This window comes from Sapajus apella, unplaced genomic scaffold (assembly GCF_009761245.1).
Source record: "Sapajus apella isolate SASKATOON/1434 unplaced genomic scaffold, GSC_monkey_1.0 scaffold59, whole genome shotgun sequence".
In the NCBI taxonomy this organism is placed as follows: Eukaryota; Metazoa; Chordata; class Mammalia; order Primates; family Cebidae; genus Sapajus; species Sapajus apella.
This window is the reverse complement of record NW_022436999.1, coordinates 10,279,616-10,419,354: the sequence shown is the minus strand read 5'-3', so window position 1 is coordinate 10,419,354 and position 139,739 is coordinate 10,279,616. Positions and strand designations below refer to the sequence as shown.

Here is a 139,739-nt window from a genome sequence, read left to right as displayed (position 1 = left end):
AAAGAAAGAAAGAAAGAAAGAAAGAAAGGAAGGAAGGAAGGAAGGAAGGAAGGAAGGAAGGAAGGAAGGAAAGAAAGGAAAGAAAGGAAAGAAAGAAAGAAAGAAAGAAGAAAGAAAGAAGAAAGAAAGAAAGAAAGGAAGATGAAGAAGAAAAAAAATACCAAGAATAAATTGTGAGAGATTATTTTACCAATCCTGTCTTATTATACAGCTCCAATAATGCAGATCATGTGGTATTAGTAGCATGATAAATGCATCAATAAATGGGGCAGGTGAAGAAGGCTAGAGGATGTTTTACAAAAGTGCAAAGACAATTCAGTGAAAAAAGGATTAACTTTTTGACAAATGGTTCTGGAATAACAGTTGGACATCTTTGGGCAAAAAAAGTAAACCTGAATCTAAATCTCACACCTTTTACAAAAACTGACTCAACAGGGGCCATAGATTTAAGTGTAAAACATAACAAATCTAAAATTTTTATAAGTTAACTTAGAAGAAAATCTTCAGGACCTAGAACTTCATGAAAAGTTCTTAGACATGACTCTAAAACCACTAGATATTTTTAAAAATCTATAAATTGGGCTTAATTACAATTAAATACCTTTGCTTTATGAAAGACTGTCAAAACACAAACCATAGATTGAGAGAAACTACTTGCAAACCATACATTCAACAAATGATTCATATTTAGAATATATAACTCACTCTCTAAACTTAACAGTAAAATGTATACATATATATATGTATATCTATATTCAGTTGGAAAATGACAAATACATGAAGAGACATTTTTCTGAAAATGATACACTGGTGGCAAATAAGCACAAGAAAAGACATGCAGCATCACTAGCCAATAGAGAAATGCAAATTAATACCACCAAGAAATATCATCCTTATAAATCTATCAGTACAGCGCAAGTAAACAATAGCAACAGTACCAAATGCTAGCAGGGAATGGGGAAACTGGATCTCTCATGTGGCTAGCAGGACTGTAAAATGCTCCATTCACTCCAGAAAACAGTTTGTTTCTTAAAACACTAAACACACTTACCGTAAGACTCAGCAATTTGTATTCCTAAATATTTATCCAAAATGAAGCTAATGTTCCCACAAGAGAGCTGTATACAATTGTCTATAGGAACCTTATTTGTAATAGCCTAAAACTAGATATAACCAAAATGCCCCTCAATGGTGAAACAAACTATGGTGTGCCCATATTGTGGAACATTACACAACAATGAAAAGGAATGAACTATTAAAATACACAACAACTGGATGGATCTTAAGGGTATTATGCTGAATGAAAAATGCCAATCTCATAAGTTCCCATACTGTATGATTTTAATTATGTAAAACTTTGAAATGACAAAATTATAGGTATGGAAAATAAATTTATAGTTATCAGGGGTTGGGTATGGTGAGAATGTGCCAGGATTTGGGGTGGACTAGAAGGTATTAGCATAAAGGAGCTCCTTGTGGTGAAGGAGTAGTTCTGTATTTTGATTACAGTGGTGGTTACATAAATCAACCCATGTGACAAAATTACTTAGTACTATAAATGCATATTGTACCAATATCAAAGTCCTGGTTTTGCTGGTTTTGATATTGTACTATATTAGATAAATTGTAACTACTCGGGGAAACTGGGTGAAGGATACATTGGACCTCTCTGTTTTACCTTCTAACTGGCTGTGAATTGATAAGTATTTCAAACAAAAAGGGCAACTTAAAAAATTGGTGCTAGATTTTTAAGAATTTACATATATGTTTGAATGGAAAAGTGTTAAAAAGGCTTTGCAGCCCTATTTCAGAAGGGTATTACTAAATGACGGTAAATTTTATTCACTAGCAGACAATAAAAATGGATGAGGGGCGTTGTCATCGCCGTGCTTGTGAACTTCTGGAATAGCACAACACTCACAAAAGCTAGAAAATAAAATGATACACATGTATTTCCTATAGGCCACATTTTTTTCAATCTAATTTATATCCAGTAAGATAATATAGTTTCCATAAAATTTAACTCATAACAGTTAATGATAGACTCCAAAAAAGCATAGGTATTATGGTACCTTATTATATTCACACTCAGAAAAATTAGTATGTCAGAACTAGAAATTGTATCCATCACTCTAACATCCTTCATTTTTGAACTAAGGCAAGCCATGCTCTTGATCGTTAGTTGCATCATTGAGACTCAAGAGTTTGCTTTCTGTCCACCTGCTCTCTTGCTCCCAGCTCACCTTAAGATCCACCCAAGTGGTTGTGTATATTAATAGCTTATTCCTTTCCATTGTTGCAGAATGTCCCACAGTGTGGGCATACTGTCATTTGTTTCACCATGGAGGGGTATTTTGGTTGTTTCTAATTTTAAGCTATTACAAATAAGGCTTCTATGCACAATTGTGTACAGCTTTTTTGTGGAAACATTAGTTTCATTTTGGATAAATATCCAGGAGTACAAATTGCTGAGTCTTATGGTATGTGTATGTTTAGTGTTTTAAGAAACAAAGCATTTTCTAGAGTGACTGGAGCATTTTACTGTCCTGCTAGCAACAGGAGGGAAAACAAATACAGTTAGACCACAACACACATGCTCCCATTTGGAAGTCTGAGGATGATTATTTCTGCAATCACTATTTTCTCTGCATCCTCACCCTATTCCTTCCACTCGTACCTCGTCCCTTACATTATTTGTATACCTCTCAGCATCCTACCTTGTGCTCTAAGCTCCTCTGAAGGCAAGATCTCTCTCCCATATGCTTCTGTATCTCTCCCTTTTAAGGCATAGTAGTTTTATGTAGTATAAATCTAATGCACATCTGTAAAATAAAACATATTTGAAAAATTACAAGAAAATTAAAATTATATAGTTGTATATTGGCAATTCCACATATTCTATAATGTTATTAGCATCATACCAGAATATATAGGGGTTACCTCTTCATTTTAACATTTGAACCAAAGGAACAAATCTGAAGAAACCTGAAAATACTGAGTAGAAGGCAGCCTCTCTGGGAGTCAAACAGTGAGGTATTATTCATTTACTATTTTATGATATTGACATTTAACAATGCTAAGATAACATTCAACATTTGTTTAGTCAACAAATAATGACTGATTACATTCTACACATGTGGCTCTTTGTTAGATCCTGGAGAAACAAGGGTGTCCAGGAAATGTAGCCTTGGCCGTCACAGAATCAGCTTACAGGACCTGTAGAGTGAGAATGGGATTTAATTTTGTGAACTGGTGGGAGCCCAATCTGCAATTTACAGGCACAGAACAAATGTATTTAGAAGTAATCTAGTCTGGGGTCCCAGAATTGTGAAACACTTTTCAAAGGGCATCCTATTTCAAAGCTTCACTGTGGCTTGAGGTGTTGCAGGTAAATGTAAGCCGGAGATATCAAATCTCCCCAAATGTGAACAATTCTGCTTTGCTCGGAATAGTTCATGCTCTTTTACATCAAGTCAATCTGGAAAAATGACCCTTAGCCAACAAGTCACAAGAAAAGCAATAGTATACTTTCCTCAACTTTTCAGGAATGAGTTTACAACACAAAGCAACAAAGACTTTTAAATTCTGCATTCTTATAATTCTTAAGTTTGTGAAACAAACTATATTTTTAAAATGGAATATTGTTACATAGCCATATCACCTGCTTTACAGAGCCAGAAAAATCTTTTTTATTTTAGTTTAATTTAAAAAACAATGCACCAAAGAAAAGAAAAGCCCACTGAAGAAACTAAGGGATAGAACCTCAACTAAGTAACTTTTCCATAAAATAAAGGACCTGACTGAAAACTTGAAAAGTAAACCAGCCCAAGATATTGAGTTGCTTGAATTGCAAAGAATAAATCTTCCCTAGATGTGCAGCTATAATTTTTTTTTAATTGTACTTTAGGTTCTGGGATACATGAGCAGATCATGTAGGATTGTTGCATAGATACATACATGGCAAGGTGGTTTGCTGCCTTCCTCCCCCCATCACCTATATCTGGTATTTATCCCTATGTTATCCCTCCCCTCCCTCTCCAACCCCTGCTGATCCTCCCCAGTCCCCCCCAACTGACTGCAGTGTGTGATGCTCCCCTCTGCATCCATGTGTTCTCATTGTTCAACACCTGCCTATGAGTGATAGCAAGTCGTGTTTCATTTTCTGTTCTTGTGTCAGTTTGCTGAGAATGATGGTTTCCAGATTCATCCATGTTCCTATGAAGGACATGAACTCATCATTTTTTATGGCTGCATAGTATTCCATGGTGTATATGTGCCACATTTTCTTTATCCAGTCTATTTTTGATGGACATTTGGGTTGGTTCCAGGTCTTTGTTATTGTAAACAGTGCCACAATGAACATATATGTGCATGTGTGTTTATAATAGAACAATTTATAATTCTTTGGGTATATACCCAGTAATGGGATTGCTGGGTCAAATGGAATTTCTATTTCTAGGTCCTTGAGGAATCGCCACACTGTCTCCCACAATGGTTGCACTGATTTGCACTCCCACCAACAGTGTAAAAGTGTTCCTATTTCTCCACATCATCTTCAGCATCTGTTGTCTCCAGATTTTTTTAATGATCACTATCCTAACTGGCGTGAAATGATATCTCAATGTAGTTTTGATTTGCATTTCTCTAATGATCATTGATGATGAGCATTTTTTCATGTTTGTTGGCCTCATAGATGTCTTCTTTTGAAAAGTGTCTGCTCATATCCTTCGTCCACTTTTGAATAGCCTTGTTTGTTTTTTTCTTGTGAATCTGTTTTAGTTCTTTGTAGATTCTGGATATTAGCCCTTTGTCAGACGGGTAGATTGCAAAAATTTTTTCCCATTCTGTTGATTGCCGGTTCACTCTAAGGACTGTTTTCTTTAGTGTACTGAAGCTCTGGAGTTTAATTAGATCCCATTTGTCTATTTTGGCTTTTGTTGCCATTGCTTTTGGTATTTTAGCCATGAAGTCCTTGCCTATGCCTATGTCCTGAATGGTTTTGCCTAGGTTTTATTCTAGGGTTTTAATGGTATTAGGTCCTATGTTTAGGTCTTCAATCCATCTGGAGTTAATTTTAGTGTAAGGCATCAGGAAGGGGTCTATTCTCTGCTTTCTGCACATTGCTAGCCAGTTTTCCCAACACCATTTATTAAACATAGAATCCTTTCCCCATTGCTTTTCTCAGGTTTGTAAAGATCATATGATTATAGATGTGTGGTGTTGCTTCTGATGCCTCTGTTCTGTTCCATTCGTCTATGTCTCTGTTTTGCTACCAGTACCATGCTGTTTTGATTACTGTGGCCTTGTAGTATAGTTTTAAGTCAGGCAGCATGATGCCTCCAGCTTTGTTCTTTTTGCTTAGGATTGTTTTGGCTATGCAGGCTCTCTTTTGATTCAATGCTATCCCCATCAATCTTCCAATGGCCTTCACAGAACTGGAAAAAAACACTTCAAACTTCATATGCAACTATAATTTTTAAGATGCCTTATTTTTAAAGCTTTTTATACTTTAGCATTTATTACCCACATGAATGAATGAATGCTAGGCTAAACTATAAGAACAGTTCAGAATAGGAATGTAAAATTCCTCCTGAATTCTTTTCAAAAATCAGCTTTTGAGATTAATAAAATCTGCTCTCTTTAAGATAAAAAAAAATCTTTTGAACTTAAAATTTTGGTGCCAGACTGCTTTGCAGCACCTATTAAGAAATAGTATAAATGGGTTCCTTGAAATAGTCAACTGTATTAAGCAGGGAAGGAAACTTTGTAATTTAAGACAATACCTCCCAAAAGTGCTAATGCCACTGATCCCCTTTCCCAATTATTCACGAAAATATCTGAAAGTAACATAGTCTTATAGCTCAGATATCAATTAATTGTCAACTTACTGGGACTGAAAAATAGTGGCAACGAGGGGCAAAAAGAAGGTGAGAGATTTAAACATTTTCTCAATACATTATATTCAAATACACTTTTCACCAAAGAAGATATACAAACGATATGAATAAAGATGCTCAAGATAATTAATCATTAGGAAAATATACATTTAAACCACAGAAGATACCACTATAGATCCACTAAAATGTATCCAATCAGAAAGGCTGATAATACTAAGCCTTAGCAAGGATGTGGAGAAACTGGAACCATCGTCTGTGTTGTTAGAAGAAATGTGAAATAGTACAGTCATTTTAGAAAATTGTTTGGTATTTTCTCTAAAAGTTAAACATACATCTACCAAAGGTCCCAATAACTTCACACCTACATATCTGCCCATGGCAAATGAAAACATATAACTACAAAAGGCATTATTTATAAAGCAAACAAAATTAGAAATAACCTCAATGTCTGTCAACCGGTGACTAGGCAAAGCGGGGTATAACTGTGTGTTGAAATACTCAGTAATAAAAATGAACTACTGACACATTCAACAACATGGATTTACTTCCAAAACATGGTTTAAGTGAAGGAAGTTTGGCACCAAAGCCTATATATTGTATGATTCTATTTAAATGAAATTTCTGTTAAAGGCAAATCTAAGGAGAGAGAAAGCACCAGAGGAATGCTTGAGGCATGGGAGGGGAGTGAGGACTGACAACGGACGTGAGGGACCAGTTTGTGGTAACAGAAACATTTTAGAACTGGATCATGATGATGGTTGCAAACCTATATGAATTTACTAAAACCCATAGTGTTATATACTTATAGGGAACATATGTATGCTATTTAAACTATAGTGAAGTTATTAAGAGGCAATAAACCTTCACAACGTAAGCTTCTCCAATAGATCTCACTGGTGTCAATGTACCAATACTGGACGTAATTCATTTCTAAACAAAGTGTGGCTCACTGTCAGGATGAAGGGAAGCAAGATTCCTAGAGTCTAGACATATTTTTAAGACTCACCTCTTCCCAAAGAAATGAGTGGTAACTATCAAGCTAAGATGATTAGTTGCCACATGAGCTTATTTCATTTATGTGAGTGAGGTGTATGTGTGTGTAATTATGTCGGAGCCATCACATTCAGTCAGATTTGCAATAATAGTAGTAATGGAAACATAAATATAAGCAGGATTCTCAATGAGCTTTTCCACTGACGTTCACAGGCAAGCCCATATCTCTGCCTCTAAGCACATACTCTTTCCAAAGGTTGTTTAATGAGTGAGTCACAGCTGTGTACGCATAAGAAAGGAAGGAGGGCAAGGCAGGGCAGGAATTTAGCTCAGTTAAGCCACAGAACCTCCATTTAAAAATGATGCTAATGAGCCCAGAGAAGACATTTTTACCAACATTTATTAGATCCCCTACAATTTAAATTTTAATAAACTGGATACTATCAAAAATAGGCTCATTTATAACTTGAGGGACACTTAAAAGAGTTACTTGATTGTTGAGCTGATTCCTCTTCCAAAATAAAAACTCATTCATTTTTTTCAAGTTACAAATTTCACATGAGAGAAGCTAGAAACCATATACGAATACTTAAGTATCAAAACTTAAATATCAAATAAAAAAGACACAAATATTCTGTAAAGTCTATTCTGAATGGAAAGTTAAGTATAGGACTGGGAATTTTGGCTTTGTCATGGCAGAATATGTTTCTGCTCTATTCGGACAGGCACAGAAGGACTGTGGGGTGCAGAGATTATATACAGACTGGAAAGGACCAGCATAGATCGGCCATGCCCTAACCCCCAGCCTCTATTGTGGTGCTTTGCACTATTTCTAGGAATGTTCTGAGGAGTTACTTTCTGAATAAGGCAACTTCTGAACGTGGCTGATTTGTGGGCCAAATCATTCACATAATGGTTTTTGTAATTTGAAAAGAAGCAGCAGCATGCTACATGGTCTAAATCAGGGTATATCAACCTCAGCACTTTGGGCATTTGGGACTGCATAACACCTTGATTATGAGGGATGTTCTATTCATTGTAGGATGTTTAGCAGCGTCACTTGTCTCTATCCATTAAATGCTAGAAGCACTGTTGCTTCTTTCAGACAACCCAAAACACTCCCACAAATTGCCAATTATCCCCTAAGAACAAAATTGGCCCCAGTTGAGAACCACTGATCTACACGATCATTTCAAACTCTTTGGAGCAGTGAAAAGATTGTATAGAAACTTTGCAAAAGATAATTCCCTTCACTGTTGAATTGTCCAGAAACTCTAAATCGATGGATACTTGAAAATGCAAAGTGTCCTGAAAAGTAGACATTTGCAAAGAGCAAAGTATCATTATTTCAGTTTAATTGCATCAACAAACTCCAGCATTAAGAACGGCGAAAGAGGGAAACATTTGATCTAAACATTTAAATTGGATTTTAAAACAGATTGATTTTTACTACCTGGCTGATGCCCATCTAAGCTAAACGAATCACCTTTATTAGGAAATCATAGCAAAATGTCCGAAAGACAAAATCCAAAATTTATACATAGGATCACCACATTTGACTACAAAGCCTTACTATACACAGAGATCTTCATTTAATTAAACCATCAACGTGAGAGTAGCCAAAATGTGCCAATTTTTGATGAGCAGTGTTAGTTGATGGACACTAAAATTCTCCACAATAAAGTGAATTATCATTCTGGTCTAGTGGCCTCCTATTGACCTATTGGTGAGGGAGGAATCCCCCGCCCTAAATAATACAAGATGGTCAAACACCAAACCCTGGACAGATGAAATAGCAATTTGTTAGTCACATATACTCACAGCCCAGAGGAGAAGGACATCCCATACCACGTAGGGGCACACTGGGGTTGGACTCGGACCAATCGGGGGCCGTGATGAGGCACGCTTTGTAGTAACAAGGGGGTGTGGTGACCCGTGGTTCCCACAGGAGAATGTGATTGGGTTGTTTGAAGAAATTTGTTGGATGGCAAGAAAGTGAAAGCCTGTTAGATTGCAGACTGTGGAGTGCAGGTGGTCTGACTAATAAGGAAACTAGTCAGGTGGAAGCCTTTTCACTGGGAGTCAGGTAGACACATCTGACCTAACTTACGGTTAGGTCTTTGGGTCCCAGTGAGGCACAAAGCTATCAAGGCATCACATGGAATTTTACACGATATAATACGCATTCTCAGGGAGTTGGAAGTGTTTTATGATGTCTCACTCATTTTGAATGCAAAGAGACTACCAAGTGTTAGATATATCCTCCTGCATGACTTAGCTGTACTGAAGCTTCAAAACAGGAATGAGTCTTAAAGAAATAGACTTGAACTACCCCAAGCATTCTTTCAAGACTTTTAAGAGTAGTAGCTATACCTGGTATAGTGCACACTTCTAAGCACTGCAGGGAGCCATAAAAGAAGAAGGAACACAGCCCTTTCTTTTAAATAGCTTATGTATACATGACCATAGTGTCCTGCACAGATATCAATGCTCCTGTGGGACTTTCTCACATAGGACATCAGGCAAAGAAGAAACGAAGTGAATGCCACGAATTATAATACTTTATATCTGTAAATAGAACATATATGAAGGTGAACCCTAACATTTTTCCTGTTTTAGGAACTTCAGCACAAGGATAAAACCCTGGAATTCTGTAATCAGGTGACGAATCCTCCAAAAAAGTAATTTTAGCATATTTTACTTTGATAGGTCCTGATGTAAAAACCAAGTGCCTAATGCAGGTCTGAGAGTCACTTTGAGGCAAATAAGATCTGAGAGTCAGATCTGAGTTTGAAAACTTCTTTTCTGATACTTTCTAGCTATGTGAGGTTATAAGGGGTTATCACCAAGAGCCTATGGGCTTATCTCTCTAATGAGGTTGTTAGAAGCATTATATGTGAAGGTGTCTTAGACAGACAAATAGTAGATATTTCTACTTATCCAAACATCCGTATGCCACATGCATAATTGTAAGAATATTGGTTCTATTTCAAAGTCAATTCAATCAAACAACAAAAACACACAAGATGTAGCTCTAGAAAAGTTGCAGACATCCTGCCAGGGTGTAGAAGGGAGGCAGGTTGATGGAAGGTATTGATGTTAAACATGGTTCCTGTGTCATGTCATGTTAGGTAGAAACATTTTGTCAACTCCAGCATTATGCCCTCACTGTATCTAAATGGGTCAGAGTCTTAAATTAACTAAACATCTAGTGGCCTCTGTATATCTTTAGCATGAACTTTGGGAATTGATCTTACAGCTCTGAATCTTAAATCGGGAAGAACTCTGTAACAGCATCAAATGCCTACTATGTATAACAGAGATCTTAACGATTTTGACAACTAAGTGTGAAAGTAAAAATGACTAATAGTACTGCTATCTAGAGAATTTCAGATTAGTAAAACTGGGACTATTTTTATACAGCCTATATGTTAATAAGTTCTTTATGTATTTATTTCCTGAAGTGTGGAAGTTGAGGAGAGGATATTATAGTGTTTGTGTTTGTTCGCTTGGTTGACAAGAAGGTAAAAGCACTCCAGGTGTTGTGTTTCAGCAACCTTTAAACTTGTTCCATTTTCTCTATATATAATTGAGAAGATCTTGGAACTTCACGAGGAGCTGTGTGTGAATATATGTTATGAAGATTTATGGCTCTTTCTCAATAAGTTCTGGAATCTACCCTTGACTACTGAGAAAATCAATGGCAAATAGAAAGAACCTCAAGTTTTGTATAACCCGTTATGCTTTTCAAAGCATTTTCATTGCTATTATCTTATTTGACCTGGTCCCAACCTACCGTAAGCTACACAAGGAATAACACTAGCAGAGGAAAGAAAGAGAAGAGAGGCTCCTGGCAACTGCACTAGCACAGAAGTTTCTTATTTGCTGCTAATGTCCTGAAAGGCAAAACCCTTCCCTGCCCTTTTTCCACTCCGTCTTTTCCTTTCAGGATGTTCGATGGCAATTGTTGGAAATCTTGCTTTCATCCTCCCTTTTCTCCTCGGGCAGGCAGGGAGCCACAGAATCATCAGCTTAAGGTTGCCTGCAGCGTGTTCGTTCTTCTCTTTCTGCTCATAGCAGAATGGAAAACTACAGGGAAGGAAAGACAGCGTATGCATGCAGCAGTGAAAGAGCAAGGCCTCTGAAAATCTGCTCCCTGCTCTCGTTACCTGAGCTGTGAAGATTTAGGGGAAGAATGTTAAGAATTGAGAATTTAAAGAAAGCATGAGAGAGCTGAAATTCTCCCCTCTGTAAAAGCAGGTATTATGCTTCCTGACACACTTGCCAATGAGTGGATTCCATAGTGCAAAGGTCATTAACATGAAGAATTTCAACAGAATCTTGCTGTTTGTCTCTTAATAGGTTACATACAGTTGTGGAAGACAACTAGGTCTACACTTTGGCTGCAGCTGAATTTGATCAGTGTGGTGTGCCTAGAACAGTATCATACCTGGGAGGAATGTTTGTTGATGGGTTGAATTACTACAGGTGACAAGCTGCTAGCACTTCTCCACCAGCCACTGATGGTATTGAATACTGTTGTTTATAAACCATGAACATAGATACATATTTTTTCTTTTCATGAAAATAGTCTCAGAGAATTAAGAAACAAGGAAGATGTCATCCCCAAACACACACACACACACACACACACACACACACACACACACACACCCTTCAAGACTTAAGCTAAGCTTGGGTGCCAAGAGGACAGTAGAATCAGGTGAGATGGAAAGCTGTATATGATGCACCCGCATGGACCCACAGGAAGCAGGAAACCCAGAAGTTCCAGTTCCTGCTCCACACAGAGTGATCTGGATGGTCAGCATCCAGCCAATCCTTATTCAGTCTTCTAGAATTGTGACCCAACTGTGTATCCTTAGCCAGATACAACAAATAACCTGTCTAGTTCTGATTCTAAAACTCAGGTAGACAGAGAGCATCATGAGTGTAGAATGTTAAATTACCATCTTCAATATCAAAGGGAGAGAGTACACCTTTTATGAGATATCAGTTGTTTTGTAATTTAAGAAAACAGGAATAAAGGACACATAAATGACATAGTTGAACACATAAGTATCCTTTCTGCAATATTCAGAGATGAGACTAGTAACACTTTCAGTAGCATTAGCGAAAGAGTGTGTGTGAGTATGTATGTGTGTGTGTGTGTGTGTGTGTGTGTTACACCGTGAAAAACCAGATGGCATGTGATATAGTAGAATAAACATTGGATTGGGAGTCAAAACAACTGAATTTTAATCCCAACAATGCCGAACTTTAATCTCCAAAGTTGTCACTACACATAACAACTTTAGAGAATTGCCTACCCTCTCCACTTCTTGGTTTCTTCATTTCTCAAAGTAGGTGGGGGTGCTAATTCATTCCAAATGCCCCTCCTGGCTACAAAAGGTTAATTCTGCATCACTCACCTTAGGCATATCCTTATTTAATCAAATTTAAAACATGTTATGCTGATTTTCCTAGATTAAACAAAATATACCCGACTTGATATAGAAAACTTGGTGTTTTCAACAATGGGAAGCAAAAGCCTCCTAGTTGGGTGGAAATTGAAGGAGCTAACCTCAAGTTTGAAGGTTAGAAGGTTAAAGCACGTTCTATTTTTCATCACATTCCCTGAGGAAAACATCCCATGGGACAAAAACTTCTGTCTCATCCTGGCTCGTAATGGTACTTGGCACTTGGGTATTTCCTCACACATCTACATATGTATTATCATGTTTTGAAAATTGGTGTATTTTATTGATGGGAGTTTTGTTCTTGTCACCCAGGCTAGAGTGCAATGGCACAATCCTGGCTCACTGCAACCTCCGATTCCTGGGTTCAAGTGATTCTCCTGACTCAGCCTCTCTAGTAGCTGGAATTACAGGCACCTGCCACTACACCTGGCTAATTTTTGCATTTTTAGTAAAGATAGGGTTTCAATATGTTGGCCAGGCAGGTCTCGAACTCCTGACCTTAGGTGATCCACCCCCCTCAGCCTTCCAAAGTGCTGGGATTACGGGCATGAGCCACTGTGCCTGGCTGGAAATTGGTATCTTTCTTAATTGAGTTATAACCACAGAACTTACAAGGAAAGATTGCAATTTATTGTTGACTATGTGTGCATGCCTGAGAAAGGAAAGAAGAAAGAAAGAAGAGCAAAAATGAACAGAAAGTGGAGAAAGCATTAATTACTGATCATTTGTGTAGAAAGTTTCACTTCACTTTGACAATCCATTTTGTTATCTGTGATCATCATATCCTTGATTCCTATGTAATTGAAAACTAACTCTAGAATCCTCTACTTATATTCTAATATATCCAAAGAAAAGACAAAGCTTTATTTGGTTGCTCTGTAATCAAAATGTAATTTTACATAGCCATAAGTATGAATAACTTTTCAGTGATGTTCCAAAAAGTGTTCCTAAAACTTGTTATTTTTTAGTTGGAAAAAAAACCCTGCAGTTCTCATGTGTCACAGACATCGTATGTTACATATTCAGCTCTTGTTTTTTAATAGGAATTTGATAAAGCCATTTATATTTTTTTTAATGAGAAAAAGTATACTTTTATTCCATGTACATTCTGCCCTTTAAGTCTCTAAATGTCACTGCTCCAAAAAAACTCATAATGTTATGGTATTAATAGAATTTTAGAAATATTGATAGAGAAACATTTTTTTAAATCCCACTTTAAAATAAGGATTTCTCCAAATTCCTATTTGGATTTGCTCATTATCTCTATCTTTCATGGTACAGAGAAATATTCTAATTTAACCAAATGTACTCCTGGAGCTTAAACTTGTAATTTCTGATATGATACTACTTTATCATTTATACAATTTATCAGAGGACAAATATGAACGTTTAAAATAACATTGGCATTCTAATATATCAAAAGACTGTTTCCTTTAAACCTATTTCTTTGTGTTTTAATATTGGGGAGCTTTTCACTTATTTAACTAAATTCAAAATAGCAATTTCCAACAAAGACCAAATTCAAATAAGTTCCATAAAATGCACATTTTATTCTGTATCATGAAAAAATATCCACATTTAAATAAAGTGTGAAAAAAAAACAAAATTAATCCTCCCTGATGAAATACAGTTTATTGTGCTGAAACCCAGAATTCTTCTGAGCTAAAAGCTTCCACCTGCCAATTTACATTTCAAAATCACTGTTTCTTGAGAACAAACGTTAAATAAAGTGATAATCACCACAAACTTCCCAGAAGCAGTTGAATTTTGATCACAATTATTTCATAATTGACCCTAAAGTCACAAAGTTAAAATATTTTCACACAGCCTGTCAGCAATCAGGTGATAAGTCAACAGTACATACAAAATGTCTACAATATACATTGCAGTATCTTTAAGTAGAAAAAAGGATCTGCTTAGCATGAATCAGATTTTGAAAAGAGCCAACAAGTACTGCTTAGCATAATGGTATTAAAAACATCTCACATGAAATTTTTGCATTGTTTCCTTTGTCAATGCATGAATCAATTATTTCCAGTGAATTAACCTTTAAAGGCAGAGGCATTTTTAATACCCCCAAATTCTCACTAATATGACTGCAGTGACAAAAACATTTAAGAAGTTGCGAAATTAATTACCATAGTAACATTAGTGTTATAGTAAGGAATTTACATTGTAGTATACAAAATGTCACAACTAGTGTAAACAAAGTCACTAGAACATAGAATAAAAAGAACTCTATAGTTTTCAATATATCATAAATCTGCACATTTTGTGCTGTTTGAGTACCAAGCACTTCTAAAAGTCATTGCTCTTTCAACAAACTACAATGGATGTTTTAGGGTGAAAAAATGGTTCTAAACTGGTTTCCACTTTTAATTTAACATCACTTAAGAAATCTGTTCCTAATATGAAATGCATATTCCCTCTTGCTAACTGTGAACAGGTTCTAAAGTGGAAGGCGACTGCTTGATGGAAGATGCCGGTGCAGTCAACCCTAAGGAGATGTAAGTGAACACTACACTTATCCCCTCTCTGATAAAGGGTCATAAGAATAGCAATGGTCCGGTGCGGTGGCTCACGCCTGTAATCCCAGCACGTTGGGAGGTCTAGGCGTGCGGGATCACCTGAGGTCGGGATTTCGAGACCAGCCTGGCTAACATGGTGAAACCCTGTTTCTACTAAAAATACAAAAAATTAGCCAGCTGTGGTGGCACACACCTGTAATCCCAGCTACTCTGGAGGCTGAGGCAGGAGAATCACTTGAACCTGGGAGGTGGAGGTTGCAGTGAGCCGAGGCTGCCATCGCACTCCAACTTGGGCAACAAGAGTGAAACTGTCTCAAAAAATATCTGTATAGCAATGTGAAAACAACCCTGCAGAGGTCAAAAAAGCAACCCTGATCACTATTTTTTCTAAAAATTAAATATGTTAGATAATCTTGATGTTAAATAAAAGTGCATTTGGACTTTGTGAAAGTTGACAGTTCATAGCTGTGACATAGTATACCAATATTAAATACTTAGGTCTATCAAACACTTTGACACGAAATTAAAAATGAATCTTTGTTGTGATTTTGCATAGTTTACTAGCTAGGTATTCTTCCTGTTTGCAGTCTCGGCCTCATCAGGAATCTTTCTCAGCATAATTTCGTTGAAAAAGTTGAGGAGCAAATGAGGGGTCCATGACAACAATGGGAACAACAGTAACCTTTATGCTGCTTTTTGCCAAAGTCCAATTTCTCTAACTCAAGGGAGAGTCTGACCATAGTGGGAAAAGTTTACATTTTATAATATGAAATATGATTTAGCAGGGAATGAAGATAAAATTACTTAAGTTAGTTATTATGGATACTCAGTCTGGTTTATTGAAGTGTCAGGGTGGATATTTTGGCTTTGACTGCTTTGGTCATTCACTAGTCAGTGCTTCTGCATGATTGAGAAAGAGTGGTCCGATCTTTTTGGCTTTTTCCCATCAAAATGCAGCCCAACCAGCCAAGTGCTTAAGGGATTGATTGCATTTGTAGGCCAGAACCAGAGGTTCTAAACTCATTGGTTGGTGGGAGAGCACTTCTTTCTACAAAAGGCCCCAACATTTGAAAAGCTTTCAAACTGCTTCCAAAGGTTTTGTTGAAACCTTAACAATGGTAATGAAAATGTGTCATCTTGAAAAACAAATAAACAAAGCTATTTAAAAGGCACCACAGACAGAAAACTCCCATTTCCTCAGTTATAACTCTGGCCATAAGCTGCACTTTCAGGTCTACTGTTCTTTGACCAACGGACTTTACAAGTAGTACAAGTCATGACCTCATTTAAATAATCATGCAGTGATAATGTAAAAGCCAGGATGGAAGTGAGCTGACTCTAAAAAGCTTTGGATAGTGTCAGTGGGGTCCTTCACAGTCATTATGTTAAAAGTAGGTTTGTTCCTTTCTGTGATTACCTCCGGCTCAGTTACTAACCAAGTGAAAACAAGATGGTTTGGGCTGCAGATTCCTGCATGCAGTGTTGTCGTATCTTGTTTTTTCTCCTTATCTCAAGACACTTGCTTTAGAAATCTCAAACGGTAAAACAAATCACATTCGGAAAATTAACGTTTTTTCATCAGGGAAAGTTATTGAAACTCTCTGAAGTAAATATACATACTATGAGCTCATTAATTTTGGAAATAAGAACACAAGTTGCCATTCTAAACAGAAATAGCTCATTTGGATAATGCATTTAATAGTGGTCTGGCCAAGAAGCCAACATCAGAGCAATCAATAAAAATATCTGAATAATCTACTTAAAACCCATGGGTCAAAAAATAAATTTCAAAAATAAATTCCTGAGTCTCATCCAAATCCCACTATTAAAAATAAAAAGTAATTATAGAAAAAAATCCTGAGTGACTTTTAATTTCCTTAACCACTATGCATTGCCTACCTCTTTAGGTTAAAATTCAACTGGAAAAGAAAATGTTGATACCAGTGACCATACATCAAACATGCTTCTTATTTATAAGCACATTTGACAGTTTACTTTGGCTGATGTCTTTCAACTGTTGGGAGAAGTGAATGAAAACTCCACTATTGGGACAGAGCACTTTTTGCTTAAGACAGTATGATTTCAACCTCTGTCATTGACTCTGATCCACCAAGAAAAACCAAACAATTACATTCACATTCACATTCACATTATACACTGAAATTTTTAAGAATTATTTAAGAAATATTTAAAAATATGTGTTTGGAAAAACTTAGACTAAATGGTTGAACTAGATAGTTCTTGTAATGTCAGTATTCTATGAAATAAAGTTTTCTCCCTAAGGTCTGACTGCTATCCTGGACAAGTTCCTTAACCTATACCTTCATAGGATTGTTGCAAGAAATAAATTTGATAACCTAAATAAAATGCTTATCATAGTGAGCGCTTGATAAATATAAGCTTAGTTGACTTATTTAACGTCTAAGCCTAAGAGTAAGGAAGCAGATAGATTCTACTCAGTCTTTTCTCAGACCTCACCTTCATCATCTTCCTAGTTCCAAGTCCAAATCGTCACTGGCCCTGCCCCTCATAAAGAATGCAAACACATGGGTCTTAACCTAAAAATGAAGTGATAGAAAATCTTAAGTCAGAATACAGACCAAAACTTATAACACATAGCATATAGTTAAGAATTTTGTTATAAGGGTGTCTGCCCATGTGGAATCATATATCATGATTATTTTAATATAAAAAGTTGAAGGATGAACTACTCTAGTTTTTATTTGTATAAATTTAAGGGGCACATATTTAGTTTTGTTACATAGATATATCAATGAACTATTCTATACCTTGGATGCTTACCAATATGCATACTGAGAATTTCTCCCGAGCAGTATAAGTGGAATTAAGAAAAATCATAAAATTTACCTTTCTCCTCTTTCTCTCTTCCCTCAGAGGAGCCTCATTCTCTCTATGTTTATTTGATTTGTAGTTCTAAATTCCCAGATAAGTATCAAGTTTTATGTTTACATGCCACTGACTAATAATTATTTAGCAAATAATGCCTCAATCAACCTCTGACCAGAGAAATCTCTAAAACCTAAAAGAATATTTAGATAGAAATCACATCGCCATCAATCCCTGAAATCTCTTCTAAAATCTAGAAGAATATTTTGATAGAGAGTTCATCATGGATACTCTTCTATGAAAGAATGAAAAGGTGATAATTTGTCATAATGTGATTTTCACCTGTAAGAAAGATAATTTTTCCATTGACCTAATGGCGTCTTGATATAAGAAGGCAACAGCTGTTATCTTTGTTTTCTTATTTATTGGTGGAGAAATGGTAGTATTCGGTACACTACAAACAGTGAACTTGCCTATAATTACACTTCTAGTTTGTAGCAAAGCTAAATTCAGAATCCAAGACAAAGCTCAGATACTAATCTTAAGACGTTTTCCAAAAAACTGTTTTTGTCTTTCCCCCCTTTCCATTAAGAAGAGAACTACTTTTAAACCTAATAGAAAAATTTTAGTACAACATTAACATGGTTATAAAATATTAATATTTGAAAGTTATCCATGTGTGATATGCACATTTTAGATAAATGTTCTCATTACCTACATGAAATTTTGGAAAATAAACTCGGAGAAAATTGCTTAAAAGGTAAAAATTATACAAGATAGTAGAATTAATTAGGAATATGATGAATAATTTCACAAATACCTGCCACTGCATACTTCAAAACAGTCACTGCTCTGAAGACTAATATTTAAAAAAAAAATTCCAAATGGCTTTAGTTATTTAAAATGGACCAGATCTCACAGGTTGAACAAAATGTCCTTAAACAGAAGGGAAGATGTGATTTGCATTTGGGCTCCAATAAGGTTAATTTTGATAATGGTACTGTAGTTGGTGGTCATAACTAATTTTTCTATTAAAGTGTTGAGTACAAGAGAAGTACACATTTATTCTAGGAGCAATTTCAAACCCCAAATTTTCAAATTGTTTTTCTCTGCTATGCAAAAAGTTGTTTGTAATAAATACTTAGGATATTTTTAGTCCTATACTTAATGTGAGATGCAACTAGTGTCATAAAACTTTTCCATTTTAACAATGAAATATGGGCCTGTATTTACCACTATGCCTGAACCATTTTAAGTACCATTCATATAGCTTTGGTATTGTCATCCAGCTTTTGTGTGCCTATTTGCCTTTTATCTTAAGCTCTTCCATCTGTTAGATCACATTCAGTGCAACAATATCCTGATACAGACTGATAGAACTTGCCATTATAATGCATTGCTCACATTTCCATTCTCGTTTGACTTTTGCTATCATGTTACAACCACCTGTCGAGGATACGGCATCTGATCTTACTTATTAATAACATCATAGAAAAATATTGAAGGTGCATAAATTGCTTTGGAAAATGTTTGGATTTCAAATACATATCCATTTACTCCTATGAATACATTACTTAGAAATATTAAAATTTTTATTCTGGATGCACCAAGAGCCTCTATACAGTGCAGGAATAAAACATGCAGTCATCTGGTCCCCAAAAGAGCATCTACTGTCTATGTGCTAGCTGAGGCAACACAGAACATGATTGTATCATTATTGCATGTATTAAAGCAAGTGTTCAACCTTCATCCAAATCTGAGTAAATTCAACTGCTAAGATTTATAGAATCTGGGAACCTAAAAGACTACTCTATATACAATGTTTGCTGAATACACACATTCCTGCTGAAAACAGCAGGGTGAATTCAGCACCTCATCATATCATGCACACAGAGAACAGAGGTGGCTGAAAAAACACTATGATAACTGCACCATAAACAAACAATTGGTACTTTCCCTCCTTCTTAACAATCTGGAGTAATTCAAAACCATTATGTTTCTTGCATATAGGAACAATAATATTGTCGGTTGATTAGGTGAAACTCTACATCAATGTCAAAACACAGTAAATATTTGTACCACTAATATGTAAAGGCATGAATTAGAACTTCAAATTATCATGCTGTTCACAGTCATTCTTTTATAGCTTTATACCAACAGTTATTTTTGAAGTAGCAGCTAAAGTTAAACTAACAACCTCTGTACTCAGGTTTTTATTTTAATCACACATTCACCTTTAAAAGCTTAAGCCAAACTTGGCTTAAACAAATAGAAAAACACCCTGAAATTCAATAAATGTCAGAGGTCAAGAAAAAGATATCATCCTTACCATGAAAGCAAAAAAATCCCAATTTCAAGGCAGATACCTTACTCCATAATTATTTCATTTTGTTGTGTTTGTGGTAGGTAGATATTGTAGCATTACATGGAGAATGTGCTCCCCTGAAAACTTCCATTATGGTTAGTGGAAGTCATATGCATAAAGAAAGGAAAACGTAGCCCATGGCACATATGTTTTGAGACTCCTAAATTAGAGGCACATCTTGTGGGCATGTGAAGTTCAATAGAAATTCTAAAATAGCAACTGTTTTTATAAATTACTGTTTTGCACTTTGCGAGTCTGAATGTGATAATGTGTCTTTCAGTTCTAGTGGCTTTGGTTGGGGATACTGGGAGATAGAAAAGCGCCTAAAAATGTGTATAATAGACCAAAATATCTCCTTCGATTTTGCCATCAACTTTTGCATATTGTTAACATATATGTACAGGTAGTCCAGTAATATATAAACTACTAGCATATTTTTTCAACTTTGTGCAAACACTAACTCCCCTGCTCCCAATGTTAAATGCTGTGCATGCACTGACTGAAAAGTACGCTTCTCTGAACAACTTCCTAAAATATACTTTGGTCAAAAGAAATAAGTTCTCATGGGTTCTTACAAGTGAATGTGTATTTTATTCTCAATCCATATCATTTAAGGGACTAGCTATATACAGGACAACTCTTTGTGACTTTTTAGAAAAACTTGATAATAGGCACTTTCTACAAAGAGGATTTGAATTCAAAAGACTACAATTCAGTCTTTAGTATCCCCCTTTCATAAGTGGATCTGCCTGAGCCACAATAGTTTGTTGAATCAACTCAGGAGAAATCCAGCAGTAGAACTGCATGCAAAAAAAGCTTTCAAAAACTGTAACCACAATAAAATGATAGAAAAGCAGTTATCTGAGTCGAGCAACTTAATATCTACTACTTGGTTTGTTTGTTTCTTACCACATTTCATGTGTTATCGCTACAAGCACTAAGATTCATGTGTCAACAATCTGTACTGGTGTTTCATTCTTCTAAGTTACAGATATGCCACAAAAATTTATCTGTTTACATTCTTTTTTCTTTTATATCACAATAGTTAGCATTTTGATATGATTACTTAAATGCTTTTTTTTTTGTATGTTTATTTGCTAAGAAACCTTTCAACGTCACTCTTGAACATGTTTTGGAAATACAAATTTAGAGCATTCATCAGCTTTGGAAATTCAGCATCTCTTACATGAATTGTCAAAAGGCCCTTATACCCTGTGGTGCAGTGCTTCTATAATAACATACGCTACATTAATAATTTAGTATTTATGATGTTGATAATGTCAGCCTACAAGATGGCAGCTGTTCTCCAAGAAGGATGGAGTAGGGATTTCCTTACAGAAGAGCTAATGATTACTATCTAAGTATAATGTTAAAAAAGGAGAGGTATAGTTGAGCAAAAATGTAATTCATGCACAAAACCCATAGCAAAAAGTTTTCAATATCCCACACTGTTATCTGACTTAGGCAACAAAACAGTCATTTAAATGGAGCAAACAATGCCTGCAGGGGAAAAGAACCTCACTTAAGTTACAGAAAAATATCCTATGCAAAGAGATCATAACGTGGTACTAATAGTTTAAAAGACCGAACTCTTCCTTGGCATTAATCTACAATTTTAACAGAACAGTGAGAAAATGATAGCTCGATATACATACTCAGCCTGAGATCAAATTTGTCATGGCAACATTGGCAGGTTGGACCCTGATTCTTCAAATATTACATTGCCTTGGGTAACAAAAATCATACTCTTTTATTATAGATTAGAGATTATAAACAAATGTAAAGTGTGCATGCAGTCAACTGCATAATATACAAGCAATATCTATGTGTTTAATAATCATCTTCTTTGGCAGGCCAGAATCCAGCTGGACATGCAATATTTACATATCAAAATCCACGTTGTTATCATATTGAAAGCAAGTGAAAATATATATATGTATATACGGTATATACACATGTATATAGATGTATATACTGTTTTTAATATATTAACAAATATATATGTATATATATTAAAAGTGAATTTCATCTTTGTCAGATTCAGGTGATTCAGGCCTTGAAACACTAAAAATATCCTGACATGGTATTTGGGGAGGTACTTGGAGTGGCATTTGGGATTTGGGTGATGAGGACTGGGGGACACTTTTCTCTGACAGTATTTTTAAAATTTCTGCCACCTGCTTTTCTAGAGCAGTCATTCTGCAGCTGAGCAGCTGGATGTCCTCTTTGAGTTCATGTTTGACTTCCTGCAGTGTGGTCTGTAAGGCCTGCTCAGGGATGGGATAAAAGGGGTGCTTGGCATCAGCCTGAATGGGACTGTGCTCTAGTGGACTTCGGGCCTCCCCAGCCTTATCCAAACGAAGGTCACTTTTTGTAATGCCACTGTCACAAGAGTCTGTTTTCCTTAATGGGTTTTTGGTCACACTGTTCTCTGAATCACTGCTCTTGGGGTCCTCGGACAATAGCCCCATGGACTCAGCTTTTGTGACATTATTCCAGTCTTCCTTTTTCTCCTCATGGGCTCCCATATTATTCTTGAGTCGCAGCCACCCTTTCCCATTTCCATTCTTCATTCTTATTGGGCTGTTGACTTTGAGACATTTTTGATCAGCACCGCCATTGGGCTTGAGTTCCATGGCATCACGGTTGTTCTGCTTAAGTGATTCGCTGGTTTTCACATAGGCCAGAGATGTCTGAATGGGAGTAATCTGTGACACAGTCACCACACTGGTGCCAGTGATGGAGGCTCCATTCTGTAAGGAGCGGCTTTCTACCTGGAGTTGGTTCCTCTCGGGGTCACTCTGTGTTGACCCCTGATTGCGCAGCTCCTTCTGCTGCTTGAACTTCTGGAAGAGCTTTCTGACCGGGTGGTCCACAGGGATGCTGAGAGTCACCTCATTCTTCTGCCGGAGGCGCTCCTCCTCCTCCTTCTTCACATCGCTGATCTTACGAAAGATGATCTGCGGAATGGGAGAGATAGTCACAACGTGATTATAAAAGCAGATGTATTAACAGTTGTGTGATACTCTGCTGTACGTGCTTTGTGTTACAAAGAAAACCGTTGACCATTCCATAAGATTATTTCTGAAGAAAAAAAATTCCAATGTCATTTATGGAATTGCATTTATGAAATTTATGGATGCAAGATGCCTTAAACCCAACATAGAAATGTTGGCTACTTATTTACTAGTTGTAGTCCCCTACATATCAAAGGAAGAATTACTCCAAGAGACAACTGAATAGAGGTACTTTGCTCCTGCTTTATGTTCCTAATATATTACCATTAAGCAGGAAATACACAAATACATACATGTATATATTTGTATATGTCTATATGTGTATACATATATAAGGAAATACAGAATTATCCCTTAAATTTCCCTGTAATGAATTGCTACTTTTGTATGTTTTTTCTTATTGTGTAGAAATAAGATTCAAAACCATTTTTAATATTATCCTCTCTGCTGGGTGTGGTGGCTCACACCTGTAATCCCAGCACTTCAGGAGGTCAAGTTGGGCAGATCAGGAGGTCGGGAGTTCAATACCAACGTGGCCAACCTGATGAAACCTTGTCTCTACCAAAAATACAAAAATTAGCCAGGCATGGTGGCATGCACCTGTAATTCCAGCTACTCAGGAGGCTGAGGCAGGAGAATCACTTGAACCTGGGAGGCAGAAGTTGCAGTAAACCAAAACCGTACCATTGCACTCCAGCCTGGGTAACAGAGCAAGACACTGTCCCAAAAAATATGTATATTCTTTGTTTGGGCATCAGATAGTAAAAATTCCAGGCTATAAATGTACTGAGAAGTTAAGCAGTTTAGCAAATGGACCTGGGTTGGGTAGGGGGAGGATTTAAATTTATTTATGTTTACCCTAGAAGGCAGAACTAGAATTTGTGAGGAAAAGTTTCTGGGAGGCAATGCCAGCTCACTACACAGACTTCATTGCAAACCGCTCTCTATTGAATAAAGTGCCTTGAAAACTCATGATCATTGTACCACTAAAAGGTAAAATAGAAGTATGTTTTCCATGTGACATGTTCACTGGGTTAGAGGTTGAAATCTTTAATTTCCAAGATGCTTTACATCTTAAACATAAAATTAAATATATAGTACAGGTGAGGGGTTAGAGATCCACAAATAAATATCATTTTATTTAAAATGTATTTTGAAAATAACATTGGGAATAACTTATAATAACCCCATCAAAAGAAATTTTAAAAATGTTGGCCATATAAGAAATTGCCACGTAGATTATCAGAGTTGGAAGTAAAGTTAATAAGTGTGAGATTTTTGCTCAGAGTCCTGAAAAGCAAAGTAACTGCAGGTGAAGACTGTAAGGAAAATCAAAAAGGAGTCACATTAGATAAGGCACTTTCAGAATCATATAATTTTATGACTTAAGGAAAATTACTTACCTCGATCACCCTCTGTATGTTATTGGTTAGATCAGAAGCACATGTGAAGCATACATTCTCTAACCCATAATAGACACTCAACATACGCTGGTTCTCCCTCCTTGACCTCTCATAAAATACACCTATCTGAAACCATTGATTGCCTTTTGAATATTCAGCAGCTGTCGGAGTAACATATAATCTTGATTTTACGCCGAAAACCATACTATTGATGGTCACTGTTAAAAGAAAAGTCAGAAAGGTAGCCATTCCCCTTCCAGGAAAGAGTACATCTTCTAAAATGAGATTAATGCACTAAATTCAGCTTATCAAGTGGCAATAATTTGTATTTTAAAATAAATTCAATAACTATCTGTAAAGGCCTACATATTTTTTTCTCATTACTGGTACATGAAATTGGGTCTTTTAAAAATATGTAACAATAATCTCAAATTCTGACATCAAAGCTCCAGCAGTTTAATTAGAAGTCTTTCAAAAGGTTGACACATTTCTTAGGCTTCCTAAATAAACAGAGGTTGTACTTAATAAGTCTCCAAGATATAAACACTTTTTTTTTTTTTTTGAGAAAGAGTTTCACTCTTGTTGCCCAGGTTGGAGTGAAATGGTACGCAACCTCTGCTTCCCAGGTTCAAACAATTCTCCTGCCTCAGTTTCCCAAGTAGCTGGGATTATAGGCATGCACCACCACAACCGGCTAATTTTGTATCTTCAGTAGAGATGAGGTTTCTCCATGTTGGTCAGGCTGGTCTTGAACTCCTGATTTCAGGTGATCCACCCACCTCTGCCTCCCAAAGTGCTGGGATTACAGGCATGAGCTACCACACCCGGCCTGAACATTCTTTAGAACCAGACATACCCAGACACAGAAACACAGATATTCTTTTCCCATTTCAGCCCTTTTTTGAAAAAGTATTCACTTTGATTCTATGGGTGGACGTGAGAGGCCTAATATGAATGATTTTCCACATCCCCCTTCCCACTCATCACTGACCCTTTTTTTTTTAAAGGTGGTTGTTTAGCCTAAGATAGGCATAGTGTTGGTTGGATGTGGTAACAAAGAACAGCCTTCACATTTGGGAAAAGGGAACCATCTCAAAGAGTGAGTGGAGTGTGACAGGTAAAATGCAGGACTCTCATGCAATATTTGGGACACACTAAAAACATCATACATTATAAATCGGAATTGGACATACGTATCCTTTAACAAATATCCGTTGTTTATTAGAATTTTAATTTTACCTGGGAATCCTGTATTTTTGTTTGCTAAATTTGGCACCCTTATTGGTATATAATAGACAAGGGCATTCCTATCTTTGTAATGTCTACGTGTCCTGCCATGGAAAGAGACTAAACTGAAAGATTTGGTATTACTGACAACTGAGAATTTATGAGCACCTTAGGCAAGAGCCTTATTTTTTTAGATTTTCAATATAATGGCTAATAATTGCTTGCAATTATTGTGTGCTAACCAAGTTTGTGATGCAAGATTGTAACATGCCCATGAGAATATCAGTAAAATAAATCTTTCCCAGCTTCCTTGACCACCAGCTGCCCCACCCACCCAACCAAGAACACACAAAAGTGTTTGAATTACTACTATTTAGCTAGAAACAGAGCCTCCAAATACCAAAATACATAGAGTCAAGGGGGTCCTACCACAGGGCTTGTTTTCTCATCTCTACCGGGGACAAGTGAGACAGAGCTAGATCTGTATTTTGCTGTCAAGAAATGTAAAAGTAGGTGGCTCACGCCTGTAATCCCAGCACTTTGGGAGGCCGAGGCGGGTGGATCACGAGGTCAAGAGATCAAGACCATCCTGGTCAACATGGTGAAACCCCATCTCTACTAAAACTACAAAACATTAGCTGGGCATGGTGGCGCGTGCCTGTAATCCCAGCTACTCAGGAGGCTGAGGCAGAAGAATTGCCTAAACCCAGGAGGCGGAGGTTGCGGTGAGCCGAGATCGCGCCATTGCATTCCAGCCTGGGTAACAAGAGGGAAACTCCGCCTCAAAAAAAAAAAAAAAAATGTAAAAGTAACCGGGAAAGAGAAAGAATCAAGCTCTGGTACATTAGATGACAGAATTCTGAGTACTGCACAATGTTCCTTTCCCCCTTTTTACTCCAGGGGCATAGGAAATGAAGTAATTTTAAACATAGCTCCCTTGAGGCTTGGAGTAATTAGGACCAACAACACTGGGCCAGAATTCTTACCGAGTTTGCAGAACAGCAGGACCTACACATCTAGTCTCCGGAGCCAGCAATACACAGTGGGAAAAACGTGCTCTTTAGAGGGCAAAGATTTCCCTCTTTGCTCCTCGTCCTTCAATTTCCTTTATAGTTCAGAGGAGCATTGACCGGGATCCCCTAGAGCTCCGAAAGCCACTGAAGGTAGTCATTTGTGAATTCAGTCTGCTAGAAACCAGGCAAGGCAAAAGCACAGCGTGAGGTGGGAAAAGTTATTGCACCCTGTAGGTCACCTGCCACCAAGGACTTTCAGACCTTCAGTTATCCCACACATAAAGAGAGCCAGCAGTTGGACATGACCAGCTCAAAAGCCAACACTCTGAGGAGTGGCTACAGGTCCTCCAGGTCTCAGATACAAGCTTTAGGTCCTGAAGTATATCCCCCTTTCTCTTTAGCAGCAGGCCTGCTGACAATCTGCAGCCCAGTGAGAGGAGACACAGGTGCAGGAGATGGGGTAGAAAGAGAGGTAATGAGATTTATCATCCAATCCATACAATTTGAACTGAAGCCTAACTGAAAACAGTAACACTTGGATTTGGTCAACTACTTACTATAGCCAGGTTTTTAAGTAAGAAGTAATTTTTTAAAACAATTACTAGTTTGAATTGACTTTATAGGATCAGATTACATTTATTTTATTTTTGACTATGGAACAAAATGACATTGTAAAGTGATTATAAAATATCTGTATATAGCAAAGAGGTCCCTTCCACACATGTATTTTCTCATTTTAGTGTCATAAATGAGAAAATGTTACAAGATAGGTCCTATTGTTCTCTACTGTATGACGCAGGTCCTACTATTCTTATATTACAGAGAGGGAAATTGAGGCATAAAGAGTTTAAGTGGTTTCCCTTAGATTACAAACTGTGTGTCCAGGATACAAATCCAAGGGGTCAGATTCCAAACAGTCATCCATTCCACTCTCCTGCTCCTCAAGATAACTTTTATATTTTCTCCTGGACTCTGAAAACTTGGATAGATGAATGAGTGAAGTAGGAAGTCATGCAGCAATTTCAAACCCAGCAGGTTATCCCTCGCAGGGCATTTGCCCTGGATAGCCATCCCTGAAGGCAGTGAACTGAACAAGATTGAAGCTCTATACTTGATGGGAAAATGGTAGCCTTGACTGGCACCTTGGAAGAGCTTTGTGGGAGGCAGTCTCTAGACCCTCCTCACTTTCCAAAGCAGAGCCAGTAGGCTTAAATGCATGCTACCATTTTGTAGCTTCTGGTCCCCTTCGAGGATGCCTTGTGTTTTTGCTTTGTTTTTAACTTCCTTCTACATATATTAAATACACTGCCTTTATGGAAGGCAGGGGGCAAGGACGGTCAAAGAATGTGATTTTTCCATGGACTCTGACATCATCCTTGATTCCACTTACACTTAAATCACTTGTTTATGAGAATAGGGATTTCTGTCTGCTTGCTAATTGCTATATCTCCAGTGTCCACAACATGCCTGCCACATTGAAATTCTTAATAAATAAATGTTATTCATTAGTTCAATAACCTTTTCACACATTCAGCAAATGTATGTTTGTGAATGTGTTTGTGAATGGAAAATGTTAAAAATAAGAAGGGCACTTTCTAGTTCCCTCATTATGTTCCAGTCTCTAAAAAGTGAATCAGTGCTATCAGTATTACTATTATTATTGATCATTAATGCCTACTCCTATTTCCTCATTTGGAAGGAGCAGCTATATGATTTGCCTTCTGGCATTCCCAGAACCTAGCCAACTGCTGAGCAAATGCATACTGGGTAGACTCAGGTTCAAATCTTTGACCCACAAATCAGTCATTAAAAGGTCTTGAATCAGAACCTGTCTTTGATTTCATTGTAAGGATGCAATAACATCCATTAGAAACTTATTTTCTAGTTTATGACAACATTTTCTTTCCTACTGCAAGGTAAGAGAATATAGGCACTGAAATTCAAAACAAATGAAAAGGTGATTTAATCATGTTTATGGGCCTTAAACACTAATCTACAAGGTGCTATCACAAGCTGATCCATATCTTGTATGCAAAGTATGACAGCTTTTTGTTTTAAGTTTAAAACAATGTACAAATATAGCGAATAAGAAAATAAAACATAAGGGATGCCGAACATAAGTAACTCACTGTATTTCAAATGCACTAAATGCAATTAGACCCTCTCTATAAGTCCTCACAGTTTTGGAGGCAAATTTATGATCTAAGCTCCAACTTTGAGTAACACTGAATATTTATTACTAAGAAAACTACATTTCTATGGTAATTATTATACATTACCATTATGAGTATTCTCAAATTAATTCTACCGAACATTTCCTTTTATGAAGAGCTTTTTGGCTGGGCATGGTGTAATCACGCCTGTAATCCCAGCACTTTGGAAGGCCACAGTGGGAGGATCACTTGAGCCCAGAAGTTTGAGACCACCCTGGGGAGACTCAGTTCACACAGGGAGACCCCATCTCTACAATAAAATAAAAAAAATTAGATATGCAGGCTGGTATAAACCCACACTCCTAGCCACTTGGGAGGCTAAGGCAGGAGGATCACCTGAGCTCAGGAATCTGAGGCTGCAGTAAGCTGTGATAATGCCACTGCATGTCAGCCTGGGTCTCAAAAATAATAATAAATAAAAATTTTAAAAAGAAGGGCTTTTATCTTTAGATTTTTTTTAACATGTATATAGTAAAATGGTTCAACTTAACATAGTGGAAACTGATACATTTTATTTAGTTAAAGTCTTTAAAATGGTGTGCTTTTATGTAAATTTTTAAAACTGCATCTTATGCTTTGTCCATTGAAATAACCTATAAACAGCAAGATTTTTCATACTCCAATTGAATCTTTCATGGGCAACTGGCAAACTGTAACTCATAAAGTAAAATGTCTCCTACTAATTCAATATATAATTTATATAGGTGAATTGTACCCAATTATTATATGGATGATCATTTTTCTCTAGAAAACAAGCATTTTTTAAAACCAAGAAGAAATTATTATAGAAAGTGTTAGAGGATTTGTGTTCATAATGGTTCAACATGTATGAATTAAATTGTGTGAAAAATGTATATCCTTATTTATCAATGTAGTATTAAAAGAAATCAGCTTTTAAAAATCTAATACTTGGTTTTATTCTCAGCATTAAAAACCTAGACCCTTTTTACCTGATGTATTCTATGTCCATCTTTTGTCCAATGGCAAATTAGATTGCTGTTGAACATCAAAAAATTAAGGACAAAATTTAAAAAGAAAAACCAGAAATCAGGCTATGTTTCCAGCTACACATTTATTGGTAGACTGCACAATAACCTGTACTGTTTCTATCAGCAAAGAGGTTTATTTCATTTAAGCTTTTTTTCCTCTGTGTTTCATTATGTTCTGCAGAATCCATGCTGGAAGGTTTAATTTATTTAAATGACAAAAGCTTCTTAAACTTAACAGGGAACATGGCCAACTGAGCTTTCCATTTCAAAAGTAGGACATTTGATCATAAAAGTGATATCAAAATTGAATAATTTGAATGTGTACTGAACTTTGAAGTCCAATAAAGGCAAGAAAAAAAAAGGTTAGAATCATTTGTTTAATGACACGGATTTAGTGTTACATAATTTGCAGAAAAGAGAGCAGTGTTTTCTCTCAAATGGCTCATCACTTTCTAGATCTGTGAATCGACTAGAAATTTATAGCTATATGTGATCAAGCAGTGAGTAGCTCTGGTTCATCTGACTCTCCTGGGATTTAGTTCTTTGATTCTTTGGTTCTTCTTACTGTTTCCATCATCTTCATCACTAATTCTAACTCTAGCCCTCCAATCTATGACAACCTGAACTAACACAACAAGGCATTATTTATTAAACACTACCATGTGTGTAACGGAGGCTGTAAACTCACAGTGAAGGCCACAGTGATGGGGCTGTGGCTAATGACCACTCTACAAATTTAGATGTGCTTAGGGTAACAGGAATGCATGATGCTCTGTTTTGAGTTGTGGCAGCTTGTTTACTTCAGCCACTCATAAATCTGCAAGCTCTCCAAGGGCACAAAATGTGTTATAGGCCTAGTCCAGGTCCGTAGGGCCTAACATTTTTGAAAAAATTAATTGATTCAGCACATGTAAAGAAAAAGGAAGGAAGGAAAATGGGTAGAGAGAAATAAGAGAGGAAGGAAGGAAGGAAGAAAGAAGGAAGGGAGGGTGGGTCAGGGAGAGGGCTAAGGGCGGGTGGGAGGTAGTGAGGAGAGGCAGAGGGAATGGAGAGGATAGGGAGGGAATATGTTTTAGTTTTGCTAATATGGTGGGTAATGCCTGATGTGGATAAGGATGTTTAGTATGATGCAAATGCAAAAAATTCTGGAATTACTGACACAGTTACTGAAATAAAAATGTCCAAGCATTATTTTCTTTACCATGCAAAAGATCATTTATCTCAATTCTTCAGGCTATCATAAATATGAAAATATGTTTTCACAAAGAAAAAAACATAGATTATAAACTTTACTAATGCTAGCCTAACTTTGAAATATGGTGCTAAATACATATGTTTTTATTTGCACAAAATTTTCATTAAAAACATAGGAGGAAAGCAGTCTTCTAAAGCAAGAATCCAGTTACTCTAAGGTTAATCTGACAAGGTTTTGATTCACTGTATCAAATATGGCAGTAGCCCATGAATTGCTCTCCCTGCCTCAGTTTTTAGTCTAATTTTTCTCCATTCTACCCTTTGCTGTTGCATATAAAATATAATAGTGCACTAGGCTAAAAATTACAGAATAAAATCCAAACTCCTTAGCAAGAAGTCAGCAAGCCTGCAGTGGTCCAGCCCTACCTGCTTCTCCAACCTCAGCTTCCTTCACTCCTCACTTGGCCTCCACACAGCTGCCACACTGAGTCACTCTGAGTTCCAGCACGCATTCATGACACTGCCCATATTGCTCTCCCTCCTCCTGCGCACCCACTGGAGAACTCCTGCTTGTCCTTTGATATTCAGCTCAACTGTGTCCTTCTTTATAAGGTAGGACTAGCTACATAATTTTCAGAGCCCAGTACAAGATAAAAATTTCGGGCCTCTGGCATCATACTTTACAATAAAATACTAGCAGCTTTCCCCCTAACATCAGCAAAGAGAAGAGCAGGTATGATCCCATCACTTCTAGTCAACACTGTATTGGGGGTTCTAGCCAGTGAAATTGTCAAGAAAATAAAAGGTATCCAGAATAGAAAGGAAGAATTAAAACTCCTGTATTTAGAGATGACATGATCATGCATATAGAAAATCTTAAGAAACCCGGAGGATCGATCCAAGATGGCCGTTTAGGAACAGCTCAGGATTGCAGCTCCCAGTAAAAGCGCAGAGGGTGAGTGGACACCGCATTTTTATTGCCCACAGACTAGAAAATACCCAGGCGGAGGAGCTCCACGGGTCACCAGCGCGGCTTTTTCGGCCAGCGCAGCTGTGCCGGCCGGGGCCACTGCTTTGCCCCACGCAGCTGCTTTGCCGGTGCCCTGGAGAGGCGGTTCTCCATACAAAATACACTGGTCCGGGTGCCCCTTTGGCTGGTGACTGGAGCCACGGGAAGTCGCCCATTCATCTGTTTAAAAAGGGGACTGAGCAGGGAACCAGGACAGTAGATTCCAGGGCAAAAAAAGCGCCACGAATCTCAGTGCCGCTGTTTAAGCCAGCACAGTGACTTGCCGCATGGGAGCGCGGCTTTTTCGGCCAGCGCAGCTGTGCCGGCCGGCACCACTAATTTAAAAAAAAAAAAAAAAAAAAAAAAAAGGCTCTGAGGCAGGGAGCCAGTGATCAGGCTCGGCTGGTCTCATCCCCACAAAAGAACAGCAATCAGAAACTCTCTGGATTGAGAGTTTCACAGCAAGCACAGCAGAACCCGGGACGGTCCAGCTCTGTGGGGGAGGGGCGTCTGCCATTACCGAGGCAGCCCGCCACTACAGAGGTAGTCAGCCAATGCTGAGGCAGCACGCTGTTGCCAAGGCAACCCACCATTGCTGAGGCAGCCCGCCATTGCCAAGGCAACCCACCACTACAGAGAGACTCCACCTTAAAAGAGGCGGGCCACCCTTGCTGAGGCAGTTCTAACTACACCCATATAAACAGGACTGCAGGGAAGTTCACTCGGCAGCTGGGCAGAGCCCACAGCAGCTCAGCAAAGCCTCTACAGGCAGACAGTGACTAGTCTGCCTCCTTGCTGGGCAGGGCAGTTCTGAAGGAAAAAAAAAAGAAGACAGCAGCATAACGGAAACTCATAAAGCCCTAAATCCCTGCGACAGAGCACCTGGGAACAAAAAGCGGTTTATGAGTTCTGCTGCAGCAGACCTCAACGTACCTGCCCAGCAGCTCTGAATGAACAATGGAGCTCACAGCTCAGCATTTGAGCTCCTATAAAGAAGAGACCGTCTCTTCAAGCAGCTCCCTGACCCCTGTATATCCAAAGAGCCACCTCATAAAGGAGCGATCAGATTGACACTTGGCAGGTATCCTTCTGGGACAAAGATAGCAGAAGAAGAAAACTGGTAACAACCCTTACTGTTCAGCAGCTGCTGCAGGTGATCCCCAGGCAAGCAGCACCTGGAGTGGACCTCAGCAGACCTACAGCAGAGGGACCAGACTGTCAGAAGGAAAACCAAGAAACAGAAATAACCTCATCATCAACAAACAGAACGTCCACTCAGAGACCCAATCTGAAAGCCAGCAACTACAAAGACGACAGGTGGATAAATCCATAAAGATGGGAAGAAACCAGCGCAAAAAGGATGAAAACACCTGACACCAGAACACCTCTCCTCCTAAAAGGCATCACAACTCCTCACCAACAAGGGAAGGCTGGATGGAGAACGAGTGTGATGAAATGACAGAATCAGACTTCAGAAGGTGGGTAGTAAGAAATTTCTGTAAACTAAAAGAACATGTTCTAACCCAATGCAAAGAAACTAAGAACCTTGAAAAAAGATTTGACGAAATGCTAACGAGAATGGACAAAATAGAAAGGAATATAAGTGAATTGATGGAGCTGAAAAATACAACACAAGAACTTCACGAAGCATGCACAAGTATCAACAGCTGAATTGACCAAGCAGAGGAAAGGATATCAGAGGTCGAAGATCAACTCAATGAAATAAAACGGGAAGGCAAGACTGGAGAAAAACGGGTAAAAAGGAATGAACAAAGTCTCCAAGAAATGTGGGACTAACTGAAAAGACCTAATCTACGTTTGATAGGCATACCTGAATGCGACGAAGAGAATGAATCCAAGCTGGAAAATACTCTTCGGGATATTATCCAGGAAAACTTCCCCACCCTAGCAAGGCAGGCAAATATTCAAGTCCAGGAAATACAGAGAACACCACAAAGATATTCGTCAAGAAGAGCAACCCCAAGGCACATAATCGTCAGATTCACCAGAGTTGAAATGAAGGAGAAAATACTAAGGGCAGCCAGAGAGAAAGGTCGGCTTACCCACAAAGGGAAGCCCATCAGACTCACAGCAGATCTCTCAGCAGAAACCCTACAAGCCAGAAGAGAGTGGGGGTCAATATTCAACATCCTTAAAGAAAAGAACTTTCAACCCAGGATCTCCCATCCAGCCAAACTAAGCTTCATAAGTGAAGGAAAAATAAAATCCTTTGTTAACATGCAAGTACTCAGAGATTTTGTCACCACCAGGCCAGCTTTACAAGAACTCCTGAAAGAGGCTCTACACATATAAAGGGACAACCAGTACCAGCCACTCCAAAAACATGCCAAATGGTAAAGAGAATCAACACAATGAAGAATCTGCATGAACTAATGGGCAAAACAGCCAGGTAGCACCAAAATGGCAGTATCAAATTCACACATAACAATATTAACCCTAAATGTAAATGGACTAAATGCCCCAGTCAAAAGACACAGACTGGCAAATTGGATCAAAAGCCAAAACCCATCCGTGTGCTGTATCCAGGAAACCCATCTCACATGCAAGGATACACAAAGGCTCAAAATAAAGGGATGGAGGAAGATTTACCAAGCAAATGGAGAGCAAAAAAAAAAAAAGCAGGAGTTGCAATTCTCATCTCTGATAAACTAGACTTTAAAGCAACAAAGATCAAAAGAGACAAGGAAGGACATTACATAATGGTAAAAGGATCAATGCAACAAGAAGAGCTAACGATCCTAAATATATATGCACCCAATACAGGAGCATCCAGATACATAAGGGAAGTTCTTAATGACTTACAAAGAGACTTAGACTCCCACACAATTATAGTGGGAGACTTTAACACCCCATTGTCAATATTAGACAGATGAACCAGACAGAAAATTAACAAGGATATCCAGGACTTGAACTCAGACCTGGACCAAGCAAACCTAATAGACATTTACAGAACTCTCCACCCCAAATCGACAGAATATACATTCTTCTCAGCACCACATCACACGTACTCTAAAATTGACCACATAATTGGGAGTAAATCACTCCTCAGCAAATGCAAAAGAACGGAAATCCTAACAAACAGTCTCTCAGACCACAGTGCAATCAAGTTAGAACTCAGAATTCAAAAACTAACCCAGAACCACACAGCTTCATGGAAACTGAACAACTTGCTCCTGAATGTTGACTGGATAAACAATGAAATGAAGACAGAAATAAAGATGTTCTTCGAAACCAACGAGAATGAAGATACAACATACCAGAATCTCTGGGACACATTTAAAGCAGTCTCTAGAGGAAAATATATAGCAATAAGTGCCCACATGAGAAGCAAGGAGAGATCAAAAATTGACACCCTATCATCAAAACTAAAAGAGCTAGAGGAGCAAGATCAAAAAACCTCAAAGTCTAGCAGAAGACAAGAAATAGCTAAGATCAGAGCAGAACTGAAGGAGACAGAGACACAAAAAACCCTTCAAAAAATCAATAAATCCAGGAGCTGGTTTTTTGAAAAGATCAACAAAATAGACAGACCACTAGCCAGATTAATAAAAAAGAAAAGAGAGAATAACCAAATTGATGCAATAAAAAATGATAAAGGGGATATCACCACAGATTCCACAGAAATTCAAACCATCATCAGAGATTATTACGAACAACTCTATGCACATAAACTAGTAAACCTGGAAGAAATGGATAAATTCCTGGACACTTGTCTCCTCCCAAGCCTAAACCAGGAAGAAGCCGAAACCCTGAACAGACCCATAACAAGGTCTGAAGTTGAGGCAGCAATTAAGAGCTTACCACCCAAAAAAAGCCCAGGTCCAGACGGGTTCACAGCTGAATTCTACCAGACATACAAAGAGAAGCTGGTACCATTCCTTCTGAAACTATTCCAAACAATACAAAAAGAGGGAATTCTTCCCAAATCATTTTATGAGACCAACATCATCCTGATTCCAAAACCCAGCAGAGACTCAACAAGAAAAGAAAACTTCAGGCCAATATCCATGATGAACATAGATGCAAAAATCTTCAATAAAATACTGACAAGCCGATTGCAACAGCACATCAAAAAGCGTGTCCACCATGACCAAGTAGGCTTCATCCCGGGGATGCAAGGCTGGTTCAACATACGCAAGTCTATAAATGTAATTCACCACATAAACAGAACCAAAGACAAAAACCACATGATTATCTCAATTGATGCAGAGAAGGCCTTTGACAAAATTAAACAGCCCTTTATGCTAAAAACCCTCAATAAGCTAGGTATCAAAATAATAAAAGCTATTTATGACAAACCAACAGCCAATATCATACCAAATGGGCAAAAACTGGAAGCATTCCCCTTGAAATGTGGCACCAGACAAGGATGCCCTCTCTCACCACTCCTATTCAATATACTACTAGAAGTTCTAGCCAGAGCAATCAGGCAAGAAAAAGAAAGTGTATTCAAATAGGAAAGGAGGAAGTCAAATTGTCTCTATTTGCAGACGACATGATTGTTTATCTAGAAGACCCCATTGTCTCAGCCCAAAATCTCCTGAAACTGATAAGCAAGTTCAGCAAAGTCTCAGGATACAAAATCAACGTGCAAAAATCACATGCATTCCTATACACCAATAACAGACTTAAAGAGAGCCAAATCAAGAACAAACTTCCATTCACAATTGCCACAAAGAGAATAAAATACCTAGGAATACAACTAACAAGGAACGTAAAGGACCTCTTCAAGGAGAACTACAAGCCACTGCTCAACGAAATAAGAGAGGACACAAACAGATGGAGAAACATTCCATGCTCATGGTTAGGAAGAATCAATATCGTGAAAATGGCCATACTGCCCAAAGTAATTTACAGATTCAATGCTATCCCCATCAAGCTACCAATGACCTTCTTCACAGAACTGGAAAAAACCATCTTGAACTTCATATGGAACCAAAAGAGAGCCCGCATAGCCAAGTCAATTCTAAGCAAAAAGAACAAAGCGGGAGGCATCACGCTACCAGACTTCAAACTATACTACAAGGCTACAGTAATCAAAACAGGCATGGTACTGGTACCAAAACAGAGATATAGACCAATGGAACAGAACAGAAGTCTTGGAGGCAACCCAACATATCTACAACCATCTGATCTTTGACAAACCAGACAAAAACAAGCAATGGGGAAAGGATTCCCTGTTTAATAAATCGTGTTGGGAAAACTGGCTAGCCATGTGCAGAAAGCAGAAACTGGACCCCTTCCTGACACCTTACACTAAAATTAACTCCAGATGGATTAAAGACTTAAACATAAGACCTAACACCGTAAAAACCCTAGAAGAAAATCTAGGCAAAACCATTCAGGACATAGGCGTAGGCAAGGACTTCATGACCAAAACACCAAAAGCATTGACAACAAAAGCCAAAATAGACAAATGGGACCTAATCAAACTCCACAGCTTCTGCACAGCAAAAGAAACAGTCATTAGAGTGAATCAGCAACCAACAGAATGGGAAAAAATTTTTGCAGTTTACCCATCTGACAAAGGGCTGATATCCAGAATTTACAAAGAACTAAAACAGATTTACAAGAAAAAAACTAACAAGCCCATTCAAAAGTGGGCAAAGGGTATGAACAGATACTTTACAAAAGAAGACATACATGAGGCCAACAAACATATGAAAAAATGCTCATCATCACTGGTCATCAGAGAAATGCAAATCAAAACTACATTGAGATACCATCTCACGCCAGTTAGAATGGCGATCATTAAAAAATCTGGAGACAACAGATGCTGGAGATGATGTGGAGAAATAGGAACACTTTCACACTGTTGGTGGCAGTGTAAATTAGTTCAACCATTGTGGAAGACAGTGTGGCGATTCCTCAAGGACCTAGAAATAGAAATTCCATTTCACCCAGCAATCCCATTACTGGGTATATATCCAAAGGATTATAAATCATTCTACTATAAGGACATGTGCACACGAATGTTCATTGCAGCACTATTTACAATAGCAAAGACCTGGAACCAACCCAAATGCCCATCGATGATAGACTGGACAGGGAAAATGTGGCACATATACACCATGGAATATTATGCAGCCATCGAAAACGATGAGTTTGTGTCCTTTGTAGGGACATGGATGAACCTGGAAACCATCATTCTTAGCAAACTGACAGAAGAGCAGAAGATCAAACACCGCATGTTCTCACTCATAGGCGGGTGTTGAACAATGAGAACACATGGACACAGGGAGGGGAGCACTACACACTGGGGTCAGTTGGGGGGAAATAGGGGAGGGACGGTGGAGGGTGGGGAGCTGAGGAGAGATAGCAAGGGGAGGGATGCCAGATGTAGGTGATGGGGAGGAAGGCAGCAAATCACACTGCCATGTGTGTACCTATGTAACAATCCTGCATGTTCTTCACATGTACCCCAAAACCTAAAATGCAATAAAATAAATAAATGGGGAAAAAAAAGATTTATATTAAAAAAAAAAAAGAAATCCATGAAAAACCCACTAGAATTAATAAAGGAGTTCAGCAAGGATGCAGCATACGCATTCAATACGAAAATCTGTTATATTTCTATGCACTGGCCATGAACCATCTGAAAATGAAATTAAGAAAATAATGTTATTGACAATAGCATCAAGGAGAGTAAAATAGGAATAAATTTAGCAAAAGAAGAAGCATAGGAGTTATACACAGAAGAACTACAAAATGTTGACATATATTAATCAAAACCTAAAGAAATGGAAAGACATCTCATGTTTACATACTGGAAGACAATATTGCTAACATGGCAACACTACCCAAGTTGATCTATAGATTTGATACAATTTTCATCAAAATTTCAACTGTTCATTTTCAGAAATTGATAAACTGACCCAAAATTTCAGATGAAAATGCAAGGGACCCAGAATAGTCAAAACAATATTGGAAAAAGAGAACAAAGTTGGAGGACTTACACCTAACAGTTTTAAAACTTATAACAAAGCTACAATAATTAAAGGATTTGGTACTGGTATAAGAATAGATATAGATATCAATGGAATACAATTGAGAATCTTGAAATAAATTTATGCATCTATAGTCAACTGGTTTTCGACAAGAGTGGCAAAGTAATTCAGTGAAGAAAGAAGAATAAACTTTTTAAAAAATGGTACTAAAACGACAGCATATACACCAACAAGAAATATCTGCCTAACAAGAAATGAATATGGATATCTGTCTAATATGGATATACAAAATTAAACTTCAAATGGATGAGAGACCTAACTGTAAGAGCTGAAACTTTAAAGTTATCAGAAGAAAGCAACGATGTAAATTTTAGTGACTCTGAGTTAGACAATGGTTTTGTAGAAAGGCACATGAATCTCAAGGCACCAAAGGACAAATAAATTAATTAGAGTTCATCAAAATTAAAAATGTGTATACTACAAAGGACACTATCAAATGAAAAGACAACTCACAGAATGAGAGAAAATGTTTGCAAATAATACATCTGATTATGTGCATAAAGTAAAGGTGGTATACACCATGGAATACTCCACAGCCACAAAAATGAATGGAATCATGTCCTATGTAGCAACATGGATGCAGTTGGAAGCTATTATCCCAAATTAACACAGAAACAGAAAACCCAATTCTGCATTGTCTCATTTACAAGTAGGAGCTAAACATTGAGTACACACAAGTGTAAAGATGGGAACTCTAGACACCGGGGACTTTAAAAGAGAGGTGAGAGGGAAGGGGGCAAGAGTTAAAAAATTACCTATTGGGTAGTTTTTCACTACCCAATATTGGGTATTATGTTCACTATTTGAATGATGGGTTCAACAGAAGTCCCAATCTTAGCATACACAACATATCCATGCAACACGCCTGCACATCTACCCCCGAATTTAAAATATAATATTAATAATGTATCTGATATAGATTTAGTATCCAGAATATATAAACAGCTATTATAACTCAAAAATAAAAAGATAAAAACAATTTTTAAATATTCAAAAAATTTGAAGACATTTATTCAAAGATGATATATAAACGGCCAATAGTCATATGAAAAGATACTCATCACTAGTCATTAGAGAAATGCAAATTAAAACTACAATAAGCTATCACTTCACACCCTCTAGGATGGCCGTAATAAAAAACATAGAAAATAACAAGTGTTGGAAGGATATGGAGAAACTGGAACCCTCACACATTGCTGGATGAAATGTAAAACGGTATAGTCTCTGTGGAAAACAACTTGGCAGTGTCTCAAAAAGTAAATCAAAGAGTAGCCATATGACCCAGCAATTCTACTCCAAGATATAGATCCAAGAGAAGTGAAAACACATAGTCACACAAAAACTGGTACATGAATGTTCACAGCAGCATCACTTAGGAGAGCCAAAAAGTAGAAACAACCCACATAATTCATTGACACTTGCAATGATGTTTTCCAGGTTCCTCCATGTTGCATTATGTGTCAATACTTCATTTCTTGTTGTGGCTGAATAGTATTTCATTGCATGGATACACCACAGACTTAGCTCCTGTTACAGGCATAACCTCCTAAATTAGGTTTTCAATCTTGTCTACCTATTAAGCTACATGGCAGTTCATCCACAGGGACTCAAATATAGAAGTACAGAGTCCTTCTTGGGCTATATTCAGTTCACTTTAACATGCTTCCTCTTAAGTGGTGGGATGCAGGAGCATACCAGATATTTACATTACAGATACGTGTTAAACATCTACCATGTTCCAAGCTCCGTTTTGGAGTTAGGAATGTATCTGTAAACAAAGCAAAAAATCCTGAGATATTTCATATGATGTCAGGCGATGACGGGGTCTACAACGAAAAATAAAGTATAAGAGCATAGGGAATGGCAGAGTAGTTGCATATCTATGAGGAAGTGGTATTTGAGCAGAGATATTCACAAATGAAGAAGTGGGCCACAGAGAGGGCTCAGAGAGGGGAAATCCCAAGGTGGGAAAATGCTTTGCCTGTTTCAAGCACATACAGTGAGTAGCCCTTAGTAAACACAAGGAGAATCCTGGAGAGGAGGTGGAAGAGGTAGCCACAGACTTCAGATTTCACCTGTGAGGGGAGGGGAAGTCATGGAAAATTTGGAGCAGAGGATTCACATAATCTCACTTCCACTCACTTCTAATTGAAAGGTTGGAATGATGGAAGAAGAAATACCAGTTAAGAGACTTTAGAGTAGTTCAGGGGAGATATCACAGTGACTTAGATTAGGTAGGTAGAAATGGAGGGAGTAAGAAGCAGCTTCAGATTTCTTTGGTCAGTAAAACTGACAGGTTTGTGGATGTGCTGGATGAATAATCCTAGAGGGAAAAAAAAAAACTTAAAAACCCTCTTTTTATTCTAAGCCAAAGGATAAATGGTAGTGTCATTTTCCAAGACGGGGATAACTGGAATGGCAGCCTATAAACTGGAAAGACAAGTTATCCACACCACTATGGATGCACGCGTGCATGTGCACCCCCCCACACACACACAATGTATACCTATATACACACATGCACAGTATACAAAAGTGAAGAAGCAACAGGATAACTGACTAAACACTCCCCAAAAATGGCAAAGAGTGATGGATGCGAGACTGGTCTACAGCAGTGATGAAATCTACCAGGGAGGCATTCTGAGGTGTCCCTCTGCCCTGGCAGTGGGATAAATTCCTTTAGTATTCTCTTAGTTGGCTATCAGGGATGAGCACTTTCATCCACTGTTCTCTGTGTCTCCTGATTCTGTTTTTGGAGGTTCTTCTTTGTCCATATTTCTCTATAGTGAGACCCGATATGGGTGTTGGAGAATTTGTCCTATTTTATGACTGTAGGGCTTACTCACTTACTTCCTGCCTGCGCAAATTTGAGGACCCAAAGTTTGCTTTTGGGCTCACAGCAAAAGGATTTTTAAAGATCAAACTTGTGGTTTCTTTGGCAATATAATTTTCTGAGAAGCTTTAGTAAGCTTCTGATCTATCTACAATCAATTCCATGTGCTTGAAACTTCACAAGAAGTACTTTCCTAGATATAATTCTCTGGTCTGACTTAATTCTTTGCTTTTTTGACACAATCTCTCTATCTCTCTCTCTCTCTCTCTCTCTCTATATATATATATATATATATATATATATATACATACATACATACATATATATATGGCAAATAGATTGGCAACTGTATTGAAGGTTTCAGGCTTGGTGGGAAGGTCACATTCCTAATCTCATCTTTGCCCCCAAACTAAGTCTTAACAGATTCTTTTATACAATGAATTTTAATTTGATTTTTATTTTCCTTCTACCTGGTCTGATTTTATTTCCATATCTATGTACAAGCCAGCCAACACAAATCTGAGATCACCTCTTTCATTTAGTGCCATGTTAAACATAACTAGCCACAACCCAAACATTACTAATACTGTTTTCCACCCTTTTCCAGTAGAGCTTCGGCACTGAAAGGCAATCACAGGTAGCAAACTTACCAAATGTTTTGTTATTAATAATACTTGTCTTCATCTTTCCAAGTCTCAAATATCAATTTCCTTATCTGTTGCCACTCCTACAAGTCAATGTGACATATTTTAGAATAAATGGTGAGAAAGCCCACTACTGGAATCAATTTAACTCAATGCCCAGTAGCATTGCAATTGCTACCTAGTCATTAGTATTTGAAAATTTAGAAAAAAATTTGGAAGAACATTATCATTTTATTTCTAAGTTCTTAGCATTGAGTTTTTAGCATACCCAAGCTTACTGGAACAAAATGATAAGGAAAAACCCTCACACTCATGTTTTGCTGGGAATGTAAGAATACAGCTCCCAGTACTTGCCTGAGGCCATTCAATGAACCATTAGGCCACATTGTCTTTGAAACATAAATATTCCAGTTACAATACAGATTGTTTTCATCCTGGGAACACTAAACTAAAAATCCCAGGATTAGGGGAGTTGTACTAAGTGCTACACATGGATTATTATCTCAATTAATTTTCAAAATAATCCATTTTAAAGATTAAAAAAACTGAAGCTTAGGGAGACTGGAAAATCTTCTTCAAGTCTACACAGTACAAAGTGACGAAATAGGGTTTCCAACAAAGGTTTATTGGACTTAAGAACTAGGCTACTCTGATGTAAGAATACTTGAGCTAATTTTTTGTAACTGGTCTGGAGTAGAAATTAAATGATGAAGGAGGCTGAATCACTTACTCATGAATCACTAAAAGTTACAACTCTGTAGGCTGGAAGTTTAACATACAGAAGTAAATACATGCATATTAATATATACTGGGACTCTAAGGTATGGATGTGAAAAATAACTTATATTTGACATTGGCAAATGCAATTCACTTTATAAAGCTCTTCCATGTTACTTCGTTTTCCCCTTGCAACTCTGTACATCAGTCAGGGTAATTATTATTTCCACTTGACAGGTGAGGCTCAGAGAAGTTGTATGACTTGCCTAAGCTCACCAGCTAGTAAACAGCCAAGCTCTGACTGAAACCCATTTCCTACTGCCAACTCCAGTGTTCCTTCTGCTATTTTATACTGACACTGCTAATGCTATGTACAATTCTGTTTTGTAGTTTGCAATGCACTTTCAAATACATCACCCTACTGGATCTCATTTGATGCTATTCCTTTGTCCCCGGGAACACATTTAATAGGTGGCTTTGGCTTTTGTCTTGGAAGATAATGGCTGTGACTCAGGGGAACATTACTAACCTAGGGTAGTTACAATATCTTTAAAGTTTTTATTTTATTTTATTTTACCATTAAATAATTTTTCTGTGGTTTCTGTTTACAAAGAGAACTCCAGCATGTGTATTTAAATAGTTGCCAATTTTTACATTGTTTTCTAAAAGAATAATGTAATTTTTACTTAATATCACACACATACATACATTCTTTACTGTTAGGAAAAACAGACATGAGTAGATAAATAATCTTTCTCTACTGGAATGTTATCTTCTGGAAAGACTTAGAAATGTATATCTAGTGTAGATGATATATTACAATTTCAGTCTTTCACGGCTAAATCAAATTTACATAAAATAAAATATTTTGGGGGTTTTGAGTTTGTAAAATTGTGATATTTGATAGCTGAAACTCAGAGTCAAAATGATTAGCCACTTGAATATATAGCTATTCATTCATAGTTTGACCTAGAACTCACTTTTTCTGGTTTCTTTAAACCCACCCTTCACATCCCTTATGGGATATGTAATTTCTGGATTAAAAGTGTGGGGTAAATTTTTTTTAATAAAACATCATCTGAGAGCCAAGAGAAAAGGGTTTGAGTACCTGCATAAATTTGGCCAAGCTATTTTGGCCTTCTAAGCATCAGGTGTACAGAAAAATCTACTTAAGGTAAACCATTGTCTATTTTATCAGAATGGTATAGCTATTCCATGCAAAATAGGTATCGACTGCTTATTTTGAATTGAATGAGAATGTGTTCACCCAGGTCCAAAATTGAGTATGGGGTCTCTAAGTATTGGTTGGTTGCAAAATAATCAAATTCTGATACAGCAGCCTTTTACTTGCCATCTAGTTTTTCTAACTTTCCATAGAAGCAAAATCAGACCTGTAAGTGGCTTTGCCCTGCCTATCTGGATCATTTCCACCCCATTCCAATTCAAGAATCTGATTGTTCAACACATTTAGATAATCCAGGGGAGATAGTATTTCCTTGCCTTTCACAGATCAGAAAGTAATGTCCCATGTATGTTTTATTTAGTAAATATTTAATAAATATTTACTAAATAAATACATTATTTATTTAGTAATGTCCCAATTTATGTTTTATTTAGTAAAAGGCTACTAGAAATAGCACTGGTAATTAGTGCCACTTCCAATCTGATAGCTTCATTTGCAGGAGATTTGATGTTTAGAGTATCTAATGGAAAGATCAATGACAGGTTATTTGAAGATTGGAGTTCTAGTACTAGCCAGGGCTGTAACTGTATGATCACTATTCTTTATTTAAATAGTGATTAAAAGATGGGGCTGAACTTGATGCTTTTCAGCTCTGTCTTTGAATATATGACACAAAAGGTTAGTAGCTGAAGCTTCCAAAAATATATATATATCTACAATCCATTTTATGTTCTTTAAATTATTCCTAAGGTAACTTCTTGCTAAAAGACAACATACTTGCCCTGTTTTCCAGGTGTCAAAATTTCCTTGCACCCAACTCTGTTGAAATTTCTATGGTCCTTAGTATTATAAATTATAAATCTAGGATACATGTGCTATTTTTATGTGTGTTTTAATTCTGCTTATTCTGGTAGTGTGCTCACATACTGTGCTGAGGGAAGATGAAAATTTGCTGCTAATTACCAATGCTTGCGCTTCTAAACATTGCCAGCCAGTAATTCACTTTTAGTGTCTAGAGTCAAGTACTAGCTAATAACTTTGTTCCTAGCGTGTTGAACTTTAATTAGTTATTTAAGTCAAAGACAAGTACAAGAAGCCACACTGCCTGTCTCTGCAGTATTGCAATTGCCAAGAATTGAAAGTCGGAATTTTAAACAAAGAGCCTGTTTAAGTGATTGACATTTGCCAGTACATTTTGCCACCAGCACACATCCACACAAATGCACAGCAAAGCCAGCAGAAGCCCTAGAAAGTAAACTTTGAGCTGTCATCATTGGAAAGTCTGGTTATAGAGATTTCAGTACTGCACATTATTGAGGCACGAAAAATAATATTCTAATATATTAGAATATATAATTTCACTGAAATCTTCCTATATAAAGATCTTTATATAATTGGTACCAAATCTAATCACATATGTATCTGTAATTTATTCTATTTGAAAGTGTCTTAAAAGCACAAACTTTACCACTATACAATGTATCCATGTAACCCAAAACCACTTGTACTCTTAAAGTGATTGAAATTTAAAAAGAAAGAATATGTCTTCATACAGTCAAAATAGATCTCCCACTGTCATATTCTATTTTATTTAGTTGTGTTACTATGGAGTGAAGGAACCTCATATTCCATATATTCCTGTAATTAGAGGTAGTCTCCTATTATCTATGGGTAGTGTGAGAAGAGTTTTTGCCAAAGCGTGGATTGCCTTGGCCCAGTTGGAACTCCAGGGAGTTCTGACCCTGAAGGACAGATAATCTCTGAAGAGACAATTGAGTATTTCCAGCTGAGGACAGCATGGTGTAAGAATGTGAAAGTATGAGAGTTCATAGTCAACTGATATTGGAGTGGAAGGAGGAAGAGTAGAAGAATTCACAATTTTGAGAGTCAGCTGAACTCCAGGCACACACTATGCATAGGCAACACAAATAATAAGAAATGCAGGGATAGATCATGTCCATGGTTTGGAAGACTGATAATTGTTAAGGTAAAAACTCTTCTCTCATTTGTTCATATATTTATTATAATCCAAATCTAAATCCTGCAGGATCATTTTGCGGAAATTAACAAGCTAGTCTTACAGTTCATATAAAAGCACAAAAGGCCTACACTAGCCATTGCAATATTAATTAAGAAGAAAAAACTGGAAGATTTATACTGCTCCATATTTTACTATTAAGAACTATAGTAATTGAGATAGTGTGATAGTAGCACAAGAATAGAAAATAAATAATGACCAGAATACAGTGTCTAGGAATTGACCCACACATATTTGAACATTGAATTATGATGAAGATACTACTGCAGTACACAGGGGAAACAATGTTCATTTAAATGTAAGTATCAGATCAATTGAACATTCATGTCAAAAAATATGTCTTGATCTTTACCTCACACTGGATAACTAAATCAACTCTAAATAGAAGGCAGATTGTAATGTGATAGGTAAAAAACATAAAGCTTTTAAAAGAAAACACAGGAGAAAATCTTCATGACGTTAGGATATGATAAGATTCCTTAAACATCACACAAAAGTGGTAACCACAAAGGGGTAAAAAAATAAATCAGACTGGTGTTGAACTCCTGACCTCAAGTGATCCACCTGCCTCAGCCTCCCAAAGTGCTGGGATTACAAGCACAAGCCACCATGCCGGTCTCTACTCACTTTAACGTTTTAGATCAATTTTGCCCCTTTTTGGATTTTTAGAATTATCTAAATAGAATTATACACATTTGTAGCTGGCATTTTTCACTCAATGTTATTTTGTAGCCATTATTCACTGTTGTCTATAGTTGTGGTTCAATAATTTTCATTGTAGAGTTTTGTACCAAATGAATATACTTCAATGTATTTTTCTACCCTTGATAAACATTTTTATTTCCAATTCAGCTCTATTATAAACAGTGTTGCTATTTACAGAATACAAAAGAATAAATCAGGCAAGGAAAGAGTGAAAGGAGACAAATGCAATGCATATGCCTGATTTAAAAAACTCATACCAAAATCTATAAAGAATTGTTACAAATTATTAAGAACAAAGATAACTCCAATAGAAAATGGGCATTTTACCACAAGAAGTTATGCAAATGTCCATTAAATATATGGAACAGTGCTCATCTTAATTAGCCATCAAAAGAGTACAATTAAAAACCACCGTGTTTTTAATTGTGGTTTTTAGTTGTACTCTTTTGATGTCTAATTAGCACCCCTCACATTCATCAGGATGCCTAAAATGGAAAATAAAAATAATCAGTAATATAGAAAAAACAGAATTATCTTAATCTTATGGGGGGTACAAATTCATAGAACCATTTGGAAAACTGCTTGATGAGTATCTACTAAAACTAAAGATATGCACACTCTAGATTCGGCAATTTTACTCTTAGGTACACTTTCCAAAAAAGGTTGTCCATATGTAGATTAAAAGGTATGTACAAGGATGTGTGCAGCAACACTGTTTATAATAGCCTAGAATTGAAAATAAAAATGTTTATCAAGGGTAGAATGAATAAATACATGGAAGTATATTCATTTGGTACAAAACTCTACAATAAAAATTGTCAAACCACAACTATAGACAACAGTGAATAACGGCTACAAAATAACATTGAGTGAAAGGTGCCAGATGGAAATGAATACATATTGTATGATTCTATTTAGATAATTCTAAAAATTCAAAAAGCCAAAATTGATCTAAAGAGTTAAAAGTAAGTAGGGGCCAGCATGGTGGCTTATACGTGTAATTCCAGCGCTTTGGGAGGCCAACGTGGGTGAATCACTTGAGGTCAAGAGTTTGAGACCAGTCTGGGCAAAGTGGTGAAACCTTGCCTCTACTAAAAATGAAAAATTAGCTGGACATGGTGATGCATGCCTATTATCCCAGCTACTTGGGAGGCTAAGGGAGGAGAATCACTTGAACCCAGGAAGTGGAGGTTGCAGTGAGCCGAGATCATGCCACTGCACTCCAGCCTGGGCAACAGAGTGAGACTCTATCTCAAAAAAAAGAAAAAAAAAAAAGTGAGTAGGTAAAGCTTGGGTAGGGGTGTGTAATGACTGCAACAGAGCAGGAAATGGGCTTCTGATGTGCTTCCTGTTCTGTTTCTTGAGCTAGATGCTGAGTACCTGGATGTGTTCAGTTTGTGAAAATGCATTAAACAGTACACTTATGATTTATAGACATTTCTATACACAAGGTATATTTTCACAAAAAGTTTACTTAAGTAAGAGTTTGACACAGGAACAGAGAATCAAGCACCGCATGTTCTCACTCATAGGTGGGTGTGGAACAATGAGAACACATGGACACAGGGAGGGGAGCATCGCACAGTGAGTAATACCTGGAGACATCTCATCAAAGAGCCTCTGTGTCTGCAGCAATCTTACTGTCACTCCAGAAATCTTCCAACAGGTAAGGCTGGAAAGGGAGGGCTCAGGTTCTAAGCCTAGATGACTGGAGCAAGTGAAGCCAGAGAAGCAGGAAAGTCAGAAGGAGGAGCAACTCGAGGAGTAACAAGGAGAGAAGAGATGAGGGATGGACACAGTTTTGGACCTGCTGAGATTGACAGGTTCAGAGAAGGCTGATGTAGGAGGCATCTAGTCGTTGTGGATGACTTCTGGAGAGACAGCTGAGACCTAGATCAGCAAATAGAAAAGAGTGTTCTGGACCACGAAGGCGGCAAAGGCGACGGAATGGAGGTACCTCACGACTGTCCAGGGGCCAACAGCGCCCAGGCGGGCCGAGGGGCTTCATGTCAGGGATGCCCCAACCAGCGGCTGTGCGCTTCTGGAGCGGGGGCCACTCCAGAACCAGCTATAGAGGAAATCAAAGAGAAAATGAAGACCGTAAAACACAAAATCTTGGTATTATCTGGGAAAGGCGGTGTTGGGAAAAGCACATTCAGCGCCCACCTTGCCCATGGCCTAGCAGAGGATGAAAACACACAGATTGCTCTTCTAGACAACGATATATGTGGGCCATCAATTCCCAAGATAATGGGCTTGGAAGGAGAGCAGGTTCACCAGAGTGGCTCAGGCTGGTCTCCAGTGTACATGGAAGACAACTTGGGGGTGATGTCAGTGGGTTTCCTGCTCAGCAGTCCTGATGACGCTGTTATCTGGAGGGGACCCAAGAAAAACGGCATGATCAAGCAGTTCCTCCGAGATGTGGACTGGGGAGAAGTGGACTACCTCATTGTGGACACCCCACCTGGGACATCGGATGAACACCTTTCGGTCGTCCAGTACCTGGCCACGGCACACATCGACGGAGCAGTGATAATCACCACTCCCCAGGAGGTGTCCCTCCAGGATGTCCGGAAAGAAATCAACTTCTGCCGAAAGGTGAAGCTGCCCATCATCGGGGTGGTGGAGAACATGAGTGGCTTCATCTGTCCTAAGTGCAAGAAAGAATCTCAGATATTCCCTCCCACGACTGGGGGCGCGGAGCTCATGTGCAAGGACCTGGAGGTCCCTCTCCTCGGCAGAGTGCCCCTGGATCCACTCATAGGTAAGAATTGTGACAAAGGCCAGTCTTTTTTGATTGATGCCCCAGATTCCCCAGCCACGTTAGCCTACAGAAGTATAATTCAGAAAATCCAGGAGTTTTGCAATCTCCGTCAGTCAGAAGAAGAGAACCTCATCAGTTCTTGAAACAAGAGAATGTTCAGGACCAGCAGTTAGCGAGCGGGGCATTCACGGGGCAGCACATCCAGCCAGACCCAGCCAGCTCCAGGACGGGTGGGTCACAGCAAAAAGGGACATGACCCTGGTGTGGTCCGAAGCCACTTTCTCAGAGACACTTTGATCATCAAGTATGTGTACACTATTCTGTAGAACATATACAAAGGGCATTCTTTACAAATGTGCCATTTTAAGAATTAAAAACCCCTCTTCAAACCTCAAAAAAAAAAAAAAAAAAGAAAAGAGTGTTCTGAGGAGAGAGGATCAGGCAGTCGGAGTGAGGGAGCAGTGAATAAAGCAGCTTCTTAGTAAGGAAGGTCCACACTGCATAGACAGAGAGGTGAGTTTGGAGGCTCACGGAAAGAGAGATGAAGGAAGTCCTTCCTTGAATTGCACACTGAAAGATAGAAGCAAGTGCAGGGCTTTTCCAATGATGGGTACTACGGAGAGGGGAGGTCACTAAAGTTTTATCAGAAGAAGTGTATCAGGACAAAACAGTGTTACAGCCCCTGGTTGATCAGAGCTATGATACAGGGTTCTCAGAAGATCCCAGTGCTGGGTGCCAGGGATGGTGTCCCCAGAAACTAGCCACTGGGCTCACACATTGTGGGTGTCAGTAAATATTGATCAATTATTGAATTATTGAATGACTACTATACTTAATGAATAAATGAATAGAGCCCCCCCCAAAAATAAGTAAGAGTTTGTCCCATTCCCAAATATTCTCAGTTTAGTGGGAGGAGACCCTCTCATAAGCATATAACTATAACAATTCAGTGTATAATAATTCATCAAACATTTATAGGAGCAGGATTTATAGTCACATGCAGGATGGGCTGTGGGTGCTGAGAATATCAACATGAATAAAATAAAGACACTGCTTACAATCTGGCACACACAAAAAAGCAGGAAACATATAAACAGGTCATTTTAACACACTATGCAAATACAGAAGTAGGTGAATGCACTAGATACTAAACACTCTAAACACTCTTTAGCTGACTTCCACTTGATTAACATGACTAGCTTGACCATGATTTTCCATTCTCCTTGTAAAATGCACTGACCGATATACATAGCACATGATATACTCCAGAGTAGTAAGCCTGTGAACCTCTACTTCCATCAGCTGAATTGTATACTTATCAATAGTCAGTCACATGTGTGTTTATTAGCAGAGTTTCTTGCTCCACTTTAAAGAAACCAAACTTGGCCAGCCGTGGTGGCTCAGGCCTGTAATCCCAACAGTGTAGGAAGCTAAGGCAGGCAGATCACCTGCAGTCAGGAGTTTAAGACCAGCCTGGTCAACATGGCGAAACCCCTCCTCTACTAAAAATACAAAAAATTCAGTGGGGATGTGGTGGTGGGTGCCTGTAATCCCAGCTACACAGGAGACTGAGACAGGAGAGTCTCTGGAACTTGGGAGGGGGTGGTTGCAGTGAGCCAAGATCACACCATTACACTCCAGCCTTGGGGAGAGAGCAAGACTCCATCTCAATAAAAAGAAACCAAAATTGGAAACCTCAGAAGCTATGTTATGGTGTTGTTTTTATACGAAAGATTGTTAATGGCTCAAAACATCAGTAACTGAATGAACATTTTAAGGTTTAAAGGTAAAATATAATATATAACCAATATTTTTAATAATTTATAATTACTAAGCCACATGCAATGCTTTGGTAAGAGTATAAGTTCTGGTGCCATACTGGTTGACGCTCGAATTGTCATTCACGTATTCATTAGATATGTGATTCTGGAGAAGTTATTTAACTTTTTTGTGCTTCATTTTCTTCATTTGTAAAAGGGGATAGTAACTTGGCCTTACATGATGATTGGTGGGAATACATACATTGCTATATATGAAGAACTTTGGGCCAGGCACGGTAGCTCATGCTTGTAATTCCTGCACTTTGGGAGGGTGGTCAAGAGATCAAGACCATCCTGGACAACATGGTGAAACCCCATCTCTACTAAAAATACAAAAACATTAGCCAGGAGGCGGAGGTTGCATTGAGCTGAGATCGCGCGACTGCACTCCAGCCTGGCGACAGAACGAGACTAAGTCTCCAAAAAAAAAAAAAGAGCCTTGAAGTATACCTGACACATCAAATGCATTCTCTTTGTCAGTGTTAGTTATTAATATAGTAGGAATTCATCAAAAGGATAAAGGCTAGACAGAACTGGGCAGAGAGACACAGTCAGTAGAAAGGTGCAGAAGACTAAGAGCATGGAGCATTTAATGAATCTTGAACTGGTCTACAATATGTACTTGAAGCAAGCGTTCTCAAGATCAAGAGATGAAAAGTTAATCTACAACTATAATTTTTTTTTCTTGAGACGGAGTCTCGCTTTGTCATCCAGGCTAGAGTGCAATGGTATGATATCAGCTCACTGCAACCTCCACCTCCTGGGCTCAAGCAATTCTCCTGCCTCAGCCTCCTGAGTAGCTAAGATTACAGGCAGCTGCCACCACGCCCAGCTAATTTTATATTTTTAGTAGAGACAGAGTTTCACCATGTTGGTCAGGCTGGTCTCAAACTTCTGACCTTGTGACCTACCCACCTCCCAAAGTGCTGGGATTACAGGTGTAAGCCACCACACCTGGCCCCTAGAACGATAATTTTTAATTTACTTTTAAAAATTTTAATTTTTCTTCAAAAAACTGTGATTTCCATGAGTACAGTCACTATGTTTTCTTTTTCCCAAGGCTAGGTAACCCCCATACTCTCCTAACTCATATGCTAGTCCTTGGTCAGTGGCCAGCCTCAGTCACCTTATCTGGATCTTCCTCCTCTTCCTGATTCTAAGTGTCAGAGAATCTGAGGTTTCATCACTTTTGAATAACAGCTATAGTTTGATTAATAACACTTTTTAATATAGTTACAGTCTGTTCTCTATAGATTCTTATATCCATATAATGTATCATCTAAACTTAATACATTTTAGAGATGAGGCTGCTATTTATAATTATTTCAAGAGCACAGGCATAAATCAGCACTGTCTTGGTCAAAGGAGGACACGTGAACACCGCATATACTTAGCATCTCCACTTAAATAGCCAATACGGATCTCAATCTTAACATGTCTCAAAACAAACTATTGAGTTTCCAGACATGAGCAACAGAACTGCACATTGCCTGGAAATCCTGGACTTTGAATGAGACACCATGCCTGGATGAGACTTGCTATTGTCTACTCTGAGTTCTAGGTGTAAGAAGGATAAGCCATAGAGTCAATCTCTACGGCAGAGATGACTAAGATCACCAAACTATTTCCTCTTGTTCCTTTGCACAAGGCTAGATGACATTTCCTTGCCTCCTTTAGAGACAGGAATTGCTACATAGCTGGGCTCTAGCTAAGGGAACATGAGCAGAAATAATGTGATCACGTCCAGGTCTAGCCTACTACAAATTCTCCACAAGACCCACTCTTTTGCTGTCAGCTGGAAGGGAAGCACCAGTACATTTAGGGGACGAAGCAGCCAGGAGAAGACAGGTTCTGGGTCCCTGAATCACACAATGAAAGACTGTCCACCAAACACTTGCTTTGAATTGTTATATAAGTAAGAATTATAATGTTATTGTGTTACAACACTTAAATTTGGGGGCAGATTGATTTTAGTAGTTGTCATTGCTTTTATAAAACAAACCTGATGGATTTTCTGTGAATTTTCAGTTTGATTTGGTCTTATTGTCATATAAGCTTTTTTTTAAATATATATAAAATTGAAGTAAAAAAGAAAATTAAAATAATCTACACTTCTTGGCATACAAACCAGGTCTTTGTTTCCAGACTGTGCAAGAATACATAGTTACTCTCAATCTTAACATGTCTCAAAAGAAACTACTGAGCTCTAAGCACTTACTTTTATATTTTAAAATGAAAATACAGTTTTAGGGTTTAATGGGTTATACATAAGGACAGGAAATATGTGGATAAAGTATTATCTTCTAATCCTTATTTTACTAAAGCCAAAATAAAGTAGCTGCTACAGCATATTTATTTAATTTCAAGCATTACCTTAGACGTAGAGGCTTCTGTAGGTATTATTATCCTACCTCCTTATAAAGGCAATGGTCATAAGAGAACAAAATCAATAACTTTCCAGCACTAAGCCCCACCACGGATCAATTACTGTAATCAATAACATACTAATCAATTTGCGTGACTCACATTCCTCCTCCTTATTTTCTTTCTGTTACTCTTCACTATATGAAAAGGGATATCTCTCCAAATTATTTTATCTAGTTTAACATTAGTGGAAGCAAGAAACCTCTTTCCATATCTATCAAGAACAACAAGGGGGTATTTAATTGTTAAATGCATCCGAGATCATAACAGACTTACAGAAATCTTCATTTCTAATAGGGTGATATTATGCGCAATTAAAATCTGTCTTACTAGTAGGCAAAGTTTATCTCCCATGCAAAGACACATATACCAAAAGCTGATAGAGTAAAACCACAAAGGGATAATTTATAATTGGGTTGTATTGAACTACATTCCAAACAGTGTAGATGGAAGGTGGCAGCTACAGCATGTAGCACTCCTTTCTAACAAGATTATTTTCCATTGAATTTATTTTATTTGTAAAAAATAGCATTTGTAGGATATTGAAAATTATAATAATTGGCTACTTTAAAAAATACTAATCACATTGATGGGGAAGAATGAAGGGAAAATGTCACTGCTGCATGGATTTAGCAAACAGTGTTGATGGTTTACACCTGCAATATAGATGTATAAACATATACAATTTTCTACAAAAATTTGAATCTCACCTGGATTTATCTGCCTTTTATGATATTTGCTTTAATCTTCAGAAGGTATTTGCTTTACCAATAATGAAAAATGCTAATTATAATACTTGTAGGAATCTTGTTATCTGAACTTTATGAAATAATTCTGTCGGTCACCATTGACATAGGTTTAGATGTCTTGCAAATATATTTTTTTAAAATATCACTGAAAAGAATAAGAGGAAAATAAGATGATCTCAGCTGTTTAAGATGGATTTTGGCGAATGATCACCAATGGACTCATTCCCTTTGGTTCTGCCCTACCATGGAACTAATCTGATAAAACTGATCCTAAATCATCCCTTCAACTGGCCTTCTTGAGTTACACATTCAGGCTGTTGTGCACACATCACTGAATGAGAAAATTCCTCAGCCATACCTATGGGGCACAAACGATTGCTTAGAAACTCTAGCATCAATAGGGCTTCCCATGAACTTTTCTTGTTCTTAGCCCTAACTCCCTCTTATGCACCCTTCAGCCACTGTATCAATTAGTCAAAAGTCTCTTCAAAATCCACACAGATCCCTATCTCTTACTATTAGCAGATGCTTATGGCTTCTTTATCAGGAAAATTGGGGCAAGGCTGTCAGCTCTTTCAATTTCTTGCCTCTCCCTTCTCTTCCCCTGCTCCACCTATAGAATGAACACAACCATGCTTCTCTTTCTCTTTCCTTTCCCTGAGAGAAAATAACATTTTCTTCTTTCTGTTTAAAGCCAATCCTTTCACTGGGGCTCCTTAGGTGATCGCTTGAAGCTGTCAAGACTTTTCTGCATCAGTTATCCTTATCTCATAAAGTAGCTTTCACTTCCTTTTTATTGGTATCATTTACCTCAGCTTTTAGCTCATCTCTCTCATCCTGATAAAGAAAAAAAAAAAAAACAGAAAACTCAAAACTCAACCCTTTCCTTTTAATTTGCGGCCACTTTAACTAATATTCTCTTCTCTACCCCAAATAATTTTGTACTGAATATATTTACTCTATCCAGAGCTACTCCCCACCCTTCCCTACCTGGCCCTGTGCCCTGCTGTGTTAGCCTATATGACTATTTTGATGGGTCTACTTGTTGCTTTGCTTTCAGTTGAGTGTGGCCAATGGGAAGCACTAGAAGAAAATATAAGGAAGAAAGGAAAGTGAGGACCAGGGTCTTTACTATCCCAGCTCCTCTAGAGGTATCTCCATAGGCTGGCAATTTCCTTGTTAAGGATCACAGCTCCTGAGCTCCTGTCAGGCAGCCCTCTTGATATACTAGTCTTCACACTCTCTCTCTGTTTCTCCCCCCCTCACTCTCTCTCTCTCACTCTCTCTTTCTTGTTGTCTCTCCTCCTCACTTCTCCTCTCTCTGATCTCTCTCTCTCCTTCTTGTTCCCCCTCTTTCTCCTCCCCACCTTCTCTCTTTAGGATCATAAATGGTAGTGGTGTACTGTAACTAGCTCATGCATAGTTTACTATTACTTACATAGGGAAACCATAAGGATTGCCCATTCTTTGTAAGTAAGCCTGTTTTTTAGCCAAGCCCAAATTACCCAAGCAGAGTCAGCTGTTTGCTTCCTTCTGGGTCCCAGTTTGATACAATTATCTCGAAATAATTGTTTATGCAGTATAATGATATGGGCTGAATGTGTCTGTTACCCCAAATTCATATGCTGAAACCCTAATCTTCACTGTGATGATATTTGAAGATGGGACTTCAGGAGATAATTGGTCCATGAGAGTAGAACCCTTATGATGGATGAGTGTCCCATCATGAAGAGACATGAGAGAGACTGCTTTCTCTCTCTGTCCTCTACCACATAAGGATACAAAGAGATGACAGCCATCACAAACCAGGAAGCAGGCTCTCACTAAACACCTGTTCTGCTGGCACCTTGATCTTAGACTTCCCAGCCTCTGGAACTGTGAGAAATATGCATTTGTTGTTTAAGTCCCACCTCCATTCCCCCAGTATATGGCAGTTTAGTACAGCAGCCCAAACGAAGACAAATAGGTGCTCCTTGTACTCATGCTGTTTGGGCAGCAACCCACATAACTTAGCTTTTGCCCCACTATTTCTACATATAACTGTTTTCTTTCTCTCTCTGGTCACTATAATTCATCCCCACATAGACAAATCCAGTGGGCACACTTTGGTCCACAGTCTATACCTTAGTGGAGGTCATTGCTGCATTTGACACTATTGACTACTTTTTTAGTAAATCTCTTTCCTTGGAATCCATGACATCTTCTTGTTCTTCCTTTATTGGCATTCGTGGGCTCTCTATCATCCCTTCAAACACTGGTGCTCCCTTTAGTTCAGTCCTTGACCCAATGCTCATTTAACATTATATTCTTTTCCTAAATCAAGTTCTCCACTTTGAGGACATTTACTATACCCAACATGGTCCAGATCTCACTCTCCAAATCTGTTAGACACAATCATGTATATATTCTAATGTCACTTCAAATTCAGCATGTCCAAAATAATTATGTGCTAAAATCATTATCCTAACAAATCATTATCCTCATACTGTATGCTCTGACTTCTATTTTCCTCTTGGCCAATGGTTCAATACATTCAATCTGAAGTCTAAGCTATCCCGTATGCCTCTCTCTTCCCCAATCCCCAATATATCTGCTTCCAGTGAGGATTCATTGAAAATCACCCCTCATAGTTTCACCAGAGAGAAATTTCCAAAGTGAAAACCTGCCTGTGCCATCCACTGCTTAAACGCTTTCCATGGCTCTAGTTTGAGCTGTTTCAAGGCACAAGGGATGCTTTACTGCTGCTCTGACCCTTACCTCTATCCTCAGTTTTAGCATCTGGAACTCTCCTGCTTTGTGTTTTCTGTGCTATTAATACCAAACCACTCACAGTTTCTAGTTAAAGTTGTAATATTTTATGCCTCCGTGCCTTTTGAGGTCTGCATCTCTCCCTAAGATACCTTTGAGCATGCTGTTTGACTCTGGCTGAGTGCTTCAGGAAAAGCACCATCATTTCTTTCCAGAAAGCCCCTCCTCTTGCCCCTATTTACCCAATCCCCACATATACTAGCATTATGCCTTTTCCACTATCCTCCTGCTCATAAGTGTCCACACATGGGCTCCCACCATAAAATCTCTCAGAGAATTTAAAATGTTGTATTGAAATTACCTATTAGCATCTCTCTCTTCCTTGCTAAACTTTACATGCTCTAAGGCAGGGAACATGACTTGCTTCTCTTTTCACACTTGCATAGCATAGTTACTTGAATCAAAGCAAAAACTTAACATCAATTTTTATAATTCAAAGTAATTATTTTTAATAATAAGCCTTGTTAAGCTTTAACCTCAGTGTCATCATTTAGAAATAAATACATTGAAACATTTCAAATATCCAGGAAAAAAGTATATTCTGCTATATTATAGGACAGTGCCAGTAAATTCTTGCTCTATGTGCTCATTTCAAGTCAGTACAAGTCCAGACAAGTCCTTGGAGCAGGCAAGCCTAGATTTATACACCTTAAAATGGAGGAAGATGTCATGTCTGTCTCCATGTGTTAGAGCTGAGGTCCAGTCCTTATACCTGACACCCTATCAGAGTTCTTGCAGGAAATAAGGCTTAATTATGTTCAGTTTGAAAGTGGGAGGATGATTTTACAGCACAAGTATTTGTAGAATCAAAAGGAAGAGCAGATGTAATCAAACCAATGTTGACAAAATAAAGAAGTGACAAGAATGCTGAAGCTGTAGCTGTCATCAGGAAGGGACTCACTTGGGGTCAAGAGTGATAGTAACCCTGGTTATGGGGCAAAGCAGGCAGTGGGGAACAGCTAGGCAAGGCTACTCAGGAACATGTCAGATACCCTGGAAACCCCTTTAACTGAAGAGATGGATTACATGCCTGAGATTCTTCAATTTCACTGTTACTGTCTTCTTCACACATTACCTAAGAAAACATGGGCTTGTTATAATTCAAGCAAGTACTGTTACTACTGGGATTAGGATGATAATTTTAACAACAAAAATAATCATACCTAGTACTTATTGGCATTTATAATAGGCACAACTCAACCTTCAAAATACATCCACAATCCACCCACTTCTCAATGACACCACTCTGGTCTATGTCACTGTTATGAATCCTCCATAACAGTGTCCTTCAAACTATCCCTTCAACAAAGATCTGATGATGTCCTGAAACCCAGCATCTTCAATGTCACTTCATTTGGAGATAGGATCTTTACAGGGATAAATGAATTTTAAAAAATCAGTTATTAGGATGAACCCTAATCCAATATGACTGATGTCTTTTATAAAAAGAGACAGATAGGCACAGTGGGAAGGTGACATGAAGACACATAGCAGGGAAATGGCCAGATTTGTGAGTCGAAAAATTGCTGTTGGTTTTGGTGCTTTGTTATGGCAGCCCTAGCTAATTCATGCAGCTTCCAATGCTTGGGTTGTTGCAAGACTTTTCACTGGTCTCTTCTCCTATTCTGTGCTTCTGCATCATCCCCACCACCAGCTCTGTAATCTATTCTCAACATGTATGATGAAAACAAGGATAAAACTCTTAAACTGTAAATTAGGTCATGTTACTCTTCTATTCAAAATCTGCCAGTGGCTTTCTATCACATTCTGAGCAGAAATGAAAGTCCTTACTGACAGCAGGAGCATTGCCATCTTGGACAAGCCCCTCACTCTAGAGTTGACCTTAATAAAGAAAAACCACCTAAATCCAAAGGGCATTAGTCTAATGGCTAAGGATAGCATGAACATAAACCACAAATAACAACTTCAGCCAGAAACATTCCAAATTCCTCCCAGACCAAAGACATGCTAGCCCCAAGATAACCTCCCTCCAGCTGGGAAGATGCCAGCCTCAAAATAATGCTCCTCCAACCAGAAAGATGTCTGCCCCAAAATAAACTCCCCTCCTCCCAGAGATATTTCAACCCTACCACAAAACTTCTCCCTCAAACAGAAACACTCCAAGCTTCTGATAAGCCCCCTCACCCTGAAACCAATATATACTCTTAGTCTGTGAGGGAAAACACTCCTGATGGAAATTGGCCAGAAGTCCCTCTCAGGTTTTACCTAAAGTAAACCTATCTTTTCTGCTGAGCTGCAGTTCATGTTTCTTTCTTCTTTAACTCTTACACTTACAGTGAATTCCAAGACTACACCTTTTGATCTCATCTCCCTTGCTCCTTTCTCACCACAGTACAGGCGAACTGGCCCCCATTCTGTCCCTCAACCATGCAAAGAAAACTCTTCTCTCAGGGCCTTTATACTCGGTATTTTCTCTTCTTTTACCCATTGGATATCCACAGGACTTGCTCCTTATCTTCTTTAAGTCTTTGTTCAAGCAACAGTTTTTTAATGAGGCCTAATTATGCCTAATCATATAATTGCAACTCTTCACAAATGCTTGGACCTTCTTTCCTGCTTCATTTTCCACCATTGCTCTCATTATCTTCAAATAGATTATACATTGTATTTATTTGTTGTTCTCCCAAACACAAATTTAATCTCACCAAGGACTTGACTTTTGTTGGTTTTGTTTACTGATATACCCTAAGTGACTAGAACAGATAGCATTTGGCACATGAAAATGCACAAGGCATATCTATTATAGGTTGTATCTGGTACCTTAGAGGGAGCACAAAACCGTAACAGAATGAGTCATAATTCCTGGGTTCTATACCCATTGCGTCACTCACCTGGCATAAGTGGCTTAGGTAAGTAGAGTCTGAGTCTGTTTATTCATCTGTTAAAATGAGAAGTAATCCACTATAACTCACAGCGTTGTCCTGAGGATCACCTTGGAGATGCATATAAAAGTGCATCTGAATCTGTACAGTGTTATATAAACATGAGCTATTTTAAAAATAAATCTACTCAGAGTTTTATAGAATGAAAGTGGCTCTGTATATTAAGAGGTAAGTAATAAAAGATGACATTCTTAATTATTGAGAAGTCAGGGTTCCTGAAAATAGGTTCTAAAAAAGAAAAAGTAAATTAAATCCCAGTTGAGGACCACTTTAAAAAGTCTAAAAACAGAAGCTATGAAATGCAACATTCATTATTAACAGCTATTACTTGCTAAGAGTTACTAAAGATACTTTTATATACAGCAAAATACAGTAGTCTCCTCTATCCGCTAGGGACACATTCCAAGACCCCCAGTGGATGATCAAAACTGCAGACAGTACTGAACCATATATATTTTTCCTATACATACCTACCTATGATAAAGTCTAACTCATAAATTAGGCACAGAAAGAGTTTACAAACAATTAATAATAAAAAAATTATAACATTCTAGCATCACCACTCTTGCACTTTGGGGCCATTATTAAATAAAATAAGGATTGCCTGAATACAAGCACTGTGCTATCATGACAGCCAATCAGATGACTGACATGGCTACTAAAAAGCTAATGGGCGGGCAGTGTACACAGTGGGTATGTGCTAGATGAAGGGATGATTCCCATCCTCAGAGGGATGGAGCTGGACTTCTTCGGATTTCATAACTTCTCAGAAAAAAACCCTACAATTTAAAACATACAAAATGTTTATTTCTGGAATTTTACATTTAACATTTTCAGATTACAATTGACTGTGGGTAGCAGAAACCACAGAAAGGGAAACTGCAGATATGGGAGGATGACTGATTCAAAAGAACTCAGCACAGTTAAGCTTTTTGGGTGTCACACCGAGCTCATTATGAGTGAATGAGGCTCAACATTACTGGCTGAAACTGCATCATCTCATATAAATAATGAGAATATTTTAAAATATCATACAATGATTTCTTTAAATACCTTGACCATTATGATTTACATATGCTAATAAACTGCTGCCAGGTATTACAAGGATAATGTATAGTTTGTGTTTATATCCCTATCAGATCCTATAATCATACTTAGGGCATCTAATATCAATCTGACATTCATTAAACAGCTAAACAAGAAGCATTTCGTTAAGTACCTATTAAGGTCCAGGCACTGTGCCTAATGGAGGGTGCAATGATGAATAATGCATCTCTCTCTCTTACAGTAGTTTGCAATCCAGTTAGAAACATACAATCATATGCCTCAATACAAATTAGACTTTAAAAGGGCCCTTAATAAAATGAATGCCCACAGAAAGAGCATTATAAAGAAGCAAAAGATGAATTCTGAATGAGAAAATCTGGAAGTCTTTAGAGATAGTGTTATTTTAGCTGAGTCTTAAAGGACTTCAACAGGCAGAGAAAGGGAGAGGATGTAGGGGCATTCCAGGCAGAGGGAATAAATTGAACAGGAGAAGTAAAAAGTTCAAGAAGAACTTAGTCTGATTTGTGGTAACTTTATCTATAATTGGATTTTAAGGTACAACATGAATATTTAAGGATCATCCCAAATATGTGAAAGTTAAAAATGTCAGCAGTTAACATTCACTCCAAAACAAATTATACTGCCATGCCATGTTCAAAGACAGTGGTATTTGGCACTTCTTATGAATTAAATCAAAATCAGTGTTAAATCTCTTCTGGAGTCACACACATTTTTGGGAATCTGATAAAACTTATAAAGCCTCTCTCAAAAGGAGCCATTGTCCAAGACATGAAAATATTTAGACCTTATTTTAACAATTCAGTAGATTTATTTGAAGCCTACAGTTGGCTAAGGCTTTGTAGGCTAAGAACCTTTGGTCAAAATGACTACACTATTTATGGGAGAAACTTTTTTCTTTTATTTTGTGTTAGAGTATGTAGGCATTTTTAGAGAATAAATTTAAAAGGCAATGCTATAGTAACATTTGAATCATTTAAAAAACAAGAGATTCTTGATTAATGTACTGGAGAATATCTAAGTTGTCTGCAGAGCATCAACAAACACTTTTGATAAGGAGTTCAGTGACCCAATGAAACTATAAATCCCAAAGGCCTGCCAGCTTCAATCATCGTACTGTTGTACAGACCAAAACACTTGTACAAGAAAAGTTCTAAATAAACATTACAAGTGGGCAAAGATTTATGTTCCTAGAGACATGGCAGGGATTTGGAGTGTTACTCTTTGTCATATAAACCTGCAGGGCACTTGAAGAATTGAAGGGAAAATTTGCTGCATATCTCAAGGATACCAATAGAACATTATCTTTGATTAACAGTCGCCATTTAATGGTATTTTATAGATAGGCAATCAACATAAAACATTATGAAATGTAAACCTTTTAGCAAAGTAAGATGATTTTGGAGGATAGGGTGGAAATGTTTTAACATCTGAAGCAGGACTGTTAATAATCTTTCCTCTTGACAGACAAACAGACCATAAAAATAGTTAAGCTCCTTTCCCTTCCCAGAGATCACATATTTTAACAGTTCAGGTCTTATTAAACCAACAGAAGAAGAGCAAAGGTCGAGTAGGAGTCCCTCTGTGAAAGACTCATTATAGGAAGGAATAAGATATCAATGTATGTCTGTTAAACAATCATGTGGACACAATGTACAGATAATGTGTATGTGGGCATTTGTGAGGACATATCTGATTATACAAAGATATACTTCTTTTCATTATATGCTACCTTTTTGGTGTCCATCTTTGTTGAGTGTGTGTGCACATGCACACCTGTCTAATCTCAGGAGCTAAATAAGTGACAATCATTTCTCTGGCTTAGGTGGTCAGAGAGAGGTGGCCTTGTTCTAGCTATAATTTAGCTACTATTGCTCTACTCCTGCTGTCCAGCCCCCATCCCATTTTGCTCTCCTGCTGATTTTCTAACATTACACCTAAGCTTGTCCCTTGTTTTCACAGCACTCTGTAAAACTCTTCCTGAGCCGTGAAGCTAGTCAGAGAAAAACATGGCATTTAAGAGACGTTAGTCCAAAAGGATAATATCCCTATATTTCAACCTCTGTCTGATTCTCTTCCTTTATTTTTATTAAGCTTATCTTTTCATTTATATATTTTGATGAGCTACACATAAAAGATATTTAATGTGGAGGTAGAAATGCAGTTTAGTGAACTCTGCATTACACAGCTGATTATTTAGTGTCAAGAAATCACTTTTGGATACTAGTAAGAATGGAATTAATATCCACTAACATGCAAAGCCTTCTCCTTGTCTCTTTATAGCAATACAAACTGATTAGCTTTGAGCAGCAATTTAGGATAAAGAACTCATTGGAAGCTTTTAATAGTCTCATTTCTAGCTTCAATTACTTAGTTAACTAAACTTACTTTGCTAATTTCCAGAAATGTCTTAAGTAGAAGTCACAAACACATGCCTTGATTTCTTCTGATTATGAAGAAAAAGCAAAAATGCTTATTAATGTAAAAGATATCCCTCTCACATTTCTAAGGCAGCATTATAATTTCAAACTATATTGATTACTATTTAAAGAAGACTCATAATTGAATTTTCTGAGAAAAACAAACAAGTATACTGATAAATTAAGTGGCCTCCACATATTCCTTAAGAACTTTATAAGGTGCTTGATGTTTCTAATGTTGGAGATCAAAAAGACTATACTATATTTTCAGATAAGAGGATAATTGGCAATACAAGGGTCTAGTTCATCAATAGGCTGGTTTAAAATGAAAGAAGTCATGTTAAGGGAAAGCTCATGATGGTGTAGATGGAGTAACCTTCTAACTCTGTAATACAGACTGCGTTGTTGGTCTTTGTGGTTGCAACCTACCTGCACACATAGTAGCACACACTTTGAATAAATTGAACATACCAAACCAACTGGGAGTCAAAATCAACAATAAATTATCTAGATTTTAGGTTGTAAAAGGTGTTGCATCTTTTCTGGGATCTTACAGTGGCTTACTTTTGGTTCCCTCCCCCAATCCAATGATAACATAAGCATGGAAAGGAGAATCAACCTATATGATTGAAAGTTGCAGCTTATTTAGAATGAACTTTTTAAAATGTATTACCACAGAGAGAGAAAGAGTGAGGAGGAAATTTGGGCTAGTAAAAGTTGATATTATTTTCTACAAATTTCTTACCTATCTAATCATTCTTCCCTGAAAACACACAATCATAGTTTTGTTTCCTGCTTTATTTTACAGTAGCCTCTACATTTGTGTTTTAACATAAATCTCTGCAAAAAAAGAATAGCATTAGTGTTTTAAATGAAAAGCATTTTATAAATTGTTAGTTCTGCAAAAATTGTCTGAGTTTTCTGTATCTAAAGACAACGTAATATAAGAAAAGATTACTGGTATCAATGTAAACCCTGTGGTTTGAATTCTGTTTCTGCTGCTTATCAGGGTTACAATCTTAGTGATCCACTTAGCCTCTGTGAATCTCAGGTTTTTAGCGTATAAAATGGAACAGTAGTATCTTCCTTAAAGGCCTGGAAGGACGAAATAAAATAACATCTGGAAACTGATGGCATAAGGAGAGTACCTCATATTTCAGAAGCTTAGGACAGCTAATGTTCTAAGTAGCAAAAAAGTATAAAGTGCTCTCTGCAGCATGTGGTTTCACTTGTTTAAGATCTTAGTTTCTGTTAAGTTTCATTATTAGATTTCTTTAATAGAAACAAGTTAACATAATTAAATTTTAATAAGTAAAAATCCTAAATAAGGCATGAATAAAAATAATTCAGTTAAACATTCATAAAAAACAAAAGCAGAAACTCTTAAAGACTTTATACATTGATTCTGTGTCAATGCCCCCAGGTGATTCTTGTGTACAGCTTTCGAATCACTGACCTAGAACAGTGGTTTCCAACCCTGGCTACACATTATAATCACCCAGAGAACTTAGAAAAAGAGATATCTATATGCCTTGTCCCAAACTAATTTAAAGTAGGATCTCCAGGGCTAAGGGCCATTGTACTTTTATTCAAAGCTCCCCAGGTGAATCTAGACTACACCCTTAGTGGAAAACTATTGTTTTATATACATGTCTTTAACATCACACACATTTATTTTATTTTTTTAACTGCATTTTAGGTTTTGGGGTACATGTGAAGAACATGCAAGATTGTTGCATAGGTACACACGTGGCAGTGTGATTTGCCGCCTTCCTCCCCATCACCTATATCTGGCATTTCTCCCCATGCTATCTCTCTCCAACTCCTCACCCCCTGCTGTCCCTCCCCATTTCCCCCCAACAGACCCCAGTGTTTAGTGCTCCCCTCCCTGTGTCCATGGGTTCTCATTGTTCAATACCCGCCTATGAGTGAGAACACGCAGTGTTTGATTTTCTGCTCTTGAGTCAGTTTGCTGAGAATGATGATTTCCAGGTTCATCCATGTCCCTACAAAGGACATGAACTCATTGTTTTTGATGGCTGCATAATATTCCATGGTGTATATGTGCCACATTTTCCCTGTCCAGTCTATCATCAATGGGCATTTGGGTTGGTTCCAAGTCTTTGCTATTGTAAACTGTGCTGCACACATTTATTTATACTTCTAAAGATTATACAATCTCTAGTGGTAAAATTCCAGGCAAAGTGGTTACAACCTGAAGAATTACAGGCAACATGGAGGAGATGCCATGGAGACAGGAATATTTTTGGCAGAAAGCCCTTAGATCAAACTATAGAGAAAAGTTAGGATCATGGACCACTACATCAGATTCACTTGGAAAGCTTATTCAAGTTGCAGGTTTCTGGGTCTCACTTCAGAGATACTGAACAACAGAGACCTGGTTTGGGGGCTTAGGATTCACTCTGGGTGATTCATGTACACAGCATAGTTGGAAAGCCACTGCCCCAAAAGCGACTGCCTTCCCTTAAAAGAGTACTGAAGATGGTGACCAGTTTTGGTCCTTCTCTTTTCCTCATGGAGAGGAGACACAGAAAATAGCTTAACTACAAGGTGAGTTTTCCAGTCATTTTGCCTGGAATTTTACCCCTGAAGATTGTGCAATATTTAGAAGTGCAAATAAATGTGTGTAATATTAAAGATATATGTATAAAGCAGTGGTTTTCCCCTAAGGCTCTAGTTTAGACTCACCAGGAGAACTTTGAATAAAAGTACAACAGGCCTCATCCCTAGAGATTCTAATGTAAATCTGCTTGGGACAGGGTAGATATCTTTTTTTTTTTTTTAAGTTCCCTGGGTAATGATAATGTGCAGCCAGGGTTGAAAACCACTGTTCTAGGTCAGTGATTCTGAAGCTGCACAAAGGAATCACCTGGGGGGTATTGACATAGAATCAATCTATGAAATCTTTAAGAGTTCCTGCTTTTGTTTTTTATGAAAGTTTAACTGAATTATTTTTAATCATGCCTTATTTAAATGTTTTACCTATTAAAATTTAATTATGCTAATTTGTTTTTATTAAAGAAGTCCAATAACAAAACCTAAAAGAAATTAAGATCTTTAGAATTCTAATATGGAAAAGCATTTCCTGCCTCATTTGTCTAGGTCAAGGTTAGAAATCTGCATCAAAGCATAAACTTCCTGCTGGGCCTCACAGCTGCCAGCAAGGTCCTTCACCACCATATTCACTATGTCACCTATATCCACAAAGTGGATCTGTTACCCTGACTCCACCCCACGTCTGGGTAGCTTCAGTCTCTAGTGACTGTGGAAGTCCTGGAAATTTGCTGAATGACAAGGTTTTGAAAAAGAAAGCTCTCTTAGCAAGGAAGAGAAGGCTGGTTCCTTGAATAAAGGAACAAGAAATAAAGAGCCAACTTTTTGAAACTGCCATTCAAAGGTTTACCTCTATTTTAATTGCTGTATTATCTACCAGCTCTGAACTCTTAAAACTTCAGGGAACTAAAGAGGAAAGTAAGAGTATTGAAGGGCTTTATTAGTAAAGACAATACTGCTTATTAATATTAACTTGACCTTTGTACAACTATTGCTATTTTAAAAATATTTTTGCTATTACCTCACCTACTTCACCCAATAATTCTTTGAGCTGTATAGGATGTGTTATACATAAGAGAAAAAGTAATATACTTTTCAAAGACTTGCTTTAGTTCCAGGACTATTACTTTGTCACCTAATATTGAGAGATTATAGCAAATTATCTAACTGCTCTGGTTCTTGGATTTCTCATGTATAAAATGGAGACAATAATATAGTCTCTGAAGGACATGTAAGAGATTGCATCTTAAACAGATTTCTAAACTGTAAGAGCTTTGGAAGCGTCAGATGTTATAATTATTCTTATTTTAAGGATGAGCAAATAGAGGCATAAGAAAGTAAGGTGGCCACTCAAATTCAGAGTTAATTCCACCATATCAGTTATTTCCAAAGCATCATAGTCTCAGAATACTGCTCAGTGGACTTTCTGACATCAAATCAAATTTAAAAATATTAAGCGCCTATTATGATTTGGGATACTAAATAATGACAAAAAGAATTGTTTATATCTTAACCTTGACTTTCTGAAGAGAAGTATAACCACGTAAGTTTGCATATTAGAAATTCATAAGTAGATAAACTAAATGAAAACTGACTGTCTCAGCACCTGACACCACATTTCACACTATGGTCAGAAACCATGACTGTTCATTCACAAAACCAATGATTCAGGGGATTCTGGGAAAACCTCCTTTGATTTGAAACAGCTAAAACAGGAATTTTTTTTTCCATACCACATGCCTCTTTCCAAGGGTTGGAAAAATCTGAGTCCTTGGGAAAAAATCAAGTTAAATATGATAGTTTTCAGAATACCTTCTAATCTGAAGGACTGTCTGGCATGAGAAGTAGTGAAGGGAGAAATAAAGAAGTTGGGATAAATAACCAGGGAGATTATAAAGGTGCATCCAGACTGCAGTTCAGATGGTGCCCTCTACATTTTGCTTTGACCTGGAGTCTAGCAGAGGATGCTCTTTACCACCTCATTCCCTGTAGGACACTGACATTGCACAAATTGCCAGCAAGAGTGAAGGTCGACTCCCCAGGCTTTTAACGCACAAAAGTTATCTTGTGCAGCAAATAAATTCAGTGGCTGGTTACTCAGTTTGCCTGCATAACTCTAGATGCTACAGTTACTCTAGATGCTATGATTACATTATTCACATTCTTTGCCCTCGAGTTGCACACTAGAAATAAAAAGAACAATGCACAAAAAATAATTATAATAGAACATTTAATCAACAAGCTCAAAAAACTGCTTCTCTAAGTTTACCAAAGCTTTGAGGCAAAAATATCTTGTGCCCAGATGGCACAGGTGCCAAGCAGAGTGCAGGTTAGGGCTGTTACCACTGGGAGGCCAGCCACCTATCCTGGAGAGAATATCACTGAGCTGTATTTTTGGCTGGTGACTTTCTCTAATTCATGAGCTGCTCTTTTAAAATGACAGTTCTCTCTTCCTGTGTTTCTTTTAATTAATAACCCTGTGGAGTATTTTTCATTAAAAATGAATTTTACCTTTACTATGAAATGTCAAACATGAATAATATGAGCAATTTTTCTTGCAGGGAATATTATTTTAAAAAGATATCAGTTCACCTTTTCCTTGACAAATCTGACTAGTGGAATGAGCTTGTTGAAGCAATATTTCTCTTTCTTCCCATATCAGTGGCCTGTCTTTATTATGTTCTTTCACAAGCAGATAAATGGAAGCAAATAATATTTTTAGAAAAATTAAGTCCTTCAAACATACTATCATATTAATATCAAAATTTTATGAAATCAAAATGTAGTTGCCTTCTACTTCTAAAAGTGCAATTCAAATTTAGTGTGAGGCTGTAAATAGAAAATCAAACTCAGGCCAGGCACAGTGGCTCATGCCTTAATCCTAGCACTTTGGGAGGCTAAGGTGGGTGGATCATGAGGTCACGAGTTCCAGACCAGCCTGGCCAACATGGTGAAATCCCATCTCTGCTAAAAATACACACCTGTAATCCCAGCTACTCAGCAGGCTGAGGCAGGGAAATTGCTTGAACCCAGAAGGTGGAGGTTGCAGTGAGGTGAGATTGTACCGAGCTGAGATTGCACTCCAGCCTCCAGCCTCCAGCCTAGGCAACAAGAGTGAAACTCCACCTCAAAAAGCAACAAAAAAAAGCAAACTCAGCTCTTAATTTACAATATTACTGGGTTAATACTGAGCACGGATTGGCAAAGCTCTTTGACATTTTTCCCAATGCTTCTCCTGGGTTTCTCCCATTAACTGGAATGTATTTGTATAATAACTATTTCTATAATCACAAAGTCATAGTTATAGGACAGTATCTCAGCAGATATTCTCCACCAAATGACAGATACAATTTGGGATGAGCTTAGAACCTGTAGTTAAAGTGCAAGCTTTAGGTCTAGATAAATTTTACTAATGCTAATCTTAGCACATGCAGCAAGACAGTATGAAGTCTGTTCATTAACCCAGATTAGAGAAATGCAATTCATGAACTAAAAGTGCCAAGACCCTGACTTAACATCAAAACCCCTGCCTGTTCACGTAAGATGTATCATTAACCAAATAATTCCAACAAATGTTAGGCAACACAGTTAAGATATTACTCATAACAGAGGTTATGCTGAATGTGTGGCATTTTTAGAAAATTGGAAGTAGATACTGTTTTGTGTTAACAGGAGAAAGAAGGCATTTCCTTTGGGAAGACTCAATATTATCTTAGGCAAGTGTGAAAGTGTTTATTTCTGCAATTTCAAGCATTTTGCATTGCTGTTTATGAAATTCCTTGACACTAAATGTTACCCTTAGCTTATAAGAGGGTGATTCTGGTTATAGGAAAGGGTCCAGATCCAGAACCCAGGAGAGGGTTCGTGGATCTTGCGCCAGAAAGAATTCAGGGCAAGTCCACCGTGCTATCAAAAGCAAGTTTATTAAGAAAGTAAAGTGGTGAAAGGACAGCTACTCCACAGACAGAGTAGGACATTCCTGAAAGTAAGAGGAGGAATGCATCCACCCCAATGCTGGTGTAGATGGGGAGATGTGGTCTGCTACAAGAGTTTGTAATAAAGGATTAATTTTCTTAATTACTGTATTTTGCAAGAATTGACATATTATCTTTAAAGCAAAATTAGGAATGTTTTTGTTCTCCAGGTATATAGATATCTGGACACTCCCAAATCTGGGTCTGTTTAGGAAACATTATTAATTTGTTCCCTTAACCATAAACATCTAGAGACTAGGAATGCCTACCTTTCTGAGAATGCAGCCCAGCAGGTCCCAGCCTCGCTTTCCTAGCCTCACTCAAAATAGAGCCACTTTGGTTTGAACGCTTCTGACATATCTCCCCACTTCCTTTACAAGAGAACTTTTAATCCTCAGGGTTGCAGAGAGATGAAGATCCATCTTCTGTAACTTCTTCAGGCTAAATAGAGGTGATGATATTCCTGCCTAATGAGTAGGGCATCTTGCATTTAGGGCAGAGAGGAGCCCAGTCAGAGAGCATTGGTATGTTGAAGGTTGTTCATAACTGCAAGTTTCAACAAAAGGCGATATCTGGAATATTCATAAGTATCCAGTTTAAGAAAGCATTCAGTGAGCTTGTCTTGCCGTCCTACACAAAGAGTACAACCACAATATGTTCCACAATGGCAAAGCAAAATAAATAAAATCATTCCAAGAAAACTAAACAGGAAGGCTTTCCAAGAACTGGGCATTTACTGGAATCGAGTCAATACAGGGTCGACTGATAATGCATCAGTGACAGAGATATGAGGGTCTAAAGCTTTCATAGCCTGGGTGATATGATTTGAATAGTCTAGAACATACACACAACATTCAGCTTTGATCAAAGCACAAGTTCCCCCTCGAGCTGCTGTTAAAATGTCCACATACCCAACAGCTTATCTGATTATGTAAAGAGGCTAAAGTCTGTGCCCACTCAGTAAGTAAGTTACTCTGCCTGATTCCAATTTATATTCCAAAGTAGAATGCCAGTCCATATCTTTATGTTACCCATCCCCCATTTCTTCTGAACAGGAGTTGAAGATTACTGATTGGCACACAGGAATAAACGGGATCAGTCGCTTGTGTTCCATCGGCCTGTGGGACTTCATAAGAAATAGGTTTAATTCGAGATAAGTGAACCCACCTGTTTATTCGTAGTTTAACTGCAGTTGGGGTACTAAGGAGAACTTGATAGGGTTCCTTCCATTTTGGGGAAAGTTGATCTGCTGGGGATTCTTCCAAGTTTTTAATAGGACCCAGTCTCCCAGCTGGGTTGTAATAAGATTCTTTTCCTTAGGAGGGGAAAAGTTTGATTTCCATATTCAAGAAGAGCATTTTGCACTTGTCCTAAGTTGATCACATAATTCTGTAGCTTGAAAATATCTGTGTCTAGCAGGAGATCTGTAGTTAAGACCTTCCATATATTATTTCGAAAGGGCTGAGCTGCAAATTTCCCTTAGGGGCCACTCAAACCCTTAATAAAGCTACAGGTAATAAAGACAGCCAGGTTTCTGATGTCTCTTGGCAAACTTAACAAGAGTCCTTTTTAGAGTTTGACTAGCGCTTTCTACCTCCCCCAAGACTGTGACCTCCATGCCGAGTGAAGGCAGTACTGGATTCCTAGGGCTAAAGATATGTTTGGGTAATTGTCGCTGTAAAAGATGGCCATTATTGCTCTGTAAGCTCTTAGGCAGCCAAATTTAGGAAATTTTCCTTTAGTAGGTTAGAAACCTCAGTTGCCTTTTCAGACTGGGTAGGAAAAGCCTCGATCCAACCCCAGCTGGTAAAGGTGTCAATGAACACGAATACATATTTAAATCCTTTACATGGGGGCATCTGAGTATAGTCTATTTGCCAATCCTCACCAGAGTATGATCCCCTATGCTTAACAGGCCTTACTAGAGGAGGAGGTAAAGACTGGTTATTTGGGTTATTCCAGGCACACAGTCCACACGCCTGAGTTACCTGTTTGACTGTTTTAAGTAAACTTTTTCATATAAAAAGCTTTTTTTCCTACAAAAAGACATTAACTGAAACAGGGAAGTTCTTCCCAAATGAGTAGTCACGCAATTGCTTAACTATTTTCCACTGATTCGCACCTGGTGTTAACAGTTTGCTGTCATTGATAAGCCAGCCAGAAAGATCTTGAATTAAGCCCTTTTAGCCCATTCTTGTTCCTCTTTCATGTATGTAGGGTCTGTCACTGCCGTGGCTGAGGGCACTAGCAGGCCGACAAGTGTAACTGGCTCTTGTAACGCTGCTGCCTTAGCAGCTGCATCTACAAAGGAGTTTCCCTTAGTCACATGAGAGTCTCCTTTTTGATATCCTCCACAATAGATTACAGCTACTTCCTTGGGCAGCAAAACGGCACCTAACAAATTTAGAATTTCTAAGTGATGTTTTATAGGGGAACCCTTAGCAGTTCACAGTCCCGGTTCCTTCCAGATGGCAGCATATGAGCATGAAGTACCAGAAAGGCATACTTAGAATCAGTGTAAATGTTAACTCTTAAATCCTTTCCCAATTGCAGGGCTCTAATAAGAGCTATTAATTCTGCCTTCTGAGGTGAGGTAGAAGCTGGTAAGGTGTGAGATTCAATTACCTCCTGTTAACAACAACAGCATATCCGGCTTTCCTGTTTCCCTGGTGCACATAGCTACTTCAGTCTGTAAACTGTTTTACCTCAGGATTATCGAGAGGCTCATCCTTTAAATCCAGGCAGCTGGAGTAAACTTGCTCCATAACTTGCAGACAAGAATGATCTAGGGTGCCTGTGAGTTCAGGCAAATAGCTGGATTCAAAGTTCGGCATACTTTAAGTGTTATATCAGGGGCGTCTAGCAACAAAGTCTGACATTTATTCACAGAAAAAGAGAAGGAGCAATTTCTGTCTGCCTTGTGATTTCCAGAAGATACTACTGTTTGCAGCTGAGTTAATAAATCCCTTCCCAACAAGGTGTAGGGAATTCAGGAGAAAACCCAAGTCCTTGAAAAGCACTTAAAGGATAGGTAAAATGGCATCTATGGGCTTTTCCATCTGTCCCCTGACCATACAGTTTTAGGGTGACAGAGGCCCATTATAATGGGTCAAAACAGAAAAAGCACTCCAGAAGAAAATTAATGTGCCTACCTGCCATGTTCTTACCTTAACTCCAGAAGGAAGTTAATGTTCTTACCTGAGGTTCCTCTATAGATATGGCTAGTTGCCCGATGGGAGCCGTGGCGGAAGGTCTCAGGCCCCATCTCTCTTGGACTTGCCTGGCTATTTCAGCCATTGTTGGTTTGGGTGCCAATAGCTTCCTTCTGAGCCCTGGGCAATCTCTCTTCCAATGGCCAGTTTTTTTATAATGTGTACACTAATTCATGCCCAAGGCATGGTGACTCAGACACTCAGACTCAGAAAGGTAGGATGGTGGCCTTCTCACCTTTCAGCTTTCCTTGTTCAGGCCAAGAGTTAGGTGGGCAGTCCCGTGTGAGAGGTGATCTTAAGACTACAGCCAACAGCTGTATCTTGTGGGAGGTCCTTCTTGCTCTTTCTGTTTCCTCTGCTTTGTCCTTGTTATTAAAAACTAAAATGCCATATCCAAAAGCTGTTCCCTAGGAGTTTGGGGACCCATCGCTTCTTTTTTGTAGCTTCCTATGGATATCAGCGGCAGACTAGGTTATAAAATGTACTCCTAAAAGGGTCTGTCCTTCCCTTGAGGCAGGATCAGTGTTAGTATATTTCCTGATTGCCTCAACTAAATGCTCTAGAAACAACGCTGGATTCTCATCTTTGACCTGGGAAATTTCCTACAACCTTCTCATAGTTAACAGGCTTTTTCACACATTTCTTCATCCCTTCCAACCAGCAAGAGATTATATGATCTCTCCGAGTCCTAACTGCCCCTTTGATACTTCCACTCTGGATCTAAATCTGGAACTACCATACCTCCTGCCTGATAATGTATATTATGGTTTGGGTTGTGAGGCAATACCTCATCTGCATGGGTCCTTAGCTGTCCCCAAAATGCATTGTTTCTTTTCCACTCTACAACACAAAGACAACAAAACATGCAGATCCTGCCAAGGAAAGATGCCTTCTGCTTGAGAAGAGAAGAGAAAAGAATGAATGGGACTTTATTTTGCAGCTTATGTACCAGCTTGAACACAGTGGGGAAGACCATCAAGTGGACACCAGGGGTCCTAGATTTTAGGCCTTGGCTATTGGATGACAATTCTGAACCTACCCTAACCCAGAGGGAAGCCTATTGAACCTACCCTAAACCAGAGGGAAAGGTGAGTTCCAGGCCTAGCAGCATTCACCACAAGCTGAATGAAGAACCCTTGGCCTTAAGTAAACATTGGAGGTACCCTGGTAGTACTTTCATAAGAATTAAGACCATCCAAGAAAACAAGACTAATACGGTTTAGCTCTGTGTACCCACACAAATCTTATCTCAAACTGTAATCCTCATGTGTCAACAGAGGGACCTGGTGGGAGGTGATTGGATAATGGGGGCAATTTCCCCTATACTGCTCTCATGACGGTGAGTGAGTTCCCACAAGATCTGATGGTTTAAAGGTGTTTGGCAGTTCTCTCTCTCTCTCTTTCTTGCTTTCTCTCTCTCTCTCTCCTGCCACCTTGTGAAGAAGGTGCTTGCTTTCCCTTTGCCTTCCACCATGATTGTAAGTTTTCTGAGGCATTCCCAGTCATGCAGAACTGTAAGTCAAATAAATCTCTTTTGTTTATAAGCTACCCAGTCTTAGGTAGTATCTTTATAGCAGTATGAAAATAGACTAATAAAATGATTTCACCAAACAAACTGAACAAGAAACCAGGGACCAATCCCAGAGAGACAGAGATATGTCACCTTTCAGAAGGAGAATTCAAAATAGCTGTTTTGAGGAAACTCAAAGAAATTCAAGATAACACATAGAAAGGATTCAGAATTTTATCAGATAAATTTAACAGAGAAATTGAAAAAAGTTAAAGATAATCAAACAGAAATTTTGGTGTTGAAAAATGCAAATGACATATTGATTAATCCATCATAGTCCCCTAATAGCAGAATTTATCATGCATGAGAAACAACTAGTGAGCTTAAAGACAGGCTATTTGAAAATAGGCAGAAGAGAAAAAAGAATAAAAAAGAAGGAAACACGACTAAAAGTCTAGAAACTAGCCTCAAAAGGGCAAATCTAAGAGTTAGTGGTCCTAAAGAGAAGGGAGAAAGAGAGAGAGGAACAGAAAATTTAAAGGGGTAGGCCGGGCGCTGTGGCTCACGCCTGTAATCCCAGCACTTTGGAAGGCCAAGGCAGGTGGATCACCTGAGGTCAGGAGTTTGAGAACAGCCTGGCCAACATGGTGAAACCCCATCTCTATAAAAAAAAAAAAAAAAGAAAAGAAAGAAAATTTAAAAGGGTAATAATAGAGAACTTTCAAACCTAGAGAAAGGTATCAATATTCAAGTACAAGAAGGTTACAGAACACAAAGCAAATTTAACCCAAAGGAAGCTATCTCAAGGCATTTAATAATCAAACTCCCACTGGTCAAGGGTAAAGAAAGGTTCCTAAAAGCAGGAGGAGAAAAGAAACAAATAAAATACAGTGAAGCTGCAATACATCTGGCAGCAGATTTTTCAGCGTAAATCTTACAGGCCAGGATAGAGTGGCATGATATATTCAAAGTACTAAAGAAAAATACCCTTTTACCCTAGAATAGTATATCTGGCAAGATATCCTTCAAACATTCAGGAAAAATAAAGATTTTTCTAGACAAACAGAAGCTGAGGGTTTTCATAAATACCATATCTGTCCTACAAGAAATGCTAAAGGTAGTTCTTCACTCTGAAAGAAAAGGACATTAATGGGCAATAAGAAATCACCTGGCCAGGAACGGTGGCTCACGCCTGTAATCCCAGCACTGTGGGAGGCCGAGGCGAACTCCTGATCATGAGGTCAGGAGTTTGAGACCAGCCTGGCCAAGATGGTAAAACCCCGTCTCTACTAAAAATACAAAAATTAGCTGGGCGTGGTGGCAGGCACCTATAATGCCAGCTACTCAGGAGGTTGAGTCAGGAGAATTGCTTGAACCCAGGAGGCGGAGTTTGCAGTGAGCCGAGATCACGCCACTGCACTCCAGCCTGGGCAACAGAACAAGACTCTGTCTTAAAAAAAAAAAAAAAAAAGAAAGAAAGAAATTATCTGAAGGTACAAAACTTACTAATAATAATAAGTACACAGAAAAATACAGAATATAATAATACTATAATTGTGCTATATAAGCTACTCATAAATAAAAAGATAAAAGCATGAAACAGTCTTAAAAAACTACAACTTTTCAAAATATAGACAGTAAAATAATATATAAAATGGAAACAACAAAAAGTTAAAAAGCATGGAGATGCAGTTAAAGTATAAAGGTTTTATTAGTTCTCTTTTGGCTTATATTTCTTTGCTTGTAATCAGTATTAATTTGTCATCAGCTTAAAACAATTGGTTATATCATATAATTTGCAAGCCTCATAGTAACTTCAAATCTAAAAACATTCAGCAGATACACAACAAATAAAAGGCAAGAAATTAAAACATATCATCAGAAAAAAAAATCACTTACATTAAAAGAAAGACAGGAAGGAAGTAAAGAAAGAAGATAAAGCAGAAAACACATAATAAAATGTGTTTTATGGAATAAAATGTACATGGAATATACATTTCATGTATATTAATAATGAAATATACATTTAATGTACATGGAACATACATATAAGGAGTAAGTCCTTACTTATCAATTTAACATTAAATGTACATGGAATAAACTCTCCAGTAAGAAGACAGAGAGTGGCTGAATGGATAAAAAGCAAGAAAAGAAAAAAAAAAGACCCAATGATCTGTTGCCTAAAAGAAACATACTTCACCTACAAAGACACATATGGACTAAAAATAAAAGACAGAAAATGATATTTCATACACATGGAAATTTTAAAAAAATATGGCCAGGCATGCTGGCTCATGCCTATAATCCTAGCACTTTGCAGGGCTGAGGTAGGCAGATCACTTGAGGTCAGGAGTTCATACCAGGCTGGCCAACATGGAAAAATCCCGTCTCTACTAAAAATACAAAAAAATTAGCTGAACATGGGGTTGTGTGCCTGTAGTACCAGCTCTTCGAGAGGCTGAGGTGAGAAAATTGCCTGAACCCAGGAGGCAGAGGTTGCAATGAGCTGAAATTGCTCCATTGCACTCCAGCCTGGGTTACAAAGTGAGACCCTGTCTCTAAAAATAAAATTAAGTAAAATAAAATAAAATAAAATAGGAATAGCTATACTTAGACAAAATAGACTTCAAGACAAAAACTATATAAAGACACAAAAAAAGGTTTATAAGTGCCTGTGTGAAAAAAGAAGGCAAACTTCCCATAAACAACCTAATGATGCCTGAAGAACTAGAAAAGCAAGAGCAAACCAAACCAAAAGTTAGTAGATAAAAAGAATAATAAACATCACAGCAGAAATAAAATTGAAACAAATAAAACAATACAACAGATCAATGAAAAGTTGGCTATTCACAAAGATAAAAAAAATTGACAAACATAAAAAAATAAAAAGAGAGAAGACCCAAATCAATAAAATCAGAGATGAAAAATGAGAAAGTATAACCAATACAGCATAAATTCAAAGAATAATTAGAGGCCACTAAGAACAACTATATACCAATAAATTGGAAAACCTAGAAGAAATGGATAAATTCCTAGACACAAGTAACTACCAATATTGAACCATAAAGAAATCCAAACCTTGATAGACCAATAGCAAGTAACTAAATAGAAGCAGTAATTAAAAAGTCTCCCAGCAAAAAACAGCTGGGACACAATGGCTTCATGGTTGAATTTTATTAAGCATTTAAATAACTAATACTAATACCATTCAAACTGTTCTTTTTTTGTTTGTTTGTTTGTTGGGACAGTCTCACTCTGTTGCCTAGGCTGAAGTGCAGTAGCATAATCTTGGCTCACTGCAACCTCTACCCGCTAGGTTCAAGCAATTCTCCTGTCTCAGCCTTCCAGGTAGCTGGGGCTGCAGGCGCACACCACCAAGCCCAGCTAATTTTTGTATTTTTAGTGGACATGGGGTTGCACCATATTGGTCAGGCTGGTCTCGAACTCCTGACCTTAGGTGATCCGCCCACCTTGGCCTCCCAAAATGCTGGGATTACAGGTGTGAGCCACCATGCCTGGCCCAAACTATTCTTAAAAATAGAGGCAGAAGGAATCTTTCCAAACTCATTCTATGAGGATAATACTATTGCTCTGATACCAAAACCAGACAAAGATGCACTGAAAAAAGAAAAAGAAAGGAAGAAAGAAACAAGCAAGCAAACTACAGGACAATATCTTTGATGAACACTGATGCAAAAACCCTCAACAAAATACTAGCAAGAATAATTCAACAACACATTTAAAAGACCATTCATCATGACCAAGTGAGATTTATCCCAGGGATCTGAGGATGGTTGAACATTTTCAAATCAATCAGTGTGATACATCATACCAACAGAATGAAGAGAAAAAAAATTACATGATCATCTCAATTGATGCTGAAAGACCATTTGATACAATTCAACATCCCTTCATGACAACAACCTTCAAAAAACTGGGCATAGAAGGAACACATGTCAACATAAAAAAGCCATATACTATAGACCCACAGCTAGTACTATACTGAATGGAAAAAAAACTGAAAGCCTTGTCTCTAGGATCTGGAACATAACAAGGACACCCACTTTCACCACTGTTATTGAACATATTACTGGAGTCCTAGCTAGAACAATTGGACAAGAGAAAGCTATAAAAGGTATCCAAGTTGGAAAGGGAGAAGTCAAATTATCATTGTTTGCAGATGATATGATGTTATATTTTGAAAAAACCTAGACTCCACCAAAAACCTAGTAGAACTGAGAAACAAATTCAGTAGTTCCAAGATAGAAAATCAACATATAAAAATCAGTAGCATTTTTATATGCCAAAAACAAATAATCTGAAAAAGAAATTAAGAAAGTAAACCTATTTACAATAACTACAAACAAAATAAAATATCTAAGAATTAACTAGGGAAGTAAAAGATCACTATGATGAAGATTATGAAACATCAGCGAAAGAAACTATAGAGGACAGAGAAATGTGGAGAGATATTCCATGTTCATGGATTGGAAGAAACAATATTGTTAAAATGTCCATACTACTCAAAGCCATCTACAGATTCGATGTAATGCCTAACAAAATACCAATGACATTCTTCAAAGAAATAGAAAAAAAAAATCCTAAAATTCATATGGAACCACAAAAGACCCAGAAAAGCCAAAGCTGTCCTAAGCAAATGGAAGAAAACTGGAGGAATCATATTAACTGATTTCAAATTATACTACAGAGCTACTATAACTAAAATAGCATGGAACTAGCATAAAAGCAAACACATAGACAAATGGAACAGAATAGTTAACCCAATAACACATCCATACGTCTAAAGTGAACTCATTTTTTACAAAGGTGCCAAGAACATACACTGAGGAAAAGACAGTCTCTTCAATAAATTGTGCTGGGAAAACTGGATATCCATATCCAAAAGAATGAAACTAGACCCCTATCACTCACCATATATGAAAATTAAATCAAAATGGATTAAATACTTAAATCTATTATCTCAACCTGTGAGTCTACTAACAGAAAACATTGTGGAAATTCCCCAGAACCTTGAACGGGGCAGATTTCTTCAGTAATACTCGTAAGCACAGGCAACCAAGGCAAAACTGGACAAATAGATCACATCAAGTTAAAAAGCTTCTTCACAGCAAAGGAAACAATCAGCAAAGTGAGTAGACAACCCACAGAAGTGAAGAAAATATTTGCAAATTACACATCTAACAAAGGATTAATAACCAGAATATATAAGGAGCTCAAATAATCCCACAGGAAAAAGTCTAATAATTTGATTTAAAAATGGACAAAAGATTTAAGTAGACATTTCTCAAAAGAAGGCATATAAATGTCAAACCGTTGTATGAAAAGCTGCCCCAGATCATTGATCACCAGAGAATTGGAAATCAAAGCTACAATGCAACATCCTATCACCCCATTTAAAATGGCTTTTACCAAAAGACAGGCAATAACAAACACAGGTGAGGGTGTGGAGAAAAGGGAACCCGTGTACACTGTTGGTCAAAATGTGTATTAGTATAGCATTAAGGAGAACAGTTTGGAGGTTAATCAAAAATCTAAAACTAGAGCTACCATATGATGCAACACCCCCACAGCTGGGTATATACCCAAAAGAAAGGAAATCAGTTTACTGAAGAGATATCTGCAATCTCGTGTTTGTTGCAGCACTGTTCACAACAGGCAAGATTTGGAAGCAACCTAAGTGTCCATCAACAGCTGAATACAGATACAAAAAATGTGACGTACATACAGAATGCAGTACTATTCAGCCAAAAAAATAGAATGAGATTCAGTCATTTGCAACAATATGGACGGAAGTAGAAGTCATTATGCTAAGTGACATAAGCCAGTCATAGAAAGACAAGCGTGTTCTCACTTATTTGTGGGAGCTAAAAGTTAAAACAACTGAACTCATGGAGCTAGAGAGTAGAATGATGGTTACCAGAGGCTGGAATGGGTAGTGGGTGGATGGGAGGAGAGTGAAGATGGTTAATTGCTAAAAAATATAGTTACAGCCTAGCACGGTGGCTCATGCCTGTAATCTCAGCACTTTGGGAGGCTGTGGTAGGTGGATCACCTGAAGCCAGGAGTTCGAGACCAGCCTGGGCAACATAGCCAAACCCCAAGTCTACTAAAAATATAAAAATTAGCTGGGCATGGTGGCACGTGCCTGTAATCCCAGCTATTCAAGAGGCTGAGGCAGTAGAATTGCTTGAACCTGGGAGGCAGAGGATGCGGTAAGCCAAGATCGTGCCACTGCACTCCAGCCTGGTGACAGAGTGAGACTCCAGCTCAAAAAAAAAAAAAAAAAAAGTTACAAATAATGAATAAGACCTAGTATTTGACAGCACAACAGGGTGACCATAGTCAGTAATCATTTAATTGTACATTTAAAATAACTAAAAGTATGATTTAATTGCTTATGATATAAAGGATAAATGCTTGAGGAGACAGATATCCTATTTACCCTGATGTGATTATTGTACATTGTATGCCTGTACCAAAATATCCCACATACCCCATAAATACATATACCTACTATATATCCACAAAAGTTAAAAATAAAATTCTTTTTAAAAGAGAACTATCCAAAATTATTCCAGTGATATATAGAATTTTAAAAAATAAATCAAATTCCTCTTTTCCCTCTTTTCCTGCTACTCTCCTCTCAGTACTTACTTCCCATGTGTATCAATTTCTACCACCAGAAAGGAAAGCAGCACACATTGCTTCAAATTAAGAACTCTGTAATATCACTATGCATTTAATCAGAAAAAGTCACTGAGGTGCTGGTATAGAAAGAGCAGTTGGATATATGGGATAATAGATGTCTCTTTAAGAGTGTAACTGTCAGTGCATGGAGATACGTCATCTGTTCAGCACAATATGACCCTACGAAGCAACACACAGCAAATACCAACCAAATGTTACAGCAACTGGCTGTAGATTAGTATGGAAAAGAGAGAAACATGGAGCTGGAACACAGGGGGAGGATAATGGAGGGTGTAGGGTGGAAGACACTCCTCCAGGAGGGGGCTGGACATAGGATACGATGTTCGGTTTATTTTATCTGCTAGCCATTCAAGGAACACAGACATTTTTCCTTATAAAAAATGCTTTCCCCAAGTTCTCTTCCATTTGTTTAAATCTCAATGATTTTATTTTCCCACATTTCAAAGACGCAATCTCAAATTTTTAGTTCCAAGAACAAGTCTTTTTATAAAACTCAATAAAGGACTACTTTGCTCTTGATCCTCATTTAGAACAATGACTTTTGTTGCTATATGGATGGTTATATTTTGTCTTTATTACAGTTCTGGTCACTTATATTAGTTTGACCTATTTTGGTAAGATATTAAATCTATCTCTGATCTTCTTTCATCAAAATTAGTCAGCTGTGTTTTCAACAAGCTGAAACGCACCTGAGCATTGAATATTCCCACTGTCTGAAATCTAGACTAGAGTAACAGTTTTCTAAATTAGGCATATTTTTTTCTGAAGAGCCTTTGAAGAAAATGAGAGAATGCTTGGATAATCTGAAATCCTGTGGCATCAATTATGAATTTATTTCTGTGGCATGGCTATTTGATTATGGAAAATACTGAGGTATCTGTGCTAGCAGAAGGATATTGGCACATTTGTTTTATAACATTTGCGAAAAGCTGAAAATTCAAATCCTTTATATTCTATTTGATATAATAAAGCTGGTTTACCCTCCAGGCATAGGGTATATTTTTAAATAATTATATTTGTTGTAAGTCTTTTCTGCTGACAAACTTGTCCTGATTGAATTTTTGAATTTTTACAGTCTCTCTTTTTTTCTCTCTCTCAATGTTATTTGATCATCATCACTGTTACCAACCTCCACAAAATTGCTGGTTCAAAATTTAAAAGAGCCCTTTAAAGGAACAAGTCAAGTAGAATGACATAGGAACCCAACAACAGAGATTTTTCAGCTCTACAAAACTACCAAATCCAAATCTACTTTCACAGTTTTTTTCACAAGAACAAACATCCATTTTGTCACTTTTCTTAACAAAAACTTTGGAGAAGCCAGCTTCACTTGAATGAAGGAGATAGGCCCATGTCAGGCACTTTTTTCTTCCCACCTGCATCCTCACTACCAACAGCCTACAGAGATAATCTTCCCAGTGTGTGATTTCAATAACAAGCCACTTGGTGACTCTCAGGTACAGAAATGTTATTTAAAAGCTGCCAGTCAGCTTCATTTTGTGGAGTTATAAATCAAGGAGGCTGGATCTGATTTCTCCTGCTCACCTTCGCTGGCACAGGAGACTCTTTGCTGTGTACTATCACCATCTACAATGGCCAAGTAGGCCATCTGACATCCTAGTTTCTGAATTCAGAGCACTAGAAAACACTCTTTTCTCGTGTGAAAAGAGTGTTTCATAACTTCCTGTCATGGGAAACTAACTTTCAAAGGACCTGTGTTACATATTACCCATTTAATGCTCTAGGTTGTAATACAGTCCATAATCATACCTAACAGGACGCAAATTCCTGGTCAGGGTCCAATTCTCTGTATCACCTCTGTGTGCTGTCATTAGGGAAAATTGGCCTCTTCTTATGTGCAGAATTAGCAATTACAGCTTTTAATTCAATTGCAGTTTCCATTCCAGATTGTGAGTTTCCTAAGGGACTATGTCTCTGAACTTCTACAAATGATATCACCCTCTAGAGGACATAACTGTGAGCGCAGAACATACCCAAGTGAAATCAAATGTCAACTTCTGAAAGTGTTGGGTGAATCAACAACCTGATTCAGAGAGAAGAGACAGAAAATGAATGACTTTCTCCAAGAGAAATTACTATAGTCTCGTTGGGTCATCTGAGTGTCTCTGGCTATTTAGTAGACTCGCTTGATTTGACTCCTTTAGAAAAAGATCACTTGACTGGAAGGCAAAAATCTATGAAATGTACCTCCCATCTGGGGATTTAAAAAGATATAACAGCAAGGCAGATGTTCTTTTGGTGAGAATAGTTAGCTAATAAGAATTCAGTCTAACTGCAGAGTAGCTATTTTCTCACTTGCAAAATGTAGAAAATGCTTTAAAGACCTTTATATCATATAGACATTCATACGTATTATTACAACATTTATTTTATTTTTTTTCAGAGTCTGTATTCACTATAATAAACACCTTGAAATCTCTCCTTTGAATAACAAAATGCTCCTCAAAAGATTATGGTCAGATGGTGGCTCACACCTGTAATCCCAGCACTTTAGGAGGCTGGGGCAGGTGGATCACCTGAGGTCAGGAGTTCAAGAACACCATGGCCAACATGGGAAATCCCCATCTCTACTAAAAATACAAAAATTATCTAGGTGCAGTAGCAGACACTTGCAATCCCAGTTAATCAGGGGGCTGAGGCAGGAGATCACTGGAACCTGGGAGGTAGAGGTTGCAATGAGCCAAGATCATGCCACTGCACTCTAACCTGGGTGACAGAATGAGACTGTCAAAAAGAAAGAAAAAATAATAATTATGATCTATTGTAATGTGTTACAAAGCTATGGCTCAGAATCAGCAAGGAAGCTTCTCAAATAGATGTCTGTTAAGCTATATTTTCTCAGAAACCTCAGAAAACAGAAAAAGCTGTGAAAATAGATTCATTTCAAAAAGTAAAGGGAAAAAATTCCTAAAATAACAAACTATATGATCAAATTTAGATGTTGCCTTCGGGGATGGGGAGGGAAGAACTCCCCAAAGAACTCTAGCTAAAAATACATTATAATACAAATCTATAAAAAGATTCAAACTTAATATTGTACATTATTATATTATATATTCAACTGCAGAGAAAATTATTTACTTTTATTCTAGAAGACAGAAGAAAAAGTCAGTCATAAAATGTAGTATAGGAAGAGCCAAAATGGCAGACTAGATGCAGCTAGGAAAAGCATCTCCCACAGAGATACTAGACCATCAAGAAGACTGGCACACTCTGAGCAGACCGTTTGAAGGAAGGCATTGAGAATGGATGGAGGGAGAATGCAGACCTCCTTCCTCCGGCATGGGCTGAAGGGAAAGCAAGCTGGAAATCCTGCATGGAACTGCCAAGCACCAGTACTCATTTTTGACCCCCAGCAGCTCCTGGGGAAGAGGTGAGTTAAACAGGTGTGAAGTGGTCTAATCTTGCCATAGACCTCCAGAATCCTAGCTTCAGGAGACCCCACAAACCATGAATATTCATGCTGACAGAGATTGCTGCTTGGAGAGGTGGCAAAGACAGAACACTAGCCTAAGCACTAGCCCAGAGAGTTTGGCTTGGGAAAGTCAGAGAATGGCTGGGGATACCCATTCCCCAAGGCTTTCCATGGTCTTCTTGGTGGTTTTGGTCTTTGCTAACTGTCACACCTGGACAGAGCAGGCTGTCTTGCCCATGGAACAAAGGCAGTCTGATATGAGTGAACCCTGTCTTCTAGCCTCCCATGTGGTCTCTACCAGCTCATGCCCACTTGCAGCACAGCCTTGAATGCCCAAATGGGGCATTTCCCAGCAACTTCTGTCAGAGCTCCTTCACCAGCAGACCCTGCTTAACCACTGGAGAGTTTCAGCAGACAAGCCCTCACTAACAGGCACCCAGCAGCAGCCTCCCTCCCAGCTTTGCCAGTGTACACTCAACCACAACCTCGCCCCACTACTTTGTACATGCATGTGCAAACCTTACCACTATGCTACCAATGGTGTGCATATGCACAAACCTTCCCATTGCCACCCCACCCACACTAGTGTCCATGTATATGTGCCCCACCACCACCAGTGTCCACTGACACACAGATCCAACCATCCCATTACTGCCACTGTGCAACTGTGCACAGACACTGCCATTCCATCCTGCCAGCGTACAAGTACCCCACTGCATTGCCATCACAGACACAAGCCTGTGCATTGCCCTTGCCACCCTGCCACTACTGACACACGTGTGCATGTGTGGACCCAACTGTGTCACTGCACCACCAACACTGGCACACGTGTGTGAACACAGACCCCGCTGCCACCACAATGAGAAAACACTTTTGCCAGCACCTCCCATCAGAGTGTTGTTGCCAGGCCAGAAGACCAAGAACACCTTAGATCTTCCAATGAGGTGGGTGTTTAATCTCCAGAGTACAGAGAATGAAGTACAGGTCTCAGTCCCCCATGGTTAAATGATGCAGCCTAGGACGGCTGATCTGAGCCTTGACCCCAGAAATGAAGCCAATTGACTGAACCCAACTTATACCACAGACAACTCATCAAAAGGCAGTAAAGAACAGAAAAGCAAAAAAGTCCATCCAAATGACAGCAACTTCAAAGATTAAAGGAACATCACCCCACACAGATGAGAAAGAACCAGTAAAACTTCTTTGGCAACTCAAAGCCAGAGTGACTTCTGATTTCCAAACAACCACACTAGAAATGGTTCTTAACTAGGTTGAAATGGCTAAAATGAAAACCACTGAATTCAGAATCTGGATGGCAGTAAAGATAATTGAGATTCAGGAGAGAGTTGAAACCCAATCCAAGGAATCTAAGGAATCCAATAACATGATACAACAGCTGAAAGATAAAATACCCATTTTAAGAAAGAATTTAAAAGATATGATTGAGCTGAAAAACTCGCTATAAGAATTTCATAATACGACTGGAAGTATTAACAGCAGAATAGTCTGTGCTGAGGAAATAATCTCAGAGCTAAAAGGCTGGTTCTTATAATCAACTCAGTCAGACAAAAATAAAGAAAAAAGAATGAAGAAAATCTCCAAGAAATATGGAATTATATGAAGAGACCAAACCTATGATTTACTGGCAATCAAGAAAGAGAGGGAGAGAGAGCAAAGAAATTGGAAACCATTTGAGGATATTGTGCACCAAAATGTCCACAATCTCACTAGAGAGGCCAACATTCAAATCTGGAAAGAGAGAGAACCCTTATGAGGTATTATACAAGATGACAATCCCCAAGTCCTCACATCCTCCAAGGTCAACATGAAAGAAAAATTATAAAGACAGCTAGAGAGAAGGGGCAGGTCACCTACAAAGGGAATCCCATCAGGCTAACAGTGGACCTTTCAGCAGAAACTCTATAAGGCAGATGAGACTAAAAGACTATATTCAGCATTCTCTCTTTTTTTTTTTTTTGAGATGGAGTCTTACTCTGTTGCCAGGCCACAGGGCAGTGGCACAATCTCAGCTCACTACAGTCTCCACTTCCTGGATTCCAGTGATTCTTCTGCCTCAGCCTTCTGAGTAGCTAGTATATTCAACATTCTTAAACAAAAGAAATCCCAACCAAGGATTTTCTATCCACCCAACTAAGCTTTATTTCTCTAAAGAGAAATAAAATCCTTTTAAGACAAGCAAATGCTAAGGGAATTAATTACCACCAGACCTGTCTTACATGAAATCCTTAAGGGAATGCCAAACATGGAAGAGAAAAACCATTATCAGCCCCCATAAAAACATATTTAAAGTGCATAGCCCATCGACAATATAAAGCAACTACACAATCAAGCCTGAATAATAACTAGCTAGCAACATGATGACAGGATCAAATCTGCACATATCAATATTAAACATGAACATAAATGGGCTATATTCACCACATAAAAGGCACAGTGTGGCAAGTTGGGTAAAGAGCAAGACCCAAGTGTATGCTGTCTTCAAGAGACCCATATCACATGCAATGACACCCACAGGCTCAAAGTAAAGGGATGGAGAAAAATCTAACAAGCAAATGGAAAAAACAGACAAACAAAAAAATACAGAGGTTGCTATTCTGAAAAAAAAAATTCAGAAAAAAAAAAACAGATTTTGAACCAAAAATAATGAAAAAGAAAAATAAGGGCATTACATAATGATAAAATGTTCAAATCAACAAGACATGACTATCCTAAATATATACATACCCAATACTAAAGCACTCGAATTCATAGAGCAAGATCTTACAGTAGTGTGAAGAGACTTAGATAAGCACCCTATAATAATGGGAGACTTCAACACCCGATGATGGTATTTAGACAGATCACTGAGGCAGAAAACTAACAAAGATATTTGGGTTCTAAATTCAACACTTGACCCAATGGACCTAAAAGGCATCTACAGAACACTCTACCCAACAACAACAGAATATACAACTCTTCTCATCTGCAGATATCACATACTCTAAAACCAACCACACATTCAGCCATGAAACAATTTTCAACCAATTCAAAAAAAACTGAAGACATATCAACCACACTTTCAGACCACAGCACAATAAAAATAGAAATTAACACTAAGATGCTATTTAAAAATCATACAATTACATGGAAATTAAACAACCTGCTCCTGAATAACTTCTGGCTAAACAATGAAACTAAGGCAGAAATCAAGAAATTATTTGAAAGAAATTAAAAAAAAAAAAAAGAGACAGCACACTAGAATCTCTGGGACACATCTAAGGTGGTGTCAAAAGAAAAGACTATAATGCTAAATGCCCATATCAAAAAGGTGGAAACATCTCAAATTAACAAAATAATATCACACCTAGAGAAACCCTAGAAAAATAATAACAAACCAACTGCAAAGCTAGCAGAAGAAAAGAAATAACCAAAATCAGAGCTGAACTAAACAAAATTGAGATGTGAGAAAACACAAAAGATAAACAAACCAGAAGTTTTTCCTTTGAAAGAACAAATAAGATTAACATATTTCTATTTAGCCTAACAAAGAAAAAGTCAAGGGAAGATCCAAACATATCAGAAATAACAAAGGAGACATTACCATTGACCCTATAGTAATATAAAAAATCCTCATAGGCTATTACAAACACATGCATGCAAACTAGAAAATTTAGAAGAAATTGATAAATTCCTAGAAATATACTATAGGGAACATAACTTCCAAAATTAAATCAGGAATAAATTGAAACCCTGAACAGACTAATAACAAGTTCCAAAATTGAATAAATAATTAAAAGTCCACCAACCAGAAACAACACTGGACCAGATTCATACCCAAATTCTACCAGACATGTAAAAAAAAGCTGGTACCAATGCTATTCCAAAAAAAATTGAGGGGGAGGAATGCCTCCCTAACTCATTCTATGAGGCTAGCATCATTTTGATACTAAAACCTGGCAGAAACACAACAAATAATGAAAACGTCAGTCCAACATTCCTAATGAACAGAGTTGCAAAAATCCTCAACCAAATACTAGCAAATCAAAACCAGCAGCACATCAAAAAGCTAATCCATCACAATCAAGCCTTCATTCCTGGGATGCAAGATTGGTTAAACATATGCAAATTAATAAATGTGATTCCTTACACAAACAGAGCTAAAAATAAAAATGACATGACCATCTCAATCAATAGAGAAAAGGCTTCAGATAAAATTATACATATTTTCATGTTAAAAACCCTCAACAAACTAGGCATTGAAGGAAAATACTCCAAAATAATAAGAGCCACTTATGACAAGCCCACAGCAACATCATACTGAATAGGCAAAATCTGGAAGTATTTGGCTTGAGAACAAAAACAACACAAGGATGCCTACTCTCACTACTCCTATTCAATATAGAACTGGAAGTTCTTGCCAGAGCAATCAAACAAGAGAAAGAAATAAAAGGCATCCAAATAGGGAGAGGAAGTCAAACTATCTCTCTTCATAGATTATATAATTTTATACTTAGAAACCCTAAAGCGGTTGCCCAAAGTCTCCTAAAACTGACCAACCACTTCAGCAAAGTTTCAGGATACAGAATCAATGTAAAAATATTAGTAGCATTTCTATATACCAACAATGTCCAAGCTGAGAGCCAAATCAAGAGTGCAATCCTGCTGACAATAGACACACACACAAAATAAAATACCCAGAAATACAGCTAACCAGGCAGGTGAAAGACCTCTACAGCAAGTATTACAAAACACTGCTAAAAGAAATCAGAAATGATACAAACGAATGGAAAAACATTCTACACTCATGGGTAGGAAAAATCAATATTGCTAAAATAACCATACTGTCCAATGGGATTTATAGACTCAATGCTATTTCCCTCAAACTTCCGATGATATTTTTTACAGAATTAGAAAAAAAAAACTGTTCTACAATTCATATGGAACCAAAAAAGGGCATAAATAGCCAAAATACTTCTAAGCAAAAAGAATAAAGCCAGAGGAATCATACTACCTGACTTTATACCACAAGGCTACAGTAATCAAAGCAGCATTGTACTGGTACAAAAATGGACACATAGACCAATGGAACAAGTTAGATAACCCTTTATAAATACACACACCTCTAACCATCTAATCTTTGACAGATGGTTGTCAAAGTCAACAAAAATAAGCAACAAGGAAAGGACTCCCTGTTCAATAAATGGTGCTGAGATGATAACTTGCTAGCCACATGCAGAAGATTAAAACTGGAGCCCTGCCTTTCATTATGTGCAAAAATCAACTCAAGGTGGATTAAATGTAAACCCTAAAGTTATAAATCCCTAGATGAAAATCTAGGACATAGATTTTCTAGGACCTAGGTCCTGGCATTCTGGACCTAGGTCCTGGCAAGGACTTCATGATGAAGACTCCGAAAGCAATTGCAATAAAAACAAAAATTGACAAATGAGGCCTAATTAAACTAAGGAGCCTCAGCACAACAAAAGAAACTATCAACAGAGTAAAAAGACAACATACATAATGAGAAAAGTTTTAAAAACTATGAATCTGACAAAAGACTAATAACCAGAATCTAAAAGGAACTTACCCAAATTAATAAGCAAAAAACAAACAACACCATTAGTAAATGGGCAAAAAAAAATTAAGACCCCAAACTATGAAAATACTACAAGAAAATATTGGGTAAAATCTCCAGGGCATTGGTCTGGGCAAAAATTTCTTGAGCAATACCTCACAAGCACAGACAACCAAAGCAAAATTGAACAAATGGGATCATATCAAGTTAAAAAGCTTCTGCGCAGCAAAGGATACAATACAATCAACAATGTGAAGAGACAACTCACAGAACGGGAGAAAATATTTGCATACTACCCAACTGTCACAGAATTAATAACTAGAATATGTAATGAGTTCAAACAACTCTATAGGAAATATCTAATAATGGCATAAAAAATGGAGAAAAGACTTGAATAGACATTTTTCAAAATAAGATATACAAATGGCAAACAGGCATATGGAAATGTGCTCAACATCACTTTTTGCAAATAAAAACTACAATGAGATATCACCCCAGTTAAAATGGCTTATACCCAAAAAGACAGGCAATAGCAAACGCTGACAACGATGTGGGAAAAGAGACACCTTGTACACTGTTGGTGATAAAGTAAATTACTACAACCACTAGGAAAACAAATTCATAGGTTTTGCAAAATACTAAAAATAGAGCTACCATATCATCCAGCAATTCCACTGCTGGGTATGTACTCAAAAGAAAGGAAATCAGTAGATCAAAGAGATGTCTGCACTGCTATGTTTGTTGCAGCACTGTTTACAACAGCTAAGATTTGGAAGCACCCTAAATGTTCATCAACAGATGAATGGATAAAGAAAATGTGGTACATCTGCATAATGTAGACGTACATTCAGCCATAATAATGAGATACTGTAATTTGCAAAAACATGGTTGGAACTGGAGATCATTATGTTAAGCAAAGTAAACCAGGCACAGAAAGATAAACTTCACAAGTTCACACTTATTTGTGGGATCTAAAAAATCAAAACAATTGAACTCATAATTACAGAGAGTAGAATGATGGTTAACAGAGGCTGGGAAGGGTGGTAGGGCCTGGGTTAGGACACTTGGGGATGGCTAATGGGTACAAAAAAAATAGAAAGAAATAACAAGACCTAGTATTTGATAGCACAAGGTGACTTCACTCAATATTAACTTAATTGTCCATTTAAAAATAATTGAAATAATATAACTGGATTGTTTGTAACAGAAAGGACAAATGGTTGACGGGATGGATACCCCATTCTCCATGATGTGATTATTTCACATTGCATGCCTATATAAAAACACCTCATATGCCCCATAAATACACATACCTACTATATACCCACAAAAAATTAAAAACATTAAAATATGTTTTAAATGAGCAAAGAACATGATACTTTTCAAAAGAAGACATACATGTAGCCAACTAATATGGGAAAATGCTCAACATCAATAATCATTAGAGAAATACAGTCAAAACGACAATGAGATACTATCTCACACCAGTCAGAATGGCTATTATTAAAAAGTCAAAAAACAACAGATTCTGTGCAGGATGCAGAGAAAAAGGAGCACATATACACTGTTGGTGGGAATGTAAACTAGTTCACCTACTGTGGAAAGCAGTCTGGAGATTTGTCAAAAAACTTAAAACAGAACTATTACTTGACTGAGCAACCCCATTATTAAGTACAGATCCAAAGGAATAGAAGTCATTCTACCATAAAGACATACATATATATATATACACACATATATATATATATATATATACACACACATATATATATATATATATATACATATATATGCATATTTTCACTGCAGCACTATTCATAATAGTAAAAACATGGAATCAACTTAAATACCTATCAATGGTAGACTAGATAAGGAAAATGCGGTATATATGCGCAGTGGACTACTACACAGCCACAGAAAGAACAAAATCATGTTCTTTGCAGTAATGTGGATGCAACTGGAGGCTATTACCGTAAGTGAATTAACGCAGAAATAGAAAATCAAATACTGTATGTTTTGACTTCTAAGTAGGAATGAAACATTGAGTACACGTGAAAAATAAGAAGGGAACAGCAGACACCAGAACCTACTGGAGGGCGGAGGATGAAGATTGTAAAACTAGCTGTCATGTACAATGCTTATTATCTGGCTGACAAAATAATCTGTATACCAAAACTCCATTACATGCAATTTTCCCAAGTAGCAAACCTGCGTGTATACCCTCTTAACCTAAATTAAAAGTCGATAAGAAAAACAAAATGTCATATGTATAGACACAACGGAATACCATTCAGCCATTATAAGGAATAAAATCATGTCTTTTCAACAACATAGATGGAATTGGAGGCCATCATCTTAAGTGAAACAATATAGAAACAGAAAGTCAAATACTGCGGTTTCTCACTTACAACTGGTAGCTAAGTAATGTGTCCACATGAACCTAGAATGTGGCATGATAGATATTAGAGACTTGGGAGGGTGGCAGGGTGGGAGATGAGAAATTACTTAATCATCATAATGTATTTACTCAGGTCATGGTTACACTAAAAACCCAGACTTTACCACTAAGCCATATACTTGTAACAAAACTGCACTTGGACCCCCTTAAATTTTCACAATTTTATTTTAAAAAAAGAAAATTAAAAACAAAGAAGAGGTAAAACAAGACTTAAGTAGTTAGGATAAGAAAATTTGCATGTATCCTAAGTTTAAATTAATGCCAAAAGGCATTAAAGAAGAAAATAATACACATATTTCAGTCTTAAATAAAAACCCTTGCTTTCTAATTCAAAAGAAGTATTTTCCTTTAAATGAAAATGATGTGATACAGCACCATGCCTCCTCATCGAATATTAGTTGTTGAGAATTCATAAGAAGCAGACATTTTGGAAACGAACAGTCTAGCATCCCACTAAGATGCCTCTAGAGAAGCATTATGGTGAGGCAGGACTCAGACCTAAAATAAAAACAAATGTCTCACGTAGATTGTTGAATACTTTAGAAATTTGCAAGAAAAATAATTTGTAAAATGTCTATCCTTTTATATTATGATGGTTAAGTACTTTTCTATCAAAGTCTCATTTATTTTCTTCTTGTTTACTACTAAAATATGTATTTTCTTGCAATAAAAATAAACTCTGGTTTTAAAAAGAAGAGCTGGCAAACAACAGACGGTATAATCTATGGTTCAATATGTTGGTAAATTACCGAATCCAGCCCCAACTTTGAAACTTGTGAAACTGTCCTTAAATAACTGCTTCGGAGGCATATTCAGGAGCAAGATATCTGTAAACCTCTGTCCTGGTAACTAAATGTGGAAAAGTTTTTATTCTGTCTGGAATCAGACCAAGACAGAGCCCTAAATAGAAGCAGCTTAAGGGCTTAAAAGACTCCATAATTAGGTCTCTGCTTTATCTAAATGCACATGACAAACTTCAGGAATTGTTGAAGGTCTGCCTCTTTCTACCCCCATCAGTGGAATCCGAGCCAGCCTGGAGTTGAAAAACTGAGGTTGGAGGCTCAGAACAATTATCACCTGTATGGCCATGAGAGATGCTCCTTACCTCCCTTAACTCACTTCTCTTACAGTGTTGATTGCAAGCTCAAAAGCAACCATGCCTGTGGTGTGTGCACTGCAAAGGAACAAGCAACATCCTTTTGGAAGTGAAACTTCTACAAACCATAACATGTAAGCAGAGCTATTGCCAGCAGGGCCAGAAGTCGGAGTGAATTTGCAGTCCTGATAATCAACTGAGGTAATGAGAGAGAGGTAACTACAATCGTCTCAGATGCAAATGTGGCATGCAGATTTTTCAGAGCAATCCTTTTGTCTTCAAAGTCCTTCAGAATGGGAATAAGGCACTACTCTGACAATCACAGGCCCTGGCACCGGGTGATCTCAATTCACTCTACAGCGATATCAAAATCCCGTACTATTTTGAATGCACTAGACAAGCTGCTGCAGGACTGTGCAGAATTTGCAGGCATATATGGTTAGAAACAGCAGCTGGGAGTTCACTCTAATCGTGATTTAACACCAATTAATAATGGTAATTTTTATAATCCTATTACATAGGGCTTATTGCCAAAGTTATCAAAGATATTGTGTGTTTTTAGATAACAGTGATTATTCTGGTCAGTGATGATAAAAACTGCTGGGCAGCATGACAGATTCACATTTCATTCATTCATTTAATTATACAGCAGACTCTATTCTGGCCATTGACAATAAACTATTACAGAAAATGCCTACTGTGTGGAGCTCATTGTTCAGTTGAAAAACAGAAATGTAAATAAGAAACCAAAGTGCCATAATCAGTGTTATGAAAGAAGTAAACATAGATACTACGTACTATTTGAGAGTTTTGTAGAAACCATATTATCTTTCATGCCAAGTGTGGACAATGTTTTAATATTGTCTTTTCCATAGAATCAAGAATTGATGGATTTGTGGAACAAATAGGCTTTACTACTTTGTTAGCTAATACACCATTGTGGGTAGGGTGGGTGAAGAAAAGAAAAGAAAGTAGTTGGAACATCCATTGCCCCTCCTAGACCATTCCTTCAAAGTGCCTGCATTGCTGCTGAAATGGATGCAATCTGCAACACACGTACACCAAGAAAATACTTTAGGCCTGTTTGATAACCAATTCCAGTATGTTTTTCATCCACAAAAAATCATTGCTGCTGAGATGCTTCATTGCTCACAGAAAAAATGACATTCTGTGCTGCTGGATTCACCATAATAAGAATGTTTTCTGGAAAGAAAAGCAGTTAGTTCTGAGCCTGTGCTAAGGCCAGAGTGAACCCAAACCACTATTTCTTACCACTGGAACATCAAAATACAGGATTGGTACTATGCTTCTCCTGACATTGCCAGCTGGCTTCAGTTGATCTCTACTCAAGAACAGAGCCATCTGTAGGAAAGGACACTGGCTTTTTAGGGTGAAAGGGATTCTACATGTGCCTCTATGTTCTGTTTTTCCATTTTATAATTTGGATTGATCATGCCTGGGTACATTTTTCTAAGCTTAAATGGCAATCCTTCTTAAATCACTGTAGGAGGGCAAGAATGCTTTGCTGGTGTTGATAATTACGCACTGCCCAGAAGTTATAAAAATCAACACTGAACACTGCTGCTGTTGCTGCTGCACATCCCCAGCAATGTTACACTCTTCAGCTGTAAGTTTTGATTTTAACATATTTTCAAAGTCATTCCTGTATATTTAACTTAAAATATAAAACTTGGTTGTTTTAGGCTGAATGTTTATGTCCCCCACCCCTAAATTCATATGGGAAAACTCTAACTTCTAGTATGGTTGTATTTGGAGACAAGACTTCTGAAAAAGTAATTTAAGGTTACATCAGGTCATAATGATGAGGCTCTTATCCAATAGGATTTGTGATTTTATAAGAAGAGACTCGAGAGTTCTCTCACTCTCTACACACCCAGGCACTGGAGGGATGCCATGTGAGCACACGGTGAGAAGGTAGCCAGCTGCAAATCAAGGAGAGAGACATCACCAGACACCTTCCCTACAGCACCCTGATTTTGAACTTCTAACCTCCAGAACTGTGAGAAAATAAATGTCTGTTGTTGAAGCTACTCAGTCTATGGTTTTTGTGATAGTAAGCCAAGCAGACTAATACAAGGGTTAAAGAAATATTGGCAAGGGGTCCCAGATTAACCCGTGCATTGAACTAAGGGGTAGAGGGATGTTTAATAGAAAGGAGTCGAAACTGGAAAGTACGTAGCTAGAGGAACATGAGTCTCTGAAGCAACAAAGGAAGCACTTCTTTGAGACCACAACTAAAGGATGTCAGTTTGACATCATTTTTATCAATGTCCAGTGGGCTCCACTCCATGACAATAGTAACAGTATTAGAACTCTAGAGCTATTTGCTTAGAAGCTTTAATTACACCAGTGACAAATTAAGCAGTCATGGAGTGAAAAGACAGTAATTCTCTGGGCATGACCACTCAATCTGGAACCACAAGCGGGTTAATATCCACTGATATAACACAGACATTATATTTAAAAGGGAGGCCCACTTGTTATATAATTTTAGCCTGTATTAACATTATTCGATCTTATTTTTTCCCTTTTCAAATTTCAGTTTACATTCTTTTTTGTGTGTGTTTTTGGAATTGGCTGCATAATCTTTTGTTAGTTTTCATCCCTAACCAACCAACCAAAGAAACAAACAACAAACCACTTTCTCTACCTGCTACCAACCAAATCTCAGATTTTTCTAGTTCCGTATGAAAATATTCAATTTTGTATCTTCTTTTTCCCCTTCCCTTTGTTTTTTTTTTTTTTGATTAACTAATATTTTTAGTACACATAATTGTGACATTTGGTGGTAAGCTTGTCAATATTTCTTGTGACTTCTAATATAAAAGTACTAACAGCTTTTAAAAAAATAAACTACAAAAGTGAAAAAGTAGCGGCTGAACCCTGTGGTTCATGCCTATAATCCCAGCACTTTGGGAAGCTGAGGTGGGCAGATCACCTGAGGTCAGGAGTTCGAGACCAGCCTGGCCAACATGGTGAAATCCTGTCTCTACCAAAAATACAAAACTTAGCTGGGTGTGGTGGTGTGCACTTGTAATCCCAGCTACTCAGGAGGCTGAGGCAGGAGAGCTGCCTGAACCTGGGAGGCGGAGGTTGCAGTGAGCTGAGATTGTGCCACTGCACTCCAGCCTGGGTGACAGAGTAAAAACCTTTCTCCACAAGCTGGAAAAAAAAAAAAACCATGTACCCCAAAACTAAAATGCAATAAAAAAGGAGCAGTTTTTTTTAATGTGAGAATTTTTATCTTTCTATTTTTTTTATACTATCAGTTACAGCAGGCAGCATAGTTTTTAAAAGTACTGACATGATAACAAAGAGTATATCAGAATGCAGTATTATCAGCAAGATAATATTACCATATTTAGTAACACTTCTTAAACAATCCTCATATGAAAGTTAAATGCTTTCACTAAAGTGAGATCTTTTACAATGCATGTGATGGATATGCCGTGGCCACACCAGACATATTGGTTCATGCCCAGACTGAGAGTCCTGTGCACTGACTCTGAACACTGCTTATTGCTTGTTTTGTTTTGGCTTCACTACTAGTTTTATCCTGAACCACGATATGAAAAACTAAAATCAATCTATGAATCACATGCGATTTCATCACACATATTATCCCTCTCCATTAAAAATGAACATAATCAAGTATTGGATTTTACTGACAATCTTCTATGAAATGCTTTTATTATTCTAGATTAAATAAATGAGATTCTAAGGATAGATTCTAGTCGCAGCTCCACCACTAACTATCTAAGTGAACTTGGGCAATCACTTAATTTCCCAGGTCTGAATTTTCCTCATTTTTAAATAAAATAAAATAAAATAAAATATGTGATATATAATATCCTTGTATATTAGATATACAAGATTCCTATTTGCTCTAGAACATTCCTCTATTTGAAATGAAATCCTAACTCCGGTGTTCAACTCCTGAAATCCTTCCCTGTTTCTTCCCTTTGGCAAATTGAATTCACCTCCTTTGTACTAAGAATATCCCTTTTGAAGCACTTATCTGACTCATGACCCGTCACTAGACTGGAGCCTCCTAGAGAGCAGGCACCTGGTCTTTTATGTCCACAACCCCATAGTTATGTGTTAGGGGCTGGATGTATGCATGGCTATATGGTGAATCAGCCAATACTTTCTGTGCCACACTTCAACAAAGTGTCTCATGAGAAGACATACAGAAACAGCAAAAAAAATTCCTCTCTCATCTTATTTAAATAGTCAATCTGGAGGAAAATATGTTCTTGCTATCTTGAAAGTGAAGGAAATATTCAGAAATAATTTAAAGTCTCAGGCATGCTTATTGTAGCCAGAAGTGTTAATGTAACATATATTTTAAGTTTCAAGGAAATGAAATTCTCTTGACTGCCTCATGGACAATTATACCACTTATTTTTAAATGGTTCATTCTCTTATATTCATAAAACATAATGCCTGTAGGTTTCAGCATATTTTATGGAAAAAAAAAAGGTTATAACAAAATTACCAATGTATCTGCTGATTTGAGGACCTTTGAGGATATAGACTTCCTATCGACCTTTACATCTGGTGCACTGGGGGTCCTCAAGTTCATGCCAGGGTTGGACAATCCACTAGGCAGATTCACAGAATTCTGCATATCGTCATATTTGTGGCTATGATTATTGCAGGATAAGATACAAAGAAAATCTAGCAAATGAAAAAGGTACATGGGTAAAGTCTGGGGGAAGCTGGGCACAAGCAAGAGTGTGACAACACATGAGAAATGTTGTCGACCAGGGAAGTTCATTAAGGACTTGGTGCTTCCAATTTTTTACTGGAGATGGTCACAAGGCATCATCTTGTTTGGCATATGCCAAAATTCCACACTTCTGGAAGGACAGTCAGTGCTCAGCATAAATCCACCTTGTTGGAACAGACAGTTAAGGCACGGGGAGCTACTCGTCAGTTAGAGTCCCTTGACATCCAAGTTCCTAGGAGCCAGCTTTGTAAGCAAGTCTTTCAAAGGACAGTAGTCTTTTTGTTTTTTGTTTTTTTTTTTCCTTTTTGTGGAGAATGGGGGTCTCGCTATATTGCCGAGGCAGGTCTTGAACTCCTGGGCTCAAGCTATCCTCCCGCCTCTGCCTCCCTAAGAGCTGGGATTATGGGCATGAGCCACATACCTGCTAGGTTAACTCTTTTTTACACAAATGGTAAAAATCATTGTGCAACAAATAGGCAAAATGGGAAGAAGTGTAATATTAACTTTAAAAGTCTAATAAGAAGCCTTTAAAATGTAGGTGTCACCTGTGTTACCTTTTTATATGTGTGATCAAAGAAGGTGTGTTGCTTATCTACTTTGATATATACCTAAGAGCTGGACCTCAATTTAATGAATGCCATTTTGTCATTCTAGGAAATAGTGTCTTGAATTGTTTAAACAAATGAATACATACGTAAAGTAAGCAAATTAGTCAACTTTCCTCTGTTTATCTCCCATGCCTTTTCTGAATATGCTTAAACTTATTGGAAACTGTGGAACTGTATTCTTATTATTGAAAAAAACAAAACCCAGCTGGTCCTCTTGCTCAGTTCAGTTTAGTTTCTGACTCTCACACATGGGATCTTAATCCCCAGTAGTCTGGTGGAGCCTATGGACCTCATCTCAGAAGAACTGCTTTAAATGCACAAAACAAAATACACAGGATTGCAAAGGAGACACATATCAAAATCCTGTTTTCAACATATTTTAAAATAATGTACAGTATATTAATATATGTGCTTCTGCCTAGCAGCAGGTCTAATAACTATCATAATTGTTAAATAGTAATGAGCATAACTGGCATTTCAAGATATCCTCAGCACATGTGATATGAAAATATCCATTAATATAATTGGTTTTGGTACTTCTAATAACACTGTAGTTGTCTAGCAACCGTTCCAATTAAAGGAAATGCTAAATGTCAGTTAGAAATTAGATTAAATGAATTTTTTTCATCAAAATGTATAGGCCCCAAGTAAAAATGTCAGGTTTCTAGTACCATGAGACCAGGAGCTCATTAACTGATTCCATTTAGACCATGAGCTGTTGGACCAATGGCAAACAGACTTGTTTTGTTTGACCACAGAATTTTAAAAACAAATCAAATTAATTACCAACCAAATGTGGTTTCCCATAAAAACATGATTCTGGCCTCTTAGAGAAAAAAATAAATAAAATATGAGGACTAAGCAACACTAGCCCAGCAGCCGCACAAGGCAATGTCCTACCAGACTGAATAGCAGCTGCCTCTTCCACAGATGAAATGAACACTCCAGTTTCACAGTAACTATAAATCCTGCCTTACTTTTTCATGCTATCTGCCTACTTTGTGTAGCTACTTCTTATTAATATTTAAGGTATTTTCTGCCTCATAACCCTCTAAATAGGCAGCAAGTAGAAGATATTTGCTTTCTAATAAAGGTGTGGAGATTCTATTTATATGCCCACTGTTGTCCCCATTTAACTTCTTTCAGTCCTTTTCTTCCTTCCTTCCCTCCTTTTCTTCCTTCCCTTCCTCCATCCCTCCCTCCTTCCTTCCTTTCCTCCTTCCTCCCTCCCTCCTTCCTTCCTCCCTCCCTCCTTCCTTCCTTCCCTTCCTCCCTTCCTCCCTCCCTCCTTCCTTCCTTTCCTTCCTCCCTTCCTCCCTCCCTCCTTCCTTCCTTTCCTTTCTTTCTTTTTCTTTTCTTCCCTTTCTTTCTCTCTCTCTCTCTTTCTTTCTTTCTTTCAGCTGGAGTACAGTAGCAAGATCTCAACTCATGGCAACCTCCACCTCCCTGGTTCAAGCGATTCCCCCTGCCTCAGCCTCCCAAGTAGCTAGGATTACAGGCACATGCCCCCATGCCTGGCTAATTTTCTGTATTTTAGTAAAGACAGGCTTTCACCATGTTGGTCAGGATGATCTTGATCTTTTCACCTTGTGATCCACCCACCTCAGTATCCCAAAGTGCTGGGATAACAGGCTTGAGCCACCGTGCCTGGCCCAGTCCTCTTTTTTCAACAATTAACACACTTAAGGCCCCTGGGCAGTCACCTGATTTGTAAATAAAGTAACTGAAACACAGTCATGCTCATTTCTTCATGTATTATCTACAGCTGTTGCTACTGACTAAGTTTTACCCCCTCAAAATTCATCTGTTAAAGCTCTTACCCACAATGTGATGGTTTTGGAAGATGGAGCCTTTGGGAGGTAATTAGGTTTAGAAGAGGTCATAAAGTTGAAGCTCTCATGAGGGGTTTGGTGCCCTTATAAGACACCAATGAGCTTACTTCCTCCCTGCCCGTCTCTCTGCCTCCCCTTCTTCTCTCTCTCATGTGGGAACACAGTGAGAAGCTGGACATTTGCAAGCCAAGAGGAGAACCCCGACCAGGGAACCCAACTGGCCAGTAACTTGATCATACTCTTCCCAGGCTCCAGAACTGTGAGGAACCAATTCCTGCTGCTGAAGATACACCACAATCTATGGTATTTTGTTATGGCAGCCCAAGCTAACAAAGATAGCTCCTTTCATACTGCAGTGGAAAAGGTGAGTATTTGAGATTGGCCCACAAATTCAAAATTATTTACTATCTGGTCCTTGACAGAAAAAGTTTGCCAGCCCATGCTGTAGTTGTTTGATGGAATTACTAGTTATAGCTCTAGAATTTTTACACAGAGGGGCTTAAGGGTGGGTAGGAGAAGTTATATTTGCACGGTAAGCATCTTATTTTTCCTTAATGGCGATGAAGACAAATAGCTAAAGAAGGCTCACTTTCCTACTTATTACAGCCACGGAAAGCCACACACTATACAAACCTCTCCACCTAGCCACTGGATATACCTGTGTGGCTGGAACTGTACCGTACCATGGCTGCCAACTTGGATTCAAAATCTGCTCCCTTATTTACCAGGAACACATCCTTAATCAACGGCTATGATAGCTATGAGATATCAGTAGCATACTAAAGACGTAGTTTTGGTTACAGAATTCACAACAAATGTTCATTGCAATAATTTTTACAATAATAGCAATAAGAATAAAATGTTTTCATTAATAGATCAATTGAAATAAAGTGAATAAGTGAATGAGAAACCAATATAACTGTTGACCACGTGTCTGTGGAATATTGTAGAAAATAAAATGTTGGCGACTTTGACAAGCTAAAACAACATGGTATTCTAAAAAATGCAGGCTTTAGAATCATGGAGATAAATTCAAATGCAGGCCCTTACTCATAAGTTATTGGACAACTAGCTGTTCTAATCTTAGAACCTTAACCTCCTCATGGGTGAAATAGAGATTATACTGCTCTGTTTGTGGGTTGTTGACATTTAATAAGATATATATGTAAACTGTGTTGAAGTGCCTGGCTATATACAATAGGCTCTCAAATGGTAACTAGTATTACTAATCATTAGATCGTATTTTCTCACCATTTATCTTTTTCATGAGAATATTGTTTTTCTGAAAATAAAGTGACACTCAATGACACCCTTTCCCCACTATCTGTCAAGTTACTGAGACAATGCATCAAGAGCAGAAAGGCTAGAATTATAAAAACTGACACCAGTTATAAGAGGAAACAGGTTGGGAAGGGAAGAAGTTGCTTGATATTACTCAGCAAACTGGCACCTGTGGAGACAGGGACAGCGTTTCTGGGTCCCGTTAGGAAAACCAACAACAGTTTTCTGTCTCTAGATTCTCTTCCTAACAGATGTAGCTATACCAGTGTGCACTCAGCTGTCACAACCAATGAGTGTGTGTATGTGTGTGTGTGTGTGTGTGTGTGTGTATAAGGGAACAAGAGGTGACAGAGATTTTCTGCTGGTGATCGGTTTTAATTGTCCATCTTTGGCACCTTGCATTGCAAATATATCAGTTGGTTATTTGATATTAATCCCCCTGGGCCAGAGTTTCCTCATGTGCTTTGAAGGAAAAATAACTGCCCATTTTATTTCACAGGAATATTTTAAATTTCAAGTTCTGAGGAATGTACAGATGTTGGATAGGAAGTTTCAGTCATCTTGCAGTATGGGGGAAGATTTTAAAACTGCAAATTTTAGATTGGAGGGAACTTAGAAATATAGTCTTCCCTTGATACATCAGGTGGATTGGTTCCAGGTTCTCTCTCACACATCCAAATCCTCACATACTGAGGATACATACACATACAGGAAAAGTCAGCTCTTGGTATACATGTTTCAAATCATGCAAATACTGTATTTTTCATCCGCATTTAGTTGAAAAAATTGGTATGTAAGTGGAGCCTCGTGGTTCAAACCTGTGTCATTCAAGGGCCAACCATACTAAAAGCCAACTACCAAACAGGTTGCCTTGTTGTAAGGCAATTTGTCATTGCAGAAGGCAGAGCATAAACCAAAGGAGATGTTTCTGCTTAATACCGAAAGGGACTCTGAGCTGCCTAACGCACTAGCAAGAAACTTCCATATTTACTTAATATTGAGCAACCCTCTTCTACTTCCACCACTGCCTTAGCTTTCAACTATTTGTGTTTGACACAATATTCACATTTAACTCTAGGTCTATTGAGCATAAGTACTCTGTATTCAAGTCTTCATGCTCTCTACAGCTATTTACATTCTATCTCACAGGGTCTGGATGCTCCATAAGTATTTGATAACAAAAGTATAAACTGAAACTGATGTTCAAGTATAGATCAAATAAATGTGATACAGCCAGTAGAAACACTACTCCTGTTAGTCTCATTCTTTCTTGGAACCCTAAGTAGGAATTACATTGATTTAATTATGTTCATTTCTACATTGCTACAGTATAGACGTTAATTTATCTCTTTGCTTGATTTCTTCCCTCCATGTTAACTACAGAGAAGGTTTTATTTAAGCAGGTTATGAAAAGGAAGGACTGTTATTTCAAAATACTTCACCACAGACAAGCAGTCATTTTAGATAAAATCAATTAAGCGCAGTTATCCAAACATGTATTTAATTCTTGGCAATAAAAAAGCCCTACCCAATGCCCGATGACCTAGAAACCAGAACTAGGAGATTTCTTCATGCAAATTAAATTTGTGTCACACTCATCAGTTAAAAAGATGGTAATGAAGGTCAAATGTGCAGTAGCAGTGTAAAATAAAGGATTCCTATCCATATTTGTAGGATGTGTCAATGTGGCTAATTAATTTTTGAGATGGTATTCTTTGAAAGAGTAAACTTTGTGAATTGATTATGAAATGAGAAATGCCTAAAGAAAGTTGAGAATGTAAAATAGGCACTCAGCTTGATTAACTTTACCAGCTTTAAAATAATCCATATAATAAGGTAAAAGACACTGGAATTTATTTTATGGTAGTGCTATAAACTCCAAGAACTAACTACATTACAGTAGAGTTTACATCTTGTTTCTCTTCAAGTCTGTTTTCCATTTTGTATCTTAAATGGTAAAGATTCAAATCTTTACTCATAGAATTAGGGTGCTTTTTCCTTTAAAAAGTAAACAAAATATAAATAAAGGGAAGGAAAATTATGCCATTTTACATTGATGGGAATTAAGTGCTGCAAAATAAAGTATGTTTCCTACTCTTCAGCTAATAACATATTAATACTCTGGACACTAATGAGAAAAAGCAGATGCAGACAACATACCCGTTTCCTCAGATTGCAGGTAAGAGTGAGATTTCTTGAGAATGAGTTTGCAAAAGCTGTATAAAAGTCCAGGACTTTGAGCAAGGCTTCCCGCTTGATGATGTGTAGGTCACAGTATGTCAGGGCCCGGACATTTGCACATGCATGGGCAAGGGTGGTTTCCTTCCAGAAGATGTCTCCAAATACATCACCCTTCCCTGGAAAACAGTGTAAGATCCATATTCAAGCATCTACCACTGTTCTTACTGTAATCACTATTGCTGTCAGTTTCATATACAGTATCGACCTTTTAGCATAATTTAGAGCTGAGGGTATAACCACATCTATATACACATAACAATGTACAATGGTTTCATATAATATGTAAAGTAACATCACCCCAAATTTTGTTATTGATGAAAATCTGTAGTGGCATGAATAAATAGATCCAACACAGAAGACAAACACCTCGTTTTAAAAAATAATTTCATTAACTTCTGCCACCTTCTTTTCCTGTTTTGACTAGAAGTAGCAAAGGTGACTTTTTAATTTCATCCTTGCCTGTACTCCTTCTGGTAAAGATAATAACATGCAATATAGAAGGATCTGCTGTAACAGTCTTTATAAATATAGGGCTGATCCAACATATATTAAATACAGATTATCCAATAGCTAGTTACTGTGCTCCAAACAAATTAAAACTTGCCAGGACTTAGTTGCCCAAGAATACCCTTCCTTCTATACCTAGCCAACCTTATACAGGTCCTAAGAGTCCAGCTTAAGAGCTCCCACCCACAATTACAAAGCTAATGGACCCAGGTTGTCTAAAACATGAAGACTCAAATGTGTTAACCCTTGAACAGTTCTATAAAAAGTGCTATACTATCATCAAATGTAGATGTCTTTTAAAAAGACATCTAGAAATTGCACAGGAATCACCTATTCACTTCAGAGCACTACCCACTGGTGGCCTGAACTCAACCATTTATCATCTGAACTCAAGTACTTAGTTGCCCAATAAAAATGAGAAAGAGTCTAAGGTTAAAGTCCCAAAAGGCCTTTCTGCTGAGGCAGTTCCATAAAAGCCCCCGGTTTCTGAAGTGTAGTCAACCGCATTCTTTGTTCAACTTCTGTGTAAAAGGAAAAGTTTTAAAGTGAAAAAGACAGGGGGAATATATTCAGGAGGGAAACATCTTCCTACAGGCACTCTGTTAATGATTTATTCTTTCTGCACTCAAACCACAGAGGTGAGCAACTATCTACTGCCATCATGCAGATGAAAATCAGGACCAACAGGAAAAAAAAAAAGAAGAAGAAAGACCTTGTACAACCCTTCAGGTCAGCCAGACAACCAGAGAGAAAAGAAAATGTGTAACCACAGAAATGAGATGGAGCCAAAGACAGTGACAAGACAGAGACAGACAGGTTGAGTGAGTGAGATTACAGATTCTTTGCTCACCTAGGTAGTTGGGAAGCCCTGAGAGAAACATGGGGCTTGATGTCAAGCTTAAGAGGCACTTCAGGTTACAAAGAGAAAATGTGCACATGACTGACAGGTGATTAAAACCACCACATGATCATGTGGCTAGCATAAAATAGCTATAATATATATTTAATTACTCTTAAACAATTCATTTGTTTCTGGACTTTCCAAAAATTTCTTTTAGTTTGTGACATGGACGAGCAAATCAACTGTCTAATAGCCATTTATTTGCCCAAGGAAGAGAGATTAGAGACCTGGTAGCCAGAGTGTCTCTAGGGTAATACAGTATCACAATAACCAAAGGGAGACTTTAGCTCTAGAAACTCTACCACCTTTTATAGAGATGAATTTCAGATGTCTATACATGATATTTTCCTCAAACTAGCAATCCCAATTATAGGCATTTATTCTAATTGCATAACAAGAAGTGCCATATTTATTTATAAAAATCTCACTGAAGTGAAATTTATAATCGACAAAAATTGGAAATAAATGTCAACAAATAAATTATAAAATATTATGCAGGCATAAGGTATCAAATTTTACAAAGTGACATGGAGACTATATACAGGTATATAAAATAGTAAAAGCCGGATATAAACCATACATACAGTATAATCTCATTTTATGTACACCATCTCTCTACCCCCAAGCATGCATACATATACACACGCAAACCATAGAAGTAAAAGCATCAAAATGCTAGATCCTCTCTGCATTATGGAACAATGTATGGTTTTTATTTTGTCTTATAATTTCTGTGTAATACTTTGTAAATAGAAGAGATCAACAACTACTATATTACCACAGTTCCTGATGGTACCAAAAAAAAAGCTAAACTTTTAAAGGGTCGCTTTTATCTTATTTCTTTTTACTTTTACTTCTTTTTACTTTTATTCTTACTCTTTCTATTCTGGATTTTTCCTTCAAGAGATTAAAAAAATGGTTACATCTCTCTATGATTCATTTCTGTAACATTTTCTCAAATTGTCAGTTATAACCCCTTACCCATTTATGAATGCTCATTACTTTTCAGCTATTTGGTTTTCATATACGGCACACTTAATAATAATCAATGCTTTTGACTCAGCATTTTCACTTCTGGGAATCAAAAGATTATAACTACCACATGTAATATTCATTATAGTGTTATTAATGATAACCCCAGATTTTAAAAAACCTATATGCCCAATAAGTATGGCAATTGTAAAACTATGCATAAAACATCAGTTCCCAAAGAATTAAAACAACTTTTGAGATAATATGCAAAAAATTCTTAATTTATAATGTTAAATAAGAAAAATTATATAAAGAATAATAACATGAATGTGGTTACAGCCAAAACAAAATATATAAAAATGAAACTGAGGTGCCAAGACTAAAAGAATAATCAATTAAGAAATCTACTTTATCTTTTTTTCTTAAGAAAATTCTCTTGATAGAACCAAAGTATAATGAATTTTATAATTACATGTTATTATATATAGTTTATTAGTCTGTTCTCACACTGCTAATAAAGACATACCTGAGACTAGGTAATTTATAAAGAAAAGAGGTTTAATTGACTCACAGTTCTACATGGCTGGGGAGGCCTCACAATCATGGCTGAAGGCAAATGAGGAGCAAAGTCATGTCGTCTTACATGGTGGCAGGCAAGACAGCCTGTGCAGGCAAACTGCCATTTATAAAACTATCAGATCTCATGAGACTTATTCACTACCATGAGAACAGTATGAGGGAATCTGCCCCCACGATTCAATAATCTCCACCTGACTCTGTCCTTGACATGTAGGGATTATTACAATTCAAGGTGAGATTTGGATGGAGACACAGCCAAACCATACCATATAGTATATAATATGTTATATTAATTTATCAATTGATATAAATTGAGCTAAAAGTCTGAAGGGATACAAAACTAAAAGAAAATGCATTTAAATAATAATAGCAACAGGATTTAAGTGGTGTGGTCATGGCTTTTCTTCTTCCTACTTCATGATTTCTAAATTTTTCTATGTTAAAAAATAGCAAACCATTTTCACAGATGTCTTTCTTTACACTTCTTAATAAAGCTGAATTCATAAGACATATACATAGATTTTTAGATTGTAAACAAATATTCATTGATTATTAAGTGCATTGTCAATAGGTAAAAGATATTAAAAATATAAAGGTAGTTTCTTGTTACCAATGTAGGCCATTTTTAATTACAGAGGATTCAAATATCTGTTATATATTTTATTTAACTTAACTGATGAAATTAAACACTCTTACAGAATTTCTACCTAAAATTTTAAAATTTAAATTATTACATTATTTAAATTACTATATTTTTGGTCTCATGGGGAAATAAAAAGTCTATGATATAGTACGAATAGCATATAAACTAGAATATGAACTTATGATAAAATTAATTTATTGCTCCTCTCCCAAAAAGTTTAGAAAAACATAGCACAGTTAACAAAAGTATATAATTCTGCTCCCAACATAAGAATTCACTTTACATAATAAGCAACACTAACTGTTTCATTATGTAGAATTTTCATTAGGATGTGCAATAGGTTAACTGGATATTAATCTAAACAACCATTTCAAAGTGTGTTTACTTTTTTGGCTTTCTATGTCACCTATTAGGCAATCAATTCACAACAAACTTTTACCACATTTCTGGGACTATGGTCATCTTTTTTAAAAAATTAATAAATGTACCAGCCAAAGTAAAGTTGGTTAATGTCCTTCTTCAAGCATATTATGCACATTTATAGTAAGTGATCTCAGAAATCATAGGCTGTGAAAATGTGGGATTATTCATGGAATATCTAACATGCATGCATCTAATATGCATGGGATAGCTAATGAAGAAACAATAAATCTTTTCTTTATTGCACAAAAGATTTTGTACACTGTCAGGGCTCGGAACTCCTGTTCATTTTCTTGACTACAGAACATTTGATGATGGTTTTCAGGTCAGCTCCTGCTCGGTACAAGCAGTCTCTGCTATAAACATTTTAGAGCTAGAGATAACTAACCTCCCCTCAAAGTGCTAAAATTAGTGGAAAAGCTTGTGCTAAACATGAAAGTTGTTGTTTGGTCTATTTATATTTTCTCAGTTCTTTGCATCAAGTCTTATGAAGTATTTCATTGCTAACCTACAGGAAAAAGGATTGTAAAATAGAAATTAATGTTAAAGACTCATATAATAGGAAACTGGAAAATTTAAGACAAAACAGACAGTTACAACATAATTAAAGGCGTAATACAGACTGTAGTATGCTTGGGGATTATGGTCCTCTAAGGCGCTGATTTTAAGCCAGATTTATTTTTTCAAATGTGAGACACATTATTTGGTGAGTTAATGACACAAATAAAATAAATGCATAAAAATTACTACAGTTGGGCAGGCTCACGCCTGTAATCCCAACACCTTGGGAGGCTGAGGCAGGTAGATCACGAGGTCAGGAGTTTGAGACCAGCCTGGCCAAGGTGGTAAAACCCCATCTCTACTAAAAATACAAAAATTAGGCAGGTATGGTGGTGGGCACCTGTAATCCCAGCTACTTGGGAGGCTGAGGCCAGAGAATCACTTGAACCCAGGAAGTAGAGGTTGCAGTGATCACACCACTGCACTCCAGTCTGGGTCATACAGCAAGCCTCCACCTCAAAAAATAAATAAATACATACATAAAAATAACCACAGTTATTCATCAGTGAGAACTGCTAACTAATATAGCCAACAGGTCCCAAACCAAATATCATTTGAATTTTACTTAGTTTTCTGTAAGTAAAGGGGTGTGAACGTGGCTATATTTGAAGATTTTTCTATACAATGAACCTAATTTATGTATTCATTTCTTTTTATTATTTTAGTAAGTTTTACTATGTATGCTTGAGATTCAACATGTAATGTTATTGAACACATAAAGTAGTAAAATGGTTACTATAGTGAAGTAAATTAACATGTCTATTATCTCACATATTTTTGATTGCATGTGAAATGAAAGCAGCTAACATCTACCTATTTAACAAAAATTTGTATTACAAGACAGGCATAACCCTCATTTTATTGTGCTTTACCTTACTGTGCTTGGCAAGTATTGTTTTTTTACAAATTGAAGGTTTGTGGCAACTCAGTGTTGAACAAGTCTATCAGCGCCGTATTTCCAACAACATGTGATCATTTTGTGTCTCATTTTGGTAATTTTCACAATATTCCTAATTTTTGTATTGTTATTATATCTGTTATGGAAATCTGTGACCAGTAATCTTTCATGTCATTTTTGTAATTGTTTGGTGCCACTACAAACCACAGCCATATAAGATGGCAAACTTACCAATAAATACTGTGTGTGTTTTAACTACTCCACTGAACTGTCATTCCCCAACTCCCTCTCCCTCTCCTTAGGCCTCCCTGTTTTTGAGACACAATAATATTGAAATTAGGCCAACTAGTATCCCTAAAATGGCTTCTACGTGTTCAAGCAAAAGAAAGAGTCACATATCTCTCACTTCAAGTCAAAAGATAGAAATAATTAAGCTTACTGAGGAAGGTATGTTAAAAGCCAAAATAGGCTAAAAGCTAGGCCTCTTGCACCAAACAGCTAGCCAAGTTGTGAAAGTTGTGAATGCACAGGAAAAGTTCTTGAAGGAAGTTACAAGACCTACTCCAGTGAACACATGAATGCTAAGGAAATGAAACAGACTTACTGCTGATAAGGAGAAAGCTTTAGTGGTCTAGATAGAAGACCAAACCAGCCACAACATTCCCTTAAGCCAAAGCTAAATCCAGAGCGAAGCCTTAACTATCTCCAGTTCTGTAAAGGCTAAAAGAGGAGAGGAACCTGCAGAAGAAAAGTTTGAAGCTAGCAGAGGTTGGTTTATAAAGTTTAAGAAAAGGAGCCATCTCTATGACATAAAAATGCAAGCTGCAACAGCAAGTACTGATGTAGAAGCTGCAGCAAGTTATCCAGAAGATCTGCTAAAACAACTGATGAAGGTGACTAGACTAGACAACAGATTTTTAATGTAGATGAAAAAGCCTTCTATTAAAAGAAGATGCCATCTGGGACTTTCATAGCTAGAGAGAAGTCAATAACTGGCTTCAAAACTTTAAAGGATAGGCTAACTCTCTCGTTAGGGCCTAGTGCAGCTGGTGACTTTAAGTTGAAGCCAGGACTCCTTGATTATTCCAAAAGTCCTAGAATCTTAAGAATTATGCTAAATCTTCTCTGCCTTTGCTCTATAAATGGAAGAACAAAGCCTAGATGACAGCGCATCTGTTTATAGCATGCTTTACTGAATATTTTAAGCCTACTGTTGAGACCAACTGCTCAGAAAAAAAGATTCATTTGAAAATATTACTGCGCATTGACAATGCATCTGGTCACCCAACTGCTCTAATGAAGACATACAAGATGAATGTTGTTTTCACGCCTGCTAACACAATATCCATTCTGCGGCCCATGGATGAAGTAGTAATTTTGACTTTCAAGTCTTATTACTCAAGAACTATATTTTGTAAGGTTATAGCAGCCATAGATACTGATTCATCTAATGGATCTAAATGGGAAATCTTCTGGAGAACATTCAGAATTCTAGATATCATTCAGAACACTTGTGATTCATGTGAGTTGTGAGAAAGTCAAAATATTAACATTAACAGGAGTTTGGAAGAAGTTGATTCCAACCCTCATGGATGACTTCTGAGAGCTGCAGACTTAAGTGGAGGAAGTAACTGCAGATGTAGAAATAGCAAGACAACTAGAATTAGCAGTGGAGCCCGAAAATGTGGATGACTTGCTGCAATCTCACTATAAAACTAACAGATGAGAAGTTGCTTCTAATGGATGAGCAAAGAAAGTGGTTTCTTGAGAAGGAATCTACTCCTAGTGAAGATCCTGTGAATATTATTGAAATGACCACAAAGGATTTATAATAGTACATAAACTCAGTTGATCAGGCAGTGGCAAGAGTTTGAGAGGACTGATTCCAATTTTGCAAGACGTTCTACTGTGGTTAAAATGCTATCAGTCAGCACCCCATGCTAGAGATAAATACGTTTTGAAAGGAAGAGTCCACTGACACAACAAATTTCATTGTTTTCTTCATTTAAGAAATTGCCACCTCCGTTCCACCCTTCAGCAACCACCACCCTGATCAGTCTGCATCCAACAACATCAAGGCAAGACTGTCCACCAGAAAAAAGATTACAACTTGCTGAAGGCTCAGATGATCATTAGCATATTTTAACAGTAAAGTATTTTTAAATTAAGGTATATGCATTGCTTTTGTAGACATAATGTTATTGCATACATAATAGACTCAGTATAGTGTGAACATAACTTTTATATGCACTGGAAAACCAAAAATTTATGTGACTCTATTGCAACATTGCTTTATTATCGTGGTCTGGTACCAAACCCACAAAATCTCTGAGATATGCCAGTACAATATTATTAGCCATAGTCGTCATATATACATTAGATCTCTAACAATGTCCATCCTACATATGTGCTACTTTCTATCCTTAGACCTACATGTGCTCATTTCCTCCCACCCTTCTCCACCTCCCCACCAGTTTTATTCTCAATCTTCGTATATTTGACTTTCTAAAAAGATTCTACATATAAGTGAGATCACGCAATATATTTTTTATGTGTCTGGCTTATTTCTCTTAGCATAATGTCCTCAAGGTCCATCTGTGTTTTGGCAAATGGCAGGATCTCTTTCTTTTTTAAGGTTGAATAATATTCCATTGCATATGCATACTACATTTTCTTTATCAATTCATCCATCAACAGATACTTGGGTTGTTTCCATATCTCAGCTATTGTGAATAATACTGTAACAAACACGGGAGTGCAGATAGCTCTAGGAGGTGACTAATTCATTACCTTTGAATATTTACCCAGAAGAGGGATTACTGGGTCATACAGTAGTTTTATTGTTAATTTTTTTTATAAACCTCCATATTGTTTTCCATAATGGCTGCACCAAACTACATTCCCACCAACAGTATACAAGGGTTCTCTTTTCTACATATCCTCACCAACATTTATTATATCTTGGCTCTTTGATAATAGTCTTTCTAGCAGGTGTGAGGTAGTATCTCATAGTGGCTTCAATTTGCATTAACCCGATGATTAGTGATTTGGGCACCCTTTCATATACCTGAAGGTTATTTTTATGTTTTTCTTGGATAAATTTCTGTTCAGGTCTCTTGCTCACTTTTTAATAGGGTTTCTGCTATGGAGTTATAAGAGTTCTTACATATATGTGGTTTGCAAATACATTTTCCAGTCTGTAGGCTGCATTTTCATTTTGTTGATTATTTCCCATGCTGTACAGAAACCTTTTAGTGTGATGTAATCCTATTTACTTATTTTTGCTTTTGTAGCCCAAGTTTTTGGTGTTATATCCAAAAGTCATTGCCAAAACCAATGTCAATGAGTTTTTCTCTGTATGTTCTCATCAACGTGTTTTATGGATTCAGGTCTCATAGTTAGGTGTTTTATCCGTTTTGAGGTGTTTTTTTGCATGGGTGGAAAATAAGGCTCTAATTTTATCTTTTTGCATGTGAAAATCCAGTTTTCCCTGCACTATAAATTAAAAAAACTATTAATTTCCCATTTTGGCCTCTTGGTACCTTGTTGCAAACTAGTTGACCATATATGTTTGGATTATTTCTGGGTTCTCTATTCTGTTCTACTGCTCCATGTTTCTTTTATAACAGCATGCCAGTACCATACTGTTATAATTACTATAGCTTTGTAATATAACTTTAAATCAGGAAGTGTGATGCCTCCAAATTTGTTCTTCTTTCACAGTATTGTTTTTTGTCTATTTGGGTTTTTTTTTACAGTTTCATATGAATTTGAGAACTGTTTTCTCTATTTCTCTAAAAATGTCATTGGAATTTTGATAGAAATTGCTTTGAATATGTATATTGCTTTGGGTAGCATGTACATTTTAACAATTAAAATTAAGAAATTGTATAGGTGTATTAGAATAAAATCTTTTAAAACATTTAGAAATGATGCCTGCCGATCTTCAGTGATTGATATCTGAAGTCATTATGTTAAAAATTATCATGGACATATGTGTGCATGTGTCTTTATAATAGAATGATTTATAATCCTTTGAGTATATACCCAGTAATGAGATTGCTGGGTCAAATGGTACTTCTATTTCATCGCAGCACTGTGTACAACAGCAAAGACTTGGAACCAACCCAAATGCCCATCAATGACAGACTGGATAAAGAAAATGCAGCATATATACACCATGGAATACTATGCAGCCACTAAAAAGGGATGAGTTCATGTCCTTTGCAGGGACATGGATGAAGCTGGAAACCATCATTCTCAGGAAACTGACACAAGAACGGAAAACCAAGCACCCAATGTTCTCATTCCTGCATGGTGTTGAACAATGAGAACACATGGGCACAGGGAGGGGACCATTGCACACTGGGGCCTGTTGGGGGTGGAGAGGCTAGGGGAGGGATAGTAGGGGGTGGGGAGATTGGGGAGGGATAGCATTAGGAGAAATACGGGGATGGATGCAACAAACCACCATGGCATGTGTATATCTATGCAACAATACCATACGATTTGCACCTGTGCCCCAGATCTTAAAGTATAATAATAATAAATTATAATGGATACAAGCTTGAAGACATTTGCAGAGAATCAAATAATAATTCTTATCTATTAAAAAGAAAATAATTGATTTAGCTTGTAGGATTTTTTTACACACACATAGAATGAGCCAAATAGCTCTTATTAAGCAGAAGTAAAGAGAAGGTATCCTGACAATAGTAAGAAGCTACCTTTAAGGAGGTAGAAGAAATGACAACAAACATGCTGATAATCCTGAGTTTGGCACTATTAGTATTAAGAACAAATTGATTGCATATAAAAATCCAAGTATGTGCCTAAATCAAGAAAGGTAATGGCATATTACAAAAAAGAAATCCAAGCAAAAGACTAAGTTGTAAATCAATTACATCTTGAAACTCTTCTGCTTTCTTTTTCTAAGAAAACATTTAGAGTTGAAGCCCATGATATTGTTAATGTTATAACTAAGTCTTACATCTGTGAAGTGGGAGAAATCTGTCCTTTCTACCTCACTCAATTAATGCATCTGACATCCTGACTCAACCTTAATTCTAACCTATGATGCAATAATTTCACTTCTGAGTGTGTATCCAAAATTATTGAAATCAAAATCTCAAAGAGATATCTGTACTCTCATGCTTATCATAGCTTTATTCAAAATAGGTAGACATGGAAACAACCCCAGCATATACCAACAGATGAACGGAAAAAGAAAATGTGGTATACACATACAATGGAATATTATTCAGCCTTTGAAAAGAAGAAAATTCTGTCATTTGCTACAATATAGGTAAACCTGGAGAGCATTATGCTAAATGAAATAAGCCAATCGCAGAGGGCAAATACTTCATGATTCCACTCATATGAAATGTCTGTAATAGTCACATTCACACAAACAGAGAATATAATAGTGGCTGTCAGGGCTTAGAAGATAGGGAAAAGGGACAGATTTTATTCAATGGGTATATGGTTTCAGTTATGCTACATGAATTAAGTTTTGGATATCTACTGTACATATAGAGCCTATACTTAACAACACAGTACGCTGAACTTCAAAATTGGTTAAGAGAGTAGATCTCACATTAAGTGTTCTTACCATGGAAAAAATGACAGAAGCCCTGTGAGTTTGGGGGTGTATCTATTACCTTGATTATGGTAACAGTATTAAAAGTGTTTGTATATACACAAACTCATCAAATTGTGTGCATTAAATATATGTAGATATCTGTGTATCAATTATACCTCAGTAAAGCTGTGTTGCTGTGATAGAAATGTATATAATTATGGGCAGAGATTACAGGGGCGCACAGAGAAATAAAAATCAATCACAGGGATAAAGAAGTGAGATTCAAAGCACAGGCTTTCTTTCTTGTATTGTTACTTTTCTTTTGTTTTTCCTTTACCTTATGTTATGTCATATATTTATATAATGAAATGCTACCACTTAAGATTTTTTTTTAAAGTTTTTTGGACTTTTTGTTCAAAAGTTGAAACATTTGCTTTATGCTGTGAGGGGATAGGTAGATTCAGGAAATAGAAATCTGGTTCTCAAGAAGTCTTTAACTTTGCGAGTAAGAGAGGTAGACCCCCAAAAAATTACAAAATAGAAAAAATAAAATAAGTATATACACATCAGGATAAGGAAAGCGCAGAAGAAAAAAATGCTGTTTTTAATTTGTAGAAATTGGGAAAGGCCTCACAAAGTAATGTTTAAGTTTAATCATATCTGAGCCCTCAACAAAACAGGCAGTATTTAAGGATCAGAGAATAAATAGTAAGAGCACAATCTGCCCATGAAATGAGCAGCATTGTGGCATTAATCCAATCAACGGAAAATCTGTAGTACATAAAGAAAAGGCCAAGTCTTGGGGGAACAAAAGTCAAAACTCAAGAGAGAACCAAGAACCCTGAATGCCACACAATGGTGTCTGCTTAAACCTACTTTAAAGAGAGACCACTTAAAAGTGTTTTAAGTAAAGAAAGTCATAACCTGGCCAGTGTTTCAATAACAGAACTAATGACATTATAAAGAGTGACAAAGGACGTACTATTGGAAGACTATTTAACATCAGTTTTAAATAATAATAGGGTATTTTACAGATTACAAATTACGATTTCACTTTACTTCACCACTTTAACATGATTAAAGGCAATGACAACAAAAGTAAAGAGGAGTAAAAGACGCAACAGATACCACGGCAGAAAACACAAATTCTATGATTTGCCTGTTGTCTTGAGTAAAGAGCTAACATATTTAAGACAGTCTAGGAAAGAAATGTCATCCAAGAATTTCATATTCAGCAAAATTGATTTTTATGTATAAAGGGCTATATTATATTACCAACATAGTAGAACTCAGGGAATATTATTCCAATGGATATACTCTAAGGATTTTCTTAGTGAATATGCTTCAGGGCACCAAAATATTTAAACAGACACTGACATAAAGACTACTAGTAAGCACTAACTATACAGTTACATGTAGAAATAGACTAAATAACAGTTAAAAGAAAGTGTAGTATGTAATGACTATATGCTCTGGCAATGTAAATATAGTGTAACTATTAAAAATAATGGCGGGTAGCAGGAAAATGGGACAAGCATTTGTAAAAAATTATTTTATGTATTTTCAGTAATCATATTTTTGATAGTATTAGTATTTTTATTCTGGGGTTGACATGTTGTAATATGGCATGGCATAAAGCAATTGAGCAGTTATGAAATATTTTAATTCTATCATCCATCCCTAGTTTTCTTTTTTTTTTTTTTTTTTTGAGACAGAGTCTCACTGTCACCCAGCCTGAAGTGCAGTGAGGCAGGGGAATCCTTGAATCTGAGAGGCAGAGGTTGCAGTAAGCCAAGACTTTGCCACTGCACTCCAGCCTGGAGAACAGAGTGAGACTCCAACTCAAAAAAAAAAAAAAAGTAGATAAATATAACCCTATAGTACTAAATTATAACTGAATATATATGTATGAACTCATGATATATTTTATTTGTATATATAAACACGTACTCACACATACACATGAATATTTTTCCCTGATTTTGTCCATTAAGATGGCCAAGAAACAATGACCAAAACAATAGCAATAACAATTTCTAGGGCCTAGATTGTAATCTTAAAATATTATTTTCCACTAAAATGAATGAGCTTTTTGGAAAAATGGCTAATGGCTGATTCCATGAAAGGCACAGGGTTGTACAAGATGAGTATATAATCATACTACATAAAAAGGAAGTCATCAAAAGCTACAGTATCAAAAGGACATAGAGGTTCATACTGGCCAAAGATGAGACAAGTTGCACCTTGGTAACGATAAACATTTTAATGCACTGAAACTCATCAAGTTTGTTTAAATCTATTAGTACATAAAGACATTTTAAAAGAAATTTTCAGAGCAATTTCAAAGGATGAGATCAATTATCTAAAAATTGGTAAATATAGCAAAGAGTCAAACATTTATCCTGCCTTTCCTATGTGAAATGCACACTGAAAAAACAAATAGTAGTTGAGAGAAAGCATCTCTAAGTATTCCAACTAGCAAACAAACAAAAATATAAAATTATAGTATCTTCATTTGCAACTCTCAATGACTTAATGAATCTAGGCATTGAGTATCAATGGCTGATAACATCACCTAAAGTGATTCAACCAAACATCATGTGCCTCTTATGAAAGAACAAAGACCCAACTACAGTTTTGCTAAAGGGATTGAACCTGAGTCCACCAAGCCTCTGCATTCAGCTGCTAATTGCAGAAAATACAGAGGATAGAGGAACATGCTAAAATGCAATGAGTATGCAATCAGCAAAATCCAAACTGTAGGAACTCTGCAGGACAAATGGTCCACATTACTCAGCAGAAAATTGTAAGATAAACAATGGGACAGAAGTGGAACTTGCAGATATTTTTAAAAATGCAAGATATATCAAATTTTAAAACAGAAAAATTAAACCTGGTATTTAGGGATGGGGCACATGGCATGGTTTCCTGGAGCAGTAGAGTGAAACCTTAACGTTCTATTTCTTGACCTTGTAAAACTTCATTAGATTACATATTTACATTGTGAGATATTCTGAATCTTTTTTTCGTTTTCAATTAATAATCTCAAATGATTTTGCTGCACACCTACTCCCCAACAACACCTTACCCTCTCCTCACATGAAAAAAGAAGACACTGAGTCCTCAGTGGCATTGTTGACTAGGTAAACCCACGCGACTGACTGGCTCCAATCTTATGTGACAAAACAAAGCCCACTCATTAAACTCATATTTTATTAACTTTACGGGTCCTTGAAGTCAAAATATTCTCAATGCTTTTTAAGACAAGTTGAAATATTGGTATTTACTAAGGGAGTGCAGGGTAGGGAAGGAGAGGGGAATGAGATATTGGTGTGTAGGTAGGTATACTAAAGAGAGGAAGATGCAAATTAAGCTTTATGGAAGTATATGTAATGACTTCAGAAAACAAAAGAGCAATGAGAAAAGCAAGCTGAGCAGTCCCTACCCTGTCCAGAGAATGCCAACACTCAAGGGCATGGCAAAGAGGTCAGCATGGTACTGTCAGGAGTCATAAGGCTGGCACAGATTCAAAAAATAGAGAAGGAAAGTTCACTTTCTCATGGAAGAAAAACGTGGTCTTTCCTGCAATCTTGAAGCATTCTAGCAAGCTTCATTTCCACTTTAACACCTGCCAGCTTAAACTCTGAACTCTTCCATAACCCAGATGAAAGAGGTGAGTGGAATTTAACATCCTTATCTTGTGTTCTAAGAACTCATGACATTCACACTCTGGGCTTAGTTCTCCTCAGTCCTAAACACCTTCCTTGTGATAAACCAGTCACTTGGAGGAGAACAATATTTTTAGATACATAGTAGCTGATTTAGCCAATTCATACTTAACTAATTACCGTAGGTAATATTTGGTGAAGGGTTTTTGTAATGTACATTGTCATGGTGCCTAATTCTTGCAGTGTTGTTAGAGAAATCTTTTTTTTTTAAGTAAAAAGATATAAATTAGTAAAGGTAATATAGGTACTCTATTTTCCATTAAGATTAAACCAAATAGTTGTACTATAATTTCAAAATTCTGTTTCAAAATTCCTGTTAAAGACAGCATCACTTTTTTGTAATTTGATTGTTAAAACCATGCACATAATGTTGGACAGGTTTGGATTCAAATCCTGTACCCACTAATTACTTATTAGCTGTGACCCAGGGTGAACCACCCGATCTTATCGAGTTTCAGTTCCTTCATCTGTAAGATGACTACAATAATTACTTTCTTCACAGGGTTATTAAAGGACTTGATATAATAATGTATACAAAATAATGAGCACTCCACTAATAAGTATTGGAATTTTAATAAGACTTTCAAAGAGGCCCAAGTATATTTTTCAAAAATATACTTTAAAAGTTTGATAAGGAATATTAAAATCAAAATGTATCTGTTGACTTTACAATTTACTTAAGTAGGGGGGCTCATTTAATACCATTTTTCTTTCTTTAAGTCCCTTTTAATTCTTAAATGTTTATGTATTCATGAAGTTAATTGATTTGTTGAATCATTAATTCTAATTGATGATAAAAGCAATGCTACTTTAGGAATTAAAGCTAAATCTCCTTCAATTAATGTCATTTAAAGTTTTCTTATCATAGTCAACAACCAGGCATAAGTTAGATTCTTTCTTGGTACTGGGGATCCTTGATGGAGCACCAGAAAGGAGCAGCTTATCAGAGGGCCATGTGTGGTCTGAGATACTTAACACAGCCACCACCCCCTCATTCTCTTTGCTCAAATTTCCTAGTTAACAGTAGGAAAATGTTTCTTCTGCCTACAATAGATCTAAACTAAAGCTACAGGCTTTCGAGAAATGCATTTTACTATAAACCTCCAGACAAAGGAAGAACAGAGGGCAGTCAGTATTTCATGATATAACATAGAGGAAATTGGCAAGTGAGTCAACAGAACACAATTTATTTTTCTGGGTACTTACAACTGAAACGATTATGAAAACAGTTTGTTGGCAAAGTACAGTTGGCCCTCCATACCCATGGATTTCTCATCAATGGATTCAACGAACCACAAATAAAAAATATTTAGGGTTAAAAAATGGTTGGCTGCATCTGTACTAAATGTGTATAGACTTTTTTCTTGTCATTATTCCCCAACCAATAAAACAACTATGTACATAGCATTGTCATTGTGTTGGGAATGATAAATAACGTAGAGATGATTTTAAATATACAGAAAGATGTGCATAGGTTGTATGCAAATACTACACCATTTTACATAAGGTACTTGAGCATCCTCAGAGTAGGGTATCTGTGAGGTGTCCTAAAACCAATCCCTAGTAAATATCAAGCATCAGCTGTACCAGCTAATCTGTCTCACTCAAACAAGCCTTTACTAAGAACATATTGAAGTGGTCCTATCATAGATGACAGAGAGATAAAAATTCAAGTGGTCACTGTACAGTGGGAGGATAAACAGGTAAAGGATAAAAATAGGAGATACTAAGAACCCTGTACAGTCATCCAAGTGGAAGCACAGAATAGAGGCATCTAACCAAGACTAGGGCAATAAGGAAAAAATTAGTGATCTGTTTCTTGCAGATCACTAAAAAGGAAAGAAAAAGTTTTCTAAATAAAGGAGCGGTATATGCAAAAGCCTGCCAGTAAGAAGGGGCTTTGTATACCTCAAGAAACTTCCTGCAATTCAGCGTGGTGAGAATATGGTAGGGATAGACAATGACACAAATCAGGCTGGAAAGGAGAGCAAAAACCAGAACCCAAATGCTCCCATAGGCCATGCTCGTAGCTACATTTTATTCTTAAGATACTGGAAATACTAATGAGGACACTGACATAATTGTTTCTTAGGAAGATTACTGTGGTGGCAGCATAACATAGAAATGGAGGTTGAAGCTGATGATAGATTTATAAGCAGGTAAGACTATCGGCTAAGATGGGAGTCAGGGTCCATGTGAACCTGGAAAATCTGAGACAGGTCTCAGTCAGTTTACGAAGTTTATTTTGCCAAGGTTGAGGACATGCTGTGACGCATCCTCAGGAAGTCCTGACGACATGTGCCCAATGTGGTCGGGGCACAGCTTGGTTTTACGTATTTTAGGGAGACATCAATCAATACATGTAAGAAGTACATTGGTTTTGTCTGGGAAGGGGGGACAACTTGAAGCAAAGGCAGAATGACCCAAAGTGGGGAGGGAGCTTTCAGGTCACAGACAGGTGATATAAAAATGGCTGCATTCTTCTGAGTTTCTGATTAGCCTTTCCAAAGGAAGCAATTCAGATATGCATCTATCTCAGTAACTTTGAATGGAACGGTGCTGGGTGTGGGGGCGGGGGGCAGATGAGTTTTCCTTAGTGATTTTGGGGTTCCAAGGTATTTTCCTTTCACACCCAGGGTAAAAATTTTAAGAGCATTGATTGTGGTAAGGGATATTAAGAATAGGAACAAAAGATACCATAGAATAAACAAAACTCAGTTTTGAAGGGTAGTAGAGAGGGTTTGAGGTTGAACCTAAACTACCAAGATTGTTAAAACCTTTATTTTATCCCAAAACCTGCAGGCTGAGGATCTCTAAAAGTAAACATTTTGAACCACAGATAAACAATGTTATAATCACTGCTTCAAATGTTTAAATCAAGACAAGCACACATGTTTTTAAAAGCAAACAACTGATTTGCCCTCTGTGAAAGTATCTGAATTAACTCATTTCATCATCATAATATGTAGAACAAATCTACATGTTTCACAGTTCAGCATCTAAAAACACAGAAGCATGGGTATAAAAGAAAATAATTTTCAGGAACTCGGGAAAAGCCCTTTTAAGGATTTAAACTGTGAAGCGCTTGACTTCTAATAGCAAGTGCAGAGGAAGAAATACTAACTACAGCTTAAAAGTCACGTTTTCATAGATTCTCAAAATAGCAAAATATTATTCATTCACATCTCAGATTTTTTCTTTCCATAATAAAATAAGGAGATTTTTAATTTCAAGCAGCATAATGTATAAATTTTCTTTAATAATATGTTTACAATGCACTTTGTTTTTTTGAGACAGAGTCTCACTCTGTCGCTCAGGCTGGCATGATCTCAGCTCACCTGCAACCTCTGCCTCCTTGGTTCAACTGATACTTATGCCTCAGCCTCCCAAGTAGCTGGGATTACAGGTGCATGACACCAAACCCAGCTAATTTTTGTATTTTTAGTAGAGATGGTATTTCACCGATTTGGCCAGACTGGTCTCTAACTCCTGACCTCAAATCATTCACCCATCTCGTCCTCTCAAAGGGCTAGGATTACAGGCATGAGCCACTATGCCCAGCCTACAGTGGATTTTAAATAACTGATTCTAATTAAAATAGAATCTTAATTCAAGTGCTAAAGATTCTCGTATTGATTTAGTTATGTTATTTCTGTCCTCATTTATGCTGTTTTTCCCAACCCCATAACAATTTTCAACACTCCATCCAAACCATACGTAAACAAGCATAGCACTCTTGAGAATCTGAAGTTACAATTAAAAGACTTAGAGATTGTCTTAGTTTAATAACTCTAACCGTATGATTCTAATAATCAATGAACACAGATGAGAAAAGACAAAATGAAAATACAACAAAACAAATGTGTTAGGAGCAGGGTCTATTATTGGCAGGGAAATGTCATTTTTATAGCCTCTGAAAGGCACAATATACTTGTCAAGACACTGAGAAGTAACCTGGCTATTTCAGTCATACCAATAAATCTGTTCACATTAATTACAGGGTAGAAACTAAAAAGGAATAAGTCTTTAAAGAATATAAAATATTATGTATGCATCATCAACTTAATTTGGAATTCTTTGTTTTTTATAAAATGTGGGAAGGTCAAAAAAAGGTGGAGGTGTAGGAACTGAAAGAACTTCAAATTGAAAAAAGACATGAACTGCAATTACATCCATATGCCCTATTTAGAAAAACATCTTGAAGCCATCCTCCGGTGTTAAAGGAGGTTATTTGTTGACTGACTTTTTTATCTTTCCATTAATTAGTTATGCTTCAGAACTTATTCATTAAACTCCTTAGCACTTTTGACACACCAAAGAATTATGTACCTATCAAGAAACTGTTTAGTGGCAAGAATCCAAAAAGAAGAAACTGCACCTGATTTTGGATTCAAAGATTCTAATTAATTTTAAAATAACCTCCCTTCCCTACCTTTTAGCTGGCAAATGAATCAGTGTAAGAGATAGCAAGGCCTTCTTATTTCTCCTATCAGACTAATTTAGGCAAGTTCCCATTTTTATGAGGTATCCTCAGATGTGAAGAATGTAGGGATTTTATTCCTCTCTGACCCTTGCAAGGCAAAGAGCATTAAACATGACAGCTTTTGCCATATTTCAATGCCAAAGGCCACAGTTGAAAATTAAGACATAACAATCATAAATATCTGTACACCAAATAACACAGCAGCAAATGTTATAACTACAAGAGATGCGAGGAGACATAGATAAAACACATGAATAATAAGATACATTAGCCTGCCACTTTCAGTGCCAGGACAAATCAAAAAGATTTTTAAAAAGCACTTAAAGTTATACAGACCAAATCAACTTAATAAAACAGAAATTAAAGACATACATATATATCTTTATATACACACACATACACACACACACACACACACACACATAACTTATATATACACACATATATATATCAGGATGTGAAGGGATGATATATATTAAAGATTAAATATATATTAATAATTAAATATATTTATATTATATTAATTATATATATTAAATATTAAATATATTAATATAATCCATTCACATCCTGATAACTTTTGTAACTTTTCATTAAGCATGCAGTTATTTCAAAATTAAACTATCAAAAATGAGAAGAAGAAAGGGAAGAGGAGGTGAAGAAAGAGGTAAAGAAGAGGATGAAGAGAAGAATCGAGGAAAAAATGGTGCTGGTAAGTTACTATTTTAATCCTCCTTTCTTCAAACATCATTAAAGCATTTTGTATGTTAAACAAACAAACAAAAAATCTTGATCTGGTGGACTTTTGAATGAACTAGTCTTTTTCAGAGTCCTGTAGAGAAAAAGAAATAAAGGTACCCAGAGAATTGTCCATATAATTTGAGTCATTAAGCACAAGATGTGAAAAGTTTCTGAATCCCAAGATTTTTGAGGAGCGAGAACAAAAAGCCCACACTCAAAATAATAAAATGTGACAGATATATGATGAGATGGGTCCAATACCCAGGGGTCCTGTGTTCATTTTTACTGTGTCACTGGGCAAAACAAGTTACCATTTTATTTTAAAATGAAAGGAAAATGCATTTTGTCTGTCTCACTGAGCAAATTGTTCCATTTTAGCAGACTCAGGCCAGAGGCACATTGTACCCAGGACTTTCGCCAGCCTTCTTTCAGAAAAGAGTTACCCAAGTGAAGTTGTAATGAAGAAAATGGAACAAAGCAAATGATAATGACTCTACAGCTGAGGTCATTTATCATGAGGGTACTCATTTTCAGGTAATATATTTGATATTTTTTTCCTACCCACCATTGACATGGACATTCAGGAAAATAAAATAAATCTGCTTTGGCCTTGTATTTTATTCTCTTCTCTATGCAAACAAGAATGGTTACAGTGTGAATATGCTTCATTTTACCACAAAGGATTGTTCTGGTGAAATGTACACTTTTTATGAAGGGTTATATTTAACTGCTTTATCCTCCAGTAAACAAAGCAGAATAAGCACTAATGAGCATTAAACATAACCAGAACGCTGACTTTAAAGTGTTGTATTTTCTTCTTGAAAAAAAATTAAAATAGTTCCTAGAAGAAATCTAACTATAACGCTATTGTTTATATACAGTTAACGAAAGGCTTACAAACCATGGTATTCAGTCATTTGCAGCCCTGAGCCATTTTCTAGAACTCACGATTTTTACAGAACCTGTTTTCCTATGAAGAGTTATTTCTTTTCCAATCTCAATTCTATATTTTTCAAGTAATGGTGCTTTTTGAAGTCAATTTTTCATTATTGTGGTGGATTGTGTTTTTGTAGTTTTTAAAATCTATTAGTTAATCGCCTACTTTTGAGAATAAGTGGCATTCATGCTATGGTAGGTTGACCTCGGTAGCTGAAAATCCAATAGTTTAAAAATTGAGCTCATTTTTCATGAGACACAAGCCGTGAAAAATGTGATCAAAATGAAGTCGACATCCTGCAATTCTGACTTATTTTACCTGATAAAAAAAAAAACAAGGAGTGATTCTCCTCTGACCTTATTTTATTACTTCCTTTTATATCTGTGGATATCATGAACCTGCTGCAGATCTTTGAGCAGAAAATGATCTAAAAGGTCATTTGGCAATTGTTTTGCCAAGCAATATATCCTACACCGTCCCCAAATATGCAACATTTTTTTATTTTCTCACTTACATATACGGTTACTGCCTTTTTATTGTGGTTGTGGTTAGCAGAACTATCTACTGAATTCTAAATTCTAAAATTCTCTGAATTTTAAAATGAATTTATTATTAGCCAAATAATTTGTATGGCTTTTGAATATAGGTGGACAGAACCAGCTTTATAAACCTAAGTTTAATTTACTCATATTGTGATCACTCCACTATAAAAGGTCAGACTTATTAACCTCCTCTGCACTTTCAGCTCACTATTTAGGTTGACTGTGATGAAGGAGAAAGTTTTGGAGTAAAATCATCTATATTCAAGCCTCCATTCATTTACTAACTAACTGGGAAAATCACTAAGCTTTTCTGGGCCTCACTTGGTTCCTCTCTAAAGAAAAGGGTTGAGCTAGAGAGGTTCTATCACCCTTCTGAGACTAACACCTTATGTCACTACCATGATAATCATTCCACAAGCCATTTTCATACTTACTCACACGGAGCTACAAGGCACCTTAGGCTGTAACCACCTTTAGTCTAGAAGGTACTGTCCTACTGTTGCCAAAGAAAGTTTAATCAAACCCCTACTCAGCTCATTAGGCTGTGACTGATACTAATGTTCTCTGCTGAAACAGCATTATTAGTTTTCATTAAAATTCACATCTCATTAGTGACCCAATTTCCAAAGTTACCAAACAAAGGAAATTTCTCTTTAAAAATCTGAGAAGCAAAATACCTAAAGCTGTTATTACGCATTTGCTACTACATTAGGAAAGTTCACAGTACCTAAAATAGCCACCACCTCATCATCCTGGATGACTTCCAAGGATCCCGACACCACAAAGCAGAGGGCATCCACACTTTCTCCAGCATGGTAAATGAGGTCCCCAGGAGCACAGTGAATGGTTTGGAACTCTACTGCCAAGGCGCGCAGACACCCATCGCTGGCCAATCGAAAAGCAGGATGTTCATTAAAAACCTTCCGGTTTAGATGAACACAGATATCAGCTCTCATGTCCTTGGGACAAATGGAGAGGACCTAAAGAAGGTGAGAGATGAATAAGTCAGAAGGAAAGAGAAAGGGGCCACTTCAGAAAAAAATCATCCAAAAAGTATTTATTGACCATGACTATGCCTGCTACACACCCTGCTAGATACTGGGAAGGCAAAGGTAACAAAACACAGCTCTGCTCTGAAGGAGGTAATAATCTGCTGAGATGGACTGATGAGCATATGGAACATGACAATGCAGAACCATGTAGTAAATGCTTTGAGAAGAGTATGTAACTCCCCTTAGAAGGAGCACAGCCTTGGCCGGGCACAGTTGCTCACCGCCTGTAATTCCAGCACTTTGGGAGGCCAAGACAGGTGTATCCCTTGAGCTCAGTAGTTTGAGACCAGCCTGGGCAATATGGTGAAACCCTGTCTACTAAAAAGACAAAAACAAAAAATTAGCTGGCCATGGTGGTGCACACCTGTAGTTCCAGCTATTCGGGAGGTTTAGGTGGGAGAATCACCTTATCCCAGGAGGCAGAGATTGCAGTGAGCCAAGGTTGTGCCACTGTATTCCAGCCTGGGTGACAGAGGGAGACCGTGTCTCAAAAACAAATAAGCAAACAAACAAAAAACCTTTTTGAGGTGATCATGAAAAGTCTCAGAAAAAAGTTAAGATCATTTCATCACAGAATCAAGTAAAATAGGGAGTGAACATTCATTTTAATTTAGATGTTTCAGAATTTTTTATAACTAAATCAAAATTTCACATTGGAGGTGTATTCACGCTAGGCAGCTGTAAGAAAACAAAATCAACAAAAGCACCCCGGCAACTTGACATACTGGCACTGGTAGACATAACTCCACTCTTGATGTATTTTCTTCACTGTGAAGGATTTTTTTTTTTTTTTACAAATAAATTCATATCCAGGGAGGGACAAGGGCATTCACCAGCCTTCTGTAAGGCTCGGCAATTGGAAATGTCAGTGCTGGCAGGGCGGATACATTATTTTGTATGGCAGTCCTTGCTCATTCTGGTCTTTGACTTCTGAAGACTGCTGCAGGCAGTAGCAGAATTCAACGTGTAGCATCCTTTAGAAAAGGAAACAAATGGTGGAAGTATGCTTATACAGCAAGGAGTAGAGAGCTTTTACTGGCTGCAGCTTTCTGACAGGGTGATTACAAACCCAAATTAAAATAGATATTATCGTCACATTTAATCAGAATATCGTGGAGCAAGATGTGATTGTGGAAGTTAATACCACCCATTTTAAAGATGTAAGTGCAAACTCATCTAGAATGCTCCTCAAACCCACTTTGTAAACTATTCCCTATAACCAGAAATGGTTTTCTTTGATCAGATTTCAATCCCTCAAAGCTGAAGCTAAATTGATTTTCCCCATTAAGTTTATACTGCATAATGTTTTAATATAAAATAGTTTTCTTTCCTCTACTAATTGCATTTTAAGCTTTAAAAAATTTCCTAAGGCTTGAAAATGTCCCCTGACTATTGATAGTGATATCAATGAAAAACAGGTTGCTTCCCTGTAGACAAGACAAGCCCATTATGAATGTAAAAACCATTAATTAAATTGTGCTTTCAGTATTCCTTCTCTTAACCTTTCTTAATACTGTACATATATTTCACATTATTTAATCATCTCTGGGTTTTTTTTCATACGCCCTCAAATTCCTATAGGCAGCAGCAATCTCTCACTCACCTTTCTGAAAAATCTGATCTTTGAGAAAAGGAATGCCTAATACAGCTTTAAAAGTAATTGACACTGTTTTCACATCAGTTATTTCCATCATAAGGCAACATTTTCTTGAACATATAAACCTTTCGTGACTTTGGACAATACATTAGTCATTCCAAAGGCACTTACTGAGCTTCCATAATATATCACATCACTATGCCAAATCCTCAGAACTACAAGGATAAGTAAGACACTGTGTTTGCCACAGGGGGGCTAACAGGAAGTGTGGGAGGTGGGTGTGTAAAGGGATAATTGCAATACAATGAAAAAAGTGGTATGATGGGGCAGCAAAAAAGATCAGGTTCAAGAGGATATGAGTCTGGGTTCACAACTATCCCTTACAACCTTTGTAACCTGCAGCACCTCATTTAATTCCTCTAAACCTCATCTGTGAAATGGGATAATGACAGTGCTTGTATCTTAGGCTCATTGTAGAAATTAAATAAAAGGACATGAGTTTAGCATAGTTTAGCCTGGCACATAGCAAGGGCAGAGGAAATACTAGCTCTCTTTATCCCTACTAAACATCTGTCTTCCTACAGTTTATTGTTGCTTAAATCCTCTGCAAAAACAATTTTCTTTTTTCATTTTCCACTCCTGTCTAAAGTGTTCACCTGGGCAGTTTGGTAGGTTTCCAGACAGAATTAAGAAAATATTTCAGCACAAACCTGAAGATATTTTAAGCACTAATTAGGGTTAATATTTCTCCCAAGTTGAAAATGAAATTAGCTCTAGAAAAACAACAAAAAAATTTAAGTACATACCCACATACACAAACATTACACTGAATATCTTAATGGAAAAATAGACTGCTCTGTTTCAATCCATTTACCATGTAGGACTTTCATTGTTTTCTATTCATTTTGGTAATAGTCTTATTATTTCCTTTTAATAGTGTTTCTCAGGATTTCTGTTGCAAATGAAATATTCATATTTGCATTATTCTCTGTTTATTGGTATGTCAAAAGAGGATTTTATTACATTATGAGTACACCTTTCTTTTTTGTTTCACTTAACATATGACACTAATTGATTTATTATTTTGATTAATGGTATCTACTTATATCCAGATACCACAAAGTGACAAGCTAAAACTAAATGCTAAAATAGAGCAACCAACATGACCCCACTGGCAAGCACCTTCCTTCCCCAACCTTAGATAGACCATGTGCATTACACAATGTTCTTGCCATCAAAATATAAGTATTTTGTTATTTACTCTGGAAACGAAATGATAATCACTGTCTTAGACAAGGCAGAACTTGTTTTTAAGTGACGGAGGAAAATTATCATTCAAGATGACTTTCACACCTGGCCCACTGGTCTCAGTTTCCATGTATTCTGCCTTAAATGTCAGATCCAATTTATTGTAGCTGGGTTTCCTAATGAATATTTCATAGTTAAAAACAAAAAAAAATTATATTTTAGAAGACAATATTTAGGTTAAAAGTGACTTTTGTTTTCAGAGTTGATTATTTTTCCCTTTTGCAACAGAATATTAACAAAGTAGACTATTCATTAAAATGAGCAATAGATTGTCTTTGGAAGAGCTATGGTGTCAGAGGCATGTGAACCAGAACAACGCCATCTTGAATAGAAGCTGGGTAAAATGAGGTTAAAACCTACTAGGCTGCATTCCCATACAGTTAAGGCATTCTAAGTCACAGGATGAGACAGGAGGTTGGCACAAGATACAGGTCATAAAGCCCTTGCTGATAAAACAGGTTGCAGTAAAGAAGCCAGCTACATCCTACCAAAACCAAGATAGCAACGAGAGTGACCTCTGGTCGTCCTCGCTACTACACTTCCATCAGCACCATGACAGTTTACGAAAGCCATGGCAATGTCAGAAAGGTCTAAAAGGGGGAGACATGAATAATCCACCCCTTGTTTAGCATATCATCAAGAAATAACCATACAAATGGGCAACCAGCAGCTCTCAGGGCTGCTCTGTCTATGCAGTAGCCCTTCTTTTATTCCTTTCCTTTCTTAATAAACTTGCTTTCACTTTGCACTGCAAAGTTGACCTGAATTCTTTCTTGTGTGAGATCCAAGAACCCTCTCTTGGGGTCTGGATCTAGACCTCTTTCCTGTAACATATTTCTGGCAGCCACAGAAGGGACTATAGTGCAGAACCCCTGACCCAACAGCTACCTTTGGGTAAGTATTGGGGAACTGTAACATATTTCTGGTGAACTATAGAAAGGACGATACCGAAGAAACACCCCACCCCAAAGGAAACAGACTGCAGCACGGATTGGATGACTTTGGGTGAGTGGTGGGGTAGCTGGGTAAAGAATGGGATTGGGTTAGAGTCTCTCCTCAGACAAAGTAGGTTAGAGGCCCCTCTTAATAAAAGGCAAGGATGCTTGACCGACCGTGGATTATGGGGCCAATTTAGGAGGGTTACAGTCCCTTCTCAGCTTTAGAGGATTAGAGCCCCCTCTCCATAAAGTCTGTCTCAGCTAAGAACAGGTTTGGCACGATGGGATGTTAGCTGCTATTCTCTGGATTAATCTGCCTTGCACTCTTTGCTGAAGGCTGTGGGTGACAGGATTAGGCATGTAGAGGATTGTGGGATATAGGGTGCTTTGTTTTTCCTGAAAAGGGAAACTTGAGAGCTTACAGGATTACTGGAAATGATCCCTTTGCTACCAAGAAGCAGCCGCCTGAACTTTTCAATGTCACTGTAATGGGCAGGTCTTTCGCTGGCCTTCCTGACCATTTTGCCTCCCCGACCCTGCCACAGGAAATGCTTTTCTCCCTCTCTTGTTTCCCTTTCTCATCATTTCTATTGCTCAGGGTGACCATCTTGCCCAGAGACCATTTTGACCAAGTCGGAGGCTGGATTAAAGATGACAGGGCCCATCTGGGGCCAAATTTGAGCTCTGCCAGTTTGATATTGGGTGCTAATCAGAGTGGCTAATGTCTATGTTTTATCACATGTATTTTGCTTTGCCCAGAATTAATAATAATTTTCCTTTATGATGTGGGTTAGCTCTCAGGTCAATGATGCCACAAGCTGGATCACTAGGGCTGCTTAGGGAAAGGGAACCCAGAAGCCTGGCATGCCGGCAAAAGTGTAAGAATTTTCTAGCAGTCAGATTTCTGACTTCTCTGTCTCTGTGCAAACAGTTAAATGAATGATTTTTAAAAATCAGTGTTTATCTCCTCTGTAAAGTTTTGATTAATGTGAAAAAGAATTCTAAGGCTAGTTTTAAACTGGTGTCTTTTGTGCTATTAATTTGTTTTCTGTGTTGAGGGGTACTTCAGGATAAAACATGAGCTTAGAACACCTATAAGCCTGCTTTTTAAAACAACCCAGCAAGGTGGTCAGTAACAAACTTGGCTGCAGATCCCTGAAACAGTAAAAACTGAATTAAGTCTCCACCTTGTCTTATGTCCTTGGGAGCCTGACCTTTTAAGCACATGGCGGTACTTTCTCTTGGTCTCCATCTTCCAGGGAACAGGAATTATAGAGTTCATGTTATAGTTAGCTCTAAACATTATATTTACTAGTTAAAAGCCTTTGCAAACTCAAAATTAACTACTCTAGACTCATTCTGGGAAAATAAATGGAGACTGCCCTGGACTGTAGCTCATTAGCTAAGGCTTTGCATTTTCACAGTGGTGGTCTAGGTTCAATTTCCCACGTAGGAAGTGAGTCATATCTGGTTTAATATCTGTGTGATCCTTCTCTTCTCTTCCATGGACTGTCTTAAATTTTCCTTTCTCTAAGCACCTGGGAGGTTACCTTTGGTAAAGTTCAAAAGCCAGATATATCAGTCATTTGGCATAAGAAACTCTAAAAACGCTTAAGAGTGTTATGGTTAAAATAAGTTTAATTAAGAATGGATATTCAAGTTCTAACAGTCTGGACATCTTGGGGAAAACAGGAGGCATCAGAGACCCATTTCCTGGTCCTGTTCTTCCAAGGGATCCCAGTAATCCAATAAACTTAAAAACTGGCAAATGAAAAATCTTACAACATCTATAGTAACTTTCTGTCTTTCTGTGTAGCTATACATGTGTTCTGTATAATGTTTATATAAAAGAGCTGTAATTAATTGGCCGAAACAAAAATAAGCAATTAAACCAAATATTTTGAAAGCAAAATAAAAACTGTAATATCTTTTTGTTCATGTAACTTTAATAATCTTTGTAAAATAAAAACAGCTTTAAAAACTAGTGATAAAAACATTTAGCCTAAATTATACAGGTCAGATATTGGGTTTACTAAATGCTTTAAGGTCACAAACTGCTTCTTTAGTTTTTAAAAAGTGTTCAATTTACCTACATTGAAGCCATTAGACTGTAGATAAGGCCTGAGGACATGTGGAATTCGCCATGCCCCCTAGCTATACAAAGATTATAAAGAAAGAGATTTTATATTTAAAAAAGCATCTTGTAAGGGAAATTCTTGTCCTAAAGTAAAATGACTGGCTGTTTAAAAGGAAGGATAGAGCAAGTCAGAAAGTCCAACAATGTCTCAGATGGTCTATGTAAATTGTGAAAGGGTTTGTGAAAGGGAATTTATGCAAAAAAATGTTGTACCATTCAAAGGGTGTTAGGCCTCCTAAATGCTTCATAAAATGCCTCTATAACTCTTACTGTACAACTTGCCTTCTTAAGTAAGGTAAGGCCTAGGGACATATGGAGTTAGTCATGTCCCCTACCTATGCTGGAGAGTTCGCCCCTATCTATCTGCAGTTCTGCCTAGTGTGTCCTAGGCTAGGTTCCATATCTTGTTAAAATTGCTTATCAACCAGGGTTTTCACCAAAAGTGAAAGTCACTAAAAGTTAACATTGTAACATGCAATGGAGACTACTGAAAAAACAGTTTTACACTTAAGATGTGTAAGGAAAGTAGAATGTACTTTTGGTAAAAGATTATAAGAAAGCAGAGGAATGTGGATATTTTTGTCTAAAAAATTAAATAATTGTTTTAAGTTAGACAGAATTAAGCTAAAGATTTAAACAGGTTATGGAAGGTTTATAAAAATTAATTATAAGAGATTATGTTAATAAACATACTGGCTAAAGTTAAAGAGGTATTATTATTCAGTTCTACCATAAATTAAACATTGGAATAGAAACACAACAAGTTCTTCTTAGTGCACTGATCTCTTTCACAGAAAAATGTAAAGGGTTATAATAAGTTTATAAGAATCTTACATTATGGTTAAACATTAAAATTGGGTAAATATATCTATAAAGTTTTTATTAAAAATTCGGTTAACATTAATAACACATTAATGTAAAGGTGAAATTTGGCTTTTTTGGTATAAAAATCATACAGGAAGCATTATCAAATGCGAAATGGTATTTTGCTTTCCTATATTTGCATAAATGTGTTATGGATATATGTTCCAAAGTACTGGAAAATTCCTATAATTGTAATAAACTTAGTGTATGTTATTAATTATTGTAATTGTTATGTAAAATTTTGTTTTCCACAGAAGTAACCAAATTTCCTTATCAATTGTGGCTTTAATAGTGGCTGTCCTAAAACTTATAATCTACAGACAACTATTGTCTTGTTTTAATCATCTTTAGAAGATGGTTTATAATCAACTATAGAACTCTAGCAGGTGTTCCTAAATGCAGGTTTCTAATAACTTTGGAAATTGTATCATTAGAATAGAAGAAACCACTTTCAGAACTCTCATGAAGAGCTAGAATGTTTATGAATATCAAACAGAACAGGAGTTAACTAAATTAACTGAACCAATGGAAAACTGAAGTAATCTTTTTAACTTTGCCTAAAACATCACTGATCCTTTGTTTTTTTTTCAGAGTCAAGGAAACTTTTCTTTGAGCTATTTACAACTTACAGAAATTGAGCAAAGTATTGCTGTGAACAAAATTTGGAACATGTTTGTTTCTCTCTACCTAATTTCTCCAGAATTTGGAAACTAGTTGTGAGTATTCTTAACTTATGACAGTATAGTTATTTGCATAAGTGCAATAAGAATCTGTTTTCTTTTAGAGAAATTGGTTATTTTACCAAGACCTTGAATGGAATGTGTGCTTTCCTTTAAGGAATCAAACTTGACTTGTAGAGCCAATAAAAGCACTTTGGGGAACTAGCCTCATACCTTGCCTACACAGTCTCTGTACAGGGTTTCTGACCTATAGTAAGTAAAGAATGCCACTTTCTCATAGGCCAAGGAGCCCCAAGTTATCTTGGAAATTCAAAAGGAAAGGAATTTCCCTAACTCATAAGTATTTGCAATGCAATACAAGCCCACGGCAGGGCTTGGCTTTAAAAAGTTTTTATCTGATATTCCTTATGAAAGCCAATTAAGAAGCCTATGTGAGGGCCGGGCGTGGTGGCTCAAGCCTGTAATCCCAGCACTTTGGGAGGCCGAGGCGGGTGGATCACGAGGTCAAGAGATCGAGACCATCCTGGTCAACATGGTGAAACCCCGTCTCTACTAAAAATACAAAAAATTAGCTGGGCATGGTGGTGCGTGCCTGTAATCCCAGCTACTCAGGAGACTGAGGCAGGAGAATTGCCTGAACCCAGGAGGCGGAGGTTGTGGTGAGCCGAGATCGCGCCATTGCACTCCAGCCTGTGTAACAAGAGTGAAACTCAGTCTCAAAAAACAAAACAAAACAAACAAACAAAAAAAAAAGAAGCCTATGTGAAAAATACTTATTCTTGTTGCATTTTATACAAATAGTCAGGCCAAGTATACTAAAGCAAATCAGTCTTGCCATAAATTGTCTTTAGTAAAAGTGAGAAACTAGAGGGAGAAATGCTATTTTTTAAGAACTATGGTACACTTGTTATTAAATTATAGTCTCATTAGTTGTTTTTAAGTTTGTTTCTACAATTTAGGCTAACCCTACCAGTGATCTCTGACTGTGGTTTAGAATAATCAAGAGGGATGAGTAATGTAAAAACCTGGATCAGTATTCTAATTCTGAGCACATTACTGTCAGCTAATAGCCCCATATCAGTTTAGTTCCAACAGTTGTCTAGTACATGAAAAGCCTCTAATTTAGTTTACTTGGAATAAGTTTATTTCTTTTGCTTTACTCTTGTGGAATATATCACTGTTATACTCCTTGCATAGGAATACAGAACAAGCTTACTGAATGTTTTCTTAGTCTAAACACTTATTAATCTTCAAGATATCACTTCTTGTCAAAACTCAAGAGTTATGAATGGCCCTCGACATACTGATGCTTTCTGACTCAAATCCTCTCCACACTGAATACAAGAGACTCTAATAGTTAGGCAGGAATATCATCACCCCATTCAGCCTGAAGAAGTTACAGAAGACAGATCTACATCCCTCTGCAACCTTTAGGATTAAGAGTTCTCTTAGAAAAGGGAGGGGGGAAATGTCATAGGCATGTGAACCAGAACAACTCCATCTTGAATGGGAGTTAAAAGAGGCTGACCTACTGGGCTGCATTCCCAGACAGTTAAGACATTCTAAGTCATAGGATGAGAGAGGAGGTCGGCACAAGATACAGGTCATGAAGACCTTGCTAATAAAACAGGTTGTAGTAAAGAAACTGACTAAATCCTATCAAAACCAAGATGGCCGTGAGAGTGACCTCTGGTTGTCCTCACTACTACACTCCCATCAGTGCCATGACAGTTTACAAATGCAATGTCAATGGCAGGAAGTGACCCTATATGGTCTAAAAAAAAAAAAAGGAAGCATGAATAATCCACTACTTATGTGGCATGTCATCAAGAAACAACCATACAAATGGGCAACCAGCATCCCTCAGGACTGCTCTGTCTATGGAGTACCCATTCTTTCATTCCTTTACTTTCTTAATAAACTTGCTTAGAAGTCACATCTTGCACTGTGGACTCGCCTTGAATTCTTTCCTGCATGAAATCCAAGAACTCTCTTTTGGGGTCTGAATCAGGACCCCTTTCCTGTAACATATTTCTGGCAACCACAGAAAGGACTATAGTGCAAAAACCCTGACCCAATGGCTACCTTTGGGTAAGTGTTGGGGTCCTGTAACAATAGCAGTATGTAAGAAATAATTTTTCAGAATTCTGCAAAACAACCCTAGGGGAAAAAGTGAATATCATGTCGATAATGTCACGAAACCTTAGAAGATGAGAGAGTCTAAACATGACAATTAACAGAGAAGTCAATAAATTAAACCAAAATCCTCTAAGGAAATGGTTGACAAGAGAGAGTCAAAGAAAGAAAGGTTTATTTTCTCATTTGTTCTTTGAATATGCTTAAAATGCTTTTTAGTATTCATTATACAAAATATGGAAAATAAAAATCATAAAGAAGAAAAAACTTTTCCATTATTTACACTTATGCATGTGTACATACCACTGTTATAAAACTTTAAACTCTAACATTTTATTTCTTGCTATAATGACTCATTATCATATTATAATCAATTCCTATGCTATGAAATGCATATTTTAAAACCAAATTTCAATCATTGTACAATATCCCATCAAATATTTATGGCCCAATTAATTTAACCATTGCATTATAATTGGAAATCAAGATTTCCAGTTTTCCCTTTTTTTTTTTTGAGACACAGTCTCGCTCCATCACCAGGCTGGAGTGCAGTGGCGTGATCTTGGCTCACTGCAACCTCCACCTGCTGGGTTCAGGCAATACTCCTGCCTCAGCTTCCCAAGTAGCTGGGACTACAGGCGTTTGCCACCACGCCCAGCTAATTTTTGTATTTTTAGTAGAGACGGAGTTCCACCATGTTGGCCAGGATGGTCTCGATCTCTTGACCTTGTGATCTGCTTGCCTCAGCCTCCCAAAGTGCTGGGATTACAGGCGTGAGCCACCACGCCCAGCCCCCAGTTTTCCCTTTTATAAATCAAGTTACAACAAATACTCTTGTACCTGTATCAAATTGTCTAAGCACAGATTTTTAGAAGTAAAATTAATAGGTAAAATACAAAAACATCTTTAAGGCTCTTGCCAGACTACTTCCCTGAAAAGTTATACCAAATTACACTCTGATCAACTGTGTATGGGAGTATGTTACATGTTCTTATTAATCTTTCTCTTTAATCTTCAAAATGCATTTGAAAGAGAAATGGCAACGTTACCTGAAACAACAGTAAAATTGTATAGCATGGGGCAGAATCTGGGAGAGCTTTAGTCTTAGTGAAGTTATTCTACTACTACCACTCTCTAGCTCGGTGTTCACAGACTGAACACTATTAATCAAGCTACAAAAAATTCTAACGTGCAAATGGGGAGAATGAGGATAATTTTGCTTTAAGTGCCTGAAGGTAGTAAAGTAAACAAGGCTTCTTCTTGAGGTCTCTTAAAGCTCTAAATCATTGTATTGATTATCTATAAAATCCTTCTTCAGGAATAATTCAGTATCAGCTATTTTTAATAATAATGAACAAGTCTAAATGATCCTCCTATTTTTAGGACAAAGGAATAAATGCATTAATGACAGTTTGATAGGTATTGAAGCTACCACCAAATCCCTCCTTCCTTTGACACACTTAAAGTTATACACTGTTAATTAATCTCTCTTCATGAATCTAACAAAATTAGTATTAAGTCAGTGAAGGCCAGTGGAAGAAGTCAGGCAAGTGACATTTGCACATAAAATATTTTTATAATCCTTCCTGGAAATGAGGAGCTCACATGGCTCTTCACAGGAATTTAATTCTCATTCATTTCTTGGGAAGAAAAGAAAGCTCACATTTATATTTAAAAAAAAAATGAAAAGTATAACCAGGCAGTCAGGCATTCATGCCAAGCAAAAGGAAGTTGCTCTCTGGATGTCAATCTGACAATCTCTAGGGGTGTCAAAACCTTCAAGGAATTAACCAAGGAACAATGTAGTGAATAAACCCAAACCAAATTAACTTCCATTATTTAAAAATAAAAGGTCATATTTAGCAATAAAAGACTGCCACAACCAGTGAAGGATTATAGGTTAAGATTCACTGGATTCACTTTAGAGATAAATTTCCTGTGACTAGACTTCACATACAAAAACGAGACCTAAAGTTTTTGTT

General features: G+C 37.2%; 1 protein-coding gene and 1 pseudogene across 2 annotated transcripts; one reads left to right on the top strand and one right to left on the bottom strand.

The window, feature by feature from the left end:
* Window positions 1–18,144: 18,144 nt before the first annotated feature.
* On the bottom strand, window positions 18,145–128,058 carry LOC116528593 (potassium voltage-gated channel subfamily H member 5). Its single transcript, XM_032245914.1, has 3 exons — window positions 127,773–128,058; window positions 105,472–105,668; window positions 18,145–23,067 (listed from the first exon to the last, which is right to left on the bottom strand). The coding sequence occupies exons 1-3, from the start codon at window positions 127,999–128,001 to the stop codon at window positions 22,120–22,122; spliced, it is 1,374 nt and encodes a 457-aa protein (XP_032101805.1). The 5' UTR covers window positions 128,002–128,058; the 3' UTR covers window positions 18,145–22,119.
* On the top strand, window positions 49,251–50,473 carry LOC116528594 (annotated as a pseudogene). The gene has a single exon (XR_004259106.1). The product of XR_004259106.1 is annotated as a cytosolic Fe-S cluster assembly factor NUBP1 pseudogene (transcript).
* Window positions 128,059–139,739: the final 11,681 nt, after the last annotated feature.

Bases quoted from the DNA above. Each gene is read 5' to 3' on its own strand.
- LOC116528593 (XM_032245914.1), bottom strand. From the start codon at position 128,001: ATGAGAGCTGATATCTGTGTTCATCTAAACCGGAAGGTTTTTAATGAA. The intron at 105,669-127,772 runs GTACTGTGAACT...ACTGTTTTCCAG, and splicing joins TGAGGTGGTGGCTATTTTAG to GGAAGGGTGATGTATTTGGA. The intron at 23,068-105,471 runs GTATGTTGTCTG...CCCATTCCGCAG, and splicing joins CCTGCAATCTGAGGAAACGG to ATCATCTTTCGTAAGATCAG.